Here is a 101,859-nt window from a genome sequence, read left to right as displayed (position 1 = left end):
CCAAACAGAAGCACAACATGGCAATTTAAGATTTTAATTTTTACCAAGTCTAGGGAAAACTCATCTGTGTTCTCAAGGAATAATTCTAAATGCGATTTGTTTCCATATGATGTCTCATCTTCTCTACCTGCTGATGTTTGAAAATCCTGTTATGGGTGCCACAGGGTGTGGCAGAGTCACTAAATGTAAACTATAACTATATTTAGTTTATCATGTTATATAAATATAAACTGAAATATAAACCAGAGCACTCACTTTATGCCTTGTTTAGTATGAATGACATTTTGGGAGGCTCACCACTTATCTTTATGATGTTTCGACTTTCAGTAACTTCATTATTAAAAACACAGTTAGTGAGGACCATGAAGTAAGTGTCATGTGATGTTCAGTTTCACTCCCTGAGACGGACGATTTACCCTTAGAACAGCTGTTTCATTCTTTCTCCTAGAGTCAGAACATTTACCAGGGTCATTGCAGACATGTTTCACCAGTACGTTCGGGCCTGCCAGCACCATTAATGGCCACCATGGACATAAACACTCTGGTGGCTGCCAGACCCCCAACTCGCTTGGCACCGCGGCACGGGGTGCGGTCAAAGTCTTGCCGTTTGGGCCAATAGGAAGTAGGCAGATCCTGAAAGAGGGCATCGCTACGCCCAATGCCAAGGAACAGCTGGCGGCAAGCCTGCAAAGGTGGGAGGGTTGTGTACCACTGAGCGTTGGTGGCGGGCGGAGTTCCTGCCCCGGTGGAAGCCTCCGCTCCACTAACAACCTTGAACTACTTTACAATGTTTAAAACACAACAGAAAAGCTTTTATGTCCACAAACTATTTTGGGTAGAAATATAATTGGCAATAAATATTCTGTGGAGGTGCAAAATATATGTTTGAGTAGATATCGAAAAATAATGGCCATATATTTCTGAGATCTTTCATAAATGCCACAGATATTATAGATATTGGATAGATGTCTTAGCTATCGTAAACATTTTTTGATATAATTATGAAATGATCACTCAATAATGTACCGTTTAATTAGTAGATGACCACATTACCACAGCTACTGTAGCTAAATTCATCTTATGAGATGAATGAACATAAATCTGCCATCTAACATCTGTGCAGACATGCCTACACCCTGTGCACTGTCTATGGTCAATTTAACACAGACAGAATCTCTCTCGCTTTCTCTCTCTCTCTCTTCCTCTCCCTCTCTAGCTGTGTCTACAACATTTTGTAATTAGATGTGTCATCAGGCTCTCTGAACGTCTAATCGGTAAACACATTTCTACACATTAGCCAGTGCAGACAGCTTTGGAAGGCTTCCCTTACCAGAGCCTAATAGCCCTTTTAATAAAATAAACTGATACTAATGGAAAAGGTGCAAGCCGAGGGCAGAGGGAGAGGCTAACAGATTAGCCCCGAGTTTGGATTGATCATCCACACGGTGTTGTAATTAGAGTGATTATGAGGACGCAGTGCCCTGCTGGAGACCAGGCCCAATTCAGTGTGAGGCCAGAAAGGGTTTAACAACTCTAAGAACAGTCTACTTCAGTTGAAATTTTGAGGAAAAGACAAAGGGGGCAAAATTAAGGTGCTTTTATGTTACGAAATGTTACAAAAAGGACTCAGCGTTTAAAAAAAATGCAACTGAGTATGATCCATATTAAAGTGGAAATGGCCATGAAAAATGTCAGTTCTAGAATGAGTCTATGAAAGATTTTCAAGATTTTTGCCTATATGAAAGATTTATTTAAATAAGCAGTTTTTTTTTTTTGTTTTTTTTTACATATAATGATCACAGATAGTGTCTAGCACTTCATCAGTGTGACATGATTCGATGCAATCGTCTCCTGGGTGAATGGGTCCAGGGGTGGGGTGGGGGATCCAGGGGGCCGGTGCAGCCCATGGAAATGAGCCCCATTCACGGCTGGGCGCGGGGCATATGGCACTGTTTTGTCCCTGGCCACTGAAGCAGAAGTGATGCAATTTGTTGGCATGTCCCGTCATTTCAGCGGCTCCCCCTGCACCGCCACAAGTCCTGGCGAAACAACAGCAGTGGGGTGGACGTCGGGGGAGGCTGGGGGGGTGGGGAAGGGGTCATACTCACGCTGCCTGCAAGCCTAATGAGGGGGAACACACGGGGAGCAGGGCACTGGAACTACAGCTGGCTTCCTCGCCCTCTCTCTATCTCTCTGTCTCTCCTTTGCTCTCTCTCTCTCTCTCTCTCTCCTCCTCTCTATGTTTGTGCCGGGATTGGTGCCTGTCCGGGAACACACATCACACCTGGGCAGAACTGCAGACCGAAAGAAAGGGAGGTGCAAAGAATGAAAACTTGGTTGTGAGAGTGGGAGGTACTTCGGTTTCACTCCGCTTTCTGCTCGCTCGGGCAACAATTGGAAATTCAAGCATTCCGTCATCAAAACTAGCAGCTGCAAAAAAGTGAACTCTTACTCCATACTCACTTCTTTCCTATAATGCAAATGTGATCAATTTGCAAAACTATATATTCTGTATGCTTTATAACATAGCATAGGGCAGACAACAGGAACACAGTCAGGACTTCTTTCTGATTAAGATTATAAAACCTCCTCGAGCAAAGTGTGAGAGCTTGATGACCATTGTACTCTGGGAAAATGGAGAATGCTTTGTGAAACATTAAATCCACTTTGAACCATTACTGGGGCGGGGGTGTTTGCTCATAGTTGACCTCACCTTCTGGCTGGATCCTTACCCTGGGAGAATGTCTCCAGAGGCTGTGAGAATAAAGAGGATCTCTCCCTGGGACGCCCTGAGCTTTGAATGGCTCCTGGCAGGATGTGTCTCGTATAAACGACATTAGGTCTGCTTGTGGTGATTCTAGAACCAATATAACTTAGCGGCAAGAGAAAACTTCAAAAGCAGCCCTTCAGGCCTGAATTCCCAATAAGCCTGCAAGAAGAGGAGTGGTGATCATGCAATCAACCACTCTGTGAACTGCTGAACTGTTTAATTACAGCGCTGTTGAATTAAAAATGTCCAGAGGCACTTAAAAAACAGATCATCAACTTGGTGATCATCTTCCAGCAACCAAAAAGGTCGCAGGTGTTTGACTGGATGCCACTGTCTAACTGTGCCCTCATCACTCCCAGTGAAAAAGGAAAGAGATGTGTTGAGCCCTGGGCTTGTCTGACAGCAGATGGACGAACGAGCGGGAGACAAATGGCTTTGCTTTGTGCTCTGAATGACCACTGGGTGCCACGGCACTCGTCTCTGTGGCACCAGGACGCGAAAGAGCCAATCAGAGGGTCATTGTTCAGGATCACTGCCTGGCAGCACTTGAACCTGACCACGAGCCTTTTGCACGTAGAACAGAAATATAATATGACAAGTTATTTTCCTGTTCTTGAGTATGTGCGTGAATCCGCAAAAAGCTCCAGGTGGATCCATTGAGTCTAAAGAATATATTTTTCATGCCAAAACAAGTAAGTGTGTATGTAAGCAAACTTAATAAATAAAAAGGGTTTAGAAACTTATATTGGCAAAATTTCAGTTTTCAGATTCAGATTTCAGCCTATCATATCAAACCAATCAGGAGCATTATGAGACTTGACTAGGTAGTTCTAGAAGTATTATTATTATTATTGTTGTTGTTGTTGAAGTATTATTATTGTTGCTGTTGTTGCTGTCTCTAAGGACTACGCTACGATAGCCTTTAAAAAAATAGCCTGGGAAAAAATCCATTAGGAGAGCCAGTGGAAAGTGTTCAGACATGGAACAGGCAGAGGGACGCCCGTTCAGTGCGCTGTCCTGTTTTCTCATGACGGACGGCTGCTGCGCATGCATTTCCGGTTTTTTTGGAAGAATATGCTGATCACTCTCGAGAGTTTTATTGCACATTCTGAGCAAAAACGGGAGGTTCGTGGAGACAGCAGTGAAGGGTTGGGGGTCTTGTAAGTCATATGGAATGTGACAGACCGCTCTGATTAATGGAGTCCCATTGCGCCACTTTGTATGGTAATCAACAAACAACCAGGCCCCGTTACCCACCCGCCGGGCTCTTTCACAATTCACGCAGGCGCTCGGCATCTTAGCGCCTTGTCAGGCAGCATGGAGACGGGCTCACCGTCAGGGACAGGAACGATCACGGCAACACGGTATCCCGAGGAGCAAATTCTGTGTGAGAGTTAGAGAAATCATAACCCTAATCCTAATTTTAATCTTGTACGCATACCTCTCTTTGCTTTGCAGGCACAGTGCTGTGTGAAATAATCTGAACAAGTCTTGAAGATACTTTTTTGGCAGATTTGGTAGTGGAATTACTATGATCACGTACCTCTCTAAACGTATGTGACAAAAATCACTTAATCAGTTAATATTTTTGGTTTTCATCTTAATTTAATTTCATATTAATTAAACTACAATGATGTTGAATTTCTAAATTACTAAATAATTAAAATAACTGGCACAGAAAACAAGGAACTGGCGTAACTTTCTTTATAGCGGGATACAGCACAGCCCGTCAAATCTCAGCTAAGAGTGAGACTGCAGCGCCATCATATGGTATGAACAATTCTTACGTCCATATTTTTATCGGCTGTGAGAAGATATCTGATAGCTTCACTAAGTCAAACCGTTTATCTCTTGGTAAAAGAGGCGAAAGTAAAAGGTGAATTGAATTGTCAAAAGTAACTTTTAAAACACAGACTGCTAAAAGCATCTATGGTTTCCGGTGACTGCTGCATATTTAGTTGTTTTTAAGTTTTTACTTTACATTTTAGACACCAATTATCTATTGTTCTCTAAAAGCAGCTTGTGATTTGAAGAAGTTATAAGTTTCATTTATAATTTTTGCTCCGTATTTATTCTTTAAAAAGGGTTTTATATTGTAGCATGTATAATAATAATAATTAGTCCAGTGGTTTTATGTGCTTGCTCATATAATTAAAAAAAAAATTTTTAAACATAATTTGGAATACATATATAGCCCCTCGCGTAGACTGAATCCTGAGACTGTCATAGGCATCCAGTAGCCACTGTGTGTTTAACGTGCGAGTCATTACTTTAATTTGATAAAGGGCGGAGGTTATATTTGTGTCCGTTAATGGATGCGCAAATGGTGCACAGCTACAACAAAACAAAATGTCGACTAAATTATTTGATTTTTTTGTTGTTATAAAGTAGTACGTGGTAGTTAAACGTAAGAATGTGTCATGCCTGTACACTCCCAGCCTGGCTCCAGTGAGAAAGCGTGCTCAGTCACAGGAGGGACGGGAAAGACTCCGGGGCTTTATCCATTAAATTGAATCCAATTTTTTTATGTCAATATGCACAACATCTGATTCATCTTTCCCTGGTGTGTTACATTGATTTCTTGCATTTTGGATGACTTTATTTTAGAGATCATCGGTCCTTCGATGTGACCTCACAAAAGTATTGACTTAATTTTCAAACTTGAAAATATAACCAATAAATCCCACGTGTTAGTTTCACGTTTCGCATCCTAGATTGTCACACGAAATTGATCGGACTGGTTCATGACCTTCAGGGTCATCAGAGCGACTAAATGTCCCCGAGAAACCTCTGCATCTCAGCCGTACTCTGAGTGGGATAATGTTTGTGGAGCACTAGTCATCTCCGTAGGAAAATATATGTTAGCTGGTGTTTAAAGCTAAAACCACGATGCGTGGGGTGGTTGGATCTGGGAGTATATCACAATGGAAGCCTCAGTAAAGGTCTTCCAGAGCTTTAATTCCAGTATTTCACTAATATGTGAAATCAAACATGCTTTGAAAAAAATAATTCCCTTGTTAGGGGTCTTTAAGTGAGTTATACTTTGCTGGGTGGCCAGGGCATCAAAGCTACTTAAAAGTGCATTAGAAGAGCATTATCAAATGGGACTCCATATAAACCCAGGGGGCCATTTCAAACTGATCAGAGAGGGTTTATGAGTATGGCTGTTTAATTCCAACGCAGCTTTTAGATAGTGTCAATCCTTTACAGCGCTAAATACCTCACGGAGGTAATGAGAGTCCGATCCCAGCGTGTTACATAGGGTGAAGGGCTCCTTGTTCGCCTCATTCGGAACGGTGACCCTAATTAATAACGATCAGTCTGTCCGAAAGGTGCAAATGGAACAATAAATACAGATCACTAATTAACCGCAGCCGCTTTCTGCTAATCGTGAGTAAACATTCTCACTTTGTCACTGTTACGTGAAGGTGCGTGAGGAGGCTAATGAAACTGGGTCAGCTCGTTGTAGGACATAAATCCGGCAGTCATATTGTCGTTTACAGAAAGGCCAAACGTGGCGAAATGAGGCGAGAGAGAAAGATAAGCTCCTTTAGACGCTGCACACAGCCATAGACTAAATGTTATAGCGGCACGTGGAAATCAGAATGTATTCTACAAATAGGCATGGAGCGTAAATCTTTTTTTCTTGGCAATAACTGCATACAAGGCAAAGTCAAACACAGAGATTCGTTAAATAATGATGACCATTTGGACTTCGATTACCCTAAATCAGTGCCACTTTAGAACAGTGACATTGACACAAAGAGTGACGAGTTTAAGAAGTTAAAAATGGTGAACCTAGTACGTAAATGGCAATTAAAGGGCAAATAGTGCTCCAGGCACTGGCCTTGTGTTAAGTGTTTAGACAGAAGTCCAAACGCAGCTGCCTAGTGCAGTCATTTACCAAAACAGAGAAAAAACATCCTAAATCCTATCAGCACAATCTAATCAATCATGCATAATGGACACAGTGTTTTGGCCAGTGACTGCATATGAGAGAACTGACCTATGCAATGTCATTTCTCCAGCTGAATCCAATTAGCGGATCTTTAAAACCCCCATGTCTGCACTGTAGACAATAGTCACCGACATCATCACTTAACAGCAAATGCCCTCATCGGCTATTGCACAACTTCGCGTAGGTACATCGGCAAGCATTTATGAAATGGTGCTTTACTCTGATGCTTGTGAAATAAAATAGCATTTTAGAATCTGAGTTGTTTTACATCTTCTGCAGTACAAAGCTCAATTAATTAGGCCTGGTTGCATATTTCCAACCATTATCACGTGCGTTCGTTTGGAAAATCGTTGTGGTAAGGGACTGAGCGTAAACCAACAACAGCTTGTATACAAGCTCAACACAGCATTTTCCCTCGTCCTACGCAAAGGCCAGAGGCACGAGCTTCTTAGTAGGGCCTCGATAAGAGAAGGTGGTTGGAGGCGGACTATGCAGGAACAGCAGGGTCAGGGATTCGGACACAGTTCACGTGCCCAGAGACGCCATGGTCAACACGGAGCCCATCGAATCACCCCGAACGCTGCATATCACTATGCACCGCAAGTTAAAGGTGGCCCCGGCAGTGCTCTCTCTCGTCCGCGCCTTTTATGTACACGCTGTGTAGTTGCGGGAGTCTAACTACCTCGATAACCTCCAGCCTCCTCAGCACTGACCTCAATGATTTCCCTATCAAGAGCGGCTTGATGTACTGCTCCATCTGCACCCAATCCCTCCGCGCTATCGATCGCTCACAAATGAGCCTTCCCAAGCGGGGCCCACGAGCAGTAATTCAAAAGAGCGGCGCATTGATTGAACCTAATGTTATGAGACCTGGATGTGCACATGCTAACAAAACAAAGTGCTAACAATGGCACTTCGGCTGATGCCCCCAGGATAACATCGGTGCGCGTCTGAGTTGTTCAGCCTGAGAAAGGGGCGTGCGTGCATGGTTTAACCCTTCACCCTCCTGCGCCTCCGTCCCCCCACCCCCATACATGTTTGCGTTTGGAGCAGATGAAAATTCTGCACATTAGAAGAAAAAAGGAGCAAAACATTGTTCTGTTTCCTAAATTCTACAAAGGATTATATGCAAAATCTCAACTAGATTGGACAAAGTATAAAAAATATTAACCATATTATCCAATATTCTAAAAATGGGGGCAGTGGAACTATTTAATCAACTTTGCCATGCTGAAAGAAAATCAGACCCAAGGACAAAATATTCAGAATAACAGCTCACACTGATATGATGAAAAATGTATTTCTGTTTCTCTGGAAACCATGGGTACTACACTGAAATGTTTACTAATTCTCTCTTTATATATATTTTGATATATATTACAAGATGCAACATGTTTAGGCCTAGTGTTAAAGAAAGAAGGTCCAGATTTCCCAAGAGCACCAAAAAGGAATTTTAAGATTCCTAATTTCTTTTTCACTTCAGAAGTTATTTTCCAGAAAGCTTTTTATGACACTGTTCATGAATAACAAAGTAATCTTCTGCAGAGTTTTTCCTTTGCCTGCCTACATGAACAAACGGGCAAGCGACTCCGTGGAAGAGATATTCCTAGATGGAACTTCTGTCAGGTTAAAATGACCCCACTTGGTTCAAAATAGGTATATCTCTTTCGAAAAAGGCCCATCAAATTGCTCCATGAATCACTGTGATTATGATTTAGTTGAGCTATCGTACTTGTTCTAGGGCCGAGTGGTGCATCTTCCATTTTGCACGCTGCGTGGTGCATATTCTCCATTTCCTGGAAAGCACAGCAGCAGTGAAGCAGGTGAGCGGAATGTCCCGCTTCCCCGGAGTAGATGAAGTGTCATATCTGGCTCTCAAAGCACCCAGCAGGGTGCAGGCATGCATTTAAGGAGGTTGGTGAAAGGGCTTGGTTGTGATGTCATGGGTCACATCTATGAGCCCCATCTGAGGTTTGAATATCATAAGTGCTTCTTTTTTACTTGCTCGTTTGTCTACAGAGGTGAATATATCATTTATTAAGTAGTGTTTTATTGCAAAAAGGATGAATGTAAGTGGATGTGTGCTGTGTAAGGTATTGACATGTTATGTAAACTATCTGTACTGAGCAAAGTAAAACCGATGATCTGAACAAGGTCATCTGACAGGTCACAATTGGCGAACCAACCCCAACACAAACATACACTCTTTTTTTAAATTTAATTTATCAGGCCAAAATAGCCAGGACCAAAAGCCACCAGCTTAACCTGGAAGTGAAACAGGAAAGATCTGCTGCTTTCCCCAGTAAATAACAGACTCTGGGAGCTCAGCCTAAGGGCTCCTTTCAGAACCTTCCAGAAGAGCGTGGTTCTACGGCTGGGTAATGTTTGTGTTTGACTTCATTGTTCATAGTTGATGGGATGTCTACTGTTATCTGATGTAATTCAACAGTGGGAGAATAAAGTACTCTTGATTGATTCGTGGAAGAAATCCCCCTTAGTCAACACTTTCTGAATTTGTCAGTGTCTTAAGAGATGATGGGCATAATCACAGCTAAGGGAGACAGACAGCACACTGCAGAAATCAATATTTACAATTTACTTCTTTCAAAGTTTGTTCAGGGATACATGAGCATGTTATCCTTCCTAAGATTAGCTGACCATATCTCTGTCAGCTCTGAAATAAGGCTTCCTATTCTCTCTCTCTCTTGCTCTTATACACACACACACACACACACACACACACACACACCGCACACACGCACACACACACGCACACATGCCCACACACACACACGCACACACACCCACGCACGCACGCACCCACAAACACACACACAAACACACACACCAACACACACACACACACACACACACACACACACACACATTCTTTCTTTCTCAGCCATCCAGCATCTGACATCTGTGTGTGTGTTCTATTCTGGCCTTTGATGTAAATGTTTATCTTAGAAGTGACACCATTTTCTTTGTGAGTAAAGGCAGATCACTAAAATCTCTCTCTCTCGCTCTCTCTCTCTCTCTCTCTCTCTCTCTCTCTCGCTCTCTCTCACACACACACATACACATTTCATGTTTGATTAGACATTCAGCAATTTGCTGCATATCTTCATGGGAATGATTTTTCATTTGTTTTGTTTTATAATTGACTCAGAAGATAGAAGGCAACTTGTCTTTCTCTTGTGTGCCTCACACATTAATTGCACTACACTCAAAGTCAGAACCCTCATTTGACTGTACATTGAAATATAAGCATTAGACAATAACATCGTGTGATATCTAAGTGCTGCCACAGATTACTGGACCTGCAGTCCCAGAGCCACATGTGCAGGGAGTCAAGCAGCAAAAGCTGTTATTTGTTGTGAGAGCTCTTCATGCTGAGAACGATTGGATGGGCATCTATACTTTTAACTTGCAGGATGAAAATAGCACCCTCCCACATGGAATCAATTCATATCGTGTTAGTGTTTATTATTTATGGCAGTGGTAATGAAAACAGGAGGGCTCCCTAAAGGAAAATATAGGGCTCAGTTGGGGACCAGTGTAATGACAGATACTCCAGCTAGTATCAGCAAAGATGCACAAGGTATAGGTAAGCTTGGAGAGCTATTGATTTACATGGCTGTAACACAGAGTATGGAGTAACACACAGAGTAGGGAGTAACACACAGAGTAGGGAGTAACACATGGAGCATGAAGTAACACAGAGTATGGAGTAACAGTATGGAATAACACACAGAGTATGGAGTAACACAGAGTAGGGAGTAACACATGGAGTATGAAGTAACACAGAGTATGGAGTAACAGAGAAGGACTCCATACTCTCCATACTCACACATGGAGTATGGGGTAACACAGAGTATGGAGTAACACAGAGTATGGAGTAACAGAGTATGCAGTAACACACGGAGTATGAAGTAATGCATGGAGTATGGAGTAACACACGGAGTATGGAGTAACACACAGAGTAAGGAGTAACACATTAGTCTGGCATGAGTTTTTGTATACTATAATTTTTTTTCTTTTCAAAAGCTTTTCAAACAATATATTTCATTCAAGGGAATCTCAGACCAGGTTCTGTGTTATGTAATTAGTAACTGGTAAAATAATAGTGAACACTGAAATAAAATAATGGTGACATACAAAAAGTATTTGGTTTTAATTTAGTATAAGGCTGCCCTCTGCTGTTAGAGAGTGTATATCGCGGTCACACAAATAAATAAATAAATAATTAGACAGATACTTTCTCATTTCTATTATTTCTGTAAAAACATATATATAAAAGTTTTATCTGTCTGCTCTTATGGTACTTGTAAAAAAAGTGACATTTGTGTTTCATTTGCTGGATGGCATTCGATTACAATCAGTGTGCTGTGTACTAAATACCAGGCAACAGTGAACACTGTGCTAACCGACGTGTCTTGTGGCGCGGGAAGTCTTATTCCTTGCTTTTCCTACGCAATAAATATCTGTAAATCCCGCGTGAAAGTTGCACTGTTTGCCTGCTTGTTTGGACCGGTGTGTTTGTCCCTGCAACGCATCAAAATCCAACGAGTTCTTGATTGTTTGGTTTTGTTCTTGACGTGCACGCAGACCTGTCACACCGGATTGCATAAAGCGATTTTTAAAGCCAAAAATCATCTCGTCTCGTTTGTACGGTCTGCTAGCCAGGCCTGGACCGGTGCCAAGGACACGGCACTCTCGGTGCGACAACGGGGAGCGGTGTTTAAGTGCACCTGAAAATGGTGCTTCTACCCCTGTGGTTATCAGTAGGTAACTCACGCTCGCCGTGACATCACAGTAATCACAGGCCTCCTGCATTTCTGATGAGAGCGACCTGGGGCTACCTTTCAAAGCACGGGGAAGTTACATAATCTATTATACTCCATCAGAGAAGAGGGGAAAAACGGCTATTTAGGGCCTTCAGTTACTTAGTGACTTTTTTCCCTTACTATTTCTGGTTCAAAGAAAAATAATTTAAGTAATTTATCTTAATGGACAGAGCATATTAATGAAACGAAAGTTCATATTCTCTACCGAATGAGGATCAAGTGCTAATAACAAGCCACTGGAGCAGAAAACACAGATAATTACGTTCAGACTGACATTTTAGACTCATGTATTGGTTATTGTCTTTGTTCATTTTAGGATTAAATTGTGTGAATGGTGTAGGTCTATTATAATACTATAATACACAAACAATTTATTTTTAACTGTAAAAAAATGAATGTATATATTAACAAAAGTGAACCAAAAATATGAGCAATTGTGAGGACTTGCGGTTTGTTGTGTGGATTACAATTTTATAAGGTCTATGCCATAGTGACCATTTTGGCACTGACAGAGCGAACCGGGTTAAAAATCTCTTCCATTTTTGAATCATGTTTTCCTTAGGGCTACATGTGCATGATTCATTTGTTTCAAAATGAGGCTTGACTTTGATGGTAAAAAGCCCTGCAATGCACTCGTGATTTGTAGAATGTTCAGGGGAACACAGTGACCCATTGCTCGCACCCTCACACACACATACACACATTTTAACTGTCCTGCTGCTGTTCACTCTAAAGCCTGAGAACACAGGGCTCTGAACTCCAAGCTTCCATCCAACTCCACGCACGTATCCATGACAACGAGTTGCAGGATATCTCAAGACAGGATCTCTACACACTCCACAAACATGAACTTTAGTATAGTGCACAACAGCACATAAAAAGTGTTACCAAACAAAAATCAGTGTGCTCTGGGAAACTCTTATATGTACTGCATTCACAACTTTTATCCATTCTTGCAGATACAGTTTAATGAAGATTGAAGGATTGCACTATTTTTTACTTCTGTTTTGTGCATAATGATATAACAACGTTAATTAAATGTTACTCACGTGTAATAGCAAAACTCCACTCTAGTATTCAAATCAGATATCTAAATAATGACACCAGTTGCAAAAAAAAAAAAAAAATTAGATTTTTTTTAAGACTTGCATATGGCACAAAGAGTATAGAAGAAAGTGTACACACACCCAGATATACACATTTCAGACACACGCTCACACCTACACGCACACAAACACATGACCACTCTATCAATGGGCACATTCTTTCATCAGTTGTGACTGAAGCTCTGAATAAGTTTGACTTCTTTTTTAAAGAATCCTATATATATATATATATATGTATTTTTGTATTCCCTTTTTTAAACAATACACATAATCAGCAAAGACCAACTCAAATACACATCAAGCTTAGTCAAAATGTCCGTCTAAACTAATCTAGTGCAATGTCTGAGTAAAATCAAGCTATCTAATATTCAAGCTAATGTCCTTAGTGGCTAAATACAGTACAGATAACATTTCTCCACTCTGTTTGGCCACAGCATCATACACACACACACACACACACACACAGAGTAAATCACAGGTATCCACAGGAGTAGGCTATAGGCTATTGGGGGAAATGTAATGGTTGTAGGCTTGACTGTAGGGCCAAGGAGGAATTCCTAGGGCCTTTATTACATCTACTTTGCATGGGTCTGCACCAGTCTCATTTCCCTGCTGCATCAGGGCAAAGCCTCACTAATGCAGAGTTGCAGGGGGGCGTGCTCAGACCCGTGCCGACGTAGGCAGCTGTGGGAAATCAGACGGTGGTGCAGTTGGTGGAGAGTACTGCCTCCGCCTTGTCCCTCATCTCCTGGGCAACGCGCACGGGGCACTCGCTGCCCACCTGGCAGCGGAACACCTGCCGGTAAGCCTGCCGGAAGTTCTCTGACAGGAAGGCATAGATGACGGGATTGACAGATGAGTTGCTGTAGGCCAGGCAGTGGGCGGCCACCCGCAAGAGGAAGGAGGCCTGGGTGAGGGGGAAGGAGCCAAACTCCACCCACAGGTGCACCACATGGTGGGGCAACCAGGACAGGCAGAAGACCACCACCACCACCAGAACCGTCTGCGCCGTCTGAGGACGTGTTCACACACACACACACACACACACACACACACACACACACACACACACACACACACACACACACAGAGACAGAGAAATGCATGGCTTGTGAAACACCCAGCCATTTGAAGCTCAATGCTAAGATAATGCTAAGATCACTCATTCAACACTATTGATTCATGTGATGCAGTGACTTAAAAAACTAAGAGGGGGGATGTAAACTACGCATGACTGTGTGTGGTTATACTCATGCCCACATCCTTCTTACCTTCTTTTTGGATACATCAGACTTCTTTGATATATTCTTTAGCTTTTTGTGTAGGTGATTCAGTACCTGTACAAATATTGATTACATTGAAATTTATGAAAGCGCCTGACTCAGAAGTTTTACAGTGATATCTGTAAATGCACAAACTGACATCAACACAGTTCTAAACGCATTCAGGACTCACCTTTGCATAACAAAAAGAGATCAGAATTAAAGGTAGCAGGTATCCAAAGATAAACGTGAACACCACGTAGATTTTTCTCCGATTGTGATCGGGCCACACTTCCCAGCAAAATGTACTGTTATCGTTACTTTCAACGATGCTCTGGTGGTAGGCGACCGGTGCAGCCATGGCCAAAGACAGTACCCATATAACGACCACTCCAATCAGCGCGTGTCTCACAACCCTGATGGAAGACGACTTCCTGCAGTGCACAATGGCGATATATCGATCCACGGACATAGCCGACAGTGTAAAGATACTAACCAACATGGACACCGTGAAAAAGTAGTGGATGAACTTGCAGATGAACTCTCCGAGGATCCACGTCGGTAGCATATACACGGTGGACTGAAAGGGGATGCAAAACAGAAGATAAAAGAGATCAGCGATGCTGAGGTTGAGGATGAAAATGTTGGTGGTGCTGCGTTGTTGGCCAGGTCTGCGCCGTGCCAGAACGGTGATGACCAACGAGTTTCCCAGGACGCCAAGAGTGAAAATTAGTCCAAAAATAAGAAGCGTAACAAGATTGTCCGTTCCGATGCCGAATATTATTTTTTTCGGCGCCTCCAGGTCTGTATGGCTTTCGGGCATATCTGTGCCACTTTTGTTGTGTATATTCATTTTCCTTGAGCAAACTAAAGAAAAGCGCAAAAATGTTTTGCTGTTGCTTTGCGTGGCCAAACAGGCTCAAGTTTTGCCAGCGACTCAAATAAGCCTTTTCCCACCGAAAACACGTGTGGCAGATCCAGGAATTATTTGATTGAACGGGAACCCGTGCGCTTTCACGCACGCGCATTACAAAAGACGCACGGTATGTCCAGCGGTTGATTTGAATAAAGAAATAAGAAAAGGAACGTCAACTGCTCGCATTCATGAATCAGTTTCTGCTCTATGGTGTGCGAGATGCTTTTTGGAACGCACTCTTGGCATGCGCACACTGGTTCTGAGAGCAATCAAATATCATCGCCTCGGCTCTACTACGAGGACGTCACAGAGAGTAATGCCTCGCAGCTCGACAGCACACCCACCCATAGCCTCAAATTATATGCAAAAGCAGATAATGCAAAAAATTACGATCTGTTGTGAAAAAACAAAAAACAAAAACAACCACAACAAAAAACTTGCTGGCTTGGCTATGCATTTTGCAACACTGTGAAACAATTGATGGGAGATCCTACTTCTGTCCGGAATGATCGCCACTGGTAAAGCAAGATATGAAAAAAAGTGAGAAAACTCCAATCTCAGAGTAAGGAAAAAATATTTAAGAAAAAAAAAAGTCTATTGAACATAATTAATGGCATCATTTGAAATTCTTATGAGCAAAATCTAAAATTTTGACATATTTGATATTTCTTTTAAAGATCTGGAGATATTAAGCTTAGGTCATTAGTAAACCTACCAGATCATTAGTGAGTTTAGGTCCTTACTGAATCTCCCAGGAGGACAGTGTTCCGAAGCAGACCTCTCAGTGCACCCATACAGTGGTCCGCTTAGCACAAACTCAAGCTTTTGCAATTGAAAAAGTGAGATGAGATGGCAAGGAGAGTCCACAGGTCTTTTTGTTCAGGTTTATCAAAAGTATCTGTAATTCTATAGGCAACTGCAAGGGGTCATGTTATGAGGATTGAGGACACGCTCACTAATTAATAACCCTCAGCACATGTAACACGGTATCTGAACCCTGACTGACTACAAACCGAGCAGCACTACGCCCTCAGCAACCGACCCCCGGCTTTGATGGAAACCCTGACCTGGTGTTTAGAGCCTGTGTTGAACAGATGGCTGGGGTTCTCACTGATATTTTCAACCTTTGCCTAAACCAAGCAGTGGTCCCCACATGCTTAAAGACAGTGGCAGCTATGCCAGTTTCAAAACATTCTTGTGCTTCTACCCTTAATGGCTTCTGTCCTGTTGTGTTCACGAAGGGTTTCCCATCTGAAATCCTGCCTGCCATCTACATTGGACCCTTATCGGTTCACCTGCCACTGCAACACGTCTACTTGAATGCCATCACATCTGCCCACCTGAACAATGAGCAACTCCTATGTTAGCATACTATTAATGGATTTCAGCTCTGTCTTTAACAAGGTCAACCGTTCCAAACTGATTTCCAAGCACGCAGATCTGGGCATCAGCTCCGTTCTTTGTAATTGGACTCTGGACTTTCTTACCAACAGGTCACAGTCTGTTAAGCTTGACAGCCACAGCTCCTCCACCCTTGTACTGAATACCAGTGTGCTTTTCCCCTTCTTGTTTTACCAAACAACTGGGTACCTGTTTGTGGATTTAATGCCATAATCAAATTTGCAGATCACACCACAGTGATAGGCTTGATCAGGAATGATGACGAGAAGAGGTCCATCACCTGGCGATGTGCTGACAATAACCTGACCACCAAGTCAAGAGTCAAGTCAAGTGGCTTTTTGTAATGATGAGACGTGATGAAGAAGTGGGTTGCCAAGGCAAGTCTCTATGATAAATATATTTATTTACAAAACAAAACAAAACCAAAACAAATCAAAAAGAACAAAAACAAAGCACACTAGATCTAACCAATGTAGCAAACAGCAAACCTGGAAACACTTGTGATGAATAGAACATGTAGAACACAAGGGGTCAAACACAGACAAAGCACAACAAAAAAACACGGCACATAATACACAATGTTATACACATAATACACATAATAACAAGGAATAAAAATAGTCAAAGTCAAAGTCATATTTATTTATATGGTGCTTTTTACAACAGATGGTGCCACAAAGCAGCTTTACAAATGTTTGAGTCCAAGCCCCCAGTGAGCAAGTAAAGGGTAACACTGCCAAGGAAAAACTCTCTAGAGCATGAGAAACCTTGAAAGGAACCAAGACTCAAAGGGGGGGGGGGGGTCCATCCTCCTCTGGCCAGCAACAGCCACCACAATATTAACAATATAGACAATAAGGAGCAGAATAAATGGTGAAAGTAATAAATAATAGAAAAATAGTGAAATTAATAAACAATAATAAAATGAAAAAAATAAGCGATTCATGTCTACTCCAGTTTTCTAGAAGTCCTAGTCTGGTGCCAATGGTGTGCGTGTGTCCAAAACCCATCACATATGAGAACTTCCATCAAGGGCAACAGAGAAGTAGTTAGCTAGGGTGGAGGTGTGGTGGACTACAGCAGGAGACATCAGGGGGTGGTGGGAGGAGCCATAGCGGCTGAGACGGGTTGAGGCTCAGTAACATCATGACATCAGGTGTAGGTGTACCTCGGCGGAAAGAGAGAATAGATTATTAGGCATGTCCAGGTACAAAGGTGCGAAAATGAGGGAAGTATAATGTGTAAAGATGGATTCTGGCAGATCTAGCTATGGCAGCACAGCTCAAAGGAAAGAGCCAGAAGGAAACACAGACATGAGAGCAAACTGGAGCATCAGCCAACAAACCTGAGTGACAAAAGAGAGGTGCAGTGACAGCATCGTAACATTCCAGTTTACCAGTTACGCTAACTAGGTACAGGTGTGACACATGACCAATCAACAAGTTATGGGTGTGATGATGGCGACACACACACACACACACACACACACACACACACACACACACACACACACACACACACACACACGTCACTCAAACAGGGAGGAGTCCAGGAGGACGGGGCCATGCTGTGACACTTTGTATTGTCATTCCAGCTATATACAGTTATACAGAGAAACCACATAATGTTGGTTTCCACATGGTGCAATACAAAAGAAAACATAAGTGTAAACAATAAATCTGAAATACAGGGCCAATGATAACATACAGGGCAACGCTGACCAGTGCTCCACACTAAGTAAAGTGATGGATGTGCAAAGGAGGTACCATACTGTGACATTTTAACAGATGCACTTACAGTGCACAGCAGTCACTGGGGTAACAGCCAGTACACTAATCTGCAAGCACAGAATTTGCCAAACACCCAGAAGATCAAGAATTGCATTACATTCATTACATGAGACCATCTCTATGTCTATGTTCTCGTTTATGGTCACTGGTCTGTTTTTGGATTATATTAGTCCAAGTCTCTGGCCTGGGTCACCTGTTTTATCTTGGAACATTTTAATCCAAGTCTCTGGACTCATTTACCATTTGCATGTCATTTACACTTTACTGTCACTCTTCCCCATCGACTTTTGCACTACATAATACTACTTGTTATTTTGCACTTCGAGTTAGATGCTAACTATATTCCATTGGCTTTTTTTTTTTTTTTTGTATCCTGGTAAATGACAACAAAGTTGGACTTAATTGAATATAATCTAAAATAAATACCTTTGAATTAACACTCACATTCTGCAACCGTAACCTCATTATCACTGTTTCATTGCAAACCCCGCATGCTAGAGGAAAGAGTCAAATCAAACAAATTATGTAATTTTGCTACAAATACCACCATTAGCTGTTCACATATGTGTCATATAATTCAAACAGTCAGGGAGGCTCGGACACAGTTATAGGAGAAAAATGGAGCGAAGACTGATTCTCTACAATCCATTTGTTCCACAGCAGCAGACACAATCCGTGGACTTGTGTCTAAAGGCACCCTTGTGAATAATTTCTTCTGAGCTGATTGGCAGTGCCCTACACTTGAGTGATTAATTACTATATCTGTGATCTGTTTTATGTACCTCTGAAATACACAATCCTCCTGTACACTGACAATGGCTTGATGCTGAAATGTTTTCTTTTTGTCTGCTGCCATGGATTAAACTTGTTGAAGGTAGCTAAGGCTGGTTTTCCCTCATTCAGAACTCATGAGCTGACCTTTAATTGTTTTTTAATTGTTGAAATGTGTGATACACCTGCTTGCCTTGAGAACAGTGCAGCTTTAGATACACACACACTGTCATACTTATAATACCACAGCAAACACATGAAATGTGTGCGCATACACACACACACACACACACACACACACACACACACACACACACACAGACACACACACACACACACACACAGGTATATGCAATGGGTCATTTTTGGGTCATCCAAAAACTATAAGGTATTCATCTGGTCAGTATATAAACATTTCTAGATATTTCTAGAAAACATAAATTGGGATTTTTTTTTCTTTTCTTTTTTTCTTTATAATATTGTAGTTTTACTTTGTAAATTACATTAAGTAAATTCAAATGCACATTTCCTGTGTGGTTTAACTGACTTTGGTAACTGCATTGCAATTTAACAGCAACATTAAGAAAAATGGGGCAAAAAATGGATAAGCGCTATTGTATAAGTAACAGTGTGTTTGATAGATACCTGTACATTGGGGCTGTCACCATACGGAGCAGTGGTGCTTTTGTAATAGGCCTGGAGGAGGTGAAAAAAAAAAACTTTCATGGTTTCACAGCAGTGGAATTGTAGTTCTATTTTTGGCCGGTTCAAAGCTGCAAACCACTCTAAGGCCCCGCACTCCTGGGCCCCGTCTTGCAGGCACGGCAGGGAACAGGCTGCTAGGGGGCAGGTCTTCATTTGAATGATGCGGGGGTCGGGGGAGGGGCATGGGGGGGGGGCGTGATGAAAACACCTGTGATTCATGAACAAGAAACGAGCTGAGAACATCGATAAAGGTCACAGCAGCCGCGTCGAGCTCCAGGAACAGTGCGCTGGTGCTCGAGGCTAACCGCTGGGGCTGCGACGTGCTACGTCTGTCCTGCCATTATGTGTACCTAGATAATCTCTCCTGCTCTCCAGCGGAAGATTGCCAGTCATTAGTCATTAGTGATTTATTTCAGTTTGTTTTTTCCATCGTGTCATTTATTACATTGGTTCTGGATTTTAATAAGCATATTACAAAAAGAAGCTATAATGTAATACATTTTATGAAACTATTAATTGTTTATTAAACTATTTTGATTGAAATGAGAGTCATATATTCATATATCCCCTCCCCCATATGCTTCCACAGTCAGGATCCAGATCTACACCCCAATGATACGGATCACCACAGCAGTGCTTTTGCTTTTGAGTAAAGTTTTAATATATTTCTGTAGAAACAGAAAGAGACCCACAACTGTAAAGAGAGAAAGAGCTTGTTACAAGAACCTTTGTAATATTACAGCCAGCCATGGTTGGATTCAAGAACTAACTGGAAAAGTAACTTGGAATCCTTTGGAATCTTTACTCACATTGTTTCTTTTGTTTTGTAAAAACCTTGAATAACAAACTGCAGTATTATGTAAGCTTCTCAATGAAAACACATCAAGTGATTCATTTGGCACATCTTTTTAATAAGTGAATGCCGGTTTCCATGTGCACATTCGATGGCTATTAAGCTCCTGTTTTACTCCATTGAGTCCTTCAGCCTTTTGTATTGGATCTCTGCAAGGTAGTGATGTTAGTCTTGATGTACTGATGTTACCATGGTGACCAGTTGCCTCTTGTCTGAGATCAAAACTCTCTCTCTCTCTCTCTCACACACACACACACACACACACACACACACACATGTATGCGTGTTTGGTGTGTTGTGTGCAATACAGATCCTGAAGGAGCTGATCATGTTTTTCTGGGTCAAGTGAATCACATAGAATGGATCTAAACTGTTTAAGAAGTCATTACTCATACAAGGACCCGTTATAATCTAGGCCTTATTCAAATGTGAGGAAAATGGTTGCTTTTGGGTTGTAATCATTCCTTAGAATTAATAATTAATAATATTTCTGAGTATTTTGAGGCTTGTGCCTGTTTCAGCACCATGGACAGTGTCTGTGCATGGCGCATCCTCCCAAGGTGACATGCTCCTAGATAATCTTTTTTTTCTTTTTTTTTTTCTTTCTGCAAATAGCTTGATGTCTGAGCTCCAAGGCAGCACTTATAAAAGGCTTGCAGCATAGATGCTTCGCCCACTGTGGTCGTCATATATTTCTTGCCTTGAAGTAAATGATTATTAAACTTCACGCCCTATTCCCACGAAAGATGAACATGCAATCAGCAATACTGCATTTTGAGTGAATGCATATTATATGATCTGTATGAAAAATGGGTACAAAGCTAACAAGCAAACTCTGAATAAAGTCTATGTAGTACATTTCATTTTTTTTGCATAAATGAATAACACATTCATTAAAAATTGCATAAATGTGAAATGGCCAGGCCTTTCACCGGCTCTTTTGAGATGAGATCATTTCTCAGCTCCTGTATTCTGAGCTGCAATTCTGACATAGCCTCTTGTTAAGAGCAGGGCATTATGGGCCATTGGAAGGTTATGTGAAGAGAGGATGGAGTCCCCGCCAGAGCCACCAAGAGGCCCTGTGCTGCAGATCCTCAGTCAGACAGCAGAGGGAGTCAGCGAGTAGCACCGGACACCGGTGTCCATGCAATCATATTCTCTTCAGTTCAAGGTCCACACCTCTTTATGGAGAGAGATCCAGGTAACGAGACTGTGATAGACAGAGAGAGCCAGAAAGGGAGAAAAGCAGAGAGAGAGAGAGAGAGAGAGAGAGAGAGAGAGAGAGAGAGAGAAAGAGAGTCAATATTATGCTGAAGTTTTTCATCTATTCTTACACTTGGGTGTCTGTGTCTAGCTAACTTACACCAGCCTGCCATAATTTGAAATTATGAATAGGCCACCAGCCTCCCAGTGTTTTCCTGGACAAATAGTCTCCCTGCACAATACCAACATGTCTCATATTGTCTCATGTAATACCATTACCCAAAGAGTTAATGTTAGAGGAAAGTGTATGGAGTTCAAACAGGCCTGGCTCTTATTTAATCAAATAGATTTATGTTTGAAGGCCCAGACGCACCTTCTCTGCAGCTATGCATCTGGCTGTCTGGGTGAAATCTGATTAATGCCCAGGAAAGACCCGCAGGTCCCCGAAGATATCAGACAGACCAATAGAAATTGGTTTAGCACATTGCAGTTTGGCTTGTTCTATTATGTTCTAGTGCACTAGCAAGTCATAGTCCAAAGATTCAGGATGAGCGCTTATGAAGGCCATTTTAGGCCACAAAGGGTAAATCAATGTGCCCAAGTAACCTACATTACAATGTTAAACATGATGTCTTGCCATGTTTTGTAAGTCATAATTAGAATTCAGAAAGTAAACATATGGGAGCGCTGGGTCGATGCTCAAGGCCATAGGAGTGTACAAACCTCTGCCTCCCTGATGATGTTGTTGTTGCAAATGGGTGGGATGGGTGTGCCTTTTCACATTCAGTGTCTCCAGTTGCAGTATTAACACCCAACTTTCAACTAGATCACCTTTCATTTCATATCTTTTCTCAAGACACATTCTATCCGGTCGGATTAAATGAATGTCTTCTGGGATGATCTTTGAAGCACCGAGTGACAAAGAGAACAGGATAAATGTTACCACAGTGACCACGTTGTGCCTGCGGAGTTAGGCAACATTCAGACACATGGTTTCTTTCTTTGACAAGGGCTGTGGTCCATGGAGCACTCTGTATCCTATAGACATCCTGTAGACAAACTGGTTCTATTCTGACATATGTTACACTGTGCACAGCTCCTGGGTTCCTGTAGTATGTAGTACATCAGGTTTTGATTGGGCGAGCAGGACAACACTGTGGCAACAGACCGGGATGATGTAACTGAAGGGAAACTAAGGTCACACCTCCTGTGTAGATTCTAAACTGTCTTGTGTTTTAAAATAACACCACCACCAGGAAAACAATATTCACAATATTTTAGATTAAATGGTGTTTTTCTGAAAAGGCATAGGATTAGGACAAAAGTCCTGATGTACTATAAGGCATATACTAGCACAGACAAAATGAAAGGTTGAATTGCATAAGACAGAGAGTTGTCATCATGGGTTTGGACAAAGGCATCACAGGTTTTCAACATTTCCATTCAGTAAGCACATACACCCTTCTCAGTTTCTGAAAAACAGCAGCTTCTGATGTCAAGCGACAATCAATAACAGCATGCAGTAAGTCGAGCAAGTCCGGGTGTCTGTGAGTCCTCTCTGCTGTCGTGGTGTCTGATCTCAGTGTGCAAGAGACCTGACCCTGTTGTTCGTGTGGGCTGGTAAACAAGGCGATGCTAATTCCCCTGTGAGAGCCTGCCAGTGATGCCATCAACACTTGGCAGCCACTTTCTGTGCTGGACATAAGTATAATGCCACTATTTGTTTTATGTGGCAACACTATCGTTGCGTCTTGTTTAGCCTTGGAGATCTGCATTGTGATTTCAGAGGAATGTTCACGCAGTGATATGCAATTGCAGGAGTCCTTTCATTCGACATCTTTTTCACACCTATGACCTGTACCTTTTGTCCTTTTTTTGAACCAACATACCAGAAGTGGGTGGTTTGTTGCAAAGTGGTATGTTATAGTAAAGGCTCCCTCCCACAATGATTAAACCGTGCATTAAATGACACCAATAGTTCGGTACTTATATGGTTGGCAGCAAAGTTTGGCGTTCGAGTGAACCACCTCCTCAGAAACACAGAGCACAGGGGACACAAGTACAGAAGCGCTTCATGTTATCCTTACCGCATTCTACACTCCGCCGCAGTCTTCTAATGAGGAGACGTTTCTCCAGCGCTGCCTTGTGCGAGCATTTTCAGCTGCTCCCGTAGGCGGCACGGTCTCGGTCCACATGCTTCTCGTGGTTTCGGGCCAACTCGCCGTGTTTGCCATGCTTGTGTCCCACAGCTCCATGGCCTGTATTGTTTCCTCTCCCGTCCCTTTCACCCCTCGGCGGGTGACAAAGGCCGCCGCCTTCGCCGCACTCGCGCACTCGCGCACTCGCGCTGCAGGCCGCCTACTCCAGGCATTCCCGCTCCTTATCTCTCACGGCTCCGTGGGAGGTTTCGAGATAGTGAGCTATTTGGTCAACAGATGAGCTTCTGTAGGCATGACAGGACGGGGCAAACAGCACGTCGTGGTCCATTTATAGAGCCGTGGAGAGGACTATAAAATGAGCGCGAGGAAGGTTTGGCCGCATGGTTTTGAATAATGGAAGAGCGATGTATCCGTCGCGTGCATGGCAGGTATCTGTGTAAATGAGAGCTTGGTTCAGCCTCGCTGCAACGACCCGGATCGTATACATCTGCTTGCGCCATCACTCGATCCACTGCGTTTACAGCAAAACAGTCATTAAAGCGAATGATACCTACTTCCACGTACAGCTATATCACCTTAGTTCAACCATGTACAAATGCATCACTTCAGTTTAACAGTCTGCGACCAACATGACTGCCTACTGCCATTGGTGTTTCTGATTCTGTGGAAGCACTACTTAAATATTCACCTTTGCTTGGCTCAAACCTTTTTTTGTGTTTGAAATGCTCAAAATCTCCTTTTAAATCTCATACCTAATAACCCATTTACATACACATTAAAACACACTTATTTAAACAGACCTTTTCTTCTTGGTAGCTTGAAAAGAGGAACGAGGTTGGCAGACATTGTTATACTTAAAAATCAAAGTAAAATTCGGAATTAGTAGGGATGAGAAATGGAATCCTTGGCATATAAGATATTTCTTTTTGTCTGGCTGCAGTGTTTGAACTATAGTGGCCTTTGTTAGATAGCAAAAGTCCCAACAAACAAATGGCTAATTGTTTAAAAATATTAATATGCCAGTGTGCCTTAGTAGCACAACTTTTAGTAAATGTCTTAACAACATGCTAATGTAACATCTTGATGAAACTCATAATCAGAAACCTGCAAAAAAATCCAGTGCAGTGCTTAATTACTTCCTTAATATAGTTTTACATTTTAAGACCAAATCAGTCAGGGTGGAAGATGATCACCTTAGTTGCCAAACGATTGCTCTTTTCACCTTTGAAATCTGTCTCCACATCAAACGACTCCACGTCAAAAATCACATAGGGCCCATACGCGTCATATTTCAACATAAACTATTTATCTAAAGGATGCGAATCACTGGGACAATAGTTTGACTGTGCTGAGAGCTGTTTTGCATTGGGCTGCGGCCCTCTCATAGGCAGGCCTTGTTGTGCCCAGGCCATAGTGAGGCAGATGTGGACAAGAACAATAGCATGCCCTTCATCAGCGAGCAGGGCAGTGACTGACTCCAAGGGTACACGGGGCCCCAAAGAATGCCTGGCACTGGCCCAGGCCTACTGACGCTATTACGGACCCACCTCATCTCTCGGGATGGCGTTGAGGGGACCACACCTTCCAAAGGCCAGCCCATCTTCCCCCGAGGTGCAGAAGACCATCCACGAGCTAGGCAAGGGTGCCCTCAGAGCAGAGATCAGATCTTGTTGAGAAGGACACCGGCGTGCCATCCATACCATTGACCCGGGCTCAGAAGACTGACACCGAGAATGGCCACCGCGAGCACCTCTGGACAGAGCCCCTTTGGGCTGGGACGCAGGAAGAGGTCCCCAGGGCTCCTGGATCAGATCAGCAAGTTCTTCGGAGGGGATAAGAAGAAAAGGGGCAAGGTAAGGAATGATGGTTGCGTGACTGCATGAGTTTGACTGGATGTTACGGACCATGACTAAATATGTGCTTGTCAGTTGCTTTTCTTTATAAAACGTCCAGCAGCGGAAGGTTACATAAGAGTGGGACAGTTTTTGGCTGGTTTTCTGCTTCTGGTAAAGAGACTGTGCATAGTTCCAAGTACTGCTCCTGCTCACCTGGTGGAGCTGCAGAAGCCAAAGCCTGAGGTCCAATCATTTTCAAGAATGAAGGCAGAGGAGACTTTGGGTCATTTCCAGTGTTGTATAAAGCACAGCAATGACAGCCTTTGCATTTAATTAACTGTTAATAAGAATGGCTGATGCTGAGGTAAATGCATGTAGTCTTTGCTGGTATCAGTGGGAATACTGAAAACGCCTCTTGCAATAACCATGTTGTAGTAAATATGCATTAATATCCCAACATTTGACAATGTAGATTTAACATGTCCAAAATATTTAACATGTCCATGCAGGTTCAAAGTGACAGAAGTATGCTTTTTTTTTGGGGGGGGGGGGGGGGGGGGGTCTCATTTTTCATATTACACTGTGCAATTCCTTTCTGATGTGCTGTGGAAGGGATGGTTCTGTTCAAATTAGGATTGCACAGGCTTTGTTATTTATTCTTAAATCCTGTCACTGGCTCCACGTGATTTTTAGATCACGTATTACATATTGTAATTTGCAATTGTAAAAATATATTTTGAAAAGCTTAGGTTGCTGTGGAAACAATATCGGAGCTGCATCTTTGGTAGCTATGGCAATATTCCGTTTGGGTCAGTGCTTTTTGTTTGTCTTTTTTCTTTATTTTTACACCATGTTATTCTGTGTTCTTTTATTCTTTTATCTAATGAAAATACACTAATTTGATAATAAGCCCCCAGTTTCAGCAAAAACAAAAACAAAAACAGCAGCATACAGATCATTGCTCAGATGTTCAGTTTCCTGGCTCTTGTGAAAAATGTTTGGTTGTTTTTAGGGTTCGTTGAGAGGTCACCTCTCCTCTTCACCCCAGAGACCTCTGCACTCCTCTACCCGACGCCGTGGTGATGTGAACCCTGTGCTGCACTTTTTCAGGAGCTTTGTGAGTACACACACACACACACACACACACACACACACACTGCAGGACTGAACTGACCACACCAGTTAATTAGTTAGTGAACCACTTAATTAACAGGTAATGAAAAATTCTATATTTTATATATCCTTTTATATGTTATATATAGATACTATACTAACCTGTATGTTAAATGAAAATTGAAATAAATGAAGAACTGCACCATGTGTTAAATGTCACAGACTCATTAATTAGGCATGTTGCAGGTAGGTATCAGGTGCAAAACGAGGAACACCTGAGCAGCCTTCGCTAAATGACACCGGGACACACTGAGGCCGCTTCTTCCTGAGGGTTGTTCATTTAGATGTTAAGATGAAGTTGCCGTGCTTTTGATTCGATTTGATTAACTTTAGATTTTTAGTACTTCCATGGAGACGCAGCAGCCGCCAGACCTGATATCCTGCAATTGTGACAAACAACATCCAGAAACTCCCACTGCTGCTAAGAGAAATCCTGCATGACTGAGCGTGTCAGCCATGCAGCCTCGCAGTTCAAAGCTGCTGTCATGTTAGACAGTCAGTCCACGTTTATATGTGCACAACAAGCCCAGCTTGTTCGTCCATCAGGCAATATAAAGGGCTACACAGACTACTTATGAGCTTTCCTCTTCGCTATGCAAATGCTTTACATAATGGATTTTAGGGGGTGTGGTGGGGATCTGAGTGTTTGCACCTTGATAAATCACCCTTGTAACTTTGGATATAAAATGGAGTTTATTAAACTGGCACTGCAGTGGAATAGCCAGTGACAGGGCATCGCTATTTAAAACTTCTTGCACGTTTTGTAGACAGTTCAGTCAGGGTATAATGGATTGTATAAAAACAAGGCACGTTCTGCGTTTAAATAATTGAACTACGAATCAAATATTAGTTCTGCAGAAACAAATGATTGGAGAAGACCTGGAGTTAGAAACCTAGAACTGTTTCCCCTCATTACTTCTGTATGGCTTGAGACAAGGCTTGCCCGGAAACCGTAATTGCAGCCGGCGTTTTAACTTCGATGAATTGCTCGTTAGAAAGATACATGAGCAGCTAAATTTACATATTCCGCAGGAATGAAAAAAGAGAAGGCAGCAGCCAGTATTCTCCCGCCATTTTCAAATAAATGGGGTCAAGCTCTTCTCCAGTGTGGCTCGCCTGGATTGCATTCACTACTGAAAGCGTGTTACATGTCTGGATAAACAACCTGTTTTATGACCAGTGATTAAACGTAAGATTTTACAGATTTGTCTTTACCACCCACAGGTGTCCCCTCCTCGTCCCAAGTCAAGGGTGAGTCTCTATTTCAGTCACCATTGTTTTGTTATGTTGGAAATATGTTTATATGTTTGTATATGCCACATGCTTGAAAATGTTCCTCAGTACTTACATACAACATTTATAAACAAAGACCACAAGTTAGAAATATAAATCTCAATTTACCACTAATATTTATTGTACACAATTTCATCTACACTGACGCACTAACCCAGGTCTCACATGGTGTGAAGACTTAGAACCCCTGCTTTAGAATGAATCATTCTAAACACACACACACACACACACACACACAAACACACACACACACACACACACACACACACGCGCGCGCGCGCGCGCACACACACACACACACGTACGTTATGCCTAAGGCACAGACAGTAACAGTCAACATGTTTTACTAGTCTACATATTACTAAACTACTAAACTGCATATTTTATGTTTGAACCCAGTTTTTGACCCGGAATTCTATATTACTGCGATCTTGAAAAGAGAGGCTATTTCTGACCAGAATTGCAGTAAATTATGGTGTAAACTAAATTGTGTATTGCGTAAACTAAATGCCAGTGATATAAGAATATATTAAATATGTAAAGGTGCTTATTCATATTATTCAGTTCTTTTTGCAGTCTGAGATTCATTTTTGCCTCTGCAGTATCTTTTTTCAATACCCAGTCAGCCTTTATGTGTATTGGCCATGTAGGACAGTTAAAAGTGCCTAAGGAGAGTTTTCATCTCCGTTATCATGTAAAAGCCCACATCTTCACGGCTCACCCATCAACTTTCATAAAAAGAACACCTGAGGGTGCTTGGAATTCGCCTTCCAATGAATATGCAATAGTGAGATCCTGTTGACATGGCAGACAGCATTCTACTCAGAAAGGGGTGTTTTTCCCCCTCACTATGCTGAATCTTAATCACCATATCTCACCATATATTCTTTCTTTCTTTCTTTCTTTCTCCATGTGCAGTGGAGGGATCTCTTGGGTCTGGTACGTCACACGTGTTTGACTCGAGCCGTGTTTGCGTTCGTTACCTTTGGCATGCCTTTGGGAGACACTCTCCTCTGTTCTACTAGATTTGTCCTCCTCCTTAACACTCTCTCTACCCTGTGTAACTGATTAGCAATTGCAGGAATACTGTCCTGTCCACATCCCTCTGGAGCGCTCGTCAACTGGACACATAAGATCATTTTCAGGCCTCTTTACTAGGTTGAGCTTATTCACTCATGAAGATTCTTTCACCTTTACCAAAGAAATACCTGTCATATGTTATGTTCAGTCCTTACCAGCATCCAGACACCGGTGCAATGTAAATTGTCATTCTGATATCTGGGTCGATTTGTCAAGCAGCAACAAAACTTTTGTAGACATTTCTGTACTATACTAATACTCGTTTCCAAATTCCCAAGGAGGGAAAAAGTCGTTATCTGTAGTGAAAGAAGTGATCTTTTTGATCAGTGTTGTCAGATGGCTGCATAACGCTTAACCGTAAAACATCTGGCATAACCCTGCAGTGTCTCATAATGCAGCAAACATACCTGCTGAGGGGCTGACCTGACACCAGTGTGGAACATTACAGCAAGACTTTATGTGCTGGTGGTGTTAGTTTGACACTGTCGACCGAAGTTCAGTTACAGGATGAGCCAAAGTGTCCTTGATAACCATATGCTGTGTTTGAATTGAACCGAATTTGTCTTCTGACACTTTGATCCAGAGCGACTCTGTGCTTCTGCGTGACGTTGAGACAGCGCGGCCTTTTCTGTCCCCAGGCCGGTAAAGCAGCTTTCTCCTCCAGGGACATAGAGCTCACTGTCTGATTAAACCACCCCACTCCTCATCCTATCTCTCTCCTCACCAGTGCATGTCCGTGCGTCTGTCTCTGAGTCCTTCACTCACCAGCGCGTGTCCCTGACTCTGAGTCTTTCACTCACCAGTGCGTGTCCATGCGTCTGTCTCTGAGTCCTTCACTCACCAGCGCGTGTCCTTGACTCTGAGTCCTTCACTCACCAGCGCGTGTCCCTGACTCTGAGTCCTTCACTCACCAGTGCGTGTCCCTGACTCTGAGTCCTTCACTCACCAGTGCGTGTCCATGACTCTGAGTCCTTCACTCACCAGCGCGTGTCCCTGACTCTGAGTCCTTCACTCACCAGCGTGTGTCCCTGACTCTGAGTCCTTCACTCACCAGTGCGTGTCCCTGACTCTGAGTCCTTCACTCACCAGTGCGTGTCCCTGACTCTGAGTCTTTCACTCACCAGTGCGTGTCCCTGACTCTGAGTCCTTCACTTACCAGTGCGTGTCCCTGACTCTGAGTCTTTCACTCACCAGTGCGTGTCCCTGACTCTGAGTCCTTCACTCACCAGTGCGTGTCCCTGACTCTGAGTCTTTCACTCACCAGTGCGTGTCCCTGACTCTGAGTCCTTCGCTCACCTGCGCCCCCTTCTGTCATAATCTTGCACCATCTAGGTCTACAGTCTTCTTTAGAGGTTTATGTAGCCAAATGAAAGCAGGAGCATGGCAGTAAGAGACAGTGTACCAAGCTATATAGATAACAACAAGATTAAAGTTATTTCATAAGGATATGCATTTCTCATTACTCTTTCATTGATCATAAAGCAGCCTGGAATCATTTACCACGCAGGAGAAATCTATGCAGAAACAGTTTTTGCAAATCAACAGCTTTCCTTCGATAAACAGAAGTGTTAGGTGACATCAGGTGATGGCTCAGCAGACATTCTGCTGTGCTGGTTTCTAATCTGCCATGCTTTTGATTTCTGTAACTCAGTCCTGTTTGGTGGGATTTATTTTGCATGCATATTAATAAGCTCCATGTCTGGATTCATGAGTATCACTTTTCCTCCTCTGGTTAATTAGGGACGGGACTGTAGTTTGATCCCTTAATGCTGTCTATTAGCTTTTAGCATGTTATTGAAATGTTTTACTGTACAACGAAAGAGCCACTAATGAAGTCTTGTTGTGCTTTTATAGTCATCTACAACCAGCCATAACAATGACAATAAATGCCCTACCAATACATCTCATAATGTATTTTACACTTAAATTTTCATATATACATTTTCAATACGTTTAATGCCCATTAATTGCCCATAAATGCCTATAAAGACATTTTGACAGTTACAACGTGACATTTTGTTGTAGAAAGTTTTAAAGCCTATAAAAAGTTATGGAAAATCACAGAATTTCCTATTGTGGAATGTGTTGTTCATCCAATTCATACAGACCAGTTGTGCAAAGTCATGGTGTGACCTACTATTCATAGCCATGTGGAATATTCTGCCGAACCTTATTTTGTTACAGAATAACGCTTGTGACATAACCGGTTCCCACACCTCAGTGAAGGCCAGGCAGAATTGCTGGCCCTTTTGTTGCTCTTAATGTGTTGATGTAGGATATTTTTGTAGGCTTCATCATCACCTCGTGGCTCAGAGAGCATCAGATCCCCGCACAGACGGCGTAGGGACCAGAACACACTCTCCAGAATCTTCAGCCTGGTGAGCTACAGCGGCACTTTAGCTGACTTAAAAAAACACCTGAACGAGAGGATAAAACCCCTGAAACACTGAACGAATCCTAGTGGCTGGATATGTTTGAAATGTCCACCCTGCGTCACGCCTGAGCCTGAGTCTGCTGGTGCAGCCTGTGCGTTTTGTGCTGACCTCCGATCACTCCTGTTCTCTCACTCACCTGCAGTGACCCTGCTCTCTCATATTCATCATTCATCAGGTCATCTCTTCTCTCTCTCTCTCTCTGGAGTGACTTGTGCGTCACAGTTGTTTCGTTATCGTGCCCTATCTTCACATTTTCATTACTTATCTCTTATCTAAATCCTCCACTACCCACTGGGGCACCTGCTCTGCAAAAAAAAAAAAAAGGGAAAAAATGATTTCCTCAGTTGACATAAAAATGAGTCTGTCCTCATATAATGCAGAATTTCATTCATCGTAATCCCAATTGTTCATAACCCTGATGCTTTCACCTAGACTCTCTGGGCACTCTAATAGGTACACCTGTCCTGGAGGTGCATATAGAGACAATGGTAGCAGCCACCCTCTACCCCATTCATCCCTCACTAGTTTCTGACCGCAGGACCAGTCGTGACTGGACATTATTTTCAACATAGCACTCAGCACAGATATGGCAGGGGCCTGGGATTTGGTGCTGTCCTCGTGTGAGGGTATCGGGGACAGATTTGTGGGTTGAAGGTGGGGAGGCAACCCAAAAACATCTGGCGGACAGCAGCTGCGGGGTAAGACCCTGCCCTGAGCTAAAGAACTTGAGCACTGCTGAAACAGATGATAGTCTGTATTTGTACACCTACCAGGTGTTTTCTTCTAAATGTTCTAAGAAAGTAAGCCATGAGTGTAACCAGTTGTCCAATGCATGAATCTCCTAACAGGGTTCAAAGGATCGAAGAGCTCTATTGCACTGGCGTGAACCAGAGGACAACAGTGCCGTGCTTCTGGGTCCTAAAATGTGCCGTGCTTCTGGGTCCTAAAATGTGCCGTGCTTCTGGGTCTTAAAATGTGCCGTGCTTCTGGGTCTTTGGCCTTGGTGCTTCTGTAAAGCTACACTGTGATATTACTGTAAATAGCACCCTTCAAATGAGCTAAAGTTAATCGATTATAGGCTACCATAGCAACACTGCAAATTTTGAGATTCAAGTTGACCAATCACAATATAACCTGTTTATGGACATCTAGGAATTAACCTTTGCAAAGTCCTAAAATGTGAATCATCCTCCCAAAAGAGTGAGCTTAACTGAGTCAACTTTTAAAAACATTTTTGCCTGAATGTCACAAAATGGTTTCAGCATGATGGAAGTAATGAGATTTGTTACAATGCTTCTATGAGAGCTGTACTGGGTAATAGGAAATAGATTTTTATCATGCGTAAAAGACCAGGAAAAGCTGCAAAGCAATGTTCTACTTACATCACCACAGACAAGTGATTGAAAGATGTGTTTGATTTGCTATGTGTCACTGATGAAAGCAATGAATTTTCAACATTCCACCATCAAGTCTCAAACTTAAGCATGTGAATTACTAGATTCAGTCACATCTTCTTGCTTACAGACCATCATATTCATGTTCATACTCATATTCATGCCCCTTTAGATCGGCAACATAATGAAATCAGTTTTTGTCGGATGTCTCTAGGTAGTTTGAACTGGATCATATGTATACAAATGTAGATATTCCTTATGACTCAAACCATGTGCAATATGTCAGATATATCTCTTCTCATAAATCCATGCCTCTCTTTCAGTTTGGAAATCCAGCAAAATAGCTGGATCATGACATTCAGATTTGGATAACGTCTAGATCTACCTCAATGTCTAATTCATTTCCTCCCACTAACAGGACAATCTGTGGCTATTCCCTTGTCGCATGTCATACGACCGCACAGTGATAGCCCCAATGAACCTCACACATATCACTCAAGAAGAATGATCAAAGTAATGCCGTGTAATTTCCTCTTTTCTTCACTCGAGTTTGCCCTGCCTGCAGCTAAAAGAAGGCGTTTATGATCCAGGACGCATCGTGCGTCATGTACTTTTCTGTCCGCGCCATAGTCCACGCACTTCACGAGGAGGCCGCTCTACGGAGAGGCACGGTAACAGTCTCTCCACCTGTGCCCTTTTCTGCTCGCAGGGAGAAAGCAGATCTCGCTCTCCCCCCAAACGCTGGAGCACCATCTTCTGAGCCCACCTCCGACGCGAGAGAGAGCCGGGTGGAGGAGCGAGGAGAGAAGGATGAGGAGGAGACGGGGAGCGCCGAAGCCGAGTGCGCCCGCCCCACACACTCACATGTCACTGAGTTTAACCGACTAACACCGGCCACCTCCGCCCGTTAGACAGAGATGCAATCCTGGTATCTGAAATTAGACGCCTGCAGGGTTCCAAGGGGACCGCGAGAAACACCGCGCATGCCAAAGTGCTTTTGAGACGTTAGACGGTTATTCAGATCTTGTTAGACTTCTTTCTCATTGTCTTTCACTGTTTCTCCTACTCATTGAACACATATGCTTTTGAATGATTAGGAAAAAAAACCTCAGCAGAGTGTGCCAGAGCAGCATAAATTATTGCCTAAAAATTGAATCTCTTACGCTCGGTCTGACTCTAGCAGCAGCTAAGATGGCCATCCCATACTTGATTTGATCCTGACCGTAATGCGTTGCTGTTGTCTGCGACGGCACTCTGTCATTGGCACTTCTGTCCCATGGTGTCTAGAGTAGTTTCATCCCTGAAATGTTGAGCTGTATCTTTTAAGGCATCAAATCTTGCAGTCAGCACTCTGTTTCATCAAAGCTTGCTTTCACCGTTTCCATTCTTGGCCTTTTATTTCTCTGTTATCATATTTGAAGTGTATTTGCCTTCGACGTGTTACTCAGTGTCTGTGCAGTGATCTCTAATCTGTGTAACACAGTGAGGAACCTTCCCCAGAGCATAGTGTTTTCATGTGCAGCGTATTTGTGGAAATCTGCGTGTTCTTCATAGTTGTAAAGTGTTGTGATATGTACAGTTTGTTTCTTCTATGTCGACGTGTGCATATAAGATGTTGAGTGGTTTTTTTTAGCTACTTTTGAAGGTTATTATCTACTTTAACAGTCAGTATTGTATATTGATAATGTGATATCATTTTTGAAATATTATTTGATTATTAAACAGGGGGGAATTAAATTTACAGTTACAATAAATACTAAAGTTGAAGTCTTTTAAGTTCGGATTGAGAATGATTGCCCTTAGATTGCACTGATGGAGTAAAATGCTAACCATGACCATTTATTTTAATGTCTTAGAAGAAGTATGCAAAAATGCTATATTGTAAATGCTTCATATATTTACTGGGAAAAAAAGTATTTATTCTTGATTAATTATGAGTGTATAATATATTCCAAAGAGGAGAGAGGTGGACATCTGAAACGGCGGGGTTTGACGCTGGGAGCGAAAGTGTGGGATGGGGACAGAAAGTAGAAAATGGGTCGGAGAAAGCCGACGTAAGGGAAGCATGGAAGAGAGACGCAGACTTCACTTAGCCCATGTGATGTATAAGCTATTGTTTATAATGTGTCCTGATACTGTGTATTGTTTTGTGTCTTGTAGACCAATTATGTGTGTGCTGTTCCTGATTGAGTGCTGAATACACAATAAACGCCAGTTAAACTCCCCTTCAGGGCTGGATATATCCCAAATGGTGCTAAAGATTTATACGGCGGAGAATATTTTAGTGGCAAAGTTTCCAGTTTACAATGTGTAATACTTTTAACGATCACACAATAAGTAACAACAAATAAAGACTCCTAAATGTATTTATCTACGTTAAGCGTGTCTGTTATTAAATATTCATGGCGTTTAAAAGGAATCCATGTACCAGCCAATGAGCACAACATGAAGCTTGAATGAAGATAATTTGAATTTGAATTTGAATCTTGCGCATACAGAGAGGCTCCTCTAGAATTGAGTAACTGAATTTAATCCCAAAAGAGCCTTTCATCTTATAAAGGAACATCTGAGCTGTTTCTTTAAGTCAACATGTCGAATGTAAAGGCATTTATTAAAATTTTGCCTTGATTTTTAACTGTTGGATGTTTCTATTCACTTGTAATTACGACTGACGGTCTGAAAAGTATTTTTAATGATTTCAAATCTAAGTATTTTAATATCGCAGGGGAAACATTTGTTGATTTTCAAAATATTGACTGAGTATCTGAATAGATTCATATATACCTGGCCTGAGGAATATTTGTTTTATATATATATATATATATATATATATATATATATATATATATATATATATATATATATATATATATATATATATATATTTATTTATTTGTGTGTGTGTGTGTGTGTGTGTGTGTGTGTGTGTGTGTGTGTGTGTGTGGTTTAAAAAGGTACTACAACAGTTATTCGTGGTTTTGCAAAATATGCCAACTATAATGTGACATCAGAAATGTTTTGTAGATATCTGCACAGTGACCTAAAAAGGTATCCTTCCTCTGATCTGTAAACAAAAGGCCATATTTCTTTTGGATATTTTTTTAATAACACAAGCCCTCTGAATCCTATTCTCCATTCTTTCAAAGACGAGACGCACCGTGGTGTCCAATAGAAGACCTGCAGCTACTGTGAGACATGCGGGGACTATGCTTTGCACATACTGTCACGCCCACCAAACGCCCCACGACTTTGACTGTTGAGTTCCTCTCTTTATCGAAGACACGGCAAGTGTAGGGACACGCACGCAGGATCCATAAAGAGCACACGTAACGTCGTACGAACCAAAACAGAAGATTATGGGTAAGATTATGAAGCGTGAGCGCCCTCTTGTGATCTTTCAGAGTAGCAGCAATGGACTTTTTTTCAAGAATCTGGTTTACTCATAGAAGTGCTATAGAATAGGATTTACTTTTCACAGCGTGACTCAAGTCAGTGATTGTCTTGAGACGTGGTGCACTGAGCATATAAGGATCATCTATATGCCATTTGTTTGAGTGGCATCTCTTTCAGTGTACATGAAACAAGAACGCCCTTATGCACAAGCTCATACCCTGCCACCAGAAGTGTAAAGTTTCAGATTTACAAAATAAAAGTTGAGCCATCTCCCAGCTGGGTTCACTAATTAATTCTACCTGATGGCTTGATCTAATTAGCGGAGCAAGTTGATTGGACTAAAATCCTGGAGAGGATCTTTCTAAACTTGAACTTTACACCCCTGCTTGGAACAAGGGGCCAAAATTATGTCAATAGCAAATGAATGTCTTCAAGGCCAACAATATAAGCCATAAACTGCAATTGAATGACTGACAGAAAAAACACAAAGACAATGTTTACATGATTGCTTATGACATCATCACCTACTACGGCAACATTACTTTCTGCCCCGTACTTAGCTGCCAAGGCTTGCTTAACTTCTGAGACAAGATGGAGATAACGAGTCTGGTCTCGCAGGGCTCGTAATGTGACATTGCCAACATATTAGAGGTTGGCCGGCTCGCAGCTCCAGAAAGTTGAACTGCAACGCTCTTCACATGATTCTGGAGTTTAGAAGAACACCTGCCCTGCACTCCCTAACTCCCTGATTAATGTATCACTAGTAACAACTGTTAAATTTGTTTCCATTTTTCCGAACCATAGGTACTAAAAGCACGGTTCTACCATGCAGTCATGCGGCCGGTCCTCACATCCTCAGCACATCCATTAATGGTCTGGTTCGTTTCAAACACGACACAGGAGAAGGTGAATCTGCAGTGCATCAGCCAGCTGGCAGAGGAGATCACCAGCTGCAGCCTGGCCTTGCCTCGAGGACCTCTACTCCAACACATCCCGAACACGAGGGGGAGAGAGTGTCAGCCACTGCTAACATCCTGCACACTCCAATTCTCCAGCACCTTCACTCAGCGTCAGCTTCAAGACAACAAACAAACAAACAGACACAGTTGATACAGTCTCTTCCCCAGAGCTGTAATCCTGTTCAGGAATGGGCTGCAGGTTTACATAAGTACTGCTACTACTTAAGTAGATGTTAGCTACCACTCACAAAAAAGGTCTGACTTTGTCCCTCTTATTTAGCTTACATTTTAGGCATTTAGATGACAATTTTTATCCAAAGCAACTTAGAATTATAACTGAGTACCACTTGAGCCTTAAGGGCCTTGCTGGGGGGCCCAACAGTGGCAACTATACAGCATTAGGGCTTGAACCAGCAACCTTCTGATTACAAGTCAAGGACCTTCATCACTGAGCTACCTATGTTTAACTTGAGGTGCTACTAAGATAAATGCTTGTAAGTAATATTTTAAATGCTTTTAAAAATATAGAAAAAATCAGAATCATTTTATCCTCTATAGGCCTAGCAGGCTTCAAGCAAATTGACAACTCTCCAGTTAGATGGTGACATAACCTGCCATGTAGAGTATCATTTCATCCAGCAGAGGGCATCAGTGAGTCTGCAAAGCAGAGAGAGGCTTATTTCCTGAGTCTAAAAGCTGCACACTGCACTTCTCTTTTCGTTCAGTTTTAATCAGTTGGTTCCCCATTAATGTACATGCGTTGTGTGCGTCTTTGTGCACACAGTGCATGTGCCAGAAAATATATGCATAAGGCGTGCTTGTGTATGGATCTCATCTCCGAGAGAGCCATCTCCGTGTGTACCTGTTCTGTGACTGGTAGGTGCATGAAAAGGGTGGTGAGTTCCTCTGGGCTCAACTCTGGGGCCACTGACGTTTGCATGTAGCACCAGTGGGGATATGAGGGGGTGGGTGTGGTGGGAGTTGTTGTCATGGTGCATCTCTCCCCAGTGGAGGATGGGTTAAGCACTCAGGGATTTCCAGCAGAACAAGACTTCGCACCAGCCGGACCATCTGCCTGCCTCCCTCTCTCCCTCCCTCCCTCCCTCCCTCCCTCCCTCCCTCTGTCACTCCTCTCTTCACTCTCCTCCTCCTTCTCGTCTGTCTCCATGAGGGGTGACTTGGATTATGCCTAATGAATGCAGTATTAAGACTACGAAAGAGCAGCCTGCACACGCACATGCACGCAACGCACCCAACACTGACTATACGGGTCGATCGGGCGCGCTGAAGGCGCTATCTACACTAGTAGTACTAAAGGCCACAAACGCCTTAATTAAATGCTGCAGGCTTTTGCCTCTGTGCTAAAGTGGAGGAAACACATGTGGCGCTCTTCTTGTCGGAGACGTTACGGACGAAGGGGCACAAATCCATCAGGTGGCTTTAGAGCATGGGGAGTAGAGTTCGGGAGGCAGTGCCGGCAGCCATGCAGCAGGAATCAAACATGAAAGCCCTCCCAGCGCCCGTGGCCGAGCCCCGGCCTGCGCTCTGCTCGGAAGTAATGACATTTAAACGCTGCAGACTCACGTGCTTCGCATGGCCTAACGAAAGCGGCGCTATTAGACAGTGCTCCTGAGCAGACTCAACGAGGAAATATGACCTCGTGCATTCCTCTTACGTAGCTCTAATGAAGTCTATCTCCTGTCCCAAAACTAATTACAGGTACAAAGAGACCCTGGCACATGAAAGAACCTATGCCCTGATGAATGGTGTGGGATGCACAAACGTGATTTTGGTTATAATTGACAACAGAGGAGCATGTGTAGCTTTTGCAGGTTTTGTTGCAGAGCGTTCAACAGTGATACTGTTATGTAGGTGGCTTACAATTGTGGAACACACACACACACACACAAAACAAACAACGCAGTTTGCAGTATTGGAAGAACAGTTCTGGCAGAGTTCCATAGGCCCATGCATGTTATCCTGAAAGGAATTTTCATTCTTTGTGAATACCATGAAATAGTGTCATCTAATTTAGTGTCAAAAATGTAAATTACAACATATTTACTTATTTGAAATGTCTCAAGGCTCAACTGTTTAAACAGGCCATTAATCTTTTTGTCACTTATTTTGAGAGCTTTTTGAATTCCATGGTGTGCCAAAGTACATTGCTGTAATTTCTATTATAGTCCATCTCTTAATTTAAAATAGAGCAAACATGCTTCTATGTGATGTATTTTGATCAATTAAATTGTACAGCATATCAGTTCTGCTGCTGAAACAAGAGAAAGATTATGTTGCACCATTTCCCAGGGTTCAAGCCTAGTGTGTGGAGCTAGATCAGTCCTCAGGGCGAAGCGTGAGGTCTGAACCCTCCCCCACTCCATATGATGAGACACTCCCAACTTTCTGCTGTCACAACAACAGGCCAGACTAAGGCAGTCAACATTAGAAAATAAGGGGACTGATTGAGTTGCGGGGAGCTGGGGGAGGGGCATTGTAGTGGTCATGTGCAGAATGATGTATTTTAGACACCGCATATTTTAGAAACAATTTACGATGCTAAAGCTACAACCTGTGCTTTATGTGAGCAAAACAACAGATGATGTTGTTGGCAGTGAGTACAACCGATCCTGAAAAGAAATGTGTATAATATTTAAGATGAATTTCTGTAACATCTGGTTTTATTTTGGTCTCTGTAGTCTCTGTGTGATGCATTAATCTTTTTTAGGTTTACGGGACTGATGTAATATTAGCAGGAACTGGCTGTAAAGTCAACAAAGAAAGCAACGGTGTGTTAAATGTCACTTTGCTTAGCTTCTGGGAGAAATGTGATGCGCAATAGTGATGACGTTTGAGTTGGGATGGAATACATTGCGAAATTTGAACGAGCCCAGAGAAGAAGTCTAAAGTTGAAACATTATAGTTGCCCTCAGAACCTTGAAGGCTCTGAGGTGGACAGGAAAACACATCACACATAGGCACAGGAGCCCCTGAACTCTGACCTGAAGGCGGAGCATTCTCAGACCGTTTCCCCTGTTCGTCCCCCATTCTCCCATCACCATAAGAAAGACCTTAAAGTCAAAGCAGACACCCCCCACAGAAAAAAGAACAAAACAGTAAATTGTTATAGAGGACAGCAAGCTGCAGTTTGATGGTTTATTTATATCAGGGATCCAAACAAGGGGTTACGGAGAAAAATAGATCATTCATCAAGATGAACTAGATGGAGTTCAACGAATAAGTTACAAACCAGTGCTAATAAAACATGTCTTCTCTTTTTTCCTTACGGCAGTGTGTGAGAAACTGCTAACTTGTGGAGAATCAATAGTGCAATGGATAAAAGATTCACACTTTTATACATCCTAACATCCCACTTAAAACTTCAGACGCGTGGCACGTTTCCAGAGATACGTTAATGGATGGGACGTTAACGAACACAACCTTGGGATACATTTATAAAACATTTGAGATCATCTTCCTTTGTAAACTGCAGTGCTCACTGCTGGACACCACAGCTACTCACCCTCATCGCCGTCCTCCTGTACCCAGACCAGAGGCCACACATTCGTCTGAGCTTTTGTGTTTGCTCGTAAGGAAGGGAGGGGGTGAAGGAGTTCAGATTCCCCTCCCCACCCCACCCCCGCCCCCACCCTGGCAGGAAGAAAAAAAACCATCAATCTACTCATGTTCACACTCCCAAGTACATCCAAACACAAGCCTGTAAAGCCCCCCACCCCACTCCCCACCACACACACACACACACACACACACACACACACACCCATCCCCAGTTCGTGGAACTGATCATAATTTTTTGGTGTCATACATACTTGTATAGACCGAGAATAAAGATAATAAAGTCTTAAGAATAATTACAAAAAATAAAATCATACAATAAAAGGGAGGGTTTGATAAGCAGAGGTAAAATTGTACAGATGGGTTGATTAATGACTAAAGCTACACCGGTACAGTGTGCTTGGTGAATAATGATGTGGGTTAATGATGCCGTGGCATTAAGTGTCGGTGTGGTAACTGGAGAGCGTGGAGTCAGGTTGCATGCCGTTTCAGACACATGGCTCATACTAGAGTATTGTTTAATGTCAGGGCGAGGCGCACAGCTCCAGCAGCCGCGGCGACAGCTGTCACGGCCATTGGCGAAGGCTCGATAATGACGCTCCCGAGACATATCGGATCGCTCCTGTAATTCTGCTGCACAACCTGAGGAGCCACTGTATCTTCCACCTCGATAACGGGCGGCATGAGATGCTGGAAATGTACAATATGGCAGTTCAGGGAAAGGGAAATTGTATTTATATATATTTATTTATTTTTTTAACATTTGTGTTAAAAATGGACATTTCAACAGGCTTTTCCATAGTTTGATTTGAAAGCAGGATGTAATAATGGGGTTTTATGAAAATAAATCAAATAAAACACTAGTAAAAAAACACAGCGCTATCATTAAAGTCACTAATATCTACAAGGATGTTCCTTGTTGGTTTCTTTTTCATAGTAAAAGTACCTATGCTGGGTGTTTCTTTGAAGCAAACCGTGTATATTACAGATAATTACATAAGAAAAACGGGCATGCAGCCACGTGTAATTGCTATGTATAGCAAAGTAACTAGCCTACCTACGCTCTCGGGAGGAAAAAAAAAGTTGGAACAGATGCTGAATAAGCTGCACCTTCCTAATCTAATTACAAATGCATTACGAATAAACTTCCTATTTATATTTCGTAATCACACATGTTTGAGCCAAAACAGCGGTAGAACTACGATCGATCCAAATCTGAAGACAAAAAGACCACTCGTGATTTTCCTCCATCTCCACACTTTCCGCATCACAACTTTCTGCTGAGCAGACAATAGTAGGTGGAAACAGGGAGGAACCATTGCCGCTCCAGGTGTCGCACTAAACACGGAGCAGTTCGCTGTCGATCTGCCTGAGATTATCGTTGGCGTGATCACGGCGAATCCTCCGTGTGGAAGTTCAAGTCGGACGACTGTCGCGGCGGTTTGCAGTTTTACTGATTAGCGGACTTAGGAAAAGAGCGCCTTGGAAACTGGATGCGGCTCAGTTTGTCATTTCCATCCAAACCCCCGGAGTGTCACCTTGCATTTGTTGTTAGGCTACCTCTCTGAACTTCATTACGTCATTTGCATGCCCCGAGGTAAGTTTTACGATCATATTGCTTATGTAGACTACTTTAAGAAACACTGCGTTATAAATTGGCAGACCCTTGATCTTCGTTATGAGGACCACTCATAACCTACTTTGAGGGGGAAATCGCAATGGATGATTTTGAAGTGAGTAGCGGCAGTGGCAGTCACTCGGTGATGTGAATAGCTTATATTGTTCAAATGAGAGAGACAGCGGCGATGGAAATGGTATTCAGATAAAATGCTTGTTTCAAACTTATGTCAAACGAAGCTCATTAGATGTATATGCCGTTAACTACACACGAAGCCCGTGCTGTCGCCTGTAGCGCGTAGCCTCTACCATACGCTATTCTGTTTCCTGATGCGCTATTTTTAGGAAGTTTTCCTTGTCTGTATGGCTACAATGATTGAGCTGTTTCAGGCGAATCGCTGTCCGTGAACACCGAACAGTGTAACTTGCACCGTGCATTCAAGATGTAGGATAGAGAACGAGACTGATTAAACGGAGTGCAGTGCCTATTTATAGTCTAACTTTAAGAGTTTAATGGAACCTAATGCCCCATCAGTTATCTCGTTTTCAGTGGGGTGAAATATGTCCAGAATCTATGCTACAACACAACGCACTTTCTGCCTCCGACACCTTTTCACGTTCACCTCTGCCATTGTTGTCAGCGAGATATACTATATGGATTGCAGATAGTTTTTTTTTTCTTCCATTTTCTCCGAAGACAGGCAAGTTATGTGATTGCATTTGGCTAGGCCCGACAATCTGCATCGACGACCTAAAGTTCGAGAACAGATAATCAGAGAATTCATTTTGCTATCCAAAATTGTTTGGTGGGGGTGGACGATGGAGGTTCCGTGGGCTTAACGTCGATCATAATAGGGTCACATGTGAACATCAGATCAGGTTGTGCAGGCTGCGCGGCCACTTCTTTCCTATACATATTATATCGATCGCAACTATTAATAGTTCAGAAACAGCATCAAGTGCTTTTTCCCATTCTACAGAAGGCTTCAATAGAGATCAAGGGCCTTTGATGCCCAAGGCAAATAAATCTGTCATAGCGCTTTCCAGTCTATTACAATTCCAGGGCGGGGCTTCATCCTTACTTTTGTTTTGTTTTGTTCAGTTTTTCATCTCTCCTAAAGCCCCGATGCCTGTCAGTTCGATTTGACCATTATCAAGGCACTCAAATCCTTCGCGGAGAGACATCAGGCTGCGACGCTGCGATTTGAGAGTGACCGGAGGAGCGTCATTACTAAGTTAAGAGCTGAACTCGAGGAATATAGCGTTATTCGCGCGGACAGCGTTAGGGAAACCGGGGAAAGAGGAAAACAACACTGCGGAGGATGTTCGCGCTACCGAAACAATGCGCGTAACCGCCTCAACTCAGCAGTGATTCCAGGCGAAATCATTTAACAGACACATATGGTAAGAAGGACCGAGTACAACTAATTCTCCTACTGGATACACCTTAATGCCAGTGCTCTAAAACGTAGCTGGTTTACTTTATGTAAACAGACCCATGCTTTGCCTTTTCCTTTTTCATTGGAACGTTTTAACATTTGAAAAGCGGTGTTTCAATTATGTCCTAATGATGATGGTAACAGAGTCTGAAATGATTGAGATTATGAGGATGTTATTAATGATGATGACCTAGAACAAACTACAAGGTTCCTGTAAACTTCCACGTTCAGGAAATGATACAGCTACACACTAGCCGGTCAGTTAGCTGTGTTGCATCATCAGGTGATCTTGCTTGGATCAGGTCTCAGAGGAGAGAGGGGGGGAGGTGTGTGTGTGAGAGAGAGAGAGAGAGAGAGAGAGAGAGAGAGAGAGAGAGAGAGAGAGAGAGAGAGAGAGAGAGAGAGAGAGAGAGAGAGAGAGATGGTAGCGTCAGCACACTGGCTAGTACAGTCTCCTCTTAGATGGGAGCTCCTGTGTCCAACCAACATGATTTTTTAAAACTGCAACTAGAGGGCTTTTAAATGTGTTAAGTAATTGCACGTCCACGAAGGTAACATGATTATCGTGTGGTTATAAAGTGCAATTGCAACAAGGAAATATGTGTCAATTATTGGCCTTTTGTTTCGGGACACAGTTTAACAGTTAACAGTTCTGAAATAATCTGTCATGAAGAACGATGCAGTTTGTTCTGTTCCAAGCCTTACGATTTAGATAAACTTTGTTTTTTGCTAATGTATAAAACATGAAAGATTTTTATCTTTTTTTTCGTGCGGTTTGATAAATTACACCCAGCCACAGCAGTTAGGAATTTCCATGGGCCAGCTCTCGAGTTAAAAGTTCACTTCCCTCTTATTTACAGCTGGTCACATCTGGGCCGCGTTCCCGTCAGCGAGCCGCGTTCCCGTCTCCCACCGCACACCTCTTGAGCAGCCTAATCAAGGCAGCTCATCTGTGTCCGACTTGTCTTTTGCCTTGCGAAGCACCCGACCTGTCTCAGGCCGCGGTAGTGTCTGGTTTTAATCTGAGGGGGAAACGCTGGCAGCTCCATGGAGATAGGGGGTGATAGAAGGAGGCCGAGCAGTCCTTGAGCGTGTGATTAATTGCGGAGTCACAGGAAGCCGTACAATTATCCGTGCTAAAGCTGAGGAAGAAGTCGCGGTTCTCTGTGAGCAACTTAGATCGAGGTCAACCAGAGAACCGCTCTAAGAAAACGCCGGCTCTTACAGTCTCACTTTCTCATCTCACTTAGATAAACGACAGTACGTGCCGTTCATATTCGATGAATGCAGCGCTTATCCAGTAGGTCACTATCTGAATTGTTTGCCTGTAGTCCACAGCTTGAACTTGTAGTGACCCATGTACTAGTATTTCCTCCGTGCCTGATTAGCGCCTGTACATGGATAACCACCGTACCTCCTGACCATTCGCTTCTCCAACGTGGACATCTTGGGAATAGACAATTAGTATTGCCACTGTCATTGAGAATGGATATAGTACTGGTGACTGGCGACTGGCCAAAACAAAAGGCACAAGGGTGGCATTGTGAAGGATCAACAGCAGATTACTGGAATTCCTTTTTTTCCACTGGTTGAATAGGCTTTCATTCTCCTCCCCCCACCACATCCCATCTGGATGCACGAAAAAAAAAAAAAAAGCTTGCATTGGCAACTTTAATATTTTAATGCTATTGTTGTCCTCAAGCAATTTGGGCCTGTTTAGCAGTTATTACCTTCAGGGCCCATGCAGACGCAACAAGCCAGTGGTTTCAGAGTCAAGATGAGGTTTGTGCCGCACTGCTGAGATGACTGGTAATTACATTTGTTTTATGAAATTAGAAAAATGCCGTGCACTATGAGAAAGTGCAGTGAGAGGCAGGGCAGAAGACAGTCAGTGAGGGGACCACGGCGTCAGTTTGAGGGTTATTTGAATAACTTGCTGGGTGATAAAGAGCTGGCTGTACTGCGCCCGGCCTGGCCACACAATGCCAACTGTAACATCGACTCAGCTCCCAGCCACTGCTAGGCAAACAAATCCACAACCTCCTTCCACGGGTGAAAAGAAACCCCATTGTTCACGCGCACATCTGACCTTACTCAAGGAATTAACTCAAGATGCGGTAAATCTGTCCCCGCAAGCGTTGACACTCTCAATTTGTCCTACTTGGCACTTATGTTCATAGCTCTGCTTTTTCTTACACACAAAAAAAGTAAAAATCATATAACGAGACACAGTGTTTCAGCCACACCTCAGACATTGCTGTGGCTGGCACAGTCTGTGGGCTCGTACCTGTTATCTCCAATGCCAGCCTGTACTAATTGGACAGCGTGTACCAAGTGTCGCAAAGTTTCGGACCACGCTTGGCCAACGTGTGGGCAGTAATCCTGCTGTAGGGATAATCTGTTCAGGCCACTGATCAATGGCGAACAGGCCCAAGCCAAAAGGCTGGGAAAGATGGCCAATGGGAAAGGCCAGAACAGCAGGTGTGTGATTTGCGCTGAGGTGTGTGTGTGTGTGTGTGTGTGTGTGTGTGTGTGTGTGTGTGTGTGTGTGTGTGTGTGTGTGTGTGTGTGTGTATGTATATATATATATATATGAGAAAGGTAAACTGCTGACTAAACAATATATATAGATATACACAAAACAATCAACTCTGCTTATACCACCAGTTGCATAGAATGTTGAACACACAGGACAGCTGATATGCAAATGTTTTATGCGCTCAGTTGTCTGTTTAATGAGGAGTGCGTGCCTCTTCTGCAGGACGAGCAGATAATCAAATCACATGGTAATTCAGGCTACTAATGAATCAGCAGGCAAAACTCACAATGCAAACACAATTTTACTTGCATTAAAGTAATTAATCTGGCATTGAACCTTATTATAGTGCTACTGGAAAAACCGCAGAAGGTTTGAGGGGAGTCCATACGTGTTTATTGTTGTATCTTTCCCAGCTTTCAAGTTATTGATTAATTCTGTGTCAGATTTCCTCAGTGTTTAGAGTAGGGTGCTGTATGTTAATGAGGGTAACTGGTAGATGCTATAAAACGAACAAACAAGTACCTGCTGCCACTGTACGCAAACCATAAATCTGCTTTCGTACAAAATAGGTCTGACAGCTCCTGCTGAAAATAAAACAAATGCACTGTCACTCACAGGGTAACTTAGCAAGAAAGCGCGCTGGTACAGATCTGTCACCATCCATGTTACAAATCTGTCAGCATTGCTGCGTGTGTTTTTTTCTGTAATATAATTGTACCAGATGTAAGCCCAGTAAGCGGAATCTATTCGTGTGTCTCTGAAGTGTAATGTCCTTATTTGTTGAGCCTTGCTGCATTTGTTGTGGTATGTGGCATGTCAGAGTTTGTGCAGCGTCCATGTGATCACGTATTAGCCTACAACACGAACTCTGGGAGCAGGGGCAGGCCAGGCCATTGTGGATCACTGTAAGAGCCTCATTTGCATTCCCCTTGAAATGAGACTGCCTGTCGACTTGCACGCTGCCCTGTACGCGTTAACGGAGCTCATGTTCCCGCGTCATATTGTCAGTCTGTTATAGAGAAGTAGATTTGCTGGCGATAGTGAGACACAAGCCAAGCGGCATTATTGTTACTGTATGAACACTATTCATGTTGTATGAACATTATTATTACTGTATGTCTGTCATAAGATTGTATGTCCTTTGTTTTTTTTCTCAGCTTTTTGTGATATAGTCATGATGTGTATTATGATTGATTTTTGTGTGTGTGTGTGTGTGTGTGCGTGTGTGTGTGCATGCATATGTGTGTGTGTGTGTGTGTGCGCATGTTTGTGTGTTGGATCTGCTATCAGCTGTGTTGGGCACTTGGTCAGGCCGGTAACTGGTGGTGGCCTTGGCGCTGGTGGGTTGGCAGCAGTGAACAGAGAGGGAGGATAAGAGAGAGGGAGAGGGAGAGAGAGGGATAAGAGAGAGGGAGAGGGAGAGAGAGGGATAAGAGAGAGGGAGAGAGAGAGAGAGGGATAAGAGAGAGGGAGAGGGAGAGAGAGGGATAAGAGAGAGTTGGTAAAGCAGGCCACAGCAGTAGGTCACACAACAAAGCATGGCTGCGTGGAGATGTCTTCCTGTTTCAGTGTTCCAAGCGAGACCGGCTGGCACTGCCTCCACTGTGTGGCCCTTTCTCAGCCATGTCAAATGACTTCACCACAGACGTCACTCACTCCACCGGTGCATCACTTACAGTTCTTGCCTGGTCAGTGGGGTTGGACCTCTAATAGCAGCTCTGCACGGAACTGTCTGTCAACTGAAATTACGTTCATTTGGGCCCTCGCTGCTTGGGCGTTCAGCTAGTGTCTGAACCTTCCGCTGCCGTTGTGCAGGAGCTGGGCAGCAGAATCATGCCAAGCAGATGCGATGTTATCTAACGCCTCGCTTGGCGAGTTGCCAGAAGGGTCCATGTAATGTGCTTTGCGCTTTTGTTTTTACTACGACCATTAAGTGGCCCTTCCTGCTTAACTAGACCACTGTTACGCTGTCCACAGATAAAAAAAACCCCACAGCTCTTATTCTGGTTAAAGAAGCTTCCTGGAGCCTCACTAACGCTTGGTTCCGGATGAAGCAGCATCCATAACTATATTTCGAAGGCCTGCTCTTAATATTTACTTCTGGTGTTTCTGTTGCACAGTGGATGTGATTGCGTGTGGACATGAGCTATTCAGATCTTGGGGATGTCGAGGGTGTGTTCCCTTAAATTATTCAGAGTTTGGCTTGTCCACAAAGGAACATGGTAACATACAAGACAGTTCACCTGTTTACTTTGTTGCTGGCGCCACTGTAATGCATTTATGGGTACACACAAATAATAATCCACAGAAGTATGTTGTATTCTAAGAGTGGTCAGGGTCAAGCAAAAGCAGACTACTAATTCGGTCAGTTGAGGGTTTACTGGATTAAACATTAGAACTGTGCAGTATATTGCATAATAATCGTAAGATTGGCCTTTGTGATGTTGACCTGGTATTATGTAAATGGACGCTCTAACAAATTGGAGGCCGTGAATGTCTCGTCCAACCTGAGATGTTCCTGGTGGGTGTTCTGTGTGAGTTTTGATTAATCAAGGCATATGCTTGGTCCAGTGAATGTAGATCATTTTGGTTAAAATAACATAGACGTCATTAGCAGTATCACATTAGATCTTCACAGTAAATAGGCATATCAATGTCACATTCATAGTGGTATCAGAGTGGAATCAGTATTACAATCATAATGGTATATCGTGGTGCAAATTTTTTTTGTCCATAGCATGCCGCGCTACTAACTAAATTCCCAACATGACAAACTGATACGCAACACCAACAAATCTGTACAGCTCAACATCTGTCTCTGTGAGAAAGCATGCAGAGGTTATTAATAGCACCAGCCCAGGGACTTCCCTTGTTCAAAGGAATAAAGTCACCATTCAGAGCCAAATGTCCCATGTCAAGATTGGTGCTTTCTGGAACACAGAACCTCCTGCTAATTGCTCAAGGTTGTTTGTAGTGGTGTTCATTTAAAAATCTAAGCACGCCTATGGCAGACTTCTAGAAATATAACCAGTCGTTGTCTCCCTCTGTGAAGAGTAGTCTTCTGTTCATGTACAGTTCTATCAGTCATTCATCAGTTCACGTACTGGTGAATTTGCCTTAGCTTTCAAAACGCTACTAGTGGAATCAAAGCCCTTGCTTGTCTGGCCTGCTGGTTTCAATGTTGGGATTGTGTGTGTTTGCCTCCATGCTATCTGAAACCTCAGTCCTCTGAAAACCAAGAGCTTCTCAATTGTGATTCTTTGAATTAACTGCATCTCTGTTCTGGCAGTTGTCCATTCTTGGGGCGACACAGCGCTACCAGTGTCCAGCCTGTGGCCTGCCAGCTGTGTCTCCTTTGGCCAAGCCTGAACTACTGTTTCTGTAGAAAAGGAGCAGGAGCAGCATTAGCTCCCCACGCTCAGCGGTGGAGATTAAATCCCTCTGATAATCCCACTGACTTTGGAAGCAGCCATCCAGCTGGAGCTGCCTCAGGGCCTGATGTGCAGGGACTGTCATGTACGAGATAGTCCTTGGGCTATCTGAATTAAGGCACCAGTGGCCATCCTCATTCTTTTGAACATCTTCTGCTCATCAGCCCAACATTCTGTGAGAGGCCCTTCTGCGTTCAGAACTGTTTAGATCATTTAAAATAGAATCCACCAGTGTCTGGGCTGATTTGGAGATGTGTCATTTGGGAGGCATTGTGTGGGTGGAAAACCACACGTGTTCGGCTAGGATATTTGGTGCTGGCTTTCTTTTGTGAGCGCAGTGCCTGTACATTGCCCTGGGCTGCTTTGTTTAATTTCTGATCAGGCATTGTTCAGAGGCATCCCTGTTCTTTGACAGGAGGGGCTACTGTCTCTGACAAAGGATTATGCTTCAGTGCTCAAGGAACGTAGTATTATCCAGTAATACTCTTTGAAATAAATAACCTAATGGATAATGAAGAATACGAATGTACATGAGAAGCACATTTTTAGTCAACTGTTTGTTTGTTTTTTTGCCTTGTTGGATAAGGTAGTGCCATGGAAAAGAGGCTCAAATGTCCTGTTACTCTAGCCTACTCTAGCCTAGAAATGCCTGTCCGAATTGCCTGTGGTCGGGGCATTTAATTAATAACCACCAATATGTCAACACAACATTGTAATTTCACTCTAGGGATTGCTGTTCCTGTGGTATTGTCAAAAAAGTGACAAACTGAAAATCTCTTTCAGGAGGATGTGTGGTAGGCATCCTCTCTACTGCCAGATCAAAATTCCACCCTATTGTTGCACTCTGCTGCTCGCTTCATAAACAGGAAGTCAAAACTCTCAACTGAGAGCAAAGTGAAATTACCACACGCGCGTGCGCGCGCGCACACACACACACACACACACACACACACACACACACACACAAAAAGACAGATGGGAGATAGGGTGAGATGCTTGAGAAAGATAGACCCTCTGTGGACAGAGTAGAAACAGGAACAGAGAGAGAGAGAGAGAGCGATGGCTCTCAGGGTATTAGATTACTGTTTCTTACTAGGCCTACTAAAAAGCTCTTATGGGACATAAGTCTTCCTCCACACAGAGCAACGGTGGATCTTGAGCCCAAACAATCTTGAGGGACAAAGGAAGAGGTCCCAATTCTTCAACAATCACACTTTCAAAATCTTCTGAGTCTTTCATGTAGCACTAATCCATGGGGAGGAAATGCCATTTTGTTATGATTGGGAGCACTTGTATCATTTGTCTGTTTCCCCACGGCCAAATGCATTGTTCTGCTGGGATAAACAGTATTTGCTGCGCAAGAGACGCCAACGTGTGACTTGGCATTAATAAATAAGTGCCGAGCGGAACAATGCGGCATCTGGCTGCTGGCCCGCCCTCCACCTCCGTGACCGCTGTCGCCGCCGCCAAGGTCAGACGCTCTCACGGAGGAACGCTGGGGCAGCTCGTCCGTCTTCGGCTCTGTGGACGGGGCGGAGGTTCGCCACTCTGGCCGAGCCATGGCTAAAGCGTCCTAGTCCTGTTTTTAGGAAGACTTAGGAATAATGTTCCACTCCGGTGTAATTGTGCTTTCGGCCAGTTGTGTTTTCGTGTGTGGTTTGCTTTTTTGCTGTGATCACCCTTGCTATATCTATATCTGGGTCAAACTTAAGAGTATAAACTGCTGTTCGGCTGGACAGATGAAAGGCCATTTACCTCAAACTGAAGCAGAAGTGATGGTGTGCACTTTTTTCGTTTCTTACTTTTTAAGTGAAAGCTCTCCCCTGTCTACAGCCCACATGACAAAAATAGCCAAAATCTTTCTGCTCATGCTGGTTTCTGGTTTGGGTGTGTTAATAGCAGTTCACACTCATCCAGCAATGAATGACAGTGATGTCTATATTCAAACTGGTGCCATGTAGGCAGTGCAGTTTTTGATTCAGTTTCAGTGTAAACATGCTTCAGCACCTGTGTGCCGAAATGACAACTGATGGAGTAATGCTGGCCATAAATGAAGAGCCTTGATACCAACAAGTTCCCAACCGATTCAGTTCCAGTTTCCTGTCTACACTACAGTGTTCGGGAGGCCTACATTTGGTGTGGAGAAGAACAGAACAAGCCTGAGTCCAGTGGTTAATATAGCAGTTAAAATGCTTTCTTCTTTAGATTCGGCGCGAGCTATTTCTAAAATAGACATGCTAATTTCTGGAGTAGACACGGTGTTGCCAAGATGAGTGTCTGGAGAGAGCGTGAGAGAAAGCATCTGAGCTGACCTCAGCGTGATAATCTAATCCCTGTTGAGAGATCTTTTTTTAGAGAGCAAATTAATGCGACCAGATTATAGTCCACCTTCGAACCACACCAACCAGAGCAGAGGATCAACCAGATATTCTCTGTCTGTAACCTTCAGAGGCGAAGCGAACGGAAGGAGCTGATAAAAAAAGATTGCCAGTGCATTTCAGAACAGATGTGTCAGACGCGGCGCTCCAGATGGGCGAACAGGTGCATACAGTGAATATATATTTCAACAATCAGGATCAGACTAGGTTACGTTTGTAAAAGAGATGTGTCTCTTTTATTTCGTAATGATTACTTAAAACTGAGGTCATATTTTTCATAGCTGGAGAAAAATCCTCAGTTGAATTTGAAATATTTTTGAATTCTCCATTTATACACCATTCACTTCATTTTTAGAAACTCGTTTTGATGCCATATTGGTAAGTCTTATCTCTTATCCTTCTAACTTTGTACTGGCGTCTGAAACCACTAAAATCCGATATTAGTACCAGATGCTGATTGTGTTCCGGTGTCCACAGTTAAAACAGGAACACTGAAGAAGTACTCCTGTGGGAAAATATTTTCCAGCTGTTTGTTTCAGTTGCAGAGGAGCTTATTAAAGCTTCTCGAGGCCAGTTTCTCTTGCGCTGTGCTGAACAGTACTGGCGTTTTCAGTTCTTGGTAGTGTATCCAGACTGTACGGCACATGTATACATGTGCACTTAAGACATGTGCTTATAACAGGGCATGCCGGTGTTACAGCATGACCTCATGCTGTCATCAGCAGAGGAGAGACTCAGTGTTACATAAGATTGATGGCTGGCTTTCCTCCTGCCCAGCAGACGCGTAATTCCCACTCTGACCCGCTCTGTCCCACTCTCTCCCGCCTGTTTCCGCCTTCACACTTAAATCACAATGCTTAGAGCTTTCATTCAGCTGCAGGCTTGGTCTTTCCGCAGCACTGCGAGTGTAGTCGAAGGCAACTGCGAGGATAGCAGGGTGTGAACTCCCAGGCAGTAGGCACGATGGCCACTGGGCTGACCTACTAGGCTATTGGCCAGGGATAAGGCACTTTATGGATCTTGGAATACCAACTGGAACAGGAATAGCTGTCAGAAGTGAAATGACCTAGAAGGACCTGGTCATGGGAAAAAAAAAAAAAAAAAAATTCTTAGTGATCTGTTTGATGTCAGCTGGTGCTGTTATAGTCACACATGTGGGCTGTGTTTCCAGATCACATGCATCAGACAGCACGTACGCAGGCTGGTGAAGGGAATAATCCCTTCTTATTGCTTGCGTAACAGCACTGGGGAGTGGTTGCAGTGCTGTAGAACGGAGGCAGGAGGCGCGGTCTTGCACGTCCTCCTGCCTAATCCAAAGCGAGAGAGCCCAGGGTCCTGCACTCACACACAGGCTCTGTGCAGGGCACACTCTGCTCAGGTCTCACTCATGAAGGAGCTTCTGTAAGGCACCCCCGGGCGTAGATCGGGCCTTCATCCCCTACGGGCACCTGAAACAAGCATCTCAGACCCGGGAAAGCCTGGAGAGGTTTGCTCGCTTTGGGAATCTGTGATGGAGGGCAAGTCACTGAGAGGGCTGGTATTATCAGATGATGAGCAGATCTCTTCCTGCGTGACAGGCGGGGGGAGGAGCTTCCAGGGCCTCCGGGGCCACACTGGCTCACATCATTACTTTCCATCACCTTTGGGTTAATCGTCCTTTATTTGAAGGCCACAGCATTGAAGCAGGGAATGGAGTGTTGGTTGGACCTCCATCCGGTCCTACTGTTAGGTAATGCAACTGTAGTTCATGAGTTGGCATTGTTCGTTCTTTTTTTATGTTTTTTGTGTTATATATGTGTGTGTGTGTGTGTGTGAGAGTGTGTCTGTGAGAGGGAACATATGTGTGACTCGGTGGTAGCACCCACCCACCCACACACACACACACACACACACACACACACACACACACACACAGTTGGCTTCTCTTCTATTTATCTTGTTCTTTCTCACTTATGCACAATGACATGATCCACAAAGACCCTCACATATACACACTCACTCACATGCACACGTGTACACACACACACACACACACACACACACACACACACACACACACACACACACACACACACTGGCTTGGAGCAGAGGAGCAGCATCCAGAGCATGGGGCGTTTGTGCTGAGTTGGTCTGGCCGTCAGGTTGAATAAACGTGTGGACAGCTGACTGGCTGCGGCTATTCATCAGCGGGAGAAAAGAGGCGGAGAGAGAGAGAGAATGGAGAGAATTGCTCAGGGCTGCATGTCACAGATATGGCCCTGCGTGTGTCGTTATTTCCTTCTCTCAACCGATAATCCCTGTGCGGTTGCGTGCGTGCGTGCGTGACTGTGTGTTTGTGTGTGTGTGCTATATTTGTTAGTGTGTTACTGTTGGGTTGTTAAAAATAATCTAGGCTCAGAGATCTCAGTTCTGTGCAGCTTATTTTCTTTGTAAATGATTTTCGTCAAGCATATGGCATGTGATTAAAGTTTTATCATTTAATTATGATTTAATGACTTGCTCAGCAGATGTATAGGGTGCATCAGAAATGCAGGTCCAGTCAGGACAGCTGAAACTGATTTGCTGAGCGAAACAAAGAGAGAGAGAGTGAGTGAGAGAGAGAGAAAGAGCGCGAGAGAGCGGGGAGTTGCTGCTGCAGATGTATCAGATGAAGTGCAGAGCTAAGACCAGTGGGGAGGGTGCATGCTTCCCTAAGTAACAGCTACCGTGGAAACCGTTATAATCACAAACATCCCATCATACCCCAAACAGTCACCAAGGACATGAGTGTGCGAAAGGAGCCGACGTCCTAGTCTTACTGATGTGACGTTACAGTATTCTGTACTTAAATAAAAACATGTCTGAGGTACTTAGCTGTAGGGTGCAATAACAGTAATCCATTCAGATTTCATCTTAAAATGACATGAGTTCGTATTTTTGGCTATAAAGTACTCAGCCGAGATATATTACATCCTTTTTGGGCATCCAGGCATAATAAGTAAATACATAAGTAAATAAATAAGATTCCATGTGGGGCAGTAGTGCTCGTGGTTTCCACACCGCAGTTGAGCTCACATGAGGGCACATCAAATGTTGCGGCAGGACAAAAGGCTCATCCATCTCTTCTCACGGTTTTCTGTGAACTGTTGAGCGCACAAAACAAAATAACAACCCAAACCAAACGAACGTAAAAATAAATGTGCTTGATTCTGTGCAAGTGCGACTCTTGTAACCGGAGCCATGGTTTTATTCAGATTCTCACTGAGCTAACTATAGTGTTGTGACATTGCCTAATAAAACATGGGAGCACACTGTGAGATGTGTTGTTTTTTTTTTTTAATGTTTCAACTCTGAGTTTTAAACTCAGATGGACGGTGTGAACGAGTGATTTATCAGTATTAAAACTGTAGGTGCGGTCGTGTGACTTGTAAACAGACTGGGTTGTCCTGTAATGGTGGTGTGCTGTGAACTGTACGCCCTCCACATGACTGCTCACATGCTGTCCGATCGCTCGGATCACGAGTGCTGTTCCTGACACCACTGCCCTTGGCTCATAAACTGGTAAACCTGATTCGGTACATTTTTGGCCATAGTTTTTGTCATTTGCGGATCGCATAATGCTCCCCATCTGGATGCAGATGTGATGGTGATGTCCCCACTCTGCTGCAGGGTGACGGTGACAGTGATGACCCCCTCTGTTGCAAGGTGACAGTGATGGTGATGTCCCGCCTCAGTTGAAGGGTGACAGTGATGGGGATGTCCCGCCTCAGTTGCAGGGTCTCCCTAAAAGTTAATTGAGAGTAAGCTAGTATTATTATTGCTGTCTCAAATAACTAAAATCAAACTAAGCAAACAACAAACAAAAAAACCCAGTTCCTTTGAAGTCTCCTCAAATAATTTTGCGATGTGAATGTTTCATTCCGGCACGTGTGGAATGCATGAAGGTTCAAAGCTCAGTTTTGTATGTTCTGTGTGGAATGAACAAACAGCGCGGAACAAAGGACCCCTTCAGCGCTGAGCTTCGCGTGCTGGATGAATGGGAAGGGCTGTGTCTCATCCCTTCTCTCTGTTATCTCCTGATTGCATCAGTTTTAAACTCATGCTGAAATTCTTTCCTTCTTGCTGGCCATTCCGAAGCAGGAGCGCGGCTGTCGCGGTGCCCTCCATGTCCCGGCCTCCTTCCCGGGAAGCTCTGCAGCGATGCCAGCGCGCCACGGCTATAATCTGACCCGACAGCGTGGACCCAGACCACCTGCTGTTGTCCAGGGCGACCCAGCTCCAGGGTACCGGGGCCCCATCTAGATCTCCACCGACCAGGGGCTGCAGGGTACCCGACTAGGGCCTTGTAGAGAAGTGGGGTGGGGGGATGGCGTGGGGAGACGTGGGTGGGGGTGGGGGTGGACGCTGGCTTTGTCTCCCCCCCCCCCCCGCAAAGACGAGCTCCTGGCTCCGGTCCCCGACAATACCCCCACACCCACTCCCCCACCTGCCTCGCTTTTGGGAAGAGGCAGGGACATGAACCATAGTGACAGCTTTGGCGCGCCTCGCACAATGCCATCGCCGGCCCTGGTGGGGGTGGGGGGTTGAGCCCCTCCGAACGGCTTCAGAAATGCAAAGGGGGTGTACACGGGAAGGGCACGTTCCCCGGAGAAGGTTTTACACGTTCACCGGTGCAGAGCACGTCCTTGTAGTGAGAGCCGATCGACAGAGAATGAAACATCACAGGATGTTAATTAGAAGCAGGACTGCAATAGGCTTAGTGCTGATCACTGGAGTGCACAAGCTCCTTAAAGCCACAGTCCAGAAGGGCTAAGACAGCAAATCAGAGCCCTCGGAGTAGCTGCAGGTCCGCTGACAGAACATGCGGTTCAGACGTACTGCACATTTCAGCAGGAGCAAGGTTGTTTGCAGTGCTTGTCGCCGTGCTAAGAACTAATGTGCAAGTTGCAGCGACTGTAATTTTGCTGATGCAACACAGGATTTCTTGTTGATTTGGATTTTATGAAAACAAAGCGATAAATCTGCTCAGATGCTACCCTGCATCAGCGCAGAAATCCTCCAGTATCTCCAGAGTGGCTGCACTAATTTGCTTTCCTGTTGTCTGGCATGTCCTGGGCCGTCACTTTTGTAGTCGGCTAACTCTCCCTGAGCGTCTGGGTAAACAGAGCATTTGGTGGAGGACGAGTGCACACACATATGAGCACAGACACACACACACACACACACACATACATGAGCACACACACACACGCACACACGAGCACACATACACATACATGAGCACACACGCACACACACACACACACACACACACACACACACACACACACACACACACACATACATGAGCACACACACACGCACACACACACACACATACATGAGCACACACACACACACACACGCACACACGAGCACACATACACATACATGAGCACACACACACACACACACATACATGAGCACACACGCACACACACACGCACACACACACACACATACATGAGCACACACACACACACGCACACACGAGCACACACACACATACATGAGCACACACACACACAAACACACACACATGCACACACGAGCACACATACACATACATGAACACACACGCGCACACACACACACACACACACACACACACACACACACACACACACACACACACACACACTCATACCCATGATAGAGCCCCAAGATGAGTTCAACTGTCTGGGGATAAGTAGGTCAACAGAGCTGAGGTAAGCCCTCTGAGAACAAGCACATTTCAATAATAACCCCACTGCTGTAGTGGAGTGTGGTGTGTGTGTGAGTGTGTGTGTGAGTGTGTGAGTGTGTGTGTGTGTGTGTGTGTGTGTGTGTGTGTGTGTGAGTGTGTGTGTGTGTGTGTGTGTGTGTGTGTGTGTGTGTGTGTGCGTGTGTGAGTGTGTGTACTCATGTATGTGTGTGTGTGTGTGTGCGTGTGTGAGTGTGTGTGCTCATGTATGTGTGTGTGTGTGTGTGTGTGTCTGTGTCGGTCTGTTTGTCTGTCTGCCTGACTCTGTGCGTGCTCTGTGCATTTGCCTTTTGTACACACCTTCCAAACGCCCCAATAGCGTTGTGACTGAACTCATTGCTTTGTCTGTAAAAAACCAACATGCACTATGAATAAAATGATCAGTTTCCATTATTAGACAGCTGCACTGTAGAAAGTATTCACACACAGCCCGTGACAGTCCACCTAGCAATGACTGAGCAATGACTGTGCGTGAGTGTGTGGGGGGGGACATGCAGTTGTTTTATAATGGGTTATTGATTGTTGGGAACGAGAGGGGGTCGGCCCTGAGGGTTTGCCCCAGCAAGCTTCTCTCCTGTCCAGAGTGAATTCAGCTCTTAACGCTCCAGCACGCGTGCACGCACGCACACATACACACACACACACACACACACATGCACAGTCATATACACACCCATGCGCATGGACATACATACACACACAGACACAGACACACACACACACACATGCCCATGCACATTCACACACACACAAATGCACATCGACACACACGCACGCGCGTACACACGCACACACACACACACACACACACACGCCTGCACGTACACACGTGTACACGCACACACTCTCTTGATGTCGGTCAGTGAGCAGCCATTGCTCACTCTGACTGGAGAAAGGGGCTGAAGCAGTACGAGACTGACACCACCGTCCTTAAGACCAGGACCTTAAACACACACCCACACACACACACACACACACATGCCCGTTCGTGTAGAGTTCCGCACACGAGTAATCATTCCTGCACCATACTCCTAATCATAACTGGTAATATGAGACAGTATTCTGTCTGTTGGTCTTGCTGTATTGGTTTACAATCTAGGACACTTTCCCTAGAAAATGAGAAAGCTTCAGTACGTTCAGAACCGATGGAAAGCAAAACAGAATGGCAGGAAATCCGGACTCCAGGCTGGGGGCGGCGCGTCCTCGTCTGAGGACTGGGCTGCAGTCATCTTCAGTGTGACTGTAAACAAATCTTACAAGGTGCTCACTTGGGCATGGACAGGTGGCTTAAATCACCCCGTCTGATATACTCCGGAAAAGTGTGTTTTCCTATCGGACTCCCTGTGTGCCAACGCTCAGAGCTGCCTGCTTCATGAAAGCTTCATGCTTCATGCTTTGAATGCAAACAGCACCTTGTCCAGTCCCTAAAGGAAGCTCCCATAATTACACCCTTGACATTGTAATGATATTTCTCTCTCTCTCGTTCTCTCACTCTCTCGCTCTCTCTTTCTTTCTGTGGTGGGGCGGTATGCTTAGCACCCCGTGTGCAGTCAAACTGCCCTGATCCTATCTTAAAAGTGTTTAGGGGAAAGAAAAAAATAAACAAGACACCGGCGACGCACGTGGATGTGCCCGCGTGCGCCAAGGTCACGCGCACATCCTCGCTGCCGCACAAGAAAGCCCGGGTCGGCGTACAAAGGGAACACGCGCAGGCGGGGCGGCCTTATGGGCGGGCGTGGGCTCTGAGCAGGCGTAGGCCCGGCCGGGATTGCGCAGGGGTTCTTGTCATTCAGGGAACGCGTCGGTATAGCCGTTATGAGTGCAGGGACTCGCTAGTGTTGAAATGGAGACGATGGATCCACGCCGTTCTTGTGTGCTTTTAATAGAAGTGCTTACTTATCAGTTCTTGCAAACTTATATTTAGTTGCTGGGCTTGGCCCTCTCTTTAAAAACGCTCTTTCCTTTCTTTCGCTTCTCTGCAGGTCAGACAATGAGGAGGGTCTCCTGGTGGGGCAATGATTGGTAGCGGAAGGTGTCCCGGCCACAGTCAAGCGGAAAAGCCCACCAAAGTCGGATTGCAGTCGGCAGCAGCGCTCCCGGTGACGACACCTGCCAGCCGGGACGTATGACTACAGCGGACGCATATTCTCTAGGATATAACCAGTTGGTCAACAGATAGCACTGCAGCGTTACCATGGAGGTGGAGAGGCAGGAAATCCCAGTGGACAGCTCTCCCTCCCAGGTTGCCCGCGGTGACGTGGACGAGGAGAAGGCCCAGGGCCACAACTGCGAGCTATGCGGCCGCACGTTCCCTTTCCTCAGCTCGCTGTCGCAGCACATGAGGAAGCACACTGGCGAGAAGCCCTACAAGTGCCCGTACTGCCAGCACCGGGCGGCGCAGAAGGGAAGCCTGAAGGCCCACATCCGCAGCCACAAGCTCGACGGCGTAAGTCCGAGCGAGGTCGCCTCGGCCGAGGACGAGGGCGTCGACAAGGAAGGGGGCGTGCCCGAGGAGCAGTGCTCCAGCCCGACGGAGAGCACCTCCGCCTGCAACAGGGTGGTGGACGGCGAGGAGGCAGCCAAGGCCAGGAAGAAAGCGGTTAAGAAGGAGAGGCCGGCCGGCGAGGGGGGCAGGCAGTGCTCGCTGTGCCGGAAGCGACTGCGGAGTCAGGCGGAGCTGGAGCAGCACATGCAGGAGCTCCACGACGCCGCGGCGGAGGAGCAGCCGCCGGCCCGGCCCGAGAGGGCGCTGCCCACCGGGGAGGATGCGGAGGATGGCACTGGGGCGGAGGAGGCCGAGGAGGAGGGAGGCGAGTTCGGTGCTCCGGCGTGGTCCCTGAGAGCGCATGAGAAGAAGCACCAGGGTGCTCCGCACCACGGCTGCCGCATCTGCGGCCGGCGTTTCCGGGAGCCCTGGTTCCTGCGCAGCCACATGAAGACGCACGCGGGCAGGGCGCGGCCCAAGAGCGACTCGGAGCAGACGGCCACCGTCAACGAGGTGCCACAGGACGAGGGGGCGCTGGCCCGCGCCGCGTGCCTGTACGAGCTGTGCGGCAAGTGCGGCAACTTCTTCCACAGCCGCAAGAGTCTGCGGCTGCATGAGCGGGTACACAAGAGGGCGGGGCAGGGGGTGGGGCAAGCGGCCGGCGACGCCCACGACTCCTCCTCCCCGCTCACCAAGAGGCGGTTCCTCGAACGGCTGAGCCTAAAGGCGGCGGGGGACGCGGAGAAGGTTTCGGCGGGGGATCTCGGCAAGCGGATCCCAGAGCTGGATCCAGTGAGCAGCTACCAGGCCTGGCAGCTGGCCACCAGGGGCAGGGTGGTGGAGGTCTCCGAGAAAGGCCTGGGCTGGGATGAGCGGCTGGCCGATGCCGACGTGGCCTACGACAGGGAGAAGGGCGAGTATGTGCTGCTCAGGCAAGACAAGCGGAAGAAGCAGCTCGACGCCTCGCCGGGAATCCCCAGCAAGAAGAAGCGGGGCGCGGCCACCCTGGGCAGCGCGGCCGCCTTCCCCGAACACCCACGTGGCGGCGGGCAGGTGCCGACCATGGACGGAAGCGCTGCGGAAAGCAGCGGTGACTCTGGATACCGCCCCTCTCCCCGCCATGGCCGGAAGAACTCCCAGAGCAAGACCTCGGAATGCTTGGAGTGTGGGAAAGGCTTCCGAACGCAGCAACAGATGGTGATACACATGCTCATAAGACATGGTGGTATGAGTAACTGCATCAACGGGGTCTCGCTGCAAGATCTCTTCAGTAAAAAACAGTCCGGTCTTCCTAAACCTGCGGACTCAACAACCACCTCAAACCACCTCAACGACCAAAGTCACCAGGACGGTACAGGTAAGGGAATTCCCCGTTTTATCCCGAAAATCTTTAGGCTGTGTCGGATCACTTGAAATGTAACGGAAACGCCCTGGAATGTTCTACAGTACATACAAAGCCTATACAATGCCAATGGGCACAAAAGGCCCCGACATCATGCCATTTCATGGTCAGTTCAAAGAGCTTTAATTATTTCATGTAAAGAGGGTGTTTTGCTGCACTTCAGATCTGTTTACACATGTCTTTTTTTTCCCTGTATGAGAATTGTTTCGCAAGCAGTCTGAGGCAGGGAGAATTGGCTGAATTATGGAAAAGGCAGGAGTGAAATCTGTACACTAGAGGGATTACAAGAGGAGTGCAAACAACAGAGAGGATATGTACTCCACTATATTACGCCCTGGTCGACCGGAGATGACACTAAAGTGAGGGATTACTGATGGCTAATATGGAGGAGGATTAGCAGTCCCATATCTACAGGCAGTACAGTTTAGAAGTACGCCAAGATTCCCTACGGGCAGTAGAGAGTTCCCTCTGTGAAACAAAGCAGTCATGGTATCAGTGAATGGACTTCTCCATTCGGTCTCCATTTGGTTAATGAGGATGAAGGACCTTAATAGTCATTCAGACACTGAGTACAGTTATGCCAAAGCTCTTATGTGTGCAAGCGTTTGGAAATTTGGGCCGCATTCACTGACTGTGTAATCCGTGCTCCTGAATGGTGGAGCAGGGAGACCTCTTGTGGGAAAAGCCTGAAGAGCAGTCAGGTCTACGAGGGGCTCGCTGTTTGTGCATGTGGTGCATGTTTGTGCGTGTGGAACGTTGGCCTGCGTCGTGGCAAAGGGCATTCTCTCGGACTCGACAGCCTCAGCCATGTACCGCTGCGTCCTGTTCAGCGAGGCCATTGAGGGGAAAAGGGGAGCTTCAGCCCAGGACCAGCAGACATGCGGCTCAACGCCACACTTCGGCGCCGTCCAGAACTAACGTAAAGATTCGGGTCCTTTTCTAGCAAGCCTGTGTCATTTTCCTTTTTACCTTGTCCTGGCGTGATGGGGTTGTTCGCTGACCCAGCTCTGCCTCTCACTTCTCTTTACGCACCAACGCCAAGTGAAACAGCTGCAGCCGGTTCTGCTCATAATGCCGGGCTGACAGACCGGGACCTGTGCTAAACCCTCGCAGCTGGTTGGCCGGTTAGCGGTGATTGCAGGGCATTAGCAGCTCCTGATTTGTCTGATTTTCTGCTTGTTTGACTGCAGGCTGGCAGGCCCTATTTGCATGCTGCTATTTCAGGACTTCCTGTCTCAACCCCTGAAGATTTTTGTGTCCTTTTATTCCTGCTCTTTCCTTTTTTATGCAGACCTTTTGTGAAATGCATGCAGCCTTCAAGGACAGAATCATGCGAAACTGAATTTCTCTCAGTTCAGCCAAGGAAAAAGCATGCAAAGGAATCATTCCTGTCACAGGTGGACACCAAATTCATTGTAAATCTTCTGTACAGGCATGAGGTACAGGGTCGGTGTCCTGGCGCTACAGAAGCCTCATTCACTGTTGTAGTGTGTGGGACAGAGTTATTTTCTACAATGAGCCTGCCACGAGACACACACACACATACCACACACACACTACAAATAACAGAAGCATTTGTTCCATCACAAAACTGCGATTCTCAAGCTAATCGGTCACGCATGACCTAGTTAATCATGTATGACCCCTCACCGTGTGCACATGCGTACTAAAACAGATACCGTTGGCATTTTATTTAGCTGTGTTGCGTATAACTCGGCAGAATGTACATTCTGGGTAATGCACCGTGTGGAGCAAAGTTCAAGGCACACAAAATGGAATGTGACATGCTGACCGTTTTTCAGCTTCTGTTCATATGTGCAGTTTTGTCAAAAAAGTGACACGTATGAGTTTATAGCCCAGGAACTGAGTCCTCTCGCTTGGATTTTTGTTTTTTGCTTGGTAATGACCAAAAACAGCCCTAGTCATCAAACAGCCAGTGGTACGAATGTCAAAAATGAATATTAGAGATGTCTTTTGTGTGTTTGTTTGTTTGTTTGTTGTTTTTAAAATCACAATTATGATCAGTCACAATTAACTATTTATTTATTTATCAATTTATTCAAAATTCCATGAAAAACATATGGTGCTAAAATTTTTAACAACTGATCCAGAATCATATGAAAATGTTTGCCAACAACAAATCCTTCATGCTGGGCAGTGTCTATTATGTATATATACTTAAAATTAAGCACGAGAAATCCGTGCATCCTGCATTTATTTTTTGAAGATAATTTAGTATAAAATACAGAACCAGTATTTAATTGAGCCACCGCTGTGTTCAGGTTCCTGTATTCCTGGCGATTCAGTTCAGTCAGCGGCGATTAAAGTTCTACATGGGCTGGAAGGGAACAGCCCCTGGGGCCTTGAAAAGGAGGGGATGGAAAGGAGAAGTCATTTCACTCTCGGCGTGTGAGAACATTTCGCTGTTGCAGGAGACGAAAACACGCAGCAATATTTGTTTTCTGGCTAGTTGATGCATTAGACCTTCCAGCTCCGTGACTCCCTTCTCTCGATTTGTACCCATCATAAGCAGATTTTGGAGACTTAGCGGTGAGTTGGTACAGGGGTGCGGCTAGGCTGATGCGCGGGAAAGGCCGTGATGATTAAATCTGTGAGAAGTTAATATGAGAGGCCAACACTTGGCTGGGAAGCTGCGCAACGGCCAGTCTGTGCTGCCAAATACAAACCAGATGGCATGAGGAGAGAGAGAGAGAAAGAGAACAAGAATGAAAGAGAGAGAATGAGAGAGTGAGAATGAAAGAGAGAGAATGAGAGAGTGAGAGAGAAAGCTACTGCTGTTTCACGGACAAACTGAACGTAAACAAACATCTCTGACAGATGAGTTGGTGGGGGAGGGGGCGGGGGGTCCAGGCTGTGGGTCCCGGCTGGGTTGCCAGGCGCTGCTCAGCTACTCCCCCGATGCCTTCCGTATGTTCACATGCTCCCTCAGCCGAGCATGTGGGAGGATGCAGCTCCACCTCACACACATGGCACCAGGCTGCAGCTGGGATGCTTGATGCCGTTTCTTGAATGTGACGCACACAGAAACTGTGGCTTTATAGTTATTACTATGAGCATGATTTGTGTTTCCTGAAAATACACTGCTTTATGCAAATGTATTAGTGTGACAGCTTGTGCAAAAATTACTATTTTAATGTGAAATTGGACTTACCATCTTGCAATAAATTTGCCTTTCAAATGTCAGAGAATGAACTTGATCCACACACTTATTCACTGTGAAAATCACGTTATAAAATGAGAGTAAAAGCCCATAGCCTGTATTATGCATTGTAAACAAATAATTACCTTAATAGACCATATAAATAAATAATCAGTAATGAAGGCTTAAATAATCAATAACCAGTGACTGCTTAAGAGGAGGCATAACCTCTCATTAGTGTGAACCCAGAAGCTAGTCTTTCCACAGTGGAGTGCTGCCATCTAGTGACCAAACACAGCACTTAACTCCTGACCGCATAAAGGTATTGCTTTGGTGAAGCTTACTATGCAAAATCATTAACTTTGCTGAGCAGCTTCAGACAATAATTAATCAGTAATGATTGTTTGAAGTGGATCTTGTGGGCACGTGACATATATGTTTCTTTTTGCAATTACATTATCTGAATTTTGCAGATGCTCTGATCCAGAGTGAAATGTATATTTAGTAGTATGACAGCATGTGTGTGCCCTGGGAATAGAACCCTCAACCTTGGTGTTACGTGTGCCTTGCTCTGCCTGCTTTTGACAACATTCTCTTTTCATTTGTGAATACTCACATTCACTTTGTGCTCTTTTTGTGCGGGCAGATAAAAAGCCATACGCCTGCGACCACTGTGACTTCAGCGCCTCGGAGCTGTCTGCCATTGCGGCCCACGTACATGTTCAGCACACTGCTGTCAGCGTGTGGGACCAGAGGCCTGAGGCCTTAGCTGACACGCCCAGCCAAAGCCACGCCCCTTCCACCAGCCATTCTGGCTTCCCCCGCCTGAGGAATGCCCTGCTCCAGCAGACCCGCTGGCCGAGCTTCTCCCCCACCCATCCGGAGAGCCCCGCCGAAGGGAAGAGCAAAGGGCACAGAGGGGCTGTCGCAGACAGATTGGACGCTGGCCTGCTGAACCTGTCCGTGGAGGTGGACGGCCCGAAAGAAGCCGCTCCGGCATCGGGTCAGAACGGGCTGGTGCGACACCAGTGCCCGTACTGTGCCCACGCCACTCTGTACCCCGAGGTGCTGTGGATCCACCAGAGGGTGGCGCACCGAGTGGACAGCGCCGCGCTGGCCCCCAAGTGGGCCCCCAGGAACAGCCTCGGCAGGCCCAAGTCGGCCCTCGACTTCAAGAGGCGCACGGGACCGCCGCCGTTCCTGGAGGGTAAGGACTGTCCGTCACTTCCCCAGGCGCGCGCTTTCCGCACCAGCTCCCCCGGGCCGAGCCGCACGGGGCCGCACAGGGACGACCCGCAGAGGGACAGCTTGGAGCTCGCGCAAGGCAAGTGCCAGCACGACGGCCCACCAGCGCGACCTGCCAAACACAAGGCCGGCAGGTCCCGGGTGGATGAGGTCCGGGTGCCCAGAAGCGATGCGGAGGCCCGCCGGAGGGTCGCCACGGGGGCGAGCGCAGTGGGACCAGCCGCGAGTCCCCAGAAGACTGGAAGCCCAAAGACAGGCAGCAGAACAGGGGAGAGTAGTCTCTTCCCCCATGAGGGACTTCGCTCCATGCTCTCCAGCAAGCACAACGCCTCGGGCCACAGAAGCCCAGCCCACCAGGCTCCGCAGGCTCCCAATAGAGCCCAACCCCGAGCCCAGGACACGCAGGCCTCAGTTGGGTATGACCCCTGGAGTAGGCTGGGCCTTGCTAAACCGTCCTCCCACTCCCAACCCAAGAGGCAGCAGGCGGCGGATGGTGCAGAAGCTCTGACAGACATATTCAGCTTCTTAAAGAAGTGCAGCCCTCATGACCTGGCCACTCTCTACCAGCATTGGGGCTTCAGTAACATCATGATGGAGCAGACAGGTAAGAGCTTGTACAGGATGTGGAGGGTTAATTCATGGGGGTTAATTATGTTTGGCAAAATAAGAGTCTTACTTACTACTTAACCTCAAGAGCTTGTATGATTATGTCAGACCTGATAACTGGTAATGCTGACTGGATTGTAAGTGTATATAATAGATAATGAATGCATTGCACCAAAGACTGAATCACAAATACATTTCATGTACTGTAATTAATTGTGTTGCTGATGAATAACAGGTGTCCCAGTGTTGTTTGACTTGTTTTTGCATAGTGAAACTGGTTTTGCAACACATTTCCTACAGCTCAAGCCCACAGAAATGAGCCAGATCTACATTACACCTATTTCTCCTGAAGAGAACGTCTAGGATTTCTTCAGTCGGTGCATTTTTAAAAATGCGATGATTTATGGATTTTGGCCCAACTTGAAATAATATAATATATTGAATATAAGGGATGTTTGTTGGCCTAATGTTTTAGAGGTGTTTATTTTAGTATTTGTGCACAGATTAATATTTACAGCAATTTTGCGGCTAATTAATATAGAATGGATTTTAGATTTTTAGACAAGTGAAGAATGCAATTTTGAAGGAATGTTTCTCAGTTATTCCAAATGTTAGGGGAAAAAACAAAGCATATTTTTCCCAGTTAAAATTAAAAAGTGATGTAGGTTGAAGGACCACCCATCCCAACAACAAATACACCAACACACATACATCGTACAGCTATGCGAACACACGCAGACACGCCCACACACGCATACGAAAGGTTAATGGAACTACTGAGTAATGTCTTCATCTCCATGCAAACTCTTAAAGTGTGCAAAACACTTAAGACGGCTATTGCTGAGAGGCATTTGCAGCTTTAAACAACAGGCTTCCAAGGCCATGGCAGTCAATCTCCATGGGTCCCGAGCGCCTCAGCACCGCAAATATGCAAAGTAACACAGAGAATGGGAGAAAAAAAAAAACAGAGCGAAAGAGCAAGAGGAGTCAAATTAAGCCACCAGCTGCTTTGAATTACTGAATCTCTGTTTCTTTTTGCCAACCAACCACCCCCTTTCCCCCCGGTTCAAAGACAATTTGCCAGGCTGGTGCTGGCTGCCGCCGCCATAGAGCTGAACTGTGGGGAGGCCGAGGAGGCCTTTGTCAGGTGTCCTGCTGGATATCGTCAGGTGTCCTGCTGGATATCGTCAGGTCCCCCTTTAGCCCTTTAAGTCACATACTATCCAGTGACCTTTCCAGCTCCGGGCCTTCCTTTTGTCTGCACTGTGCGCTGCTCTCCCTGTTAGCACAGCTCATGCATGCTAATAGCGCAGAGACTTGCGCTCACGATGAGGCACCCAGACCTCCGCTCTGCCGCCAACAGTCTCAGTCATGGCTCATCGCCACAGCAGCACGGGGCCGCCGGGGTCGGAGCAGGTAGGAGCATAGGCGCAGGTGAAGGACAGGAGCCGGGTTTTTTTTGGGGGGGGGGAGCGTTTCGGCTGGCGTGACGGCACTCTCTTTTGCGGGCCCTGAGGGGAAGCGGAAAAGGCTCCCCACTTCTGTTCACGTTAGCTCGGTGGGCCCTTATCCTGCCGCACGGGTGTCCTAGCCAATCGCCCGAGCGGCCGACGCTTGACAGAGCCAGAGCGACAGGCGGGAAAAGAGCATCCAGCTGCTCGACTGGAGGAGGAGAGAGAGGGAGCGAGAGAGCAGGAGGCAGGGCAGGGAGAGGGAGAGAAACGCACACCTGACATGTGACATAGTAGCGTAGATGAGGGCACATCACAGGGCGAGGTTTTTAATTCGCGGTAATTTATGCGGCCGTGTGGGGCTGTGTACACGTCAGCCTGTCAGAACTGTTCGCACGATACAGCCAGACAGCTCCTCATCCAGGCCCTGAAGGTAGCTCACATAATGACACATTAGACATACTAATGATGTTTGCTTCTCTCTCTCTCGCTCTCTCCCTCTCCTTCTTTCTCCTCTCTCTCTTTTTTGCTATCTCTCGTGTATTTTTTTTTACATGTTTTCCCTCTCCAACTTAGTTTCTCTTTCTCTTTGTTTATTTGTTTTGTGTGTGTGTGTGTGTGTGTGTGTGTGGTAGGGATGGTGAGCTCAGGGCAACATCAGGGGGAGCATGTCTGTCCAGTGTGCGGGAAGAGCTTCAGCCAGCCCAGCCATTACCGCACACACATGAGATCCCACACAGGTAAAAGCGCGCACACACACACACACACACACAGCACATGTGTGAGATTAAAACAACTAAAAACACAGCCAACATCGTAAACATGCACTTAAGACTAACAAACTTTTATTTCTGGCTAAATTGCAAAGTTCAAGCCACTAAATTCAAAGCACTCGCACCTCCCTCTCCCTCTCTGTGTGTGTGGGTGTGTGTGTGTGTATGTATGCATTTGTGAACGATCCCTCTGTCCTTGGATGAGACAGTCTGTTCCTTTTTTTTCTCCTCCACAAACATATTTGTGTGTGACCTGTGAAAAAATTGTATACATTATTAATCAGATGTCACTTATGGAGATGTTTTTGCGCATGCTAATGAGCTCAGCAGTCACTAGTCCAACATGATGTCCGTCAAATGCTCACTGAGCGTATGTCACAGTACGTCCCAGTCAAACCGCCAAGAACATTCTTTAGTGGACACTTGTATTTTCAAACCAGCTTGCCTTAAAATCCTCACAGACTTATACACAACGCAAGTGTAAAAGACTTATGTGCCATCTGTTGTTAGCAGCTCTTTCTGTTAAAAATCAGTTTAAACCACACAGAAAAGTCACTGTTGTGCTCTGACTCTACTTCACTCACAGAGAAGTATTCATTTGCATAAACATACAATTGTCTAAACCGTTACAAGAATAATCAACAAGCTCATGTTGCAATCGCGTGTCTTTAGAATGCGCTAAAGTAGCTTTAATTAAAAATAACGAGGTCGAGTTCAATCAGTAACTTTCCAAATGAACAAGCTTTTCTTCACCGCATTAGACAGGAAGGCAGCACAAGAAATACACAAGTTCCTCAGAAGAACGTGAGAAGGTCGCTGGTGCTAGCCGGCGTGATACCCGGTGACAGAGGCCAAATGCTACATTATACCGAAGGAGGCTTCTCTCCACACATGGAGCGCTAATCAACGCCAGCAGTGATCGCTTGCTTCAGCGTGAGATTCCAAATGAAATGGGGCAGCGGCCCCAGGCCTCCATTAGCATACGCGCTAACTCTGTATGTCAGCCTAAATTGGTAGTTCCAGCTCACTGTCTGCTGCCACTGCGCTAACTGGTGATGCTAATCTGAGGCTAATGCTGGATGAGCGACTGAGGCTTTCCTTCCATCTCACCACTCTTAAAGGGGCTAGATGTCGTAGTTCTGTTTATAAATGATCAGCATGTTCCTAAATTAATGTCATAAACTAGTTAAAAATGTAAAGGGTACCAAATGGAATATGCCAGTTACTTCTGAAGGTGATCTAAGATAACTGCCAGCTCTTGAACAATTGTGTGTTTATGGACATAACCTTGTTTCTGTGAATGAAAGGCTGCCAAACGGAGCTGAAATATTGACCATGTGCATATATTTCTGAAGTAGATTCCACCCAAATCTATGATCCAGTGTGTCATATCAAATTATAAATACATTGTGCAGCACACAGTTTGCATTATTAATCCCACATGTTACATGTGGGGTGTTACATATGAAGTGATGGCAGTCTAGGACCTCTTTTTTGTCATTCAAAGAAAAAGTAAATAATCCCACATTATGTTTCATTCATTAAAGGCTGCCAGAAAGATAGCCCAAAGGAGTGAAATACCATATACCAAAATGTCACACAGGATAACCCATGACTGCCAGCTCAGGTTGTGTAAGGATGCACTACGTGGTCAGTTACAACTTTCAGGGACTTTTATTGAAAAGCATAATAAATCATCTTTGCTGCTCAGACTGAATAAGCTGCTTAAGAAATGTCAGCAAGTACAGAGCCCTCGAGCAAGGCTCGTGAGGTTGCCACACTCCTGGGAGAATGAACAAGAAAGCCGCATGATTCTAGACTTCGCTCATGACCTTAACCACCTCCTGGGACAATCTTGTCCATGTACACTCTTTATATGACAAACAGCTGGTCCGTCAAATGAAAATTATTAATACAGACCACATAAAGCTTTAGTGTCTGCATTGGGCAAAAAAAAACCCCAGAGTCTTTGATCCTACTCTGAAACAAAAGGGCGTGTAACGAAGTCCAGTTCAATGAGCTGACCAAAATCACAAGCAGAGAGAGTTTCTGGCATAACGGCTGGGTTTGTGCACACACAACATCTAGGGCATTAGGTTTAAAATGGTAACAGTCAGCATGCACAGATAAAGTATGAGGCTCCTAAACATATTTTGCTGAAGCTGTAGTAAGCAAGAAGGCAGCTTTCAGTGATAGCTATTTGTGGTCCATCCATATTGTAGGTACGAAGGGAGCTAGAATTATGTCAAGATGCCACATCTTCATATATGGACTTTTTCTCTGCTACAGTCTCTGAGCTACTTTTAGGACTTGGGTAGCCAGGGGATGTACCCCACAGACTCACTAACCACTTTCACATGAGGGCAGATTACTTGGTAGAGGGTGTTTCATATTAATCATAAAGTGGGGCATATTTCTTCTAAGTGACTAGTCCTGAATATGCACCATGCCTGAACGGGGACACAAGAGTGAGTCTCCTGCCTTAAAAAGCAGGTCTGTCTTTGCTGAAGTTTGATGTAGATCTCATACCCAGAGGTTCTGCATCTCCAGAACCCTTGGCCTGTCCCTAGGAAAGATACGGCCAATGTACTAGCTCCTAGTGGAGCAAATTACCTGAGAGCAGACCACCTTGGAGGCTGTTGCACCAAGGTCAAAAAGGGTTTCCAAGTGGTGCATGGAAAAGCATTTGACTATTCATCAGGAGATCATGAGTTTGATGGTGCTACAGCCATCTGTGGTGGGGAGCCTGAGAGAGCAAAATTGGCTTTGCTGTCAGGGAGGGAGATGTGACATAATCTCTCTCTCCCCTGTCAGTCACAGCGACACTGTGACATGGGTGTCTGTGAGCTGATGCATCAGAAGGGTGCAGATAGTGTGATCCTCTGAGTGTGTTGATCTCCACTATGAGGTTGTTTGGGCTGCATCTTGAAAGGATGTAGTGAGTGGTGATTGGAGGATGCATGAGGCAGTCCTTGCCATCCCTGGTTGGCAGCTGTTGTGTGACAGAGGAAAATTAGCTGGCTATGACTAAAATTGGGGAAGAATCAGGGAGAAATAATAAACTGAATAATAATAATACTTGAGAGTAGCACTTTTCAAGAACCCAAAAACACTTACATTCACAGATATACAATACAAGAGGCATCAGGAAACACAACAGACATAGTAATACCAGGATAAGGTTATTGAAATAGACATGGAGATAGCACAGTGGAAAGTCAGGGATACAGTAACCTTGAGAAAGGTCATAGGCTAGGGAACAAAGGTAGGTTTTAAGGATGGATTTATATATTGAGAGGGAAGTAGATTGATGAACATACAAGGGGAGATAATGCTGGAAAATGCTTGGTCAGCGAAGGTGTAAAGGTTAGATGTAGGAACAGTGAGGAGCCCAGCATAAGAAGACCTGAGAGAACAACTGTGCTTATAGTGAAGAAGTTTGTACAGAATGTGGCCTGGGAAGGTGTTCTCCAAGTTATGAGACTGTTCTCCAAGTTATGAGGCCTAGTTTTTATTCCTGTAATCCACAGTGATGTTTTAGCGATTACAGCCTCTATTTGAGCAAGAGTATATGTACCAGTTTACAAGTACCTCAGAATTTGGAGGCCCTTTTGTGGGTTCAAAGCAGCATTGACACACCTTGTGAAGGAGCACAGACCCAGACAGGCCAAATATACCTATTCAAAAAGCTCTGTCATGAAGGCAAACATCGGGAATTTCTTATGGTTCATGTGGATAGGAATATGGAAGTGAAACATGTGCAAGTCTGAACCTCTGTAAAGTCCATGTTTGTGAACCAGTCTCCATTTGACAAAGATTGAAATATTGGCTTGATGGAGAACATCTTAATCTAACTGAATGGAGTTAACAATTCAGCAGTGTCATGTGCAAGATAGGGTCATAGTCCCCATCCTTTTTTAGAACTAGAAAGTAACTTGAATAGATTCCAGTTTGGGGTTTCTGTTTGAGCTCTTCAAGCTGCCCTATCTCTCTGAGTGCTCACTGTCTTAGGAGCAAGGTTATTTCCTGCTATAGTGTCTGTTACTTCTCTGTGTCTGACATATGAAAAACTAGAACAGCCTTGAACATCTTGAACGTGGGCGGATGGCTCTTCAAATGTAGCAGGCAACCAAAACTCACTGTGGACAGAATCTGCAGAACGGCAGAACACCTCTTACATGTCTCGATCTGACTTTGAGAGAAGCCTTGTGAGTGGGTCTTAAGACAGACAGAAAAATGGGATTGGCTTTGTTGCTGGAGCTTCCCAGTGTCTTTGGCTACATTTAGAGCAAGGCCTTCCAGAACAACCAGACACTGACGTGCAGGACTGAAACTCTGTCATCAGTGTTTCTGGTGTGCCAGGTGCATGATGGCTTGCAAGTCTTTACAAAATAAACATAGCAGTGGTATTCGAGAGGCATACCACTAATATGTTGGCCTGCTAATACACAAAAGACCTTCTTAAGCCATGGATGTTGCATTGCAGTTTGTAGGGCATGAAAGGTCTTGGCCAACTAGGGCTATTGGGAGAAGAACCAAAGCCATGATAGAATCATCCAGTGAGCTTCCTTTGATGTGACTGCTTCTAATTTCTCACCTGCAGAGAGAACTCTTGGTGTTCTGTAGGAACACTGCGCCAACATCTAAACTGGTCCCCAAGAAAGGAGGAGTAGAGGACGTCAAATTGTCAATTCTATTCAGGTTGCTAAAAGCCATCCTTGTCCTCGTGGACATTATAGGGGTCTAGATGAGCTTGCCTGCTCCTCTGACAATGGCTCTTGTTTAACAGGTGGCATACTTCCAGAGCGCTTGACAAGTTGTTTCATCATCCTTCACCTTCACTAGAGAACCCATTGTGACATCGTGACTCTCGTGCTTTCTTTCCTTGCCACACGTCTTGTCTGGAGAGGAGGACTTGGCAGGGCATGAGGCTTTATTGTCAGTATAATCAACAAGGGCCACCTGGGTGGCTGGTGGGATGGCTGAAGCTTCTTAATCGGACAGATGCATTGTCTCCCTCTTCTTTGCTCCCCTTGCACAGTAGTGCACGTGTAAAGAAGGGAAGGCAATGTGGGCAATGTGGGGTCTGCTCTAGCTGCCAGATCATAGTCTCCTCCTAGGCATGTAACACAAGGGAATTATGTAGGTGCCCTCTACCAGGGAATTGGGACTGCAATATTACCACAGAAATCATAGTAAGCTGTTCGGGAGCAATGCTTAACTCTGTGTAGGGTAATGCAAACTACTGTAAACTTTATTAGTGGTTTGAACAAGCCCACTAGTTTAGTTGGACACCAGGAGGCTTAATCTGTTGCTGGAAAACACCAATTAGTGTCACTGGCACCAAGCTATGGTAGCAGTGTAATGGCACCAGACTGTGGTAGCAGGAATTCCAGATGTGGTACCAGACATGGCATATAGGCTTAATTATTTAATTGTTCATCAATTGTTATTCATATTTCTTTACGTATTTATTTTATTATCATTGTTTTTCACTTACCTCACAGGGAGTGGTTTCATGGCTGAGAAATACAGTACAGCATACAGGCTGGAATTGTTGGAGTGAACGAACAGAAACAAAATTATGTCCATGTGTTCTGCTCATAAGTGATTGGCTCACTCTACAAACTTAGAGCAGGGAGTGGGAAATACCACCCTGCAGCCTTGCTTCTTGGATGCTAACCCATTTAGTTAGGCTAGCTATTAGCTGCGTACACAGGTGAAAGAAAGTGCCTTTAAAAGCTTTTTAACTAGAAAATGATGTGGGAAATTGGTAGTAAATTTGTCTACCAGCTTTGTGACCAAAGCCATAGACACCACAGTTCCAGTGAAGAAGACTCTTGAAGTTGACCCAAGTGACATTAGGGATTTTTTTTTTTTAAAAAGGACAATTGATCATTGTTTTGCTATAGTCTAATTCAGATTCTTCACATATGTTTGGGTTAATACTTAAGCCCTTTGGGCTAGCCATCTGGCAGCCTTTCTTGAATGAAACATCTGGAAGCCTGAGAGCAATTATTTGTTTAATTATATAAGTAAAACTTTAATTGGTCTGTATATTTTGTTGTTTATTCTGAAATTAGTAAAATGATGTGGAACAGTGGCTTGAGACATTTCTTTAATGTATAATTGCACTTGCAATACTTATGTAATAGTATCAAGAAAAATAATTTCAACTTAAGTTTTATTTATTTATTTATTCATTTAGTACTTTATTTGTGTTCTTAACTGGGCCCCTTATTCCTGCAGTGTTATTAGAGTCCAATGGACTCAAAGGAACTGAAGTCCAACCTCTGCAGAAGCCCCCCAACAAGTATGTTGCATTTTTCGTTTGGTTGTTTGGGGTGTGTGTGTGTGTGTGTGTGTGTGTGTGTGTGTGTGTGTGAGGGTAGGTGGGAGTGTTTGTGAATAGGTCTCATTCATTTGTATTGTTACCCCTTTTCTACATTCTCCACTGTGCCATGTGCTGTGATGTCACTTGAGCCATTACCCACGACACTATGACCATCACTGGCACAGAACCTTCTAAAAATAAACAGCTTCCATTGTATGTGCCAGGCGTTCCCTGAAAACTGGAAGGACAAATGGATTGCATCTGCCTTAACAATCAAAGATCTGCCCCACTGCAGTGAGGGTGCCTTACTTAATGAATTACTCCCTTTGCATGTGTTGCATACGACGAATGGTGAAATCAGGGAGAGAGGAAAGGTCAAATTAAATATGTATCCTAGCCTCTGTGCAATGTACTGACAATAACCTTTAATGTAATTAAGTGGGTTGTGTTTTGGACGGGATCTCACTTTATTTTCCCCTGGGGAGCTGGGGCGACTGCCCCAGGAGGAGTGCTCAGACCTTATCATCCTGCTACCGAGACTCAGATAGTCTTGATTAATAGTGTCTGTCTCATTTTTTCATGAGACGTGATTTATGATAATGCTCCCTTTTTCAGCCTCTCGGAATGACAATTATTTCCTAGTGGATAATTCATTCATTTTTCAAAAATAATAATATGGAGCAATTGAATGGCAGACCCATTTGTTCTGCGCTGGAGTGGGGGGATATTTTTATGCAATTGCGCAAGGACAACGCTGTGCATCAGTCTAATTAAACAGAGAAAGTGGAACCCGGACAATTAGACTTGTGCCGAGCCTTCGAAAGAGACGGGTGGAGGGGAGAGCAAGGTGTGTGTGTGCTTGTCAAGTTCACCTCTCTTCTGCAAACTTCATGTGCCCAGACTTTCGACATCCGCCGTTGGTATGACGTTTTATGGCTCAGGGGAAGCCAGGCAGTGATACTTGTGTCTGTGGGTTTGTGTGTTTCTACGAGCAGCTGACAGAAACAGAAAACAAAAGGCTGAAGTCCCCTCAGGGGGAACAGTCAACCGTCTCCATATGGCATGTCATCAGCCCATCAATCATGCTCACGGCCCCTCCCCTCCACACTCCCAACCTGCCTCTGTTTTCTCTCTTTTTTTAAAAAAGAGGAAAGAGGAAAGGTATCACTTTGACAACCTGCTCACCAGCCACCGTCTCTCTTCTACTCGCTGTGCCTCGTCCCGTTGCTGACCTCGGCCTGCCCTTGTGTGTGTTTGTTCCAGGTGAGAGACCATTCCGGTGTCAGTACTGTTCCTACAGCGCCACCCAGAAAGGCAACCTGAAGACCCATGTCCAGACAGTGCACCGGCTCACCTTTGACAGCGCCCAGTACCCTGACAGGAATCTCCGGCATGCCCCCTCAGATGACCCCTCACTCCCTTCCAGCCCTGGAACATCGCACACAGCCCCCACCTCCTGAAGAGGGTCAGGAGAATGAGGAGACTTCTGTTACGTGGTTTTAGGAGCGCATATCCATCGAACGCTCTGTCATCTCTTCATGTGGAAGGTGTTTAAGTTTAAAGAATTAACCAAGGAGAGCAGGTTTTCCTAACGTATAACATTTAACTGTACATAACATTGGTTTGTTCAATAGCTCTTAGTTTGTTTCTGTGTTTCAGTCTTGTTTGGAATCTGATGTCAGATTTTCACCTGAGGAATACAAACCTAGCCACTTTTACAGATAAAACAGCAATGACATGTTTACAACATGTCCCCTTTTCTCTTAACCTGAAGCCATTTCATACTTGAGATTAAAAAGACTCATAGAAAGTGCTGTCATTAAGAAATGTCCTAAACCCAGGGACAAGTACATCGGTGGATCTTATACTTGAAATGCTGCTTGCAAATGCCCAGGATGACATGTTATAAATTGAACTGGTAGCCTTAGATATTGTGTGTGTGTGTGTGTGTGTGTGTGTGTGTGTGTGTGTGTGTGTGTGTGTGTGTGTGTGTGTGTGTGTGCGCGTGCGTGTGTTCCATGTTCTACTCCTCAGGACTTCAGTTAGATACAGTTCCAAAGTCTGCATTTTTTCCACTAGCCTGGGAGTGAACAGGCAAATAATTTGGTTTGGCATAGACTTGGCATTAAATTCAAAATTTGTCACAACATTGTGTATCATGATTTCAGGGAGTACACAGTGTATACAATCTAAGTACATAAAAATAGTAGGTGAAGGTTTCTTAGTCCATTTAGGGTATTGCCCTGTTTTTCAGAACGGTTGGTTTTCCAGAGACTATTTAAAAGTAGTTTTAAACTTAACGGGACTGGTCCAATACGTTTATTTGTTTCTGAAATGAAAGCTATTAGGTAGATATCTAAGGAACATAAGGAAGAGGTAGATATGTCAAATGTTGTGGTGTGAAATGACCATATGAACAAAATCTGCATCATGCTGCGTTGTCAGTTCTGACTTTGATTTAGCATAGCTGCTTTATTGTTTTTCCCTTGAATTTAGGCAGTTTCCAATTATTGTATCCAAAAAGAGGAAAAAGAAAACACAGTATCAACAGCAACAGGACTCTCCTCTGTCTAAGCTTATGGCAAAATAAAGCCATGGTGGGATTTTTCTCAATATTGCTGGAGGATATTGAATATAAATGTACAGAACTGGGATTTCTCCGTCAATAATCACATTTAAGTTATTGCATTACAGAGACTAGCTTAATAGCTCAGACCAGATCTATAGTTGGAGAGGTAGTGTGTTTTATAATGACTCTAAAAAGCTTTAGAATGCCATATTTTTAGAGGTTAAAGGTTAAAGAAATTCATGGCCATATATTTCTATGAAGGTTGAATAATATAATTAGGCATTTGCATATTTAGTTATACACGTTTGTGTAAGTTTAAACACATCCTTATATTTACAGTAGTCAGTAATGAACATTTATCTTAATATTAAAATCTCCTGATTTCAGTGAATATGCTGAATACTAGAGTTAGAAATAGTTATCGGTCCCACAGTATATAAGTGGTCCTTAAGGTAATGTTTTATGTACACCCATAATGTGAATCTTGGGTACACTACTGCACGGCAGGGGTCTGTGATTAACATGAATTCCCCCATACACATCCTCTGCACACCTGCCCAAAGTTATAATGACAGTGTCTAGGCACAGTCTATTGTAGAGTGGGACACAGTAATCGCAAAGACATCCCCAAATTGAGCATCAAAAACGTCCCTCCCCGTTGGTTGTATGATGAACTAAGACCGATGAGTACTAGAATGCAAGAGTCTAAAGAAGGAAATAGCACCAGTTGAAAGATTGACTAAAAAATGTATTTTTAGTTTTTTTTTCTCTCTTTTATGTAACATTAATTTTGTGCTTTTGAGTAGCTGTAGGTGAATGTATGGACATGTTGTGGTATGAGGGTTTTTTCCTGGATTTATTATAACTCAGTGAAGTACACAAAAGTGTCAGTTATCATCCTTGGATCACTTCTGTTTCGAATAAACTGTCCACTGTTTAAGTTTTAAATCTCCCAAAATAAAGTTTACCTCTGATATTTCATCTGCATGGTTTTTACTATACTATACTATAATTTGTACTAAGAGCCTGGACTATTACTAGTCAGTCTACATGCATCAAGCACCACCAATGCATGTTTGCTACAAAACCTTGCAAGAAAGATCAAACTGTACTCCTGGAAACATGCAACTGCTTATTATGACACTATACATTCGACTCCTCCATCCTTGACCATTTTATGTCACACGTGTTCAATTATATTAGCAATGAAGGCCTTCGCAGTGGGACTGCACTGAATATTGATCTGCTCCACTTGTGCATGCATAGCTTCTGCTACATCTGTGTGCTGTGACAAATAGGTTAGGATTACACTGCTTCTCCCGGTGCACTAGATATCCTAGTTCTAGTTAAGGGGCCTCCAAGGGGTATGCCACCATCTTGACCAAAATAAAACCCAGACTGGGAACTGAATGGTTTAACTCAATGGGTGAAGGACAATCTTATATATGTTCAAATATAGCATCCACTAGGTTGGTCAAACATAGCACTTAGATATTTAAATGTGTGCCTTGGAACTTTAAACTTATCAATGTACTGTGTAATGCTGACTAGGTAGGTAGCTGTATCACACTTTATATCCCCACAAAACAAACTAACAAACAGAAACTGCTTGGATTTACTATATCTAATTTTATTTCATTTGAATTTTGATCAATCTAAATACATTTTAAAATCTTATTGTCTGATTAATATGCTCCAGGAAATAATATGCTCAATTCCACCAAGTCATATGATTCATGTAGCCAATCATGTATTCAAGCCTTGTTTTTAATTGGCTGAGGTTTGAAGGGTGGCTCCACCCATCAACCCATTTGGAGCAAGTTTTATCCACTGCACCGGCCCATAGCTCCCTCCCATATACATCGGAGTTCAGAGGTCGGGGCAGTTCTTTGGAACTCGCAGCAGCAGTCAAGGACATCGTCACTGCATCTGAAGGAGAGAGTGAAGGGATGCTAGGGGGCTGCGCGCAAGGCCTTCATCAGCAGGCCGACAAAAAGGCCAAAGGAATTTACAGCGCTTCAAGTGTTCCCGACACCCCGACGGCTACCGTGGCTGAAATATGTAAATATGACGCTAATCAAACGATCTGGAATTGCAAATGCCACAGAGAGGTCGTGACCCGGAGCCTTGCTAATGGAGGGTTTAGGGCGTCAGCGGAGCAGGCTGGAGTGACGGGTACCGCGGGGTTGGGAGCGGAGAGCAGACCCCTGGCGGACGACCTCTGCCTGCAGGCCCCTCACCACGCTGACAGTAATGAATGGAGAGAGCTGTTTATGCATATCAACGATTATTTACACCCAAACAGCTGAGAGAGCGGACGCAGTCATCAGGGACGCACACGCTCACTTCACTTCACCTCACAGGCCTGCTGTCAAATATGAGGCCAGCAGCCAAGAGGATGGCGCCCTGTGTGTGGAGCCCCTCATTTTCGAAGCTGACACACAGATTGCATTGGTTTCAGATACTAAAAACATCGTTTTATGTTTAACTGTAATCAAAAAAGTAGTTCTGAAAGTTGAGTTTAAAAAAAAATCTACACTTATTTACACCTACTATATACTCAGAATTTCTGTCAAATGGGTCATTTTATAAGGTTTATTTTCTTGTGTTTTTATTTTTTACATGAGAGCACATCTAGTGTGACTTGACAAAAAAAAAATTAACAGCGTGTTAGACAATGAAAAATAAAACAACCTCAAAGTCAAACTCTGATCTTAGCAATCAACATGTTAGGTATTGTTGTAGACATCTAGCAGTCGTTAATGTTCAGCATCTGGGTTTTATAGTTCACCATAACTTGTGACTCATATCGGCACAGGACAGAATTAGGAGGATCTAAAGTATGCTAATCAGAAGCTAGTCACTTGGCCCCTGCTCTTAAAAGTGCAAATGGTTCCCAGGACTTCCAGTGACATTTAACATCGCCTACACTAATTTGTGCTTAATAGGCAAAAAGTGATTAGCGTGAACATTAATGACATTTCATACATTACCCTCCACATTAATTTTTTTTCCCTGATACTTAACTAAAGCGCATGTCAGCCTGGATTCCACAGCTTAGAACTAATGCCACGCTTTGGCAGAAATCCTTCCGTAGTGTAATCTGGACAATGGCCAGAGGAGAAAAGGATGCAACAATGAGAAACCAGGACATTTGAAGAAGTTGTAAAAGTAAATCCACATGGTATCAGTCTTGACACTCAGAGGAATAGCCAGTGCTCTTCCAGTGAACATGCGAGAAGATTACCAGGGAGGGCTATTTCAAGCAGGTCTTGGAATGGAAGCAAAAGATTCATAGGTTATTCCTTATTATCAAACAGTCTTGAATTAATTTACAGAAACCATAGCAAGACTAAGTTTTAGTTGAGCCCTACGTTTTTGTGCCTTGGCCTACAGTTCTATTAAAGGAAGAAGTTTATGTTTCAATAATTTCCAGTTGTTCAACAAATCAGCCTGACAACACAAACCTTTAAGCGTTTTCACGTGTCATTAATTTCCACCACCAGGGCATTTGATATTTGATCTTGTTTTTAGGTCAGTAGAGGCCTTTGTCCCAAAGAGACCACCTGCAGCTCCAACTGTGCCCTACAAGTGATGTTCTCAAAGTCAGAGCAGTACGAGGACAATTCAATCACCTTGCCTTCAATAGCAACGACTGTTCGGCTTTCCTGCGCACTCATGGGAAATGGTCAGGCCCAATGATGATGGACAATCCAATCTTCCAACCAGACACCTTTAAGAGGGACATGACTCCGGCCAACCACCTCTGGCCCATCCAGACCTAAAGGTGCTAAATGTATATTGGCAATGTGTCTGTGCCAATGCTATTAGCCTGAAGGTTTAGACTCCAGTGTAATTTTCTTGGGGGACTTCTTTATTGGCATGGTCTGCGTTATTGGCACCTGGGATGGAGAAAGTATCCCCTACGAAGTGGAGTGGAATTTCTGATCAGGCCTTTTCGCTTGCATTAAATCTGTAATAGACAAATGAAGAAAGGAAGACTAAAGGAAGCCTCCCTAAACACACAACAAAGTTAAGAGTTACACACACATTTACACATAATTTATTCTAATCACGTGAGAGGCCTAGAGCGGTAGGATAAGGATAACTAGACAGACATACCAAGCAGCAGCTAACCCTGACAATGAGATTTAACTTCACCAAGTTGGGCCTCAGTTGATTTTATCCGTGTTCTTTTTTGTAGTTTTTTTTTTTTTTTTTTTTTTTTTTAAATCCAGGCAAAGCCAGTTTTCAGTTCACATGCACCAGTATAGGCTACATTAAATTAAGCAATGACATAAATTCTGTAGAGCAAAACAGAAACAGTTTTTAACTGTTAGGTTTACCTGTTAGGACCATTATCTCACTGAATGTTAGTTATTTTCTCTCCTCGCTTCTCACAAGGGAAGAGACTTTGTCAGTCGCAAGATAAATACCCACGCTTTGTGAAAAAGAGGCAAGTAATTTGAGTTTTTGTATTACACTTGACAATCATGCTGGAATCTTTCACCCCAGAAATGCTAATTACTCACAGCGGGAAAGTTATGGAGAAGGGCGACGGAGTTTAATATATTCCAGTGTTACCATGAAGTCGACAAAGCGCTGAATACGATCGGCTCTCCTGAAAGCGCAGATACCTTAAGCCAGCTGCTGAAGGATTATTCTTAATGGGAGAGGTTTTAACGAGCCAAGAACGACTTTACGGAGGTGAACTGCACACAGGAGTGCGTCCGAAGCAGAACGCCGTAATGACTATCATTGTACTGGAATTTTTACATGCTTGTCTTCTGTGGATTAAAAAGTCCCCCTGGTGACGTATGTAAAATAGCTCGCCTTAATTTATTAAACAAACATGACCCTCTTAAACGTTTCATAGGTGTTAGCTGATATAGGTCCACTGGAATTTAAAACCTCATTATTTCAGTAGGTGTCACGAACGACACTGTTTTAAAACTTTGTTATTTGCGACTGTCTAGCCTACTGACGCAAAAATCTAATCAAGGCTGAATAATCCTATACATGTCTAAATAACCCTAAATCACAAAACAGTAACCCATGCATTTACACGTTATTACATCTTCATAATTACTGTAAGTTCTAGCATCAAAAAATAAATAAATAAAGGTAAACTTTAATGGGCATCATCAAAAATGTTGGAATTGTGTTAGAGAGATTAAATCACAAATACACCTCATTGATCGGTTTGGTGTTACTCAGATAACCAGGAGATGGCGCACCATAGCAAGCAGAAGCAATGAGAAGCTCGTCGATCAGAAGGGAAGTTGAGACGAGGCAGTCTCTAGAAACTTCCACAGTTAGGTCAGGCCCCCAGCAAGGCCTTGCTCTTTAACTGTCGCTAAAGCGGCAATAAAGTAGCCTTTAAACGTACTCTTAAATGTGCCTTATGTTCCCAACTGCTGTTTGCATCTGTGTTGTTTTCTAAAGTGGCTGTTGAGGTCAGTGTCTACAGTGGTGCCTGAACCGCGATGAATTCATCCCGTGGCCAGGCCTCCTGGGCATAATCCCATTCTTCTCCCATAAGCCTTTTATGATCTTTCCCCTCTTTTCCCACCCTCCTCATTTCTCCCAGAGCATTCCTAGCTGCCGCTTCCGTGGGGCTGCTGCCTCGTCCGAGCTGCTGAGCATCCGAGTTGCGCGACGGCGTCAGGGTCTGGCTGGCTGACAGCGCCAGTCAGAGGCGCGTTTAACAGACACGGATCATAGGTGCCCTGGCAGACAGCTGAGAAAGCTACCGCTTGTTTGCTACAGGGCTCGGGAAGTAGAGAGCGTTACGGGGGCATATGTTCCTTGGCAGCGAGCATTCTGCTCTCCCTCTCCCGCTCTCTCATTCTCTCTCCTCTCATCCTCTCTCCTCTCCCTCTCTCTCTCCTCTCATTCTCCGTGACTCAGCCAGGCTCTGGTAAAGGAGATGGGCAGCAGGCTGATTAGAATGACAGGCGTCTTGTTCTGTGAAAGGCTGGGCCCCTCTTTCTCTCTCTCTCCCTCTCTCTCTCTCTCTCTCTCTCTCTCTCTCTCTCTCTTTCTCTCCCTCTCACTATCTTTCTCTCCCTCTCACTCACACACTCTCTCACACACACACACACACACATACAATGAATGAAAGAAGGAGAAAGACAGGGGAAGAGAGAAATAAAGGAGAAGAGAGGGGACAGTTGCAGTTGCTACAGAGCTGAATGGGAGAATCTTTACATGCTCCTGTCAGGCAGACATGAAATGATAGTGCACACACACACACACACACACAGACACACACTTAAACACACACACTTAAACACATGTGCACACATACACACACACACACACACACACACACACACACACACATAAACACACGCGCACACATACACACACACTTAAACACACACACACAAACATACAGACACTCACAAAAACACACTCAAGTACACACACTTTCCACTTTTTCTCACATTTCAATTTGATAAAAGTGCCTAACACTAATAAAACCCACACAAACGCGCTGTTCCATTTACACAACAACAAGAAACCACACTTACTGCATACTCCATTACTGAACACAGTTTGTACCTTAGTGGTTCTTGCTATTACAACATCAGCAAACACAGAGAACAAGCCACTAAATAATAAGGAAACTGAAAATAAAATATTTATATAAACATATTCTGATGTAAGAATTTTAATGTGCGACCACTGTGAAAACAGCAACAAAAAAGTAAAACAAAAAATGTGTTTACTTTTGAGTTTTTAACCAGAGGTCTGTCCATGTAGTTCTGTTTTCCACAATATTTCTGAAATAATATATGTATTCATTAAAAAGAAATCTCATTGCTAACACTTAAGCAATTGGAATCAGGTTGAGGCTAACTGCAATGGACAACTGATATGTAGATGGATTAGCTTTAATGAGTTGGCAAGAATTTATGGTCTTTTTATGCATGAATGCAAGTACTGGCCGTGCAGATATTTTTAGAACTATTTAGTACAGAATGTTGAATGGAAGTTTTAGAAATAACTAAATTATATTGAGCTTTATGTTGGGTAACGCTTTGCAGACTACACTACTCAGTATTCTTTAACATCTAAAATATGTTTCCCATGTATGCTTTACTTTTAAAACCACTAAGCCTTTGTGTGTCTTCAAAAATCAAACAAACATCAAACACCAAAATCAGTTACTATAAAGAACGGTAATCATTAATTATCTGTAAATTGAATGACGTTTTGAATAACTGAAGGCACCTTATACAACGTACTGATGCTAAAGATTTCCAATCGTGTGCTGAACAAAGAAGCGTCTTACCCATTGCACTGCCTGGAGAGAATCAGGACTGCATTCACACGACTTTGGGTAAGTAGAAAGGAGGGGTTTTACACGCTGAGCTATCTCTTTAAACTGGGCGTGTTCAAGATATTTTAGAAAACAATCTACCTTTTAATACTCCGCATTAATCATTAGCAAATGCCACTTAACACAAGGTCAATTATACTCTTAATGGCTCTCATAACCATTCTGAGGCTCAGATCCCTCCTATGTGTGATTTGCTCATCGTAATCTCTACTACAGCACATTTTAAGTATCTGATTGATGGACAGGAAATAGAATCTGCCTATCATATTAAAACATAATAGAACACCATGCAGAACGGGGTCAGGCTGAGGGTGGAAGACTTCCTTCTGACATGATTGGGAAGGAATCTGGACTCAAATGGGGCTTTAATGTTTTACATAGAGAGAGGCCATGGTTATATTTCAGGTAGAGGCTTCTATAAATCCAGATAGTTTGGCCATTTTCATTATTCTACTTCCGAAAAGGAACTAATTTCAGATAAAGACTGAAGGCGACATTGGAGACATAGCAATTTTTCACCTCACTAAATGAATGGGCTTTAACTTACGAAGTTGTCCCGTTCCATTTTTTCTTTAGTTGTTCTATTGCTTCAGAAAATATTGTAATATTGTCCCTTAATAGGACCCGAGTTTATTCCTGCGCCAGTCTCTTCCACTGGCGCTACCATCAGCCATGCTGAAGACATAATCCCAAGATTAATTCCCCCACTGCAATGACCACCGCATTGTTTGAACTAGACCCCAAACTCCGCAACTTTCGATTGAAAATTATTGATTTAAAGTCAGCTTACTGAGGATTTCATTTGTTTGGTGGAGTGAGAGCTGTTAATGCACGGTAATATTTCCATAACTTGTAGGCGTAACTTGCACGATGCCGTCTTGTTTCACATCTACTGTGTGTATGCTTACAGTATTGGTCGAGGAATTTAAAATTTTGCTCATGAATCAAAAATACATTGATCGGCCAGCTGCTCTGGCATTCCACGGTATCAGAGCACAGAGAGTTTGTATACACTTTACTGCCAGATTTACTGGCTTTTTAAAAAAGCTGTAGCTAAAGTCTATCTGGCACAGATCCAAAGAATGTGAAAAAAGGGCTTTTTGGGCCTTATGCCTTTTGGCTCTCTAGCTGTTCCTGGCGGTGCTCGGTGGCACGTTCAGATGTTCAGCGCACGCACGCGGCTGCCATGTAAATGGGCTATCTCTCCCTGCTTGCGTTCGCACCTTTCCTCGTTTTCATTATGCGGGGCTAAGTGGGTGGCGTGGCCGCCCCCCCCTCCCCCTGTGCTCTCTGTCATCTTTATATTATATTTTGGGTAATAATCACTGCTATCAGGCCGTCGTCCCCCCTCTCTCTTTGTTTCATTTCCTGCTCGCTGGCAGCCACGCCGTCTGCTGTCTGCTTATCCCGCTCGTCGGCTTTTGTGAGGCACGGGCCCCTACAATGGGGAGCCGTGGCGGAGGAGGCGTGAGGTGGCGCAGCGTGTCATTAACTCTTTATTGCCGCCTTACGGCGAGCCAGACAGCGGTCCGCCTCGTGGGCACGCCATCCCGCGGCGCTCCCCCACCCCCCACCCGCGTAACCGCGCGCGGCGGTGTCTATTAACACGTCCGTCCTCCTCGCGCGCATCAACAGGTGCTTAAAGTCCTCCGATGCCGCTCGCGTTCCGCGTCGCGCGAACGCCTGCGTTCAGTTGTCACACTGTAACTGTTTCCGCGAGTTAAACGGCCCCTGTTTTGCAGAGTGATATCGTATAAACTGTGCGTGACAGCTGGTTAAAAGATGCACCAATGTGTACTTGCTGTAGACCCGAATAATGCAGCAATTATTTCAATCTAGTGGATTTTGCAATACTACAACACTTTCAGAAATGAGAGGTTAAGCTTGTATTCTTGATGACATTAGTACTGATTTCTTGCTGCATTAAATAACTGATTTCATATCATATTGTTTGTTCATTGTATCAGTGAATGAGTAGCGTGTTGTACTGTTAGCATATAATGTGATGATTTCCTACTGCCAGAGCTAGGCATCAGGAGGCATCAAACAACAAGAATCATTTCAAAAATAGTAATAGGAGACGGGAACACATGGGAGCGCATTTGAAGCATGCCCAATGTAGGCTTTTCCATATCGACTGGCTTTTTCAACTTCTGCAGCCATGTCAAGGCTGCCAACATTACAGCAAATAACCGAACAGAAAATACAGAAGGGAGAGATTTAACATAGAGGAGAATTGATTTTTCCCCCTCCCATGCCCAGGGGAACACTTTACACGAAATCAGACATTTTACAGATCTGTTTAACCACATCTAGGGTGTGCCTTAAAAACAGCGAGGGTTCAAAGCCACCTACAGTGCAATGTTCTTTTTGTTTACAATTTGTGGTGCGACACTGACAGCCATGGAAAAATGTGGCCACCGTGACCGGTAATGAACCAAATGTGCCACAGAGTTCACTAGTAAGTAAGTACTAACAACAACAAAAAAGCCACAGGAATGTATTTAAGGCAAGAAAACAGCGGAATCTGCACCACAAAGGAGCGTGTGGCTCTCCCGTGAACAAGAGGAGGAGGACTTTGGTGAGAACACCACATTCTGGCATTTTACATGTGTAAATTGTCTGTCCTGTCTTCACATCTCCAGGGACCGTGGGACAGGTGGCCATCATATCCATAACAGATGCTGAAGAGAAACACCGCTGATGAGATCTTCTGGCTACGGAGAGAAAGAAGAACGTGAAAATGAAGTCAGCACTTTTGTCTGCAATCATACCCGGGGCCGCTATGTTGGGGTGCTTGTAAACTCTTGTTCCCTGGCGACAAGAGCTGGGGGGGGGGGGGGGATTTCGGCGATTGCATATTTCTTCAGTCATTGGCATGGATTTGTCTGGTAACATATGAGAGTATTTCTCTAGCATAAAGAAGCGTTCATGAGAAGCAAGATGAGTGGAAGCACCCATGAATAGATCGTTTACAGCATAAACCGTCTCCTTTGTTTGAACCGAAGGCTAACAACAATGCAAAGAACAATAGAACGCAATAGTCCCTTTCTCTGTTGCCTGAGGAAAAGAACTGTGTTACTACAACAGATTTCTATAGCAACACATGATACTGGTTGTTACAGTCTTATTTTTTTTTTTTTTGCTATTGAGCTGAGTTTGATCGCAGAATAAAAGATGGCAATTTAAAAGGTACAGTGCTACCCCCCCCCCATTCACCAGTGAGTATTCAGCTAGTCCATGCCTTTGGCACATTACATGAATAACAAAACAGAAAACAAAGAGGTTCGCAACAGTCGAAGTTGCCTAGACTGATGAGGCTCCTGTTGTATGGGACAAAGACATGCTACATCTGCTTATGCTAATTAACGTGTTAGGCTAAACATGACCATGTATGCCATGAACATTTCGTATCTCTTAATCAGCTACAGTTAAAAGTAATGTTAGACCCTTGACTGCCTCACATTTCTTGTCGTTTCCTCTCCGCTCACTCTGGTTGGCCAGCTGTGCTGTAACATGGCCTGCCGTGTGCGGATGAGAGTTGGAGTGTCTGGGCTGGCGTTCCGGAGCTATGCGGCCGAGGTGATGAATATTAGTGTCTGCTCCACTGGTAAGTTTGAATTAATCATCTTGCGGCTGGAGAGAAGTGCTGCAGTCCAAAAAACACAACCAGCACGCTCACACAACGGTGATGTAGACCAACACAACCAGCACACTCGCACAAAGGCATTATAGACAACCACGGGACGCACCAGACCAGCACAGCACTGTTTTTCCCAAATGTTTGTTTGCCTGTTTATTGGCTGGAATGAAGGAAGATGGAGGCAGGAGGCTGGGTGACCTGCAGATGGAGCTGGGAACAGTGTAGCCACGCAGCCTCTTATCATCTTTCACTCATACAGGGAATCGTTACGAAGGGAAATTGAGATCAGCAGACTTCTGGCCTCCACCGTTTCATTTGGCGGCTGCTCCATGCCCCTAATGATGAGTGTAAAGCATTAGCCGGCATTTTCACGCCATTGCCTCCCTTCGGGCTTCCTCTCGCTCCCCCCCCCCCCCCCCCCCCCCCCATATATGCCTCCCTGGCATTCTAGCGTTTCTCTCGCCTCTCCAGTGCGTCGCGGTGATGGATGGACATGTGTCTGGGCGGAGGCGAGTGTGTATCTGGCCCTGGCGCGTCAGCTCACTTTTATCAAAGCAAGCACAGGTATATCCGGCCGCCATGGCTCATTAGTCCAGCGCTCTGTGCCTGAAACGTTTGAACTGCTGCCCGTCGCCCTCATGCAACACCTGCCCACCTCAAAGCATCACCCCCCCCCCACCAACCCCACTCCCACCCCCCACCTCCATCATATCACCGCTGCTCAGCTAACTTTGTAGTGCTTCGGGTAAAGGAGACAATCGAGCGGCAGCTATTAGCCGCTAGCGGGCTCGGTGGGGGGGATGGGCACGGGATGAGTGATTGATGGTGCCGCGGCCGCCGCGGCTGAGGGCAGGTGATCGGCGCTAACGAGGGAGCCATCAGTGCTTGTGCTGACTGATGAGGGCCACGGCGCTAATATTGGCAGGCGATTGACAGTGAGCACGGCGATTAGCGCAGCTGAAAGCCCCTCAACCACTCCACCCTCTTCCCCCATGCACCATCGGCCCCTCCCGCTCTGAGGCTGACCGCTGGATGACTCTGGCCGACTGTATTGACCAAGGGATCAGAGCCCAGGACGATAGAGAATTTTTACTCGGAGAAGATGGCATGTGCTAAGTATTAAAGTGCTTCATCCTTGTGTGTGTACTTCTGTGTGTGTGTGTGTGTGTGTGTGTGTGTGTGTGTGTGTGTGTATATATATATATAATATATATATATATATATATATATATATATATATATATATATTATATATATATATATATATTCCTGCTATGTATTTGAATCCCCACCCACATTCACCTCCTCAGCCTTTGTGCAAATACGTTACATATCCTTTACATGCATCCATCAGAATCTCTACTCACCCACATCCACTGTGAAATTTCATGAGAACACGGTGGTAATAATGCTCTAAACTTTCCAATAACACCGAGGCCCCACCATACTGAGAAGTACTTGCCCGGCAGACAAGGAGATCCATAATAAATCTCGCCATTGTGGTGTGCCGTTCAGCGGAAGCCAGCTCACCTTGTTAGTAGCTAACAAACAGCCTTGGGCCTCCTGGTTAGCTTCACAGGTCTATTACTCTTCTGATGAAGAGCCCATGTCTGATATCAACACAATGGCAAGGCAGGCCGCGCCGTCTTTTACGGAGACAGTCACTCCTCGGCACTCTGCATCCTATCCTGTAAATATGTCGACACATCGGCGAAACTTTTATGAGCACGGGGTGGATGCTAAAGCATCCATATTCATGGGGAAATGTGAAAGGGCTTCAACCACGTGCATGCTGCCTTATGAGCGTTAAGCAGTTGGATCCTGTGACGAATATAAGACATGCATCCGAGTGTGCACGCTGTGTAGCACTGTGTGTGGAAAAGCCTTGTACCTCCTTTCTTCTCTCTAGCCATCTGAACGAGTAAACTCACGGGTCATTTTTGGCATATTATCTTAAACGTCATGTTTGCTGTGCCCAACCGAATATGACTAGCATATATACTAACATTTGTCTTTTAATGCGAACGCTCAGTTTCCTCATGTGTAGTTAATACCAGCATGACAGCTCGCCAGATGCCAGACACCATTTTGTGAAGCACGCCCTTTCCTGAACTGACGCCATCTTCTTGGTCAGTGAATCAGGATAAAGACTTTAAGTCCTGAGATGTGGGGCCACCTAATGAGGCGGATGATCTGCCCCAGCTGGATCTGTCTTTCTTAGTTTGGGACAGACACGAAGACACAGACTTTGGAACCGGCTTCGGAAATGCCAGACATAGAGTCGCGTTGGGTTCGGATCAATGGCTGGTGCCTGGGAGACTTGCTCTTGTTCTGCGCGGGTCAAAGGGGAGAGGAAGCAAGCCTCACAAGCACCGTCTTTTTTGAATCAACATGTAGTTTTCCCTAACCACATGTACAGAGAGTGCACTTCCCTTGTATCTTCGCAATAATTTCTAATTAATTCAAACAAAATGTCACGGCAGCTATGACGTACTAAACCTAACATTTCCTGCATACAAGCCATAAAATGAGAACGAAAACATGACATGTGATGAGAACAGGACAGTAACTGTGTTTGAAGGTCCTCTGGGTTTCTTCATAATCTATTGACGGAAACGTTCCCAGATTAATTTAATCCGTGACTTAACATACAAATGTATAAAAATGACACAACAGTCATTCGCATTCACATTCGTTAAATCCAACTATAACAGGAATCTGCTGTTAAATATGATCCATGGGTCAATACTGTCTGCACTGGTTATTGACTGGCTACCCATAAGCAGATTGGGACTGATTTTTTGTTTGTACAGTGCATCTCTCTAAAGACACTAATTGGGATGTTAGCAGGCTGACAGTGTGTTACTGCGTGGGTGATAAGATGTGAAGAATATAATATCACCTTGGTGTAAAAATAGAGAGATAAAGAGCTAGGCTGAGAGAAAGAATGCAAGGAAGACAGAGACAGAGAGAAAGAGAGAGAGAAGCTATTGGCACTGCTAAAGAAATGGGTTGCCATAAATTCAGTTCGGTGTGATTTCTGCTAAAGCATTGTTATGAAACACAGTTTGTAGAAAGAGGTGGGAGGGGGTGGAAAAAACGACACAGAAATCAAAGATATCCATCAAATTAACACATCAATGACTTGACTGTAATCTCCCGAGCTCTCGGCATGGCAAACACTTGCTTTGCCACTGTCTGGTGATTTATCAATGCAAAGCTAATAGCATCAATATGAATCTAACTAAAAATCAATATTTCATTACTAAATTGTTGGAGGGAATGAAGAGGAATGGAGAGGACCAGGATGGTTCTCTTGGGTAGGAGCATCTGGAGTTCAATGTGACAAGATGAGTGATGCGTGACTCTGGGGCGCTGAGAGAGGACACAGAGAGGACAGGCCCGAGTCGAGGAACAACCACGAAGAGACTGCTCTAACACACACACACACACACACACACACACACACACACACACACACACACACACACACACACACACACACACACAAACGCACGCGAGTCAGGGAACAACCATGAAGAGACTGCTCTAACACACACACACACACACACACACACACACACACACACACACACACACACAAACGCACGAGTCAGGGAACAACCACGAAGAGACTGCTCTAACACACACACACACACACACACACACACACACACACAAACGCACGCGAGTCAGGGAACAACCACGAAGAGACTGCTCTAACACACACACACACACACACACACACACACAAACGCACGCGAGTCAGGGAACAACCACGAAGGCTACTCTCCTTACGCACACCCACCCCACCCACCGCCCACCCCCCCAACCCGCACACACTTTCTTTTTGATCATGCTTTCACTTACATTCATTTACTCACCACCTACTAATAAAGTCCCCTAATTTTTTCCTCTTTCTGTCATGTCTCACATTCTTTTTCTCCTTTGAAAGCCAAACGAAGCAGCCACACTTCTGTTGTTTAGGACACTCTGGGTGCCTCGTACTTATCCTCGCCTCTCAGCTCTTTAAAATGAGTGAACGGACATTTACATGCCCGCACTCGCGTCTCTTGGCAGTGCTTGCAACGGCCTCGTCCCAGACGGCAACTCGTGCATCCACGGCGGTGTTTCCCTCAATGCTCGCGGCCGCTGTGGCTTCCGTGGCAGTGCAGGCCCGGAGGCGGGGTCCCGATCTGCATCCCTGCAGCATCTGATGGGGCGCATTCCTCTGCTCCTTGCATGCCCAACATTTAGTCTGCATACCGTTTAAACGCGCACGCCCCGTCTTTCCTTCTTTCTTTTTAATCTTGCGGCCTTGCGAGACTGCTTTAGACATGCACGGATTGACGTCCCTATGTTTTGAAAGCCCTGGGGGCAAACTCACTGGAGTTCAAAACTAGCAGATTTTCTGGTGATGCTGGAGAGAGAGGAAGAGAGAGAGAGAGAGAGAGAGAGAGAGAGAGAGAGAGAGAGCGCATTTGATCTCTAAAGAAGCAGCAGTCTCACTAATGATGATATGGATGCGCTAACTTCTAGAAGAGAGGGAGGAAAACGAGAGGGAGAGAGAGAAAAAAGCAAAGTATGACAACTCCCAAAGGTGAGATATGCGCCCGTGATATGTTTGCTCTTCCTTCAGGGCTTCAAGAATGAGTTTATTTTTCCTGATATATTTCCATCTTATTAATTCTTCTCTTTTAAGGTCACGCTTGTACTAATATCGCCAAAATAAATGTCCCTGAAGAGGGATGAATATTGCATTTTTCGAGTGTCGATTTCTAAGAGACAGCTGTAGGGACATGCAGTGAAGCTTCGAGAGGCAGGGATGTGGCGTCGAGCTGTCCCAGTCGAGATGCTAGCACCGGGGAGCCACGCTCGGGACCGTAGCGTGGAACTTCCATAGGAGCTGAGCCAAACCCCGCCAACCGCTGTAATCATTAGCTTCAAACAGCCGCAGCTTGTGCGCTATTACAGCGGATTTAAAAAAAAACTAAAGAAAACCCGCTCTCTGGTTATAATTATCAACGGGCCAAAAGCAGGTGTTTAGAAAGTGAATTAACAAAGGAATACAGAGGTGAATCATTCAGGGGACATAGTGATAGAGAGGATGGGGTGTGGTTGGGGAGACCCATCATTAAAATTCTGCAAATTTGTTACTGGACTTTTGGTTCAATTTGGTGTTTTGAGGCTCTATCCATTTAACACGTGATTAAATAGCACGAAAGAAGGGTGGATCTGTTAAAGGAGTTTTGTCGAGGGAACTCTCCTCTCCCACAGCAGATGTTTGTTCATAGGCGGACCAGAGAAGTGGGACCATTTACCCAGGGGAGAAAAGCGTTGAGGTTTTGGAGTGTTAAAAAACAGAGAATGACACACTCCTACAGTGTTGGAGAGTATGTTTATGTTGATTCATTGTTCTTTCTTTCCTGCTTATTCTTTTCATAGTTTAGAAATAAACAACAAATGGACTCTTCTTTTTCTTGTATGACCTGTTGGCATGCACAGATTAAATAGGAATGTGTCAAGCACTGGACTGAGACAACAGTGGGCGGGAGGAACCTAAACAACCATACTGGTGTGAATGTTAAAAGGCTTTAGGAAACAAGATCCGTGGACAGAACGACGGCAACTTCTGAGAGAGTGAAAGGATCCACCTTGACCCTGGAGGCCATGGGGAGCACCAGGCCAGGAGAGGCAGTCTGTGCCTATAGCTCTCTCTGCCCTTGCATGGCAGGTGAACAGACAGGGGCCTCACCCTCATGCTGTAGGACCCCCACTTTACATTCCCTCCAGGGGCACGGCTGCCCTGACGGATGCCCGCTTGCACACCCCGCAATCATGGGCGCACCTGCCCGAGTGCAAACTCCACAACAGGGGTCAGCAGCAAGCCTGATGGGGGTAGGACCCGCCGGCTTTACGGAGGCCAACGTCTCTGGCCGTGCTCCTGCACGGACGCCTCTGTCAACAAACTGGCTCCCAATCTCTCGGTGAAGCCGGACTTGGCCCACGCTTGTCCGTTCCCAGTCTAGACTTTAACTGGCATGTCGGGAGCCAAAGGGCACAGAGCAGCAGACTGGCTGGACGACGAGACGACCGGCTCACCCGGTGCAACACGGCACTCCCAGGCGGGTCCTGACCTACGGCTCTGGGGGTCGAGCAGCTCCTGCTGAAGTTATCCGCGTCAAGTCTTGCTCCACCACCCCCTGCTCTTGCGTATGAAGTAGGCGACGTGTTTACCGAAGCCCTGACCCTGCATGTGACGCTGCGCCTTAATTGCATTAGCCGAGTTACATTAGTAGGTTTGTGTCGTACAACTCGTGTACTGGTCCGTGCACGGATCCAGATTTCCATGAAGGGCATGTGAGGGCGGCGAAGAGTGGACTCTTCTGATCTGACTCTTCCATTGGACTCTTGTTGGTGATGACTTTGAATGTTTCAGAGGTTAAACAGCACTGAGTTTAGCCTACATTTCTATCTTCAAGAGGTAGACGTCATAGCAGCAATTCACTGAAACAAAGCCAAACAAACATCGTACAACCTAAAGAGGTCATGGTGCTAATAATTAGTGAGTTGTTAAAAGCAAGCGCAGAAGCTGAAAACGTGGGGACGGACACGGTCAGGATAACTGGGCAGAGCAAAAGGAAGTGAAAGTGTGATTCTCGCTGTCATCTGAGCTGTCCGTCGTCTTGTATGGAGCGTGTTTTTGGCATCGCACGTTTTTTTTTCCTGTGCGCGGAATGGACAAAAGGAGAGGAGAGGAGGCGCGAGGACGAGGGAGGGAGGGAGAACGCGCGAGAGGGAGAGCATCCTCGAGCACAATCGATCTTTGTTGAGCAAACTCTGAGCAGATGGCGTTGTGTGTTTGTGACACACTGCCTCCCACACTGCTGATTGACTCACTGTTTGTCACGATCGTGATAGATTACCCTGCACAAAAGATACTGTACACCAAACAAGAAACAACTAAATATAAACAAGCAAACGATTTGATCCTTTATGCAACTTAAGTATGAAATGCATTTTGAATGTGGAATCATTATATCGATCATATAAAAAAGGTCATATGAAGCGTTCGGAAATTGAAAGTATATAAAATGGCAACAGTTACAGCTGTTTCCGATCAAGTTCATTTTTGTTATTTTATCTTTTTAATAGACTCCATGCTCAAAGTTCATTTTACCCTTCACATAGTTAAATTGTATTTTGTTTAGTTCCCCATGACAAATCCCCAACTCACAGGGTCTTGTCATTGTTAGGTGGGGGCGAGGGGTGGGGGTAAACCTGAATGAACACACTAGTCCACAGAAACAGAGACAGAGCGGAGATATAGGAAGTCTCTATCACTGATGAGTATCAGCTATTAGCAGCTCTCGGCTGGATATTCTCCAGAGCTTTGGTGCTCGCTCCTTATCACGCCTGTCCACCTGTCACACTTGGCCCTCCATCTACTCCCTGCTGTACTCGACGCCACACACACACTGCACCAATAGGCCTCCTGCACACACATGCGTGCACACACCAACATGTGCACAAACACGCGCGCACGCATAGAAGTCCAATTTCACTGATGCGACATTTTGCGTTATGAGCACAGATGATTGCATTTTATGGTTACGATCTCACACTGGCGTTAAGCAATCAAAACTACAAGCTACTGGCACACCGTCTGAGGCTATTGTGTCAAGCCAACTGCTATTTTTATACTCCGCATGGAATAAGCAAAATAGTTGGAAGATGAGGAAAACCCTCCCGACACTTGCTCGGCGAATTGTTAAAACAACAGGTCACTTTCTTATAGTATTAAAAACAAGCAACGCTGTTGTGACACTTTTAGTCAGGATATATAAAACTATCCCTCCTCCTCTTTCCCTACGTGATGTTCCATAAAAGCTCACCCAATTTGACACTAATGTTTTTTATAGCCATCCATTAATGCAGCCGGAATAAAGTCTTTCCCCCCGAGGACACGTTGGCACCAGAGTCAAGCAAAGTCGCGCGAGTGCCACCACCGCGCCACCCGTTCAGCGGTCTCGCGCGCTCTGCTCGCGTTGACCGGCTGGACTGGAGCTGCGTGCGCGCGCCAGACCCTTCCCCTCCTCACCGGAATCCGCAGCAACGGAATGGGGTCACGGACGCGTTAGGAGCGACCTAGCGGAGGGTCGTTAGATCAGATTATTCGGAGTCCTTTGCACGTCGTCCGTTCTGACCACAGCTGTCCTCGAGCCAGGTGGTGATGGCCACTAGGCGACGTGGCGAAAGCAGCGCGTTGGTGTCGATGTGGTGCGGCGTTGCTCTCTGTCTGCAGCGGTTATGTAAATCAACGTGTCGTTCGTCGGGGAAGCGGGGAGAGGGGCTAAAGCTAATTTCAGACCCTCAGTTTCAGATTATGTCAAAGAGAGAACGGTGGAAAAAAAAAAAAAAAAAAAACCACGCGAGTGACCTTTCAGCTGAGGCTGTCTTCTGTGGCTAATTTCCCAGCCCTGTGTTAAAGTCCGAGGTCAGGCGTTTTAAATGGGCAGCGGTTGCTCCATTGTGTGTTTCATTAAAGCGCACTGGGAACTCGCCGACAGAGAGCTCTCTAGATGTGACCTCTGCGGCACGGAGACATGCTCTGTTAAATTAGCGTGATGCGTTGCCCTCAGTCTATTGTCCACCTTCTTCCTGTGTTTAACCCTTCTCTGTTAATAAGATGGATTTTAAGCTACCTTGTGAAAAATAGGAATTTCAAATGCTTAACTGTAACTGTGGGTCTGAACAAATTGCACTTGAAATCCAACCCAACACAGCCATGTTTTGGCTTGCCCCTTTTCTTGCTGGCCAAATGGGGGCTTTGTTTTCCCCTTAATCTCCCCATCCATCCTTTTCCTCCTGTGTTGCTCTCATTTGAAAGAGAGATTTGCATGGCTCTTTTGTGTCTGCTCCATTCTCTTTTGTTCTCTTACTCTTGATTTGACCGGATTGTGGAAGAGTGATGATCGTGTTGCTTTAGGTAAGATTTTGTAGGTTTACATATCAAAGTCACTAAATATCTATATCCCTGACACACGGAAGGAAGGTTGATCCAAGACCTCTTTTTTTTTTTTTTTTTTCCTAACGGGGGATTGTTTGCGTAAGAACACGAGAGGAACAAATCCAGCGAAACAAAAGGGATTACGGGGCTCTGTCGCTGTTGTGTTATTTATCTATTTCGTTTTTTTTTTGTTTTTTTTCCTTCCAGGGCGAAGTGTCAGTGTCACAGAAATCAACACGCAGCACACTCGGTAACCACAGGGAACAGAAGAAGGTGTTTGCAGCTAAATGGCAGGGTAAGGAGTTGATCTCTCAACTCTTTTGTGTTCACATCACACCATCTTCTCCCTCTCTCCTTTCCTGCAATAGGGCACAATCTTCACCTGAATGAAAATGCAGTTGTAATGATCAGTTTTATTTGTAGCCTCTGTTGGGCTTGACTAGGAGGCTGTTATACTGATTTAAAAGTCTCTAAAATGCCAAATTAACACACAAAAACCCACCAATAGCTACCACACAACAGCAAAATTAACATGTAACATGTAATAACCATCATCTCTACGTCTCTCTTTCTCACTTAATGAATATTTAGCAAGACATTTTTTCCAGGTGTGGAGTAATCATTTTCATCAGTAAGGTAACCCATACCTAAATAAAAGACAGTGATACTTTGTTCCATATATCAAACACTGTGACACTCTGACATTCTCCCTTTCCAACACAGCCCAGTTTATTTCCATGGTCAGCGTACTTCTCGCTGAAGGTGACGGTCATAAACAGAATGTTTTGATGTGCTCGTCAGTTACACAAGTGGAGTTGCCATATAGTGGCAGTGTCTGTATACCAAATCAGAACTTGTTCCGTTGCCTGGTTCTCTGCAGTACTTAGCCGTCAGAGCAGATGTCTTGAAGAGTCCAACACAGGTCTGAGGTCAGAAGGAAGCTAGTGTTAGCAGGATGCTAGCTCTCGTAACACGACAGTGAAAGTGATGTGTTAATGAATCCACGAGCCTGCTGGGATCTTTGATGGACAGGGCCACCTTTCAGATGACTGACTGTTAAGCTCACAACTGCACCTGGAACGCCTGTAGCTGTACAAAGAATTGTACAGGGTCAAAATTAAGCGTACAAAAAAATGGATGGTTTAACACCTGCGTCCTCGGGTGACAAGATACTTTTATGCCGCATTTCAAATGGATTATAAATGACCAATGCCGGAAAAGGCGTTAACACACCTTCATTCCCTGAATCGTTCCCTTTAAATGTAAAGGGTTTAAAACTGGAAACATGTCTCTCCGAGGAGCTACGGGACGGGACACGGGACAAGAGCAGCAGGGTGACACGCTTGCCTCCTTTTAAACCTCAACTTGGCCCGAGATCTTCGCCGAGTGCTTTGGTTTTTGCCTGCATGGAGGGAAACAGAGATAGGGATGTGACAAGGGAAGAAAGCGGCAGCGTCTGGTCCTCGTTGCTGCAGCGTGTTGTTGTGGGTGCGTCTGTGCTCGGCATGCTGGGACGTGTAGTCCCCCGGGCCCAGGCAGGGAGCGTGTTGCCTCTAATTGGGCATGTTAGGGTCAGCAATTAGCGGGCAACCGTCAAGATCCCATGATGGCTCGTGCTTTCATGGCGATGCCAGTCTTTGCAGACGAAAAGAAAGAGAAAAACAGACAGAGAGAGAGAGAGAATGAGAGACAGAGAGAGTGAGAGACAGAGAGACAGGCGTGAAGACAATAAGGGCCAGCCCTGAAAGAATGCTAGCCCAGCAAACGCTGTATTGCTGCATCTATGTGTGTGTGTGAGTGTGTGTGTCTGTGTGGGCATATGCGTACGTGTGCGTGGGTGAGTGTTTGTGTGTGTGTGTGTGTGTGTGTGTGTGTGTGTGTGTGTATGTGTGAACCTAAACAGGGAGGGACGCTGTGATTGAAGGACAGAGCTTAATGGGACATGCTTGTTGCCTAAGGCTCAGAATGTCGCGTCCATCTGTTATTTTATTTATTTTTTTGGTTGCTTTAACCAACCCCAGATAACCTAATAACGTATTTCTTTTTTGTCCTGTGCGTCATACTACATTCTGTTCTAAGACGTGAAAGTGTAGCCTTTTAACCCACAGATTGGCTAGTAGATGATATTTTGCATGTGAGCACATGCGAGTGAGTGTGTGTGTGTGTGTGTGTGTGTGTCTACATGTGTTTGTGTGTTTCAGGTTGGCTCAGCCATCAGGTGGCAGTCAGGAGCAACATAAGGTATGCAGTGGCCTGGTTGCCATGGTGATGTCGAGCCGGACGCTAGTGACACTGCTGTAACCATAGCCTGGAGTCATTAGTGAATCTGCTCCCATTATGGCGGCTGTAAAAACAGCTGTGTACTCCCTGTCATGGATCCTCCCATACAGAGCACCAGAGCCGCTCCTTACCCGAGGCAGCAGATCATATCAACATAGAGGAAAATCTGCAGTTCGATAGAATCCCACAAAGCTCTACACGCTTAACAGTCATTGCTCTGTATTTCAGTCCTTTCTGTTGATGTAAATTTTTTCTGTTGACATTAATGTTTTTATTTATTCATGGCAGAATCAGTGTATGAGGGCCTTGTTTTGGACTGAGTGTCTGGAAAAGCTAAGCCAATCCAGACCTTAACTAATACTGACCCGAACAAAGAGTTTGGGAGTTTAATGTGGTTACCATGGCAACACCCTCAATTTTTGTTGTTTGTTGTTGTGGACCAACCCCCCCCACCCCCCCCACCCCCCCACCCCCCCGCAAACCCCGACACACACACACACTCGTGTGTGCACACACGCACACCCTGTGTAGTCAGTGCTTTGAACTAACTAGTTTAGCTCTGCACTCGACACAAGTGAAAACGTGACTTGTGGATTTATGTCAGATTTACACAGTTTTTTTAACAGAACACAGGCAATTTCAGCCCACTCGGATACATAGACCTCATCTGCAAGCTGACACTCATTACTGTGCTAGTAATTTAATTGTTAATAACTTTGTGCTGCCTATTAACAACAAATTTCACTAATTAAATCACAAATATAACCAATTTATAGTGGTTTATTAAAGATAACAATCAACATATTGATAGGTACAGTAAATAGTTAGATATGGATTTTTTTTTCTTTCATTTTAACAGATATTAAGAATGACCTTTCTAGGGCATGGAGCTGCTGGAACGAGGAGCTGCAAGGTGAAGGAAGACAGCATCCGCACTATGCCAACATCCTCGGCAGCTCCTGTGCGACTGTGGGCCTTCGTCTTTCACGGCCTGCACAACATTCGGCATTGATTTTAAAACCCAAGTTGAAAATAGTCGTCACACGCCCCCGTACTCCCACACTCCCAGCATGCATTGCAGCGGGCCACCTGACCTCCCGCTGCTGCTGGGGAGAGTCACCCACACAGCTGATGTATGTGTGTGTGTGCGTGTGTTCTGTCTGTGTGTGTGTGTGTGTGTGTGTGTGTGTGTGTGTGTGTGTGTGTGTGTGTGTGTGTGTGTGTGTGTGTGTGTGTGTGTGTGTGTGAGATGTACGCTAAACACTGGCAGTGGCCCAGGATAAAGTATCTGTTAATGTACTGCCTCCACATCGCGGAAGACCATCGAGGCTGCAGTAGAGAGGCGATGAAGTTTCTGACACGCTCCTGCCACAGGTAGAGGGAAGAGCTGTGCACTTGGCTCACAGCACTGCGCAGAAGGACACCACAAAGCCCAAGATCACAGTTCCCTGTTTTTGACAATTTATGACTAAATTGCAGTTGACAGCTGGTAAGATGGTACATTTTGAA

General features: G+C 44.7%; 3 protein-coding genes and 1 long non-coding RNA gene across 7 annotated transcripts; 2 read left to right on the top strand and 2 right to left on the bottom strand.

Moving 5' to 3' along the window:
• Positions 1-12,522: 12,522 nt before the first annotated feature.
• On the bottom strand, positions 12,523-15,056 carry galr1a (galanin receptor 1a). Its single transcript, XM_027019573.2, has 3 exons — positions 14,137-15,056; positions 13,953-14,018; positions 12,523-13,693 (listed from the first exon to the last, which is right to left on the bottom strand). The coding sequence occupies exons 1-3, from the start codon at positions 14,794-14,796 to the stop codon at positions 13,376-13,378; spliced, it is 1,044 nt and encodes a 347-aa protein (XP_026875374.1). The 5' UTR covers positions 14,797-15,056; the 3' UTR covers positions 12,523-13,375.
• A 5,107-nt stretch (positions 15,057-20,163) lies between these two features.
• Positions 20,164-23,907, bottom strand: LOC118241131. Its single transcript, XR_004775857.1, has 2 exons — positions 23,670-23,907; positions 20,164-21,589 (listed from the first exon to the last, which is right to left on the bottom strand). It is a non-coding gene; the product is annotated as an uncharacterized LOC118241131 (long non-coding RNA).
• A 1,409-nt stretch (positions 23,908-25,316) lies between these two features.
• mbpa (myelin basic protein a) lies at positions 25,317-35,325 on the top strand. Of its 2 annotated transcripts, XM_027019538.2 has the most exons (6): positions 25,318-25,594; positions 26,589-26,693; positions 27,974-28,000; positions 28,961-28,981; positions 31,411-31,500; positions 33,661-35,325. In XM_027019538.2, the coding sequence occupies exons 1-6, from the start codon at positions 25,475-25,477 to the stop codon at positions 33,709-33,711; spliced, it is 414 nt and encodes a 137-aa protein (XP_026875339.1). In that variant the 5' UTR covers positions 25,318-25,474; the 3' UTR covers positions 33,712-35,325. The 2 variants fall into 2 exon arrangements, with proteins under 2 accessions (XP_026875341.1, XP_026875339.1); XM_027019540.2 differs by lacking the exon at positions 28,961-28,981 and having other exon boundaries at positions 25,317-25,594.
• Positions 35,326-42,137: 6,812 nt separating this feature from the next.
• Positions 42,138-79,043, top strand: znf516 (zinc finger protein 516). Of its 3 annotated transcripts, XM_035525353.1 has the most exons (6): positions 42,138-42,476; positions 60,027-61,886; positions 65,738-66,940; positions 69,029-69,133; positions 75,416-75,479; positions 76,764-76,851. In XM_035525353.1, exons 2-6 carry the CDS (start codon positions 60,239-60,241, stop codon positions 76,765-76,767), a joined length of 3,024 nt encoding a protein of 1,007 aa, XP_035381246.1. In that variant the 5' UTR covers positions 42,138-42,476; positions 60,027-60,238; the 3' UTR covers positions 76,768-76,851. The 3 variants fall into 3 exon arrangements, with proteins under 3 accessions (XP_035381246.1, XP_026875368.2, XP_035381245.1); XM_027019567.2 differs by lacking the exon at positions 75,416-75,479 and having other exon boundaries at positions 76,764-79,043; XM_035525352.1 differs by lacking the exons at positions 42,138-42,476; positions 75,416-75,479 and adding an exon at positions 43,575-43,900 and having other exon boundaries at positions 76,764-79,043.
• The last annotated feature ends 22,816 nt before the right edge of the window (positions 79,044-101,859 follow it).

The sequence above is a fragment of the Electrophorus electricus genome, chromosome 4 (genome assembly GCF_013358815.1).
Source record: "Electrophorus electricus isolate fEleEle1 chromosome 4, fEleEle1.pri, whole genome shotgun sequence".
NCBI classification, from domain to species: Eukaryota; Metazoa; Chordata; class Actinopteri; order Gymnotiformes; family Gymnotidae; genus Electrophorus; species Electrophorus electricus.
The sequence above is the reverse complement of the archived record's forward strand: the minus strand, read 5'-3'. Positions and strand labels throughout refer to the sequence as shown.

What these genes read in the sequence shown, in the direction of transcription:
- galr1a (XM_027019573.2), bottom strand. Translation starts at nt 14,796, where the DNA reads ATGAATATACACAACAAAAGTGGCACAGATATGCCCGAAAGCCATACA. An exon ending in TCTCTTTTTGTTATGCAAAG is followed by an intron (nt 14,019 to 14,136) that starts GTGAGTCCTGAA and finishes ATATTTGTACAG; the next exon opens with GTACTGAATCACCTACACAA. An exon ending in CTGATGTATCCAAAAAGAAG is followed by an intron (nt 13,694 to 13,952) that starts GTAAGAAGGATG and finishes ACACGTCCTCAG; the next exon opens with ACGGCGCAGACGGTTCTGGT.
- mbpa (XM_027019538.2), top strand. Translation starts at nt 25,475, where the DNA reads ATGGCCACCGCGAGCACCTCTGGACAGAGCCCCTTTGGGCTGGGACGC. An exon ending in TGCACTTTTTCAGGAGCTTT is followed by an intron (nt 26,694 to 27,973) that starts GTGAGTACACAC and finishes TACCACCCACAG; the next exon opens with GTGTCCCCTCCTCGTCCCAA. An exon ending in TCTCCAGAATCTTCAGCCTG is followed by an intron (nt 31,501 to 33,660) that starts GTGAGCTACAGC and finishes TTCTGCTCGCAG; the next exon opens with GGAGAAAGCAGATCTCGCTC.
- znf516 (XM_027019567.2), top strand. Translation starts at nt 60,239, where the DNA reads ATGGAGGTGGAGAGGCAGGAAATCCCAGTGGACAGCTCTCCCTCCCAG. An exon ending in AAGTCACCAGGACGGTACAG is followed by an intron (nt 61,887 to 65,737) that starts GTAAGGGAATTC and finishes TTGTGCGGGCAG; the next exon opens with ATAAAAAGCCATACGCCTGC. An exon ending in ACACATGAGATCCCACACAG is followed by an intron (nt 69,134 to 76,763) that starts GTAAAAGCGCGC and finishes TGTTTGTTCCAG; the next exon opens with GTGAGAGACCATTCCGGTGT.